This window comes from Delphinapterus leucas, unplaced genomic scaffold, assembly GCF_059928025.1.
Source record: "Delphinapterus leucas isolate spDelLeu-1000000601 "Yukka" unplaced genomic scaffold, BTC_Dleu_Yukka2 spDelLeu_asBTCV2_sq67, whole genome shotgun sequence".
Classification (NCBI taxonomy): Eukaryota; Metazoa; Chordata; class Mammalia; order Artiodactyla; family Monodontidae; genus Delphinapterus; species Delphinapterus leucas.
Genome location: NW_028322276.1, coordinates 1184799 through 1328977, shown reverse-complemented (window position 1 = coordinate 1328977; position 144179 = coordinate 1184799). Strand labels below are relative to the sequence as shown.

General features: G+C 42.8%; 1 protein-coding gene and 1 pseudogene across 10 annotated transcripts; both read left to right on the top strand.

Annotated features, from left to right (window-relative positions):
• The first annotated feature begins 70911 nt into the window (after window positions 1-70911).
• LOC111171160 (uncharacterized) lies at window positions 70912-112163 on the top strand. Of its 10 annotated transcripts, none has more exons than XR_016391716.1 (6): window positions 70912-71507; window positions 71806-71912; window positions 91410-91546; window positions 92201-92452; window positions 100007-102067; window positions 111606-112163. XR_016391716.1 is itself a non-coding variant. In XM_089906106.1 (6 exons), exon 6 carries the CDS (start codon window positions 101213-101215, stop codon window positions 101897-101899), a length of 687 nt encoding a protein of 228 aa, XP_089762232.1. In that variant the 5' UTR covers window positions 70912-71507; window positions 71806-71912; window positions 91410-91546; window positions 92201-92452; window positions 96097-96236; window positions 100007-101212; the 3' UTR covers window positions 101900-103693. The 10 variants fall into 10 exon arrangements, 5 of the variants coding, with proteins under 5 accessions (XP_089762232.1, XP_089762235.1, XP_089762234.1 ...); XR_016391714.1 differs by having other exon boundaries at window positions 100007-102174; XR_016391715.1 differs by lacking the exon at window positions 111606-112163 and adding an exon at window positions 110411-110535 and having other exon boundaries at window positions 100007-102174.
• A 19846-nt stretch (window positions 112164-132009) lies between these two features.
• Window positions 132010-135824, top strand: LOC149743830 (malignant T-cell-amplified sequence 1-like; annotated as a pseudogene).
• The last annotated feature ends 8355 nt before the right edge of the window (window positions 135825-144179 follow it).

Here is a 144179-nt window from a genome sequence, read left to right as displayed (position 1 = left end):
GCAAGAGGAGCTGTGTCCAGGAAAATAATCAATAAACAATCTATCACAGGACTAGAAAAGAATTTTATGTGAGCCAAAGTGAGGCCTACAGCCTGGAAGCCAGTCCTTCGGATAGCTCTGAGGAACTGCTGCTCAGATGCAGGGTTGTCTGGTGTGAGGAGCCCAGATTTCCCATCTCGGGCCAAAGTTGTTCCTGTGTGTGTCTGTGTGTGTTTGTGTGTGTGTGGCTTTTTCATAGATTTAAATTTAGTCAATTTGAAGAACTGCCTCTTCCTATGAGATATGAATTTTCTTCTATTTAATTGTTAAAATGCTCCCTCGTTTTTTTTTTTGGTAGGTAATGATAAAAGAAATTCCACATGTTGAGGTATGGGATGTTATTCTGGCTTATACATGAGTTAACTTAAATTTCATGCAGCTGAAATAGCCTGTCTGTGGCCTATCAAACATACATTATACACCTGCTTTAATTATTACAGAAAAAGACACATTGACCAGGAGTAAATAATGGTCATGTTAAAAATAAAGATTAAATGTCTCTCCTCCTGGGACACCAATGCTCGTCCTCATTTGATGATGAGACTCACTTGCCTGGTGGTGGGCCATGCTGACTCGCTGTGTACATGCTGATCTGTGCTTCCTGTTGTTGTTGTTTTTCTTCATATGCATCCCTAACTTGTCTAATGTTCTTTGTGCTGAGAAGATATAAAACTGTGCTGGAAACAATGTTTCTCGAGAGCCGTTTCTCAGAGTAATCTTGTAATAGGGAAGAACAAATCTGACTCCATATTAGATCTGTTTCTTTAACTTTAAACTTTATATTCGGTTGCTGGTGCTTAGAGTTAAGAACGTTGCCCATAGCCTGAAATAGACAGGATTGCCCATTCTCAAGACTCTGACCTTTAAGAGTATAACACTTTTCCATTCATATAGACATAAAAAAGTTGCAGAAAAGAGAATAACGTTTGTTTTCTTGGAGGTTTACATGAACATCATGACCTGACCTACATGGACAAAGGATTCCTGCACCAAGAAGTTTGTAATACCAACCATGCTCCTCCCTCACCTGGCCTTTCAAAATGCTTTGCTGAAACCCTTTGGGGAGTTTGAGTTTTCACGGGGCATGAGCTTCCTGTCTCCTTGTGTGGCCCTGCCATAAACCTTCGTCTGCTCCACACTTGGATGTTTCAGTGTTTTTGGTCTCACTGTGCGTTGAGCAAAGGAACTTGCCTTTGGTAACAACCTGAGAAGAGGGCTTCTGAGCTAGTCCTCAGTTTGGCTCAAATAAAACACTTTTTAAATCTTATTATAGATTGTTTATTGATTATTTTTGTTTATAGTAATATAGGTATTATATTTTAATTCAACTATAATTATGGCATAGATATAATTTTATATTCTGTTTTCTTCACTCAGTGCTTTATTTTCTGCATTTATAAATATGATGATTGATTTTCAAAAACTACTTTGGAATTCAAACAATTAATTCAAAAATACTTATTTCATAAAACAATAGGCAACAAAGCTGAACCTTAGGAAGGAGAATCAAGCTTTGCTTTCTCCAAGTCATGCAGAATAGATTTTTCTACGGTTCAGAATTGTGTAAAACATTTTTTAATAATGCAGAGACTCTGAAATATATGACCTTCCAAAGTTCCAGAATTGACAGTGTTGTAAATGTCAATTTTCTTTTATAAAGTGCCAACTTTTCTTGGTAGACTAGTGGCAAGGATTTTGTAATTATACAATGTGTAAACCCTGATGCACCTATTTTATTTTGCAGTGTATTTTTATCGTCTGCATTAGAATGTACAGTTATATGAAGAGAAGGGCATTGTATCATTTACAATTAAATCCTCATAATGGTCCAAGTTCTGAACTGTGAGATGTACTCAGTAAATATTTGTTAATAATTGAAAATTGAATCCATGAATATATAAGTGATTTATATGAGTCTTCTCCTGCATGACACATTTATGACCTTGATTCCTGAGTGACATTTTCCCTTCAGGGATCAGACGGATACTCTATTCTCTCTCCCTTCTTTCTGTGCGTGTGTGTGTGTGTGTGTGTGTGTGTGTGCATGTGCACATGCACAGGCACACGCATTCACAGGAGCACATACACCGACAAATGTTGCCCCAACATCCTGTGCTTTATAGATCCTTTGAATATATCATGCCTTAGCTAATTGGTCTTCAATTGACCTCAGTGTTATAATGAATGTTTTGGCCAACAAAGAAAAAGCAATTGATCTAAAGACGGGTACCTAGCCTCTCCCTAACTAGCTTTCTTGTAGGTTTAACTTACAAAATGGGCTTTCTCTGTATGCTCATCTTTCTCCAAAAACTTTCTTTTTTGAGGATTATTCATCTAGAGCAAAGAGTAGATCTTTGGCGGGCAGACTTACAAATGGAGCTCTGAAGGGCAGTGCTTTATGTTTCCATGAATTAGTACATTCAACCCTGCTGTTCTAAAACAATCTGGAAATGGGATTCTTCATGTCTGCAATGATCCGCCAGTTTCTCAGTACCAAGATAGGTATCTGCCCTCCTTGCGAGAAAAAGCCTTTGGCTCCACAATTCTAATATAGGGGATAAACCACTGCCTGACTCTGATTTCTTGGAATTTTTCTGTCCAGGTACACACAGTTCTCCAGGAGTAGCACCCTTGTTAAAGAGTAAACTAATTTATAATTTTCTTTTAATTTATGAGGGAAATAATACATGAAAAATTGAAGTAACACGATTAATTGAATTAATGCTGACTCTGGTTCTCTGTGTGTGCTGAGGCTGGAGCTCCAACTGAAGGCTCTTCCACCATGAGTACAGGTGTAGGGTTTCTCTTCACTTGAGTGCCCTGTGGTTTAAGAAAGAGAAATTCTAGCTGAAGGCTCTACCTCATTGATTGCAGTTATAGGGTGTCTCTTCTTGAGTTCTCTGGTACATATAAATGTGAGAGCAGCATCTAAGAGTTCTTCCACATTTATTATATTTATGGGGCTTCTTCCCAATGTAAATTCTCACATGATGTCTAAGGTCATGGCTTTGTCTTATGTTTTCCCACATGATGACACTCACAAGGTTTCCTCTCCAGTGTGAATGAGTCCACGACTTTGAAGTAACAAAAGTTCAACAGAAAGCTCTTCCATAGTTATTCCAGACATAGAACTTCTCTGCTATTTGAGCTCATATATGTGAATGAAAGTTGGCCTCTGATGAAGGGTCTCCCACATTCACTACGTTTTTAGGGTTTCTCTCCAGTGTGATTTTTCATGTGTATAAAGGCAAAGCTCCAGCTGAGCTATTTCCCACTTTCATAACATTTGTGGGGGTCCCTCCAGAGTGAGTTCTCTCATGCCATCTAAGTTTAGGTCATTGACTAAAACTTTCCCACATTGATGGGATCTATATGGTTTCTCTGCAGTATAGTTCACCTTATGTTATTTATACTTAAAAAAGGAATATTGGCCAAAGACTCTTCCAGATTAGTGACAAGTTTAGGATTTTTCTCCTGTATGAATTTTTGGTGTATATAAAGGTGAAGGCTCTAGTTGAATTCTTTCCCACATTCATAGCATTTATAGGGATTCTCTCCTGTTTGAGTTAATACCTGTGAAATTCACGTTGTTGCATGTGAAATCTCCTTACATGCATTACATTCGATGGATTCTCCTCCAGAGTGAGGTCTCTGCTACGTGCAAGGAAAGGAGAGGCTGTTACAGATGTCCACGCACGTCCATGTACTCATTTCTCTATGTACTGACTCTAGTCTGCAATCTCACTGGTGGTCTTATTTTAAAATAAACTCCCCATGTTCGTCCTATTCACATGCAGTATTACTTGGTGAATTCACACTGATTTTCTATTTTGTAGCCTCTCACCTGCATAACTTTCTGATTAAATTTTAAGTCTTTATTTTTCACACGTTATATACACGAGCTACGTTGAGGCAATTCCCCTTTTATTGAAACTGAAGTTCCAGTTTGTGTTCAGGGAAATGTTATTCCAAAATTTAAAGCATTCCAAATATTCTACTGGGACAGAATTTATCCTTAGGCTTTTTTTCCATCAGAATATTGTCATGAACTCCTAATTTATCCCATTACCAGGTCTCTAATGTGAAGACTGAGTTCATCCCCAAGAAACATACCGTTGACCTGCAGATAAATGGGTCCTTCCTGAACGCATGCTGTGTTGGTATCATTTCATGTTTTTTAAGGTCACCTTCCATGTCTGAGAAAAAGAGAAAAGAAATAGCTCGAGTGACTTAGGGGAAGGAGAATTTTGCAAATGCTCACAAGGCTAATGTAAGTATGTGTCAAGTATTGGCTTTAACACAGAGAAAAGATGTGAAATGGAGGAATATAGCAACAATTAGATACATGATATAGAACATTGATGATGCATACTATTTTTAAGAGTAAAATGACTGAAAAATAAAATGAAGGTGGGATGTCAGGGAGATTAAGACACAGTAAGTCAACAAAAGGGAGAGACTGAAACAAATGTTGCTACATGAATAATAGTAACAGAAAGAGTACTTTCTCAGAAGCCAAGGAATGTACATAAAGTTAGATGAATAGAGATTAAAATGCTCAAAGAATTAGGACACTATCAGAGCGATATTTCTGCATTGGCCTTACAAGATGTGAGAAGACTTCTTCCTCAAGGAAATCTGCAGTTGACATTACAGGTCCTGTTCTCTCACTGACCAGGCCCCTCTCCACATAGAATCCCAAGAGCCTGGAGCCCACCTAGAGCTCGGACTCTGGGAATCCTCTTTCTTCCTCCACACCTCTTCTCCTGCTACAGCTGGGAAATCACATCTACTTGTAGAGGCAAAAACCATCTGTGCAAACACGTATATGGATTTGGAGTTCTGCTTTGGGATCTGTGTGTGGTCTTCAGGTTCATGTCCGAAGGAGGAGAAAGGCGAACAGGAAAGAGCAGCACAGGGAAGGGCATCCTGAGCTCTGGCAGCACCACCAGCCCTTCCCCAGAGCAGAAGAGTGCTGACCTTTTCTTCAGATGTTAAGGAACTGTCTGCTGATGCTTAGGTCCCAGGACTTTGACAGACTGCAGGATCATTTTTTCCCCCTTTCCTCTGACCAGTGTGAATCAATTGTTCTATAGTGGATTAAACCTTATTTTCAAAAAAAAATAAAACTCCTATAGTATAACTCAATGCCAACCCTATGACTTGAATTTTAAAGGGACGATATCTGTTCTGTGTAACTTTGTAGGGTTAAACTTCACCGGGGTTTGCACAGCAGAATGGTTTTTGGAAAATATTTAATGCATTTATTTATCCATTTAAGGCCTCCATGCAGTGAGTGCCCAGCACTGGTCTGAGTGTTAGATATGGAGCCGCAAGAAAGACGTACTACAGTTATCGGAAATTCTACTATCTTTTGACATGGCAAAGATGAAGTAAACAAATGAACAAGGTCATTTCGCCCAGGTTTTAGTAAGTGCTTTATGAGTGTATATGTGTCAGGGTGGGGAGGGGAGTGAACTCTGGGGAAGCTACTCTGGATGATTTTTTATTAAATAAATAAATGCTGACAGTGTCACCCACAGAGAACAGATGGCTGTTGTTCCCCACCATCACATCCCTGTGCAGCTTCCTCTGAGTTGGTTCTGACAGGCCTCCCTTTTATGATGAAGTTTATAGCCACAACTTAAAGGTGGCTAATTCCTAAAAACATGCTGGACTTTCTGGTTCAGGCTTCTCCATCCCCAAGAGTATCCAGAGGTGATGGTTGAGGGTGACTGCACTGGGAAAAGGCAGCTGTGTGTATCAAAAGCTCAAACCCTTCTTGAGGCCAAGTCCAATATTTCTCTGGGCTGACTTGGCATATGTCTTTCAAATGCATCACATAGATGTGCACACTCTGAATACACGATAGTTTTCATAATTAAGGAATATCACATAACTGGTGTGAAATAACCAGCACATTCTATGACAGAATGTAAGTTCTGAGTTCCGGGCTAGCAATTTTAATATTTGTACTTGGGAATTAATAAATAAACCCTGTGCTCCACCAATTTTTATTAAATCTACAGACAACACAAGGCAAGAAATATCCATCTTCTGCCACTAATCAGCTTTGATTGTGGGCAAATTATTTCCCATTTTGAACTTCACAATTTTCAGGTGTGAATAAGTTTCATAACCTCTTGAGAGAGTTGAGTGATTACATGATCTAATAGGTAAGTGCTTCCCACATAACAAAAGCCAATAAATAAAAGCTATATATTATTATATGTTATTTATTATTTGTTCAGGAATATTGTCATTAAAAATTCAGAGAGCCTTGAGGCAATGTCCACCCCTCTGCGTGACTCGACAAGTTTTATACTAAACTTGGTGTCAGGAGGTGCTGCCTGTATCATCTCCACCTCATCAGGTGTTCATCACCAGATGTGAGGACAAAGTGCGTATGATGAGTCCAGGTGCAAAGTTCAGTTGTCCCCTTGGTTCGCATCTGCTGTGTAAGGGGAATTCTTTCCCTTGGGAAAGCAACTCAAGGCTCATGGAGTGAAGGGCTGGAACCATGGAGAATCGAGCCAGCAGCCACTGGTGGGGATGACTGGGGCGCCTGAGTGAATGTCTAGGGGCTCCCAGGATGAGGGAACAGGCTGAGGAGGCCAGGTCTGCAGAGTCAAGTTTAAACAAGGTCCCCACTTGCATCTGGGCCTGGGTGGAGCAGAGACATTTACGGGCTGGGATGCCAGCTCCTGCCTGGAAGCTGTAGTAGTATGGGGCAGAAAAGCAGGAGATGCGGCCCATCTTTGTTTCTGAAGACACTCATCTTTCTGGCTCCAGACGCCAGGCTATATAAGGAAGACTTGATTCTTATTTTTCAGAATTGTTTTAGCTATTCTAATTCCTTTGCCTTTCCAGCTCAGATTCTTTAAAAGATAAATGCATATCCTGTTGTTGGTGCTGGCTTTTCTTTTCTTTATTATTATTGTTTTTAACAACCCTGGAAGTTCTACAAATGGCTATTTTCAGTGAATAGTTCATTATCAACATCTTTCTAAGTCAGTACCTATAGATCTATCTCATTTAAAGAAATATCAGTAACCGAAACACAAATTGATAATAATGCATTGTGGGGATGTACTAACCAGAATTTATTTACCTACATCTCTTAATGTCTATGTTTTTGAAATACTCTGTTTTTATATTAAGTAATGCTGATATCAATATTCTTATTACACATGTAATTTGCACAAATGTTCCCCACACAGCCGTTTGTTATTTGACTTTGCTTGTGAAATATGTAAAGATCAATTTGTCGTCAAGTTTACCATTCATTTCTTTGATGGCTTCTGGACTTTTTAAAGAAATGCTTCACAAGGACTCCACTATGAAATCACAAATAAAAATTATTCATACATGTTTTCACCGAGTACTTTCATGGTTTCAGTTTTTCACTCCACATAGCCCGAGTCCCCGCAATATCCCTAAGTCCGCCCCGGGAGCAGGGACCCGCCCGTGTGCTCGGGGATCCTTCGCTGCAGCCACCCGGCGAAATGTTCCCAGCACCCTCCCCCTTTCTGTCTGCTGCCGGGGTCGGGCCGCGTCGTACGGAGCCGGGGGCTAGCTCCGAGGCGGACGCCCCGGGACGAGCTCGGGCGTTTGGGAGGCCCGCGCTGCACCCTCGCCGGCCGGCGATCGGGATCCGTCCCGGGTCCGTTCTAGTCGTTTGCCGGGCGCTACATAGCGGCCGCTTTGAGATCGTCCCTTCCCTCCGTAGCTTCGGCGACTTTCGCGAGGGCTGTGACTCAGCCGCCAGGCCCGAGGCAGAGTTCCGGGAGGCGCTAATGCTGGCGGCGACTGTCCCGGTGGCGCCGAGGCGTGGGCGCTTCCTGCTGTAGCCGGAGATTGGCTGAGCAGGTTTGTATGGTGTGAGGCCGGCCTTGCGCTTCGGGGGTGTGGTTGGGGTGGTCCTGGTGGGTTTACCAGCACGCCCTGGTACCCCTCCGCCCGCAAGAGTGAGCGTGTTTATAGTACACGGTGTTCGTGCCCGACGTCGTCCTCCACGTGCTGGTGGTCGTACTTTCTCAATTTTTCCGAGTCATCCGAAGGTGCGGAACGACACGGATGTACTCGGACGGCGCTTGGCTTTCCCCGGCCTCTCCGCTGGATCCCGAACTTATTCACCAACTTTTTACGTCTCTCGCCGGAGTGCAGCCGGTCCGGATGGAGAAACGAGGAGGCACTGGGAGGGCCACAGCGGGCCTCCTCTTCCTCCTTCCCACGGGACCATGACGCCCGACCCACAGGCCGTCTGGCGGTGCGTGCTCGCTGACTTGGGGACCCGCTCCGTCCAGGTGCCGTCGCGGCAGTGGAGCTGCTCCCCGGCGACCACCTTCGTTTCTCCAGGTTCCACGCGAAGCGGTCACGGGCCTCCGTAGATGGGATTCCCTTCAGGTCAGGCTGCATATACAATGTTCCCGTCACCTGTTCTCCTCGGCGCACCGCTTGTTTGTTGACAGCACACGCAGGTCCCCTCACCGCGGGGTACGACACGGAGTGTCGCGGGCGAGCGAGGAGGACGCTCCAGGCGGCGTCCGTCCCACTTGTGTCTCGGTGGTCGGAGCCCCTAACAAACGTTTGGGAAACGGGGTGCGGCCTGGGCCGTCCGCTGATTGCCCGGAGGAGCCCCGAGCCCGTGCGCAATCCTGGTTGGAAGCGGTTGTCTGAGGCTGCCCCACGGAATAAGCTCTCTCTCTGGATCCTAGGAACGGTCTCTGGACCCGCGGTGGCCCACACCGGACCGAGCAACGCGACGGAGGGCGGCCTGGGTCGACCCCAGGAGTTAGGGCGGCGGCTGTACGCCTGCGCCCTTGCACGACCCGGGTTCGTCCCGCTGAGATTCGCACCAGTGGAGCTTCACCTGGGGGCTCCTGCAGCAAGGTCGACCAGATGGCTTGGCAGCGATATTGGGGAGGAGAAACATATGCATTGGATTAATGTGTTTTTTTTCTTTCAGTGTAAGACTCACAGTAGACTCACCACAATGTGGGCATTCATGAAATAAGAAATCCTGAGATTTTGGTAATGAAAATTACCATTGTTTTTGTTACTCAACTCTAGTGTAATTATTACCACTGTTTGCAGTTAATTTTGAAAACACTGACTAAAGATTCTTTATCCCAAGTGTATTTGAAGATGTTGAAAGAGGGTTTCCAGAATACAGAATTTTCTATATACGCCTGGGAGTCAGGGAACTCATCCCTCTAATCATGAAGTCCTGCCCCACTCCCTGCAGGAAGCAATCTGGGAAGCCAGACACAAATCTGTGCAGCAACAGACCCCAAGGGTCAGTGCTTGCTCAGTGACTGAAAACTTCCTCATTAGTCATTCTTTGCATTCAGAGCCGAATGTAGGAAAGCCAAATATGTTGCCCTAGGCAGTCATGCGGGCTTCCCCTCTTCTTGTCCGCCGCCTCCAGCTTCCTCACATCACAGCTTTCTTTTTTGCCACCAGAAAGCACTTCTGCGTGTGCTTGGGTCAGTGTAACGTGAGAGGCACAGGTGTCTGTGCCTCTCAGTCTGTAGTGCCGGCTCTGAACAAATAGTGTTTGTCTCGCTTGGGAGGTCTTTCCTCATGTCTACGGAGCTTAGTAGAGTGAGAATGAGAACCAACCAATAAACAAACAGCTCAGGATTATATGTGTTTTTGACGTTCTCTTATAAAAATCACATTTACTCATGATGATTTTTAAAGTGAGATAGATACACATATCATAAAATTCACCCTTTCATAAGTGTACAATTCAGTGATTTCGAGTTGACATAGAAAGTTGTACAACCATCATCAGTACTAATTGAGAACATTCCATCACCTCAGAAAGAAATCCAGACCTCATTATACAGTCACTTCCCCTCCCCACTCTTCCCCATTAGCCTTCAGCAACCGCCTGTGTGCTTTTTGTCTATGGATTTGCCTGTTCTGTATATTTCAAGTAATTGCAATTGCACAATTCTGGACATCTCTGTCTGGTTTCTCACACTTAGTGTCATGTGGTGGCGTCTCATCCATGTATTAGCCTGTGGTTCATTCGTCTGTTTCACTTAAGAATTTGCCATTCTAGGGCTTCCCTGGTGGAGCAGTTGTTAAGAATCCGCCTGCCAATGCAGAGGAACCATGTTCGAGCCCTGGTTCGGGAAGATCCCACATGGTGCTGAGCGCCCGTGCACCACAATTACTGAGCCTGTACTCTAGAACCCACGAACCACAACTACTGAAGCCTGCAAGCCTAGAGTTCATGCTCTGGAACAAGAAAAGCCAACGCAATGAGAAGCCCACGCACCACAATGAAGAGTAGCCCCTGCTCGCCACAACTAGAGAAAGCTCGCCCACAGCCACGAAGAGGCAACGCAGCCAAAAATAAATAAATAAATAAGAAATAAGAATTTGCCATTCTAGATAATTAAGATATACACACGTGCACAGACACTTTCTATCATTTTTTAAATGTGAAACATACAGAATATATAAATTCCATCATAACCATTTTATGCACACAGCTCCATGGTACTACGTCATATTTTCCTGCAGATTCTCAACTTGCTCCACCATCCTACAGCTTCCCCCAAGCCCCACGGACACGAGCGCAGTCCTGTTGTATTTTCTCACAACCCCACAAATCACCCACCCCGACCAGGACTCCACCAATGGGTGCCTCGTGCTGGCAGCCAAAGAAGAGAAAACTTGTGCAGGGAGTGGGGTAGTGGTGGAAAATGGAGAGAGAGACGGAAGGAGACAGAGGTGGCAAAAGCGTGATCCCCCAGAACCCACAGTCTCCCAATCAAGTACAGCCCACTTATCCTCAGAGTGGTGTGACGTACGTTGATGGCATCCAGGGGGGCATACTGCCAGTGAGGCTCCACTCCCCAGTGTGCTCTGAGCCCTGGGCTCCCCAGGCTCCTGTGAGTCGGCTGATTCTGTCACAACCTTCAGCCCTCTGTGGATCACACGCTCAGACGGGGACTTTTGATTTCCCAGGAGACCGTGCACACTCAGGGGGTGTGGCCAGTTGCAAAAGGTCAGGACCAGCCAATAGCAAAGTCCTGTCCCCTGTATTTCAGTGCAGCCCTGGCACCACCCGCCCTTCTCCTACTCACTCTTTCATTCCTCTATGAAAACATTCCACCACCATATTGCAAGCTGGGGTTACGGGGACAGCAGTGACAGGGGACAGCAAGAGCTGAGCATCTTACAGTGAGATGCCAGGAACTCATCCAGGCTCCACCTCAGCCAGCATAACTGTCAGATTTACTTAGAGTTAGGAACAGAGGCTCCAAAGGCACTATTGACTTGAAGTAGGCCATGCAGAAAGCTTAGAACTGAGGTCTGGTGGCCGGCAAATCTACCAAGGAGAAACAATGAACCCCAGGTAATCATAATCAGGTTGGTTACAGGCAAAGAGGGAGGAATGTGTCCTGGTGGGGGAGGGGTGAAAACTTCCTCTGTTTCCGCTTCCCCACTTCCCACTGCCCAGGGGCCCAGACACCGGGCCACGTCCTCCTCAACACCATGTGCTCCCATAATGTCTTCTCCTGGCTCAGGCACCACAGAAGGGCTCCTGACTTTAAGGTTCTCAATACTGAGAGGTACAGCCATGAAATGTCTTCAAAGTGTAAACAAATTGAAATGAAAGATAACAGACCTCCAGACTACTGAAGTGACAGATGAGGTGAGGGTGAGATAAGGCCCCTTAGGCTCCTGGTCCTGGAATGAGGAAGGAGGAGGAGGAGGAAACTGACCTTCAGTGAACTTGACTTACACATGGCCTGTGTTTAATCCTTTCACTGTTCAGTCATTTAGCCATCACCACACATTTACGAGCTCCTCTCTGAGTCTCGTCCAGTGTCCTCAGAGTTCACAGGCTGGAGAGGTAATCAAAGCATGATCACAGCCTTGGGGTGTTGCACATGGGGCCAAAGGCAGCAAGAATGGGTGGCCATCAGCATGTCTTCATGGATGAGGCAACATCTGAGCTGGGTCTCCAAGGATGAGTTCTCCTCTCGCCAAAGTGGCACTGAGCAGGAAACACACAAGATGAAGGAATAAGGGAATGAAGGAATAAATGGGCATGCCCCTAACACCACACAAGAATGGCAGCCCACCAAGATGGTGGCTTGGGAACACAGGTTGCACTGGGGGAAGAGTTGGGAGAGGCTGCAGCGTCATGCCTTCCTCACTCCCTATATGGGCTTTGCTGCCACAGCGACCTGTGCTCTACGTGCTCAGGGTGACATGTCTGTCCTCTGGTCTGGGATCCCGTTGCTCTTTACCAGCAACGACCACATGTGGTGACACATGTGTATTTGTCTGCCACATGAAGCGCCTTTGCGAGGAGGGAAAGTTTGGGGTGCATCCCAGGATTGAAAAGAAAGAGAGGATGGTGGGGAGTCCTGCAGCAGTGGGATCATGGTGCAAGCTGCTGGGGTGGGGTGAGGCAACAGCCATTCCTGGAGCTTGGGGGACGCTTTAGTGGCTTTCTTAGCAAAGGGACTTCCAAGAAAAAGAAATATAACTCAGTTTCGGCTGCACTGACTTTGAGAAGCTTGGCGGACCTTTGGGCAGAGACCTCTGGAAGGAGCTGGACATAGAAGATGAAAGTGTGGGAGAGTGTCATGATCAGAACTCATGACCCAGACGAGATGGGAGGAGGTGGAGTGGAAGGACACTGAGGACACAGAGGAAGTTCATGAACTGGGGTCGTCAAGGTGGAGACGCCTCAAGTTAATTCCACAGCCTGCTAGCTCCTCACAGAGTGCTGGGCCCAGGGAGGTCACTCAATAGACATGCACTGAGTTGACCCAAAGTGACCAAAGTTTTCACGTTGAGTCACTGGAATAGAATATGCTGAATTCAACAGATTGGTGGTGAGGCTTTTATGTTAATGAGCTAAGAAAGTGAAACGAAGAATACAAATAGAAGCAAAATGCAGACTCAAGAGAAATCTAAGAATCCACACTAGTAACTAAGACTCTCAACATGCAGCCCACTGTGGCCTCAGGGCCTTTGCACTTGCTGATCTCTCAGCCTGGAACACTCTGCCCTCTCAATTGTTGCTCACTGAACACACTCAGAAATTTGCTCAACCTTCCTTCCTGACTATTTCTCTCCAAGATACATATCACCATCGGACGTTGTGTCCATTTTATTTTTTTCTATCTCCCCCACAAGTCTGTCGCCTGCATGAGAATGGGGACTCCCTCCTTTTTCATCACCCACTGCTACACCTCAGTGTCTGGAACAGGCCTGGAACTCAGTGGGAGACAGCTCGGTATCAGCGAGCTTATGCCAGATGGAGAATGAAGGGTTTAGAGGACACTCGGCTGCAGGTCTTGGTCTCTTGTTCTGCATGTATCTCACTATTATAATAAAGAGTCAACATCAGGCCCAGGGAAAGCAGCTGCTCGGACTTGGGGAAAATCCTATTTATAACCCGCACCTCCTGCGCTGAGTTCATACGGGTGGACGTCAGGTCCCAGGCTCTCACAGGCATCTCCCTTCCTCCGACCATCTCCTCGCATTTCCCTGAGAAACCCTGGCTCAGGACATCCACCAGTCCCTCCACTTGGTGGGGCCGGTGCTGAGCCATCAATATTTCCAGCTGACAAAGCGTTTTGTCTGTGCTGTGGAACATAGAAAACTCTCTCCTCCACCTTTGTCCCATCTGAGTCTCACCTTCCACTCGGGCACACCCGCACCCGGAGGGATTCTGAGTTTTTGTTCAGCAGGTGAGAACCCGCACATGGCAGGCGCTGAGGCTCCTCCAGCCATCACGGTGCACCCGAACCTCCATGACGAGTCCACAGGCTGTGTGAGCAGATGGGGTCCCCCCTGCGGACTTCCCCCGGGCTGGGCCTGTACCTTCTTCCTCCCCAAACCAGAACCAGAACCAGGAGACTGGTCGTGGCTCTGAGTGTGGAAGGGTAGGAGGGTACAAGAGGGTCCAGTACACTGTGATTCCTGTGAGGGTTACCAGCGGTGTAAGAGGGACAGCGGGGCGGCTTGGCCTGCTTGGTGGCCGGGATCTAAGACTGCTTACAAGCTGCAGCTGCACCTGCCAAAGATGTTGATGGTGACAAAGTGCTCCTGCCTGTGTAGATGCCAGAGCCACTCACACAGATCTCTCGGAACCAGTTCCAATAAACACCCGCGCTGATTGGCAACAGGGGAAGGGCTGACTGTGATCCAGGAAACTCCCCCTAACCTCCGGGGCACATTCTGACAGGGTCTCTGAAGATGCTTAAAAGTTCTGCTTTGGCTAAGAAGACACTGGAGGATTTGAATACTGGCTTCTAAGGTACATTTTTGGTAACGTAGAAAACTGTATTATTTCAAAATTTAAAGCCTACGTTATGATTTTAGAACCAGATTACTTAGATGACTACTAAAATGTATAGTGCAGGCATAGATGAAAATAAAGACTATGTTGTTATAAACGGTTTTAACATCAATTTGTATTTTCCTATATTTTATATTATAGTATAAAACTGGTGTTTCTCTCTCTCTCTCTCTCTTTCTCTCTTTCTCCCTCTCCTTCTCCCCAGGTTTAAGATGTGTTTCACCATGTGGTAGGTGCCATTTCTCCTGCACCATGTACATTTCATTGTGTAGGAGAAGTGACAACATTTGTTCACAAGAGTGTTAATGTGGAGCTGAGGCGCGCGCGGACTGGGGAACTGCAATGTGGTGAAAGAAGGAAGGCACTTGGCCAGGGTGGATTTGCCCTGGCCTCTGGGCTCCTGCTTTGCCCACACACTTGGGGTGCCCTGATTCACTCTTGACCCAGTAACAGGGGTCAAAAGGAGCAGTGCAGGCAGCCCCAGCCAACACCTTCCATATACTTCTCTCCATTTACATCATGGGCATGGCGTTCCCTCAAAGATCTTCAAAGTTCTGCGCTCTTCTGATTTATTTCGTCTTCATGAGTCTTCTTGCCAGTGATGTCACTAATTAATTAGCCTATACATTACCAAGTTTAACATATATTATTGGAATATAAATATTATTATAGTATTGCTATACTTTATATTATTTATATATTATGTTTATATAGTTGTAATAAAGTAAATTAATAAATATAGATCAGTTAATATAATAATATGAATATATATTTCATCCGAGAGTCAAGGCTTTGCCTACTGCGTGCTCAGCTTTACCCACTGAGCCACATTGTTTGCCTGAAAAAATGAAGACTTGAGGGCAAAGTGAAATGTGTGGGGGAGGTGGGCAGAGAAGACCCAACCTGCAATCACAGTGAAGCCTCCACAACCGAATCCCTCAAGTGAAGCACGAAGTGAGTTCTCAACACCAGCATGAACCGCACAGTGTTAGAGAGGGGAGTGCATGCCAAACTGCTCTCCCACCCCGTGCTCCCCGTTTGGAGTGGGGGTGAGGAAGCTTCCTCCAGGCATTTCTTCTCCTTCCCTGCTCTCAGTTTCCTCCCCTCCAGATGGTCGGATGTGCAGGACAGCTAAGGGCACTTCTGACTTTCCCCGAGTGTGGGTGCTGGCACTGACTGGAGGCTGTTAATCGTTTCTCACTTAAGTACAGGCAGTGAGTTGGTTTAAGTCATAGCCTGCAAAAAAATCAATTAGCAGGACTAAATAAGTACATAATTTGGGTGCGCATATTCCCATACACTCAATCTTCTATATGTTTACAATGAGAGGTTTCTAATTTTTACTCAGATTTTCAAACATTGGAGATTGGGAAATTTAGTAGTTGCCATTTGGTTTCAAGACGGCAGACTGAACAGGGACTAAATGTAAACAAACATGCAAAATAACATAATTTGGTCAAAGCTGTCCAAGTGCTTTATAAATGTTAGTGTATAATCTTCCAGACCAATGAGAAGCGCCAGAAGAAATTCAAATAGAGACCTCATTTTGTTAAGCGAAGTGGTGATGGTAAGAGGTGAGGTGAGGAAGCTGGCCCAGCGTGAGTGGTGGGACCAGGCAGTTCAGATGTTATGGAGGCAGCTGTGGCGGCCGCACTGCCGCATCCACCCCGGGCTGGTCTTTCAGCGCCCAGATGGGCAAATGATGTAGGTAAACTCAGGGTAGGGTGATCAGCTGATCACTGGCCACTTCTTTAGCATCACACATGAGCAGAACCCTGAGAGCTGGAAGGTGTACGAATTAGAGCCTGTGTCACTCAGACTGGAGGTCCGGGTGGATCGTGGTGGCTGGAGGAGCCCCAGCGTCTGCCGCCTGTGGGTTCTCACCTGCTGGTCCTCCACTGCACTCAGGCTGACCAAGTGCAGTGAGGGTCCTGGAACAACTGTGAGGGTCAAACATGCTTCAGAGATGCCACACCTCAACCCGGGGGTCTGAGCAAGGCTTCGCCAGGGCTGCATCACAGCTCAACTTTGCCATCTGCCTTATCCTGCTTCCTCCTTGCCTGCCACAAAGGCTGACACTTAATACACAGTCCTGCTTGTCCAGATCCATACCAACCTCTGCCTTCAAAGAAACTAACTTGTGATAGGTGCGAGTGGGAGAGACAATGTGAGAGGGATTTGAGATGCAACAAGGAGGCCCTCATGGACCAGGAGGAGAACCCATAGTGCCCAGCCTGGGTGGCAGTCCAGGTGCTGGAAGGTCACAGTGATAGGACAGCTCCAGCTACTGTTCTCAATGATGCCCCCCAAAACAGGGCCTCCACAAGGCTCAAGGTTTTCACGATGAAAATTAACTCATATATATGAGTGAGTTGCACTAAGACTTTTCAGTGAGGGAGCCAGAGGATTGATAGAAAGACCACACTGGGGTTTACTGATACAGAGTCAGACACCTTCTAAACAGGCTCTTGAAATAAGAGGAGATGACCTCCATGAAGCTACTTCAGTTCTGCCACGTTTCAAGGATCAGGGGTCAGTAAAACATGATGAAAATATAATTTCTATGCTCAGTTACTGAACTCTTGAAAATATAACTTCTGAGTTTTCTCCATGCTATAGAGGAGGTGTTTTCAAAAGATGTCTCCTCAGCATGCCCCCCAAAGTTCAAGGCAGCACTATTGACAATAGCCAGGTCATGGAAACAAACTAAATGCCCATTGACAGATGAATGGATAAAGAAGGTGTGGTCCATATATACAATGGAATATTATTCAGCCATAAAAAGGAAGGAAACTGGGTCATTTGTAGAGATATGGATGGATCTAGAAACTGTCATACGGACTCAAGTAAGTCAGAAAGAGAAAAACAAATATTGTATATTATTGCATATATGTGGAATCTAGAAAAATGGTACAGATGAACTGGTTTGCAAGGCAGAAATAGAGACACAGATGTAAGAACAAATGTATGGACACCAAGGGGGGAAAGCGGGGCTGGGGATATGGTGGTGGGATGAACTGGGAGATTGGGATTGACATATATATACACTAATATGTATAAAATAGATAACTAAGAAGAACCTGCTGTATATAAAAAGAAAAGTGTCTCCTTAGATATGGGCTTCATGTGAACAGGTGCAAAGCATAGATTGTTCCTGTGCCAACAAATTCTTGAGAGCACAGGGAGAGTGGCCAAAATCAGCGACATAATAAATCAGTTCTATAAAGTAAGAGTAAAAGAAATCAACTCCATGTAGCAGTGTTCCACCCTCTCAGCTTATGTGTTTGTATTCAAGAAAAAAAAATCTGCTTCTACAATAGTTATTGAAAATCAAACCTTGGATTTTACCAGGCTGAAAAAGAATTTTTGGAACTGGATTTTGTTTTCTAAAATGTTATTTTGCTTTCATGTTTGCCTGGAACAACTTCACCAGTTGTCTGGGAGGGTATGAATTTACCAGCACGTTCTGGAGTGAGGATCCTCTTCCCTCTCAGAGCACTTGAACTGGCCATTGTGATGTGTGAACCGAGAGGGGCCAAAACAAGCCTCAGAGAAACGTTTTGTTTAAAATAACAGCAAGAGCAAGCCTTCCTAGAAATACTGTTCTGTGTAGTAGAATTTTCCCCAGGCCACAGAGGCTGAGCCACATGGGCCGCATCTCAAAGTATGATGCCTCCAGGGCTGGGGTCTGGGAGCTGCCATCAGGCCTGGGCCCAACCTCTCAGGAACCCGGTGACCAAAGCCAATGTATTGTAAAACCTACAATGAAAACGCACAAGCCCCCAAATGTGCACAACGTAACGTTTTCAATGCCAACCTCAGTTTCCTGTGAATTATTTGTGAACAGATTTAAAAGCTGTGTGAGGGATGGCAGCAAAGGAAAAAGAGGATACTGGCCATAAAATTAGTTCTAAAAGATGTGTAATCAAACTAAATAAAAAATCTCTCCAATCTTTAGGAAAACATTTACTAATTTACAGGCATTGTCCTAAAGTTAGAAAATCCCTTACGGTTTGGGGATTGTTTGGGAAGATGAAGCAACAAGGGTCTGAAGCTTTAAGAGCCAGTTCAGGGCCCATCTCAGCTGAGGTCGCCCTGCCCGTGAGCGTCTGGAACAGGACTGAGCGGGCAAGGGGTCAGTTTCAGAGGCACGTTTACTGGCTGACTTGGTTCTCTCCTCTCATCCCTGCTGAGCCACAGCCCCTGTCACCCCTTCGTGGTGTCAGTTAGAAGATGCCTCTTTCTTGGGGGAGGGGAGGCTCCTTATTCTCAGACACAGAGCAGCAGCCACTGGTCCTACGTCTGCAAAAGCCCCATGTTAGGAACTCACTTGTAATACTGTGTTTTATCATTAATGTGCTGGATATTTTGATTTAATTCATCTGAAAACTTGTTATCACCACAAAAATTTTATTTTTGGCTGCGCTGCATGGCTTTTGGGATCCCAACCAGGGGTAGAACCCAGTCACCACAGTGAAAGCCCGGACTCCTAACCCCTAGGCCACCAGGGAACGCCCATCACCACGAGGTTTAATAACAGAATTAGGTGCACCAGATACAGTCTAAAGTTTAACCTAAATTTTACAGTAAAGTTTTTGCCTGAAAGTTGTAAGGAATTTGAAAGAATACTAGACTGTGTAAAGGCACCACAAAAAATTCTTGGTGACTGGGATTTATTAACTTTAAATAAAATTTATACACAAAACATTAGACACAATTATTTACATACTGATCAGCATAATAAGTGAGGGATAGAAATAAAATATGAACTTGGATATACTTACAACAGAGTTACCTGATTCTGGAAAGCTTTTTGGCACTGTTATTATACAGCAATGGAAAAACCAAAAGAAAAAAAAAAGGAAATGGTTGTTATTCAAAGTCTTACTGTTACATGAGAACAGCAAGTTGCAAAGCTACAGGAATTATTTATTTAACAGAACTGAAAATGAATCTACGTTATTTGTGCGTAAATGTAGATTTGAAAAATAAATATTTAAAGGTTGGGGAAATTATACAAATAAACATCACACACCTTGACAGAGATGAAAGGGAAATGTATTTGATTTTTTTTTTTGGTGGGGGGGGGTTTGGGCCCTGCAACATGGCTATACGCTGGGGTCTTACTCCCCCAGCGCCCTTGGCAGTGAAAGCACGAGTCCTAACCACGGGACCACAAGGGAATTATTTCCCTAAAGTAGGGTAAATTTGAACTAGAATGTGCACTGCTTGTATTAAAACACAACAACAGTAACTGTGCATGTGGTGTTATAAAACTAGCTTGTCGTAAATCCTAGCCAATGCATTTTGGAATCAAGCAACAGGTAGGTTTATTCTGTGGATGAGAATGGATCTTTATGTAAGGATTAAAAACAGAACACACACGAAGCACAATTAATGAAACCCTGGCTGCACACTGTTTTCTACTCTAGTCACTAGAACATTTCTTGAACACTCGCTGGGCTTAAGTCAGTCTGGAAATCAGTTAGTTGCCCAAGGCAAGTCAGAATTTATGTCAGGCTCATAGAAAAGACAGAAGAGTTTAGTAGTTTTGCTACTAGGGTCTCTCAGTGGAAGAAAAGGTACATTTTAGTCCCAAAACTTGTTTGGGGGCTTCCCTGGTGGCGCAGTGGTTGAGAGTCCGCCTGCCGATGCAGGGGACACGGGTTCGTGCCCCGGTCCGGGAAGATGCCACATGCCGCGGAGTGGCTGGGCCCCTGAGCCACGTCCGCTGAGCCTGCGCATCCAGAGCCTGTGCTCCGCAACGGGAGAGGCCACAACAGTGAGAGGCCAGCGTACCGCAAGAACAAACAAACAAACAAACAAACAAACCAAAAAATAAACTTGTTTGGGCCTGTTTTCTCAGGGATTGCTACATGAAAAACAACCCACACCAACATTAAAAAACACCGTTTTTGCATACGTGGTGGCTTCTGCCAATTTAGAGATTTCTCTTTTTTTTCCCATGTGTCCAATGCCATATAAAATAAAGGAGGCCGAGTGGGCAGCAGGCAAAGCCCCCGCGGTGCTGAGCAGTCAGGCATCCGTGCTGGCAGCAGCAGCTCAGGTCGCCCTGGAGTTCGGTCCTGACCAACAGTGAGAGAGCCAAGGAGCATTTCCGCTCCGGGTCCCTAAGGGCATTTTATTCCTGGATAATCTGGATCTACAGAAAGCAAGGGATGGCCTTATATTGTTTTCTACATCACCCACAATTTTAAATAATTTGAAAATTTCTTATATTTTGCAACCAGAGATTTGGCATTCTGGGGACACACTATAAATATTACTACCTAACTCAGTGTAAATACAGTATAATTAGAAAGACGTGTGAGTCTAACTTACCTTGATATCCTAGTTACTCTGGCTCTCAGTAGACAGGGTTCAGACTATATACACTGGGCATTTCTACAGATTGGACAACAAGTGGCAACTTTACTCCATTAAAAAAACCAAAAAACAAACAAACAAATCCTTCAGTTCCATACTGTTTTGTTTGTTTGGTTTTTAAGCAGCTGGCCACACTTGCCATGGAAGCATAAATGTTTATATACATTAGTGCATTAAGTACAAGCACATTAGCTTGGATGGGTAGTTTTAGAAGAGCACAAAGCCATCTAAAATCATGTCTATGAAATATTTACAATTAACCACAGAAACAGGCCCTGCCATCTAAAAATATACTTGGGACCAGCCCTGAATTTTTTCTCCTGTGATCCTGTTCAGACAGACAGACTTGATAAGTTCGATTTTCTTATGTAGAAAAAGAAACTAAAAGAGAAACAAACAAAAGACTTAACCTAGCAGCTCACAAGTGGGAAACAAACTACTATTTATTAAAATATTTGGTAACACTCATAGTGCAGGCTCGAATGCTCTCAATTTGAAGTACTTCACAGAATGTTTTTACACCTTTTCAACGACCAGTCCCCCCAATCCTCGAAAGCTTACTTTTATTCGGTACAGTTAACAATTAATATGTGTTGAAATTACTGTAGCTGTGTGTCCTGGTACAATTCACAAGAATAACTAAAGACTAGAAATGTTGATAAAATATTCTGGAGAGGCTGCACCCAGAGCATTTAATCTTATATGAAGAAAAGCCTGTGAGAAAACACATTTTATACGTGATTTCAGGGAGGACCCAGCCTCCCTGGGCTCCCTAATCACCTCAGATTAAGAGCTCCTTGGCTGGGAGGTAAAATAAGACTGAGGCGTCCCTACTTACCTCCCCATTCAGACCTCTGGTCCTATCACAGCCACACTGGTGGGAAGCAAGGTGGACGCTTGGGCATACTCTGTCCCAGCTGCACGGCGATCAGACACGTTTTAAGGAGTGTCATCATAGGGAAGAACGAATTTCATTCCACAGTGGATGTTTTGTTACTTTAATCTCTGTGTTCTATTGCCTTCGCTTTGAGTTAAGAATGTTGCCTCTAGCCTGATATAGGCAGCATAGCTCATTCTCAAGGCTCTAACCTTTAAGGGGATAACACTTTTCATCCATATAGAGATAAAAGTTGCAGAACAGACAACATTTCTTTTGTTGGAGGTTTACAGGAACACCGTGACCTGAACTTCGTGGACAAAGGATTTTCCTGCACCAAGAAGTTTGCAACAACCAACCTCGACCCCCTCACCTGGCCTTTCAAAATGCTTTGCTGAAAGCCTTTGGGGAGTTTGAGCTTTTGTTGGGCACAAGACACCCATCTCCTTGCGTGGCCCTGCAATACACCTTTCTCTGCTCCAAACACTGACATTCCACTTGCTTGTCCTCACTGGGAATCGAGAACAGGAACTGGTGTTCGGTAACAGGAGCAGACGTGTCACACTGCACCTCTGCTTCATACATTCTGCTGGGCTTTGTGCGATGGCTCAGAAGGAGATTTAGACAAAACACAAAGAACAGCACCAGCTCACTTCACCAATCTACATGGGAATAAACGCCAATATTTACTGATCTTTTGGTATTCCAAACTATGTTGCCATGCATAACCTTGGCCTATGGTTTTCCACTGCTAGGAAATTTATAGGATAAGTTTCCAAGGGATGTGTAACCTGGACTTTCTCTAACTGAAAGAACACTTGATAAAATGTTACTATGCAAAGATAGTGAGTTGCTGAATCCTTCTGAGGAAACTCGCAATGAGACTCTGCTTTCTTTAAACTGTAACCTCTCTATCAGACCTCATCTCCACCTGTGTTAAAAATATTCCCCAATCTTGTCTACCTTCAGAAAACCTCCATAATCTGCTCTTCTTCTGAGCACTGCCCTTTATTCTCACCCAATCACAGCCTGACCTGGTACATACCTCCTGTCTCTACCTTGCCCTCTGCCCATCATGGCTCATCTCACTCCATTAGAGCTGGACCTAACATGGCCAGATAACCTCTGGTGTATAGAGAAATGGATCATGTATGATTCTGAACCATAGAGCCCTGGAGCCCAGGAGAGATGGGGCATCCACAGGGGTTACAGCTGAGGAGAAGAAGAGGGAGAGGAATGAGGTTTCATGCATGGTAATTATTCAGGGGAACATGCTACAGAGCCCAGATTCAGGGACAGGGTAAGTCAGGTTGCAAATTACTGGGAGCTGGTGCCCAGTAATGACGGTTGAACTGGGAGGCAGGGCCTCCAAAGGGAAGAGCGAGGGGAGAGGCTGCTGGGAGTGACGGGCAGAGCACACACCGGACCACGATGCATCAGAGAAGCAGGAAGGCATAAAAAGCATCCCAAAGGAAGGACCGACTATCATGGCAATGAGCATGTGACTGTAGTGACATGTGTCACAGAAGGGTGGAGAAGAATGGAAAAGAGGTAACAGGAAGGGAGATTAGATGTCATTGATAAACTCAGACAGGTGTTTCACCACAGGCCAAGGGCAGAAGACAGAGCATAGGATACACTGAAGGATGCATAAAAATCAATAAATACAAAACATACCTGTTCAAATCGAGAATTTGTTGAAATGCTCTTTCAAAGAATATAGGAGTAAAATTGCAGGTGAGAGGGCATTGATTCTGAGGTGATGGCTGAAAAGAATGATTCCCCCGCCTTAAAAGGGACCCCGTCAGGAAGATACTGTGCAGAGGCAAGCAAGGAGACCACATGACACTAGTGTAATGATGGGACAGGGGACACATGTGTCAGGTGGAGACACTGGGCCTTCTCTGGAGGAGGGGGCTCTTGCAGACACCACATGCCCGTGAGCTGAGAATGTCAAATGGGAGATAGCTGACTCAGTAAGAGTTACTTCAGCTGAATTGTGTTTGTAAGTGTGCAGATAAAGCACAATATGAATGATCCTGGCAACAGGGCAAGGAGTTTGCAGCTCTGAGCGGCTGCCTACCACCAGACACAGCCTGCTGGCTTAGAATGAGCCCCTTCACCCCTGAACTCTTCTTACTTTTCCGTCTTTTCTTTCTTGTTTTAAAGCTATATGTTCCTTAAACTCTCCAAGCAATTTCTTGGTGACTGTCTTACACAGAAGTAGGAATTGTAAGGTCTGGTTCCCTTGTAGCCTTTCTATGTGACCTTCAGAAAGGTGAAGTTTTTCTTTGAGACAATGGTTCTGCAAATTTATAAATTAATTCATTTTCGCTCATGCTGAGCAAGACTGCTGAACTTGGCCTTCAGTCTCCTGTGTTAGAAATTGTCTCAGTGATGTCAGAAAAGCCCCCACTTATTTCAGACCCTGTGATCTTGCTGGTGCCTTGCCTACTGCATCAAGCCCAATATGATTTCTGGGCCCTCTGTCTTCCCCGTGTGGGCCCAGGACATCTAATGTGCACTAGGAACATAGGGGAGCGTTCATATCAGCAGCAAATCTGAGACCACAGACTCCCAGCCTGAGCCAGGCCCTGACTCGGCCCACCCCTCCCCTCCCCCCCATGTCATCATTTATGCCCCTCACTCAGGACAATGGAGCCATAGTGTTTTCTCACCATCTGGCTTTGGACCCATCTCCAACTTACTGACCTTGCTCTTCCCTCTGCCTAGCATGGGCTTGCCCTAGACCTTCAAAGGGCTGGTGGCTTCTGCTCACCTGGATGGAGGCTCAGATGTTAGCTCCTCAGAAAAGCCTCAGGGCCCCCCTCGTGTAACACTGGCCTCTCCCAAGCCCATTGCACATTAGTGTTTTCTCTTTGCCCGTCACATCTCAAATGCCACCTGTAATGAAGGTGGCTGAGTCAGCAGCAGAGAGCGTCCCGCTGTGGTGAGACTGGCCTGCTGTCCCGGCAGCAGCGGCCCGGGCGCTCTGGGCTTCGGTCATCGCCAGTTTTGTTTTCTTGGTAGAGCTCTTCAAAGTTATTTTTCTTAGACTTTCACTTACAGGAGTCTGTGTACTCCACCCAGCAACTTGACAGCAGGGTCCCTAATGTGTCCCCAGTGTGTACAATTCTCAGAAAATGTGCTGAAGAATGAACTCAAGGGACCTTAAGGTCCCATTCGTCCAGGCCTCTCAGTGACGGAGGAGTTAAGTGAGCTGCTATAGTCTCTCAGCTGGTCACCTCTGGCCAATCCAGAGATGCTCACTGCACATTTCAGAACAGAAACAACTGCTAATGACTACACAAAAGCATGAGTGCTGAGATACAGGAAAAAATATTCTCTACCATATCAACTGTGGGAAAGTGTATTACAAATAGACAGCAGAAATGTGTAGATGGTGAAGTATCTTGAGAAATGTTGAATGCAAACTTTGGTAACAAGCAACAAGCAATAAAGCATCCCCAGTTCAGTGGGTCAGTGCTTGGACATATGTAAGAACTACTGAGCGAGCATGTGTTTCTCAAAACAATGAAACCTTGTACTCAGTAAGAATGGGCCAGTTTTCCTTCAATACATTCATTATTGATCAGTTAGTGACTTTCTGTCTTTATGAAGTTGTAAATATACTTAGAAACACTAGGGTTAATCAGGAACTAACTTTGAATGGTAACTAAAAAGTAGAACACAAATGATGTTAACTGTTATATTAGTGTTCAAATATGTATGCATATGTCAAGGATGAATGGCCACGAGAATAAACACATGATTTGTGATTAAACTCTGATTCTTCGATTAATTCTATTGCTGCTAAATGTTATTTAATATTTTCCTCATAACTGAAAAGAGAATTAATTTAATCTTAACAAGAGTGCTAGTCCTGAAGAACTGTGTGTACCTGGACAGGAACATTCCAAGAATTCAGAGGCAGGCATAGGTTCGTTTTTGTTTTTCCACCAAAAACCAATCGATATCTCCATGACTATGTATGAAGGTGGAAGATGATTGCAGACATGGTACGAGTCCCACTTTCAGAATGTGTTCAAACACCAGGGGCCTGTACAATCATTCACAGAGAGACAACGCCCAGCTCCCCAGAGATCCATGTATATGTCTACCCTCCAGAGGTTTCTGTCAAGTGTTGATATATTGTACAATTATAAGATGTTTGCAACTAGTCTACAATGATAATTTGCACTTGATAAAATAAAATCCATGTTTATAACATTGCCAATTATAGGACTTTGAAAGATTATATATTTTCAGAATGATTGCATTATTACAAATGTTTTACAGAATTCTGAACCCTTGGAAAGCTATTCTGCAAGACGCAAGGAGAGGAAAGCTAGATTTCCTTTCCTAAGAGCAAGGTTTGCTGTTAACTACACTGTAAAATAACTACTTTTAAATTTAATTGTTTGAATTCTAAATTGTGTTTTTGAAAATCAGTATCTTTTATAAGAATAGAAAAATTTCTCTACAAGACTCTTAAAATTCCATTTACCAACTATTTTATTTGAGATTTAATGTGTTTCCATTTTAAATATTTGACAAAATGATATCTATTTTGATTATTTTATTGGGGTCCTAATTTTATTCTAATTTAATTTTACACAATTCAAAACAATTCAAAATAACTCGTTATTACCAGATAAATCAGCATTTCCCAGAAAGTATTATAGGCTATATACACTATTGATAAATTTCAATTAAAATGTACTTATAAATACAAAAGAAAAATACAAACTGTCTTTATCTATGTGTTCTCATTATGCAGGAATGCATTTTAAGAAAGAAACGGTGCACCAGATGCAAGAGTATACCAGGAAGTTGCATGAAAATGCTTTTTATTTAATGATAAAAAATAGCATGATTCTAATTATTTTTACTTTTATAAAATTTTCATAAGCATATGTAAATTATATAGTAATTGTGTCATCACTGTGACCATTTTTGTAGCTTTCTTTCCTCTGAGTGTAAATGGATCTTATTAAATCCTGACAGTTTTCTATCAATAAATTATTATTAGTTTTTGATTCTCATGTTCAATAAACTTTGGCAAACGCTGCTACAGTTAAAAGAGATTCTCTAAACCAAAGGTCAAACTAGCTTTATGGTTTACTCTGCCCCAATCGTAGGATTGGAAATGCTTGGCAGTTTCTGCAGTTGATGCTAATTCAGATGGGAGCTATATTCCAGTTATGCTAATTTGTGGTGATTTCTTGGATGAAAGAAGTCAGCACATGAATTCCCTTCTCAGCCTAGTAATAATTGCAATTTGGTGGCTAGGTTTATTATGAGATTCCTTAGAGTAATGTCATCAGTTTTACAGCTACGCAAGGTTTATTTCAAGGGGCAAAATTCACCAAAATTTACCTGCTTATTAAGTATAACCCTCAGCATATAGTGGTAAGAAAATACTACTTTCTAGAGAAGGAGCTGCCAGACTTTTCTAAAGGGCCAGAGAGTGAATATCTTAAAATTTGTCATATGACCTCTGCTTTATCCATCAAGTTTGCCATTGTAGCAGGAAAGCAGCACGGATAAAATGTAAAAAAAGGAGCCGTGCTCCAATAAAACGTTATTTATACACACTAAAATGCGAATGTCATATAATTCTCAAATGTTGCAAAATATTTAAATATTTTTCAACATTTAAAAATACAAAAATCGTTTTTAGCTTGCAAGTCCTACAGCACAGGCTGGAGGCAGAATCTGGGCTCTTTCACACCAGAGATGAAGGATGAAAAAAGGGGCCGGCCTGGGCGTGTGTAGTTGGCTCCTGCCTTGTTGACAAGTGCCAGCCGTAGGCTCAGGACAGACAGCACAGGGGCCCAGCACATCCCGCTCCAGTTCTTTGGCCTCAGCCTGGAAGCCAGCAGAGTGAGAAGTGCAAACACACCTACCCCCCAACCTTAGCCCAGAGCCCAGGGCGGCACCTCTGGCTGCTCCAGCAGGAAAAGAGCTAGCAGGGAACAGAGAAAGGGGGTGGGGCCAGGTGGCAGGAAACCATACATCTCGTAAACAACAGGGGTCTGTAGGTAGACAAAGAAAAGCAGGAACTTCTGGACGTACAGAAAACCATGCATTTTGGGGTGAAGTGTCCTGGAGGCAAAGGAAGGTGGGAAAACTGGAATCTCAGGCCTCTAAATGTAACATTTTGCTCATTATGCCCTCATTACAATAAAATTAGCCTTGGAGATGAGAAGTTCCCATCATGCACCGGGGCCGGGAAACTTCCCACCAAAGCTAAATAAGGAGGAAACTCCCTTCTCCCCTCAGAAAGATGGAGCTGGGGTGAAAATCAGGAAGTGCGACCCCAAGCTCCAACCTCCCCAATCAATACTCCACCCCTTCATTTTGACGTCCCGTGTAAGCATCCTGTCCAAGAGGCTCAGCGCCGCTGCTCACCCCCGTCGGCCCTCTGTGCCCAAGAAGCCCTCGCTGTGCCTTCTCCTTCTCCCTGTTGTCTCTGAATTCTTCCTGCGACAAGATGAGAACCTCCGGTGGTGAGGAGGCGGCTGTGGATCCACCGGCTCTTCCTGCAGCTGGGCCGGCGGGTCTGGGAGGAGCTCCTCTGTGCGGGCGGAGCCCAGGGCCCCCGGCCGTGGCCTCTCTACTCCTTTCCCCGGGCTTCCGGGCGGGGCAAACGCTTCAGATACTAGGAGCTCCGCTGCAGGGGCCCGGCCGGGAGCTGGAGGAGCGGCGGGAAAGGAGGGCCCGGCTCCCTGTCCGGAGCTTCCCGGAGGCCTCTGCCCATAGGCAGGGTGGCAGTGGTGGGGAGCGGGCGGGCGCCACCGCGCTCCTCGTCGAAGGCCTTCCGGCCCCAGGCTCGTCCCTAACGGGACCAAAACCGTACCAGCTTCCTGCACTCGGACCGCTGCTGAGCTGGGCTCCTCTTCCACCCTCTGGCCACTCGCTCCCCCCTGGGCCTCCGCCTCCGCTCCTGAGGGAACTCGGAGCCCTGAGATGGGCCAGAGGAGAGAGGGGCTCAGGGTCCGCTGTCCCAGCAGCTCCTACTTTTCCCTGAGGGGCCTCTTCAGTGGCAGGGGTCCGTCCAGGAGCTGATGGGGCCAGGCACCAGAAGTGAGGTGCTGTCCTCCCACGTCCTACAGGGTGAATCCAAGTCCCCCTAAAACAGAGTTACCTTACTGAGTTTACAGATGATCTCTCTATCCAAAACTTTCTTCCTTTTCTTTGTCACCTCTGACCTCAATGTTGTGCTAATGGAACACTCATCAAGCAGAGCCAGGTGACTACACTTCTGTTGTGAACATCATCAGTGTACCAGTTGCTCTTGTAGATGTCATCGTTCACTCCAAACTCAGGTTGTTTCTCCAGGGCAGGATGAGCTTAAAGACCCTTGAGCGGGGGACTACCTGACCTGAGAATCATAAACCAGAGACAGTCTGACTTCTGAAGCTATGATGAACAAATGTCGCTTATAGTATGGGATTAACAGTTACACAATACTGTTCATAAAAAAAGGTAACTAACCAGGATTTACTGCATAGCACAGGAAACTATATTCAATATATTGTAATAACCTATAATGGAAAATTATATATATATATATATATATATAACTGAATCACTTTGGTATACACCAGAAAGTAACACAATATTGTATCAATAAGTCAATTATACTTCGATTTGTTAAAAAAGGAAAAAAAAGAGTCACAGACATGTCAAATGATGACGATTAATGGCAGCCTCATTTTTCTTCCCTTTAAAAAAGCCGCTAACTCAAAGGCCAAATTGGAGTGTATCTGCGGCTTGTCTCCCGCTCCCTTGCTTTGAGATCTGTAAATAAACCCTTACTTTGATTAAAACACCTGCTGTCACAGTTGGGCTTTCTGCACCTCAGTCACATGATCCCTTACTCCATAAGAAGAGGACCTCAGGTTGGCAGTTCCAGGGCATGAAGTGTCATCGACGGAGATGGTCTCTGAAGGGTGCAGGTCTGGGGACCTCCCAACTCATAGTCATGTCCGCAGGGTCTCCATGATGTTTGAGCTGCTGTCCCCACCCCCAGCAGGGGCGGCGCAATGGGCTTCGGAGCACCTGGGAGGAGCAGAGAGCTGTCGAGGCCCTCCTTGCTGTGCCCAGAGCATGTCCCTGTGCCCTGCCCTTGTAGCAGCCCCCGTGCACTAAATGAAAGTGGGCTTTAGTATCTGTAACTCATATTTTAGCTGTTCATTATATTCTGAAATGTTATAAAGAAACTCTTTAATTCTGTTGTCAATATAAATATTCACTAAATCAATCTATACTAGGAATAGAAAATAATTTTATTTGAACCACACTGAGGTCTATAGCTGAGGAGAGATACATTCTAGAAGGACCTGAAATGTGTTCAGTCAGACAACAAGATTGGGGAGGCTTATAAAAGCAAAAACCTCAAAATGACATAAGTTTATTGTCAAGAATTATATATATATATATGTATTTTGTGGATGGTAAATGGATTTGTTTCTTTCATTTCCCTTTCTGACCTTTCATTGTTAGTGTATAGAAATACAACAAATTTCTGTGTTTCAATTTTGTATCCTGCAACTTTACAGAATTCATTGATGAGCTATAGTAGTTTTCTTGTAAGGTCTTTAGGATTTTCTAGGAATAAACCTACCTAAGGAGCCGAAAGCCCTGTACTCCAAAAACTATAAGACAGTGATGAAAGAAATCGAAGGTGACACAAACAGATGGAAAGACATACCATGGTCTTGGATTGGAAGAATCAACGTTGTTAAAATGACTATACTACCCAAGGCAATCTACAGCTTCAATACAATCCCTATCAAGTTATCAGTGGCATTTTTCACAGAACTAGAGCAAAAAACTTAAAATTTGTATAGAAATAGAAAAGACCCTGAATAGCGAAAGCAATCTTGAGAAAGAAAAACAGAGCTCGAGGAATCAGGCTCCTTGACTTCACTCTATGCTACAGTCATCAAAACAGTATGGTACTGGCACAAAAACAGAAATATAGAACAGTGGAACAGGATAGAAAGCCCAGAAATAAACCCACCTACCTATGGTCAATTAATCTATGACAAAGGAGGCAAGATTATAAGATGAAGGAAAGACAGTCTATTCAATAAATTGGTGCTGGGAGAACTGAATAGCTACATGTAAAAAAATATGAAATTACAACGTTCTCTAACACCATACACAAAAATAAACTAAAAATGGATTAAAGACCTAAATGTAAGATTGGATACTATAAAACTCTTAGAGGAAAATATAGACAGAACACTCTGACATAAATCAAAGCAATATCTTTTACTATCCATTTCCTAGTGTAATAGAAATAAAAACAAAAATAAACAAAAGGGAGCTAATTAAACAGAAAAGCTTGTGCACAGCAAAGGAAACCATAAACAAAATGAAAAGACAACCCACAGAATGGGAGAAAATATTTGCAAATGATGTAACTGACTAGGGATTAGCCTCCAAAATTTATAAACAGCTCATATGGCTCAATATCAAAAAAACAAACCACCTAATGAAAAGATGGGCAGAAAACCGAAATAGACATTTCTCCAAAGAAGACATACAGGTGGCAAAGAGACACCTGAAAAGATGTTCAACATGGCTAATTATTAGCGAAATGTAAATCAAAACTGCAATGAGACATCACCTCACACCAGTCAGAATGGCCAGCATCAAAATATGTTCAAACAATAAATACTGGAGACTGTGTGAAGAAAAGGGAATCCTCCTACACTGTTGGTGGGAATGTAAATTGGTACAGCCAAAAATGATACAAATAAACGTATTTACAAAACAGAAACAGACTCACAAACTTAGAAAATGAACTTATGGTTACCAGAGGGGAAGGGTTGGGGGATACAGATTGGGAAGTCGGGATGGATACATACACACTGCTATATTTAAAAAGATCACCAACCAGGACCTACTGTATAGCACAGGGAACTCTGCTCAATATTCTGTAATAAGCTAAATGGGCAAAGAAATGTGGAAAAAATAGATACATGTATATGCATAACAGAATCACTTTGCTGTCCATCTGAAAGTAATACAATATATTTAATCAACTATAAGCCAATATAAAATAAAAATTTACGAAAACAATTATAATTGGAGCTGGCAAGAGGTAAGGGTGCCTATTAAGAAAGGATTGGTTGGTGTTTGAAATTGTTGCATAGTTACAAGGGGAGACCTGGAGACCTTAAAGTTGCACGTGGCAGCTGCCAGCAGATACTGTTTTGAGAATGGCTCTTGCTGTCCTTGAGTCTGATACTGTAACAGGGAAGAACAATCTGACTTCATATTAGATCTGTTTTGTTTTTTTTTTTACTTTAAACTATATAACCTACTGTTTTTGCTTCAAGTTAAAAAAGTTGCCTATAGCCTGAAATATACAGGATAGCCCATTCTCAATGCTCTGACCTTTAAGAGTATAACACTTTCTCATTCATATAAAGATAAAAAGTTGCAGAACAGAGAATAACATTTCTTTTGTTGGAGGTTTACAGGAACATCGTGACCTGACCTTCGTGGACAAAGGATTCCTGTGCCAACAACCAACCTCACCCCTCCTTAAGCTTGCCCTTACACATGCTTAACTGAAACCCTTCAGGGAGTTTAGAGTGTTTTGAGCATGAGCCCTCCCGTTCTCCTTTGCATGGCTCTGCAATAAACCTTGGTCTCACTCTGCATCAGGCATATGAACTTGTGTTCGCTAACAATACAGGTCAGAAAACTCAAGTTTTCACTAATAAAAGAATGTGTTTGAAACCTTGTCTATAGTGGCCACCCGGTCCATTTCGAAAGCCTAAACCATAGTTGCTCCATTTGATTTTTAAATGCATTTTTATCTTTAATGCTTAATAGCAGATGTGCAGTGCATGTTGAATAGGCTACAAACAGGCTTTTTAGGATCGAATAAAGTTCAAGTCATGTATAAGCCAGAATGACTTCCCCATACCTTAATATATGAAAATTTCTTCCATCAGTGTAAAACAATTTTTTTTTCGAGTTGTGCAGAAAGGGTAGTTTGGTCAACAGAATAATGGCTCCTCAGAAAGCCTATGGTCTAATTCCCCAACATACAAATATATTACCTCACACAGCTAAAGGAACTTGTGTGGGTGTGATTAAATTAAGAATCTTGACTTGGAGAGGCTCTCCTGGATAAGTTTTGTGGGTGTAAAGCAATCACAAAAGTCTTCAGCTATGAAAGAGGAAGGACAGAGAGTCACAGCCAGAGAAGGAGGTGTGAGGACTGCGGCAGAGGTGGGAGTGATGTGATTGCCGGCGGGGCCAGAACGCGAGGAAATCATGTGGCCTCTACAAGCCGGTGAAGGCAGGGAACAGACCCTGCAAAAGATCCTCCAGAAGGAACAGACCTGATGACACTTTAAAGCTAGAACAGTCAGATCTATTTTGGATTGCTAACCTCCAGAACTGTAAGAGAAGGAACTTTTGGTAATTTGTTACGTCAACAACAGAAAACTAATACAGGTATTTAAGTGTATCATTTGTATTTTTATAATTTTATTTATTTATTTATTTAATTTATTTTTGGTTGTGCCGGGTCTTCGTTGCTGCATGCGGGCTTCTCATTGCGGTGGCTTCTCTTGTTATGGAGCACAGGTTATAGGCGCATGGGCTTCAGTAGTTGTGTCATGCGGGCTTTGTTGCTCTGTGGCATGTGGGATCTTCTCGGACAAGGGCTCAAACCCATGTCCCCTTCATTGGCAGGTGGATTCTTAACCACTGCACCACCAGGGAAGCCCTAAGTGCATCTTTTTAAAAACAATGTATAACTCTGTTAGCGGAATGTCCTTGTATCTGGGTGTTAGAATGAGGAAGTGTCCCGCTGATTATGTTGCTCAGGAAATCAATGTAGGAGCCACCCTCCTAAGAGGGAGGGGGAGATGTGGGCAGATGCTGCGGATCCTCCTGACGGCAGGGGGGCTGTGAGAAGAGGAAGTTCAAGGGGCCAAGCAGGGAGGGACTGTGGGCCTTGCTTAGAGCCTCTGTGGGCATCTCTGCTGAAAAAGGAGGCCTTCCTGAGGTCTGTGCATTCGCACCTTAACCAGCAGCTGAGAACAGCCCCCAGAAGTTGAGGGGTGAATAGAAGTGAACCAGGACTTCCGTGGTGGCCCAGTGGTTGGGAGTCCACCTGCCAGTGCAGGGGACGTGGGTTCGATCCCTGGTCCAGGAGGATCTCACATGCTGAAGAGCAGCTGAGCCCGTGAGCAACAGCTGTGGAGACCGGTGCGCCTAGAGCCAGAGCTCCGCAACGGGAGAAGCTGCCGCGGTGAGAGGCACACGTGCTGCAGCGAGGACCCAATGCAGACAAAAAAAAAAATATATATATATATATATATATATATAGAGAGAGAGAGAGAGAGAGAGAGAGAGAGAGAACCATGGGAATTAGTTAATTAACTAATTAATTATTAAAATGTTTCAGTTTTGTTTCTTCCTCTTCCTCATTACACTTGATAGAAAGTGACAGCTGTGTTTTATTTAATGCTATAACAATCTTTTATATATATATACTTTTATTATTATTTATTTTCTTATTTATTTTATTTTTGGCTGCGTTGGGTGTTTGTTGCGGTACACGGGCTTCTCATTGAGGCGGCTTCTCCTGTTGCAGAGCAAGGGCTCTAGGCTCTTGCGCTTCAGCACTTGTGGCTCATGAGCTCAGTAGTTATGGTGCGTGGGCTCAGTAGGTGTGGCCCACGGGCTTAGTTGTTCCACGGCACATGGGATCTTCCCAGACCAGAGCTGGAACCCATGTCCCCTGCATTGGCAGGCGGATTCTTAACCACTGAGCCACCAAGGAAGCCCTATATAGTCTTTTCTTTTTCAAAAGATTAAGCAAAATATGTGGGAGACTTTTCACAGTTCCTACCCCAAACCTGAATTAAAGGTGCTTGTGTGAGGTGTGGCTCATCCATTTACACATGAAGATGTTTCTAGGAAATACACAAGCTGGTCCTGAATTACACAAACATTCCCATCCTAGCTGTACCCCTTCCTATTTGTGTGATGTTGGACAGGTCACCTAACCAACTCTAGCCTCACTTTCCTTACTTCTAAAGCAGAGATGACCATACTACTATGTCATAGAGCTGTGTGGAGAATTACTTGAGATGATTTATTTATTAGCACTTATCTAAGACCATGCAGCAAACACAGTAACCCCAAAGAATGATTGGAGATAATTGTGTCAATTGTCTAAATAGGTCCCAGGGTGGTCACTCTTAGTGCTGGATTCTGGTCCTGCTTTGGACCCTTTTCACCTCTCACGGTCTGTTTCTACCTCTCCATCCCCCTCCACAATGACCTAATAACTTCCAGCTGAAACTCTGTTTTCCCTTGTCTGTGGTTAGAGTGGTGGTTGGGAAGCAGCCTTCTGTGCCCACCTGAGCCCTTACATGCAAGATCTTGTTTAATTCGCTTAACATAATTGGTAATATTTTTATTATTTTCATATTTAATGAGCCTGTTTTGTTGGGCAGAATATCTTGGTAAATTTTCCATGTTTACTAGAAAAAAAATTTTATTCTGCAATTATTAAGTGGAAAACTATAAATGTTCATTACTTCAAAAGATGAATATTGTCACTCAGATCTTCTATATACTTACTGATTTCTCTTTTTCCTCTGGTCTAGATGCTATAACAACAAAGTTGAATTTTCATTATATATTTTCATTTCTTCAACCTCTTTGTGCACCATACACTTTTCTATTCTATCCTAGAAGTTGACTGAAAGTATATAACTTCATTTATAGGATGTCACAGGCAATTATAAATTATGCTCATTAAAGTAGAATGAATATATTAAAAAGATAAACCAGTTTATTAACTGATTTATTAACCATTTTATTAACTAATTTATAATGTGGTTATTATTTGTCATTTTAACGTTAAAAACCCTAATTCTCTTCTGAGTGTCATTATTTATAAATGAGGGTAACCCAAGCCTTTATAAGAAGTTTATGAAATTTCTCTTCCTCATCTTGTCAATCAATGTTCCCAAGGAGAATTTTCAATTACTATAAAGAAAGAACAGAACATCAATTAGTGGCCAACTTCTGTTTTCCATTCAAAATATTGCTTGTACTTCAATCATAAATATTGACAATATTTACTTTGGTTGTTTCCCTTTGATTATTGATATACCTGAAAATTATATTGAGGGGTGACAGAGCTCCTTATGTTTGAGATTATTAGAAGTCTAAGGATAATACAAAAAAATTAAAACTTACACTTTCACTGTGTTCCTCCATTCATAGCCTGTGTGTCTGTAGGCACCAATATCCTCACACAGTGTTCGCATGTCTTTTCTTTAATCCCTTCAACTGACATCAATTTATAATCTAAACATTGTCAGAAAACATTGTCATTAAATATAAATGAATAAATAAATAACAGCTGTCAGGCACTGAGGTGGAGGGAGGATCTGCACAGCTGTCACCTCACAGGCCAGAGAGGATTTGTCTTCAGGTAATTAGCCTCCCTTCCCCATGAGAAGGTGTCAGTAAGGTCCCCTCGAGGGAATGAGATCGGTGTGAGACTTGTAGGATGTGCAGGTGATGAGAAAGATGAAGAGTATTCCAGGCAGAAAGGACAGGAGCAGGAGTTGGAAAGAGCCCGGTGTGTTCTAGGGTCTGAGAGGAGGTTGGCATCATCAGACGCAGGGAGCGATGGGGAGAGGTTCACAAGGGGGGCGGCAGAGATGGGCAGGAGCCCCATGGGGCGGGGTGTTATCAAGGATCTGTGGATAATGGGTCCTCTGATTTTCATGATATTATTCTCATGTGTCTGTTTGAACGCTTATTTTCTATTGCTAAAAAAGAGAGACAGAGAAACAAAATTAAGGAAAAGAATATGGAAGCTATATCTGCCCATATGCAAGAACACACAACACTCTGAGACTGAAACCTGGGGGGTTGGTCAAAGAGTGAATCAGAAAATGAGAACCTTGCCCTCCCAGCATGCAGAAAAAGCAGCTAGTAAGACACCACAAACAGCCTCAATTCAACTAGTATTTAAGATTTTGTCTGGGCAGGTCCCATGTTAGACACGGAGTGGCATTCCGAGTAGAGTGGCCACAGCCCTGGTCTCTGGTAGAAATTGGGAGGGGACACCAGGGGAGGAACCTAGCAGAGGATGAGAGGAGAGAGAAGTAAGAGAAAACCTTCGGAATCTAGCATTGTTGTTGGAATGCAGACGCTCAAATACAGTAAAGTCTGAAGAAAGGATGCTTGGTGGGGACCAGGGAGGTGTGTGCACCTGTGCGTTTATGTTTAGGAGATGGGAACGTGCAGAGCACAGGTGAGAAATGTAGTTTCTAAAATTGAGATCCTCTGCACTTTTCTTACCCTCTGGCCCCCAAGCTTAGTGATAATTATCTTTGTCTTCCCATTAGAATCACCCAGGGAGATGAAAAACATACGTCACAGAGGACTCCACCTCACAGACATAGAATGTAGAGCAGAATCTGTGGCAGTGGGACTGGATGGCCACATATGTAAAAATTTGCCTGAGATTTTTAAATTGCACATCGAGCTGAGAACCACAGCCCTTGCTTGTGCATTGGAAGAAAGTCTAAATTGGTGGAGCTTAAATACTAAGTACTTTTTTAGATATTCTTATTTTTTCCCAAAATTTTAATAAAGAAACTCAAAATACACATTGCTGTCACTAACTGAAAGAACACATTGGAGACTCAGGCTAAAAGTAGAAAGATCAGTTCGCATGTTTTAATGCCAATTGTATGAGAAAAAAAACAACTTTAATAAGTATATTTATTTTTGATGCATTAATTGAATTAGCCAGAGGAAATGTGTAAAACTAGACAAATTTTATTCAAAAATATTTTGAGTTTATGATTGTAATCTGAAGATTGTCTGGGCCTTACCTCTGCAATAATAAAGTAATAAAAAAGTAAGTTTTTATTGATCCTCCCAGCTCTCAAGTGCACTGGCCATGCCCAGCAGAGGCTCTCAGCTCTCATGGTCCGTGGGTCCTTACCCTCACCAGCATCCCTTAGGATTCTCGGAGACGGGCTCTTACACCACACCTTAACCACTTTCATTGTTTACCCACGACCTGCTCTGACTTGACTGTCCCTCCAGCCTTGGCCGATGCTCGTTTCCGCTTTGTCAGCGCCATGCTGCTCCCGTCCGGAGCAATCTTCCAGGGACCCCTTGCCTGGGGGCTGAACTCTGCCCTGACACTTGAGGCCCCCTCTCCCTTCCAGACATTGTTGTCACTGTTCCTGTCACGCTGCTCCAGACCCACCTCCCCAGCAATTCCTCCTGCTGCCTCACGTGCCTCTGGGGCTGGTGAGCCTGTCACACAGGGAGGCTGCTCAGAGCTGCCGGTTCAGCTCCTGCTGCTTCGTTTACCACCGGCATCATCTATATCTGGAACTCCAGTTTCTGCACTGACCACACGGGCCACTGCGGCCTCTAAATCGCTCCCTAGTTTCTTCCCGGCTCTTATTTGAACATCACGCGCACTTCCACATTGTCACTAGGTCCACGATGTTTTTCTGTGTCGTGTCTCACAAAATGACAAGGCTCCAGGACTTTCCTTTTCCTGCTGAACTAAAAATATTTTTCCCTTGCCTTTTTTTGCCTTTATTAGAGGGTCCCCCGGCATTACTGATAGCTTTATTCTCACTTCACATTTAGATTGTTTGGGTCAGCCTCATGTCAATTAACTGCCACCAGGTTTGTCTAGAGCCACTGAACACCTCTGGGCTTTGGCCTTGTTCCCAGGACTGTTCCATGAAATAACACTCATTTCCTATGGGGAACTCTATCAGAGTCTCAGCAACCATGCTTCTTTTGTTCACTTCCTGTCTACAGAGTCATGAACTATGCAAGGACAGTCTGAATCCTCATTGTGGACACAGGGCTAGGATGTGGCGTTTAGGCAAATCTTAATCCAGAGCCGCCATTCACCCCACTTGAGAGCCACTGTCCCCTGGAAAGCGTTCTGCTACATCTATAGTAACTAGCTTTGAATTATTTTACTTTGCCTTTTTTTTTATCACTAAAATCATTTCACAATTTATAATGCTTGGGACATAAATTATTTAGAATATCTTTTAATTTCAAAGTGAAATTAGATCAACATCCTCACTTTATGGTTGGGGGAAAAAAATCTGAATTTCACAGAGGTTAAGTTTCAATTCAACTAATTTTTGCCTGAGCATAAGCAAGAATTTTATGTTAGTCACTGAGAAATTCTAAGGTCAATATAATATAAAATGGTTTTGATTCTGAAGGAATTCACACCCTAGTAGGGGAAAGACAAATACCAGTAACACAATGTAGAATAGGGTATGAAATGAAGCACAGAGGGCAGTGATTAATTTTGTCAAGGGTCAGGGAGGTGATGAAAGTGTTGGAAGAAGTGATAGTTTAAAAAAAAAGAAGTTATAGTTTAATTGAGACTTGATGAGTAAGGGACACTGTAGAGGAATGGAGAGAGTGTGAAAGGCAGAACGAATCTCTTGAGAAGAGAGTCATTGTGGAAAGAATTCTGCACAATGGAATAATTGGTCACAGTGAGTCCCCGGGTAAGCAGGGTGGTCATGAGAAGCCTGAGAGACAGGGAGCCTTAGACAGCCAGCGAGCATCAGACTGTTCTCTGGGCCTCAGTGTCTGCAGCAGGGGGGCAGTATGATCAACCTCATGGTTCAGAAGAACAGCCTCATAGCCATGTGAGGGGTAGATTGAATCAGGACAGAGAGGAAGGAAGCAGAGTGGTTATGAGTGTGTTGGAATATTATTAGGAAAAATAATGCAGTTTTGCAGGAGGGAATTAAATGATATTTTGAAGGAAAAATTCTTAAGGATTATCTGTGGTCCTAAAATCCAGGTCTGAAATTATCTTTCCAAAATTCCATCACTTTGCCTCTTCCTAATTTTTTTTTTCTATAATGATAGTGGTCTGTGTGTGTAGAGAAATTACCCTTCTAGGCCACATGGTAAATATCTCATATCCATGATCCCCTCTTATCTTCTCTATAGTCCTGTGGATTAGGTCATACCACCATTGCTTTAAAATGAGGAAATTCAGACTTTGAGAGGTTAAGTTAATGTGTCCTGTGTCACAGAAGAAGAGAAAGTCAGAGCTGGGGGTGACCAGATAGCCTATCATAGTACAATAACCTGGGTAGCTACTATTATTATGTAACAAACAGTATAAGTGAAGTAAAACTACCTCAAAAATGACATTCTTATATATCTTACAGCTCTGCCTTGGTAAAACCCTGCCACTCAAGCAAAATATACAGCTTTATTTATCGAAAATGTCCAGTGTGGGCAATAAATATTGACTTTCTTGTTTACGCATCTGGTAAGTGACCATTCACCAGCTCTGCGAGTGGTCTTTCATGGTCCCTTTGCACAGACGACTTGCCCCAGGAGCAACAAAAGGGATTTAGCTCACTGACCCTCCTGCCCTCAGGAAGGTTTGGGTCATTCTCCAGATCCTCTTTCTCTACTTCCATGCCATCTCCTTAACCCACTTCCTCTGATTCCAGTGATGCAGGTTGGTGCATGATCCAGTATTTCTTATCTTCATCTCTCAGCTGAACTGGCCTTAGAAATTCCTCTGCCTGTTTGTGCATATGGTGAAGTCCCAACCCAGATAACATGAGGAATGCAAAGATGATACATATCCGTGTGCCCGCAAAGAGCTTGCAGTACAGTGGGGACGTGAGCCACGTGGCTGCTAACATTGCAGAGTCAAGAGTCTTCGTGTCACAGGAGGCTCATAAGTAAAGGTGTAAATATACACAAAACCGACCATTGTTAATTCCCCTTCAGAACAAATTTGGTTATGAATAGATTAAAACATGATTGTTTATTCTATAGCAGAAAAATCCATGTGTGTGAAACTACATCATTTATATTATTATATCACTACGGCTCCTGCTAGGAGAGAGCCTGAAGCAGGAAATCTATGGCAGAACAATGGAAAGGGTGATCACGATTAGTGAGTCTAGTTTTGCTTCAGTCCATTTTTAGGCTCAGCAATAAATTTTGCTTTGGGGATGTGTGTGATATCCAGGGATGTGTAAAATAGTTTTTCATATTCTCTTACTTCCAACAAATAATCAGTATTCAAGAAAGGGAAGAACTCGAAATTTTAAATCTATGAATCAGACACTTGCCATTATCATGAATTCCAGGGAAACGTCCACCCTGGGAGAATCTGCCTAATTGAGCAGAAAAGCTACAAGGCTCCTGTCTCCTCTCTGCCTTCAAGTCTGTGTGAAAGATCAAGTGAACTGTCCCTGGGTACCTTTATATTATGCTCACCTTAGATCGTGTCCCCATATGTCCCAGTGCTCTGAGGCAAGGAGTGCAGACAGATGAATCTAGGGAAGCAATCGAGTCTCCCCTTAGCCAACAGGATGGCCTAGGCTGTCCACATAATCACACCTGTCTTCTGCCCCTCTCACGATCTGGCCAGGAGTTTAAGGTGCAGGGATCCTGTTCATCATGTCAGCGCTGAGTGACACCAAAGATCGGGGAAAACAGAAGACTGAAAGGGAAGCAATCCAAGTGAGGGGAATCACACCATGATGAGCTTATTACAGTTTGTCTTCACTTGCTAGAAAAGGATTGAAACTGAGCCCTGTGTGGTTAACAGAAACTGGCGCCCAGCAGATTTCTTGATCTTGTGTCAAAGCTTGTTAAACATCCCTCTGCTTGTAGCCTGCCTTCACTGAGCAAGCTCACTTTAACTATTTTGTGGCAATTTGCATACCCTCCAAGATGCACACCGAGATGAAAGATGTGGCCCCAGTTACTTTCAGGAACTTGGAGTCAGCTTTGTCTAACTCAAGTTTGAGCTAGAAAAGACTTGTTGGGACCACTGCCCCCAAACCTGGGCGTGTGCAGGTGTCCCATGAATGACAGTTTCAGGTCAGAGGACCAGAAATTCCACCCTCAGACCATGCTAAGTGCCTCCACATTTGAACGTACCTCCCACAAGGAAGCACGTTGCTCAGATATGTCTCTGCAGAACACTAATTACCTCACTTTTCCCTACTTCCTGTCGCCTTTCTCCAGGCCTAAGGCCACCCAGCTCCTTTATCCCGCAAATATCTCAAGTCCCTGGCCTTCAAGGAGGGGGATCTGAGACTTGTTCTCTCGTTGCCTCTCTTGGCTGTCTTGTGAACAAAGCCTTTCATTGCTGCAAACATCAGTGTCTCAGGCTTTGCTTTGCTGTGCATCAGACGCACAGACTCTGTTTGGTAAAGGAACAAGAGTGTTCTTGTCTTGATTTTGATCAAAACATCTTTAATCTGGGAGTGGATTGGAGAGGGGTACCTCTTAACTTCCCTTTTGGATTAGGCTGTACCACTGATGTAGATTTACATTGAAGAAGTCTGAAATTCTGTATATGAAGATGTATAGTGGCTAGTTGAATTAGAATCACTCCATATTACATTTTTTTAAATCCAAAAGTGAAGCATGTACCCTCCCAGTGTCTATGCACAAACAGTCCACTTCCCTGCTCGACATCCGGAGCCCCCAGCAGATCTGAGTGTCTGGTAGAGACCGGAAGGAAAGGAAGCCAGTGTGCTGGGCGCTGGTGGTGGTTATTGACACACTCCATCAGAGGGCTTCCCACTCAGCAGCTTTAGGCTGCCATGAGTGGGAAATAGTGAGAAGAGGTCTCTTATGTGATGGTCAGAGATTTAACCATGAGAGAGTGAGAAAAATTGACATTTGCAGGTCTGAGCATGAGCTGTGAAAGCGCCAAAAGGAAAGCGCTTGGAAAGGGCCATGCGGCAGGGGACAGTCTCAGAGCAGCAGCAATGGTGCAGAAGCAGGAGGTACCTCTGAAGGAGGTGATCTTTGGAGGCTTGTGGTAAAACACCGTATGCTGTGAAATATTAGGCTTGTGGAAACCAGTATAGTAAAAAGGAATCAGAAGACATATTAGGAAGAAAAATGATCTGTACTGCGTAGCTGCACCTAACCATGGCAGCCATAGAGGCCGCTCTCTAAATAACAATTGAAGTCACCACCCACATGCCTCTTACCACCTCCTCACTTATAAATGCCAAGATATGAGGGTGGGTGAAGCTGGGTTTAAAGTCAGCGGAGCAGCCCTAATATATCAGGCATCCAAGTGGCTAATACAGGCTTCTGAAAGAGTCTGAAATACCTGGTTTCTCTCCTGGATCTGCACATAGATGATGCTTCTGTTAGAGTTGCCCTTGAACTGCCTTTCACATGTCCACTCACCCATCCATAAACTACAGTTCACACTATGTCTCAGGCCAGCAATGGCAATCAAAATGGAACCTATTCACAAAGTCCTCGGAGGCTCACGGTGTTGCAGCTAAAAGGCCCACGTGGGCATCCACTCTCATGGTTCCATTCCTGCTCTTCCTGTTGCCGTTACCTGGGTCCCACGCGAGCCAGACCACCAGCCATAACGTGCACATGTGGGACAGAGGTCACTTTCAGTTCGTGGAAGCTAGATATTTAATGGTGGTTATAACAGGTATTCCAAATGTCATCTCAGGCACTGGCCTAGTTTGATTTCTTTTTTCAGAAAGTGGAGCATGGGCCAACTGTACCTACCCCACTTATCCCTGTTTTTCCTTAATCTCCATATTTCTGTTTAACAAAAAATAAAATCTAAAGAAAGAAGTTAAGATAGAGTACAGTACAGAGAAGCGACACCAAAGTACTGTGTGACAGGATGTATGTATTTGCACTTGGATGAGTGTCACCGCTGTCCTCTCTCAGCCAAAGACAGGCACTGGGGGCTCTTCCTTCATTAACCTGATGCCTCCTGAGCGTCAAGTGTCCCCCCGCCTGTTTGCAGGCACATTGCATGTGTTGTGCCGGCTTAATAAGGGATTGTCCACACAGGGCGATCCCCACCGGCTCAGCAGCAACTCAAGCACAAACCTGGACCCCAAGTGACTCATATCTGGGGCTCCTTCTCAGGCCCAACAACCCAGACACTCCCGTTTAGTTTAAAGACTAAACATAAAAATTGTTCTCATGACATCCTTCCCGAGTAAACTTGTGAGCCCATCCAGATACATTCTGTCCCTTAGGTGACTCTCTTCCCGTCCCAAAGGGTGTGGAATAGAATCATTTCTTCACGCCCCGCCTATCCCCAGTTTTCTTAGTTTCCCAGAAGGGTCTGCTTCTTCCCAGCACAGACCAGCCCTCTCCCCAGTCTCCATAAGAGGGCTCAGGCCTCAGCCATCAGTTCAGGCAGAATGTCCCTCCAGCAAAAGCACCACAGGCGACCTGACAGGATTAGGACAAGAGCAGCCGCCACTAATGCTGGGAGAAAGCCGTGGAACCCCTCCCTGGAAACACCTACTGCCAAGCCTCGCTCCCCCGAGAGTCTTTATCCTGAAGCCCGACGTCTGTGCACAGCAGCTGCCTGGAAGGGAAGAGGTGCCCAGAGGGGAGCAGAGCCCTATCCTGTCCCAGCAGCTCTCACTTCTCACTTTCACTTCCCACCGTCAGTCATGGACTCTTTCCAGCCTTCATATGGATCCCATGCCCTCCTTCAGAGAGTCCTTCTGCTGAGTGCCCAGCCGCCATTGGGCCTCACCTGCCACAGTGGACTTCCCGTCCCCTCAGAAAAGAGATTCTGTTCTTTAAAACAATTTGAGTTCAAAAAAATTGTTAATGACATTTTATTCCAGTTTTTTCCTTCTTCTTCCATCTTGTGTCTGACTTTGCAAACCATTGGAATGTTTGTAACACTCCAGGTCACTGAAAAGGGAGGATTTTCAGTTAGGGATCAAAGAGGATCAGGGAAGGGATGGTCAGGGCTTCTGCTGGTTGGTCCAGGAGACACGAGCACAGAAGTTACCCAGCACTACCGGAAACCTCAAAGACAAGGACAGCCAATGCGCCCATGAGCAATGGTGGCCGGTGCTCACTCATTGGCAGCAGAGGGTCTACGGGTCTCAGTGGGTTTTCCTGATGCCCACACCCTGCTGATGAGGGATGATTTCTCTCCACGACGATTCTCATCCCCCATCAGCAAACCAGCCAGGTCCCCTCATCCCTGAAGCCACAAACCCTCCAAGAGCAGCCCTCTGTCCACCCTATTTTCCTCTCTCAGCCAGAATGAATCTTGTCTCCTCTCCTGAGACAGGGTGCTCTGTTTCATTCTCTTCCTCTTTCCTCCTATTGCTGGGCAGGTTATCACTGTGTTGCTCTTCTATCAGAGTGTCCTCATTCTTATTTTCTAGGGCCTTGTCTTCATTCAGTGAATTTCACGTCTTCCAAATGAAAGGGATTACTTTTCAAAACAACTATTTCCAGCCTGGACTTAAATAGCTTACTTTGAAAATATAAAAGCAGAACATCGGACCATTCTTTCTCTTTGCATTCTTGTGATAAAAACCTAATCGTTTTTGAGGCAACACAGGTGCCTCTTACTAACTAAAGAGAGGGTTATATTGAAGAAAATAATAAAAGGAAAAAGAGAGAAAATTACTTCATGATATCTCTCTATGTCTGTTTAAAATCTAACATACAAAAAATCAAAGGAGTCCCCACAAAGGGTAATCTACAAATGCAGCATTTTACTTTGGGAGAATAGGATCAAACGCTCTAGGAAGTTTCCAGTGTGCAGCTCTTTGTAACTCATGCATTAAGCCAACAATGCAGGTAAACATGGTAATTTAGAAATGAGTAATAACTAAAGCTTGCTCAGATACTGTCAGCAAGGCAGACTTTTTGTATCGTGTGATGTTTGACTGAGTTCCTATAATCCTAGGTGTTATGGAGCTAGACACTATCAACCTTCCATTTCTCCTGGATGTAACACTGAAACCATGTCCCTTTCTGGGTTAACAGAAAGTAGTGACTAAGAGAAATCCTTAAGCTTGTGTTACAGAGCAACAGATAAGGGAATAGCGTGTTGAAGAACTGCCTCAGTTTATTGGACTCACTTTAGTTATTTTTTTCCCTGTCTTTCTTTAATTCCATACACTCCAAGCTTCACGTAACCTAGGTAATATACAACAAAACACTTTAACCACCACTGTAGATAACACCTCCAATTATGGGTCATTATAGTAACTGGGAGGTTTAAGTTGTTTTCCAGGAATTTCGAGTTGGTTCCTGTTCAGTGCAATCCAAAATAGATTGGTTGGGACCCACCACCCCTAAAACTGGGTCTGCCCAGGGGTCTGATGAGTGACCATTTGATGTCAGAGGGCCTAAACCTCCAATCTCAGATTATGCTGACTGCCTCCATTTATGAACATGCATCTCATAGAAGCCTGTGATCCAGATATACCTGGGGAGAACACTGATGACCTCACCTTTTCCCCACCGCCAACCACCTTTCCTCATGCTAAAGTCGCCCTGCTTCTTTATCCTGTAAATATCCTGAGCCCTCACCTTCCGGGAGGTGGATCTGAGATTTGTTCTCCTATCTCCTCACTTGGCTGCTTCATGAATAAACACTTCTCTGCTGCAAACTTGGCGTCTCAGTGTTTGGCTTGCTGTGCATCAGGCAAGTGAACCTGGTTCGGCAACAATATCTGTTTTAAAATTTCAGATTTAGGGCTTCCCTTGTGGCGCAATGGTTGAGAGTCCGCCTGCCGATGCAGGGGACACGGGCTCGTGCTCTAGGTCCGGGAAGATCCCACATGCCGCGGAGCGGCTGGGCCCGTGAGCCATGGCCGCTGAGCCTGCGCGTCCGGAACCTGTGCTCCGCAACGGGAGAGGCCACAGCAGTGAGAGGCCCGTGTACCGCAAAAAAATAAATAAATAATATAAAATAAAATAAAATTCAGATTTATTGAGGTAGAATTGACATAAAATTGTAAGATATGCAAACTGTACTTTAGATAAACTGTATTTATCTAAAATATGTATAAATGTGAAAAGATGTCCCCCCCCCCGCCTAGTGAATTAACACATCCGTCTCCTCACATATTTACTTTTGTGTGTGTGTCAGAGAACATTTAGGTTTCAACCTCTTGCAAATTTCACTTCCAAAAACAGTGTTATTGACCATAGTCACCGTGGTTTACATTAGATCCTCAGACCTTAGCCATCTTATGGTTGAATGCTTGTTCCCTTTTACCACTCCCTCCCTCTTTACTCTAACCTGGAAACCACCATTCTTTTCTCTATTTCTATGAATTTGGCTTCTCATGGCTGTAATATCTGAGTGATGTAAGCAAATACAAAGTTGCTTTCACGAGGTCATCCCTTCAATTGTGCGTTATCTTCCATGTTATGTAAAAACACCCTCAACCAACAATGGATCAGGTCATGTCCCGAGAGCCCTTACAGAGTGGAAAGCATTACTTTGGGAGTTGATCAAGGGATTAATCAGTTTCCCAACTTAGAGCAACCTAATTTGACATCACACAAAAATGGATTTATTTATTGTTAGAAGGTTGATGTTAAACCAAACCCATACAACTGGTGTATAAACCTAGTCACCAAGGGAAATCAGATATTTACAGGTACAGATGGGTTACAATTTTGCAGGATAACATGGGTGTCTTTTGAGACTGTGATCAAAAAGACTAGCCTCCAGCCATGACCCTTCTGGTATAAACAGCCAAAGCAGCCCATCACCATGGTAATAAACATTCCAAATACGGCAACTATAGATGAAAGAAAGCTCTGGTGACAAGATTTATTTTTAAGTATAGAACTACAAGAACAGTGATGCCAGAGCTGTGGTTTTATTTCGCTGTGTTTGTTTTCAGTTATGTGGCTGAGACGTAATGAGAAAACTTGTATAGAATCAATCTTTAATAAAGCAGGCAGGCTTGTTTAATCTTCTCACCTCTTGATCATCAGGACAAGACCAAAGTGAAAATCCTGCACGTGTTGAAGTACATGGAACACTTAATAATCAGTTCATCACAGAAGAAAACACTTTAAACCAGGAAGCACAAATGTGCAAGGGCAACAATAGTAAGCAGATTTAGCTAAGGGCGAGACTACCAAGGATTCATCGTCAGTAAGTGGATGAGCTTTTTATTCTGATCTCTCCGGCGAGAATATGGGTTCCTCCTGCAAATGTCTGGCTGTGGTGCAAGAGGTGCGCTCAACCTAGGCACGTCACTCACGCTGCTAAATGGGTAGAGATCACCAATTTCAGCGAGCTTATGGGTGGAAGCAGGGACACTGCACTGCAATGAGAAGAGAGAGAGAGAGAGAGTATGTGTATCAATGATGTGACTTATATGTCAACCAGGAAGAGATTTTTTATCTCCCAGAAATGGAAGCTTGAAGCATCCAGTTAGGAATCTCCTAATCAGCACTAGTTAGGTCATCTGCCCACAAGGCCCCTCCCATCCCCTAAAGGAAAGGATCCTTGCAATTAGCAACCAGCCTGCTGCCTATTGTAACTCTCTTGCCTCTGCTCCCTTCCACCTGTAAAACCTCTTGTTTTCTTTAGCTCTTGGAGCTCCTTTATGTCTGCTAGACCGGATGGTGCCAGATTCAAGAATCACTGAATGGAGTCAATAGGATATTTAACATTTACTCACTTGAATTTTGTTTTTTAACACTTTGAAAATTTGTCAGCTGATTTGCCAAGATATAGAGCATCAAGTTACATAAGTATCAATATGTGTAAGGAAAGATCTGTAAAATAGCCACATGTTAAGGGTAAATTGATCCGCTGAAGCACTTTTTCATCAATGAAGGGTCAACACAGGTCCTGGGAGGAAACGGAGTGTGAAATTTGGCCTCGTGGGGAATGATGACAAGGACACAGGAATCAGAGAGAAAAGCAACCCTATGTTGACTGCAAATACCCAGAACAGAGTCCTGCTTGAAACAAAGAGGCTTTTATTTGGGGTTTGTTCGGACTACAGCCCAGAAGACACACATCCAAGAAGCACTTGAACTGTGTTCCCGCAGACTACAGAATTGGGAAAGTGTATAAATCCAAAAACCTGCAAGGTTACATAAATTCTTTGTCAAGAAGTACGACTGAAGTTGCCAAGAAATAAGAGCCTTGTTAAGCAAGCATTGGTTTGGGTTCAAAACCAATACATAGTTTTGAAGGAGGGTGATTTTGAAATTCCAGGGTTGCAACTGGCAGCTGCTGGCAGACATTGTTTGGAAAATGCTAGTGGTGTCCTTGAGTTTGATACAAGTCCAAAAATTCAAGTTCTCAGTGATGCAGGGATGTATATAAAACAACATCGACAATGGCCACTCGACTCTATATGGATGCCTGAAGCATAGTTACTCTATTTTGATTTTTAAATGGTCTTAGAAATGTCATCAACCACAAATGAGCTCTGAAACCTCCCTGTTTACAAGACAGCTAGCACCCATCTACTTTCATCTTGGTCAGGTGTTCCCCTGGTGCATGACTGCCATTTCACTCTGGCCACAACTGGAGACCAAAGCCAACACTGGAGAGAGACCAACATTGATGACATCTGAAAGAGGGAAGGAGAGGGTAACTAGACAGAATGAAGAGTGCAGGCCAAGATGGAGAAGACTGAAGACCCAGTGAAGATAATTGTTGTAGGTATTCTTCCCTTGAGGTAAATAATATCCATCACTGTACCCAGTCCAGTCATCAGGATGCCCTTTGTAAAGTGTCTCTAATTTCACACAGGAAATATAAAAGACATAATAAGATGACACTGTATGCCTATCATGGCCAGGACACTGTGAAATTTTACAGGCAATTTCTTATTTAATCATCAAGACAATATTATCCTGTCGATTTTACACATAAGGTCACTGAGGCTTGAAGGGGGTGAGGTGTGAGGGACATGTCCTGAGTCACAGCTCCCACGAGGCAGAGCTGAGAGGCACCCCAGGTCTGTCTGTAATTATAAGCTGAGCTATCAGATGGAGCACGAGGTCAGTCAAAGCTCAGGTCTTTATACAAAAAAAATAAAAAATCAAAAACAGAAGTAAAAGTATTTATGTGAGATTTTTGAAGCAATGGCATTAGTTGAGGATTTCATTAACCAGGACTGTAGTATTACTATGTTATACGATGTCCTGCTGCACAAGTGCTTTCCCCTCCGTGACTGGCGGGCGGCAGGCAGGCTGAGGCTGCGGCGTCCCCTGCGGGACCGTGGCCTGACCTCTGCTGTCCGGGGGCCTCTTCCCGTTCTCTCCACTTCTCGCCTCTTCTGCTGTGACTCCTTCCACCATCCCCCCCCAGGTGCTCTGTACTCCGCCCCTTCTGCATGTCTCTTCTCTTTCTTCACTCTCTTTCCTCTTGCGGTGCCGTCGCTGCCTTTGGCTCCCATTCATGACCCAGTTTTCACATTTTCTCTCCATCTGCTTTGAACACTCATCTTCTCCTGGGGTCTGGTCTGCTCTCGGGATCCTGGGCCTCTATGGAACCTCACTCCATACTCATCTTCAAGTCGTGTTGTGTGTGACTTCCCTGGTCACAAGGACTTTTGCTCCCTCTGCCCACCCTGACAATATGGCCATGTTGACCAGGTAACTGCTCATCACCGTGGCCTTGAGGTCCGGGCTGGACCCATAACTCACGTCGTCACGGATGTTCAGTGTCAGGAAGAACTTATCTACTTCCTGATGTGGCCGAGGAACAGCAGTGGCTGTGACATGTAGGACGTCCCCATGAGGCAAGGGAACAGGCAGAGTCAAGGTGGAATGAGAGGAGACTGTCTGTGAGGGGAAGGTGACAGGGTGGCCTGGCCAGCCCTCTGTCCAGGGACAGGATGATACCCTTGTTTTCTGAAGCAAATGCAAATCAACCATCATCCCGAATTCTAACCCCCAGCAGGTAATGGCTTCAGATCTTTGCAGTGCACCACCGCAAATAACCCAAGAGGGTCTCCCCAGCTCAAGATGCTTAACTTAATCACCCTATACAAGTCCATTTTGCTAGGTGACTTTACATCTTCATACTGGAGATTAGGACCTGGACAACTTGAGGAGCCATGTTTCTGCTGGCCACTCTACCCTTCTTTGTCACTTGAAAGGACGCTATTTTACATAATTGAAAATTTTCTTCACAACACTTTAGAATACAGCTAAGTACTAAAATATGAGTTAGAGATAATCAAACAATGGGGGTAATCAGCCTGGGTCATAATAGATGGATACAGAATAATGCTTTGTTAGTTTATCACCTTCAAGAAGCAAGGCGTGCACACTATATGGGTGACAGCCTGTCAGGACAGCTTCATGGAGGACGAGGTGGGGAGGGCTGGTGGGGTCTGCACAGCCAGAGATGATCCAGGAGGGGACCCCGGGAAACACAGGCACAGAATCCAATGGACAGCTATGCCTGCTGGGGAGTTTAGGCAGGAGGAGCCCAAGACATTGGGGTGGCGGCTGGGTGGGCAGGGTGCAGCTGTGGGTGTGGGTGTCCCTGAGATGCTGACGCTGCTCACTTCAGTTATTTGCGCAAGTTCCCCACCTTCTTTAACACCTCGTCTCACCCTGGTGTCCCCATGTAGAGTCCATTCAACACAAAACACAATGCAGCAGAGTATTCGGAACACAGAGTGATGTCCCGACCATTGAGGTCAAGGAGAAGCACAGGGAAAGACAAAGGTCTTGAGTGAAGAATGGTGAACCCCACTTTGATTTGAGGACACACAGGGTGGAACAAGGGCAGAGAGCAAGGAAACGCTCCTGGCAGGTGTCCGTGGCCTGGAGTAGGTGTCCGCAGGTGGCCTCCACTTCTCTGCCCAGAACTCGCCCAGACCCTCCGGAGCTCACGTCGCTGCCCCTGCGGGTGGCGGACAGCGCTGGCCGCCTCCTTTCAGCAGCATCTCAGGGCCCGCGCTCGGGGTTGGGTTGGGTTCCTGGGATAAGAGTAGGGGCGCCCCGAGGCTATGGAAGGAAGGAAGGACAAGAGGAAGGGCTCCGTGCTCTGGGGCCAAGGGGCGGGCAGTTTGACTGTTTCTTCGGGCGGAGCAACAACCGGCCTCGTTCGGAGCCCCTTCAACGTCCAAGCATCTCAAACCCAGAGGAATCTGAGCCGGGCTGCGCTGTCCCCTCATGTCCAGACGCAGGGGCGTCAGGGTACCCTGGAGGCACAGCTGCGAGTCTGGAGGCGCAGGGACCTGCCCTTCGAAGAGCCTGCGGACATTTTACATTGCGCCTCCTGGAGCTGCCGCCCCGGATGCCCTGCACAGAGTGCGCCGTGGCCGGTGAAGAATGTCCGAGGCCCCGAACCCACGGCAGGGCCCCGTCCCGGTAAGACGCTGCCGCATCCGGGGCGGGAGGCTCTGCTTCCCCGGGTCCTCCCACGCTCATTCCCAGGACCTGCCGACCCAGTGGCAGCCCGAGCCTTTGAGCACGGCCTCCCGTCTAAGTCTGGGGTCGCAGGGACACTGCCACTTCCCGCTCCGCCTGCTGCCGGTCTGGTGCCCAGGAAGCGGGGGGACTGGGACGCTCCGGCCCCTCCGCTGTCTGCGTGCTGTGCGCGGCGCCGCTGCTGGGACACCAAGTCCACGCCGCACCCCGCGCGTTCCTTCTCTGATCCTTGTCTCTGGTGTGAACGGGCCCAGGTTTCCCTCCTGGTAATAACGGTTCTATAAAAGTATTTTGTAGAAGGTGTTCGGTCCCCTGCCAAAACAAGACGGTTCATGAATTGAAATGCCAGTCATCCTTAAGCTTTGGCTGTGAGTCTCAAGAGCTGGTCACAGTCTCAACCACATTTGGGTGCACAGAGCACAAAACAGCTGCCATGCTCCGCTGGCCATTAGCCGTCAGAGAAGCAGGACTCAGTGGCCGGACTCCACGTGCAGGGATGGGGCTGGAAAGGCAGCTTAATGTCCCTCTGGGAGACACTGTAGGTACTGGTGACTTGACGGATGACAATCTGTACCCAGCAAGTAGCTGCTGTTCAGAATTAATGGGGGCCCTGCACGCGGCAGGCCATGGGGCAAAGGGACAGGACAGCTTTCACTCACTGCCGATGGCTGGGGATGGCAAGAGGAGGAGGCCGTGCATGGGGAGCTGGGACATCTTGAGGGAGGACTTGATGGGGAACATTTTGTAATTTGGTATTTGTTTTGTTTTAATATTTTCTGGCATGTGTCAAGTGCAATCAGTTTATTTTGGAATGCTGATCTCTAAAAAGTGTCGGTTCCACTGTGGCTCTGTAGATCATTCCATGGCATCCTGCATCCCGTGCGCCAAATCCTACCCCAGGCTGTGCTGGTAGGACCTGCAAGTTAAGAATGGTTTTTATAATTTTAAATGTTAAGATATTAAAAAAAAAAAGTTGTGAGACGTGAGAATTATATGACCGTCAAATTTCAGTGTCTATAAATAAAAAAAGTTTTATTGGAGCACAGCTATGCTCATTCATTTACCTTTTATCTGTGGCTGCTTTCCTGCTGCAATAACAGGGTTGACTAGATGCAACACAGGTCATGTGACAAAGCCTAAAAGATTTACTATCTGCCCTTTAGAACATTTTGCCAGACCTGGGTTAGGAAAGTAGTATTTTTAAACACTACATGTTGGAGTTTTACCTAAAGAGCAGGTAAACTTAGGAAATTTTGCCATGTGAAATAAACCTTTTTTTGGTAAATATAAAACTGGTGACATTACTCTCAGTAATCTTGGTTAGAATAAACACTAAGACACAAAAGGTACAAGTTTTACTGCTCTGGGGAGGGAATCCACCTGCTGCCTTCTCTCATCTAAGAAAAAAACCACAAATCCCTGTTACTGAAATAGAGCTTCCACCTGGATGAGCTTCAACTATTAAAAACTACCAGGTATATTCTGAGTATAAAAACAGGGCATCAAAACCCACAAAACTATTTAGTTTGAACTTTGGTTTGGAGACATCTCTTTTGACTGTGGCAGTGTTTGCCAGAGGTCATTGAGTATGTAAATTTTTTTAAAGAATAGGGGGAGGATTCAAGAATGCAGTGTGGGAAGATGCGGAGTTAGCGTCTCCTCAGCACTAGGGCGCCTTCAGGCCGCTGGTGGGGAACTCTGACACCCAAGGAGAAGGGAGGAACCCCAGAGTGAACTGGTAGGACATACGGGGACTGAAGGGGGAGGAGAAGTGTAAGCCAGACAACATAGGCGCCCCTGAGGCTGGGGAGATCAGGAGAGGCAGGTGGGAAGGACTCTCCGGGAAGAGCCGGAGAGGAGTGGAAGGCGATCGCCTGACCCACTTGGGCCGGAGAGCTTGCTGAGCTCCTAAGCCTGTTCCCCCACTTCCAAAGCCCCATGCAGGCCGGATGGGCCCTGGGGGCATAGGAGGGAGGCCGGCTGGATCAGGAGAGGTAGGTGGGAGGGGCCCTCTCAGACCGGAGGAGAAGAGGCGAGGAGAGGAGGGCGTTTGCTCTACCCACTGGAGCACTGGAAACCTGATGGGCTGCCAGGTGAGGTCCCCTACCTTCTGAGGCCAGGGGTGGCAGGCACGCGTGGGTCCCTTTTGTTCCTTAAGCCTAAGCTCCACCTCCCAGATCCCCCAGAGCCCATTCCAGCTCTGTGGGTCCTGAGCATTGGCGCCACCCACCGCCCAAACCTCACCATTGCTTATGTCCTGCTCTCCACAGCCAAGTCCTCCCCCTCCGACCAGCCCGTTTTTTTCTTTTCCCCACTCCTCTTTTTTACTATTGTGGTACTGTTGTACCTTCCAGTTGTTGATTCATCTATATATTTATTTTTATATTATTTCTAACATATCTGTTATTTTCCTAGTCTAATATTATTTTTTACTTGGTTGTAGTTCTTTTCCCCTTTTTTTTGCTTTTTGGCTGCCCCACGTAGCTTACAGGATCTTGATTCTCGAGCCTAGGGCTGGGCAGAAACTCCTGCAGAGGGAGATCCAAGTCTGAACCACTGGACTATCAGAGAACCTCAGGCCCCAGAGAATATTCCTCAGAGTGAGGTCTCACAGAGGTGCTCATCTCAGCAGAAAGACCCAGCTCTAGCCAAGAGCCTACAAACTGCAGAGTTGGAAGGCTCAGGGTAAAAATGCAGTATTACAATATCACAATCCCAATCATAAAACAAAACAAAACAAAAAAAAGACATAGCAAAAAACTATGTCACAGTTTAAGGAGGAAGGTAAAAACCTACAAGACCAAATAAATGAAGTGAAAATAGCAGCCTACGTGAAAAATAATTCACAGTAATAAGAGTAAAGATGATCCAGAAACTTGGAAATTGAATGGAAGCATGGAATGAGAAAATACAAAAAATGTTTAACAAAGATCTAGAAGAACTAAACAACAAACAAACAGAAATGAGCAACACAATAACTGAAATAAAAAAGACACTAGAAGGAATCAATAACAGAATAACAGAGGCAGTAGAAAGAATAAGTGAGGTGTAAGACAAAACGTTGGAAATAACCGCTGAGGAGCAGAATATACACAAAAGAATGAAAAGAATTGAAGACAATCTCAGAGACCTCTGCGAGATCACTAATGCACCAACATTCGAATAATAGGGGTCCCAGAAGAAGAAGAGAAAAGGAAAGTGTCTGAGAAAATATTTGCAAACATTATAGCAGAAAACTTCCCTAAAATGGCAAAGGAAATAGTCACCAAGTTCAGGAAGCACAGAGAGTTCCATATTGGATAAACCCAAGGAAAAACACACCAAGGCACATATTAATCAAACTATCAAAAATTAAATTCAAAGCAAAAATATTAAAAGCAGCAAGGGAAAAACAAAAGTAGCATACAAAGGAATCCCCATAAGTTTATCAGCTGATTTTTCAGTGGAAACTCGGCAGGTCAGAAGGGAGTGCCAGGTTATACTTAAAGTGATGAAAGAGAAAAACCTATAACCAAGATTACTCTGTCCAACAAAGATCTCATTCAGATTCGATGGAGAAGTGAAAAATTTTTCACACAAATAAAAGCTAACGGAATTCAGCACCACCAAACCAGCTTTACAACAAATGCTAAAGAAACTCCTCTAAGTGAGAAACATAAGAGAAGAAAAGGACCCACAAAAACAAACCCAAAACAATTAAGAAAATGGTAATAGGAACATACATATCAATAATAACCTTGAATGTAAATGAATGAAATGCCCCAAGCAAAAGACACAGACTGGCTGAATGGATACAAAAACAAGACCCATATATATGCTGTCTAAAAGAGATCCACTTCAGACCTAGGGACACATACAGACTGAAAGTGAAGGGATGGAATAAAGTGTTCCATGCAAATAGAAATCAAAAGAAACCTGGAGTAGCAATACTTGTAACAGATAAAATAGTCTTTAAAATAAAGAGTATTACAAGAGATAAGGAGCGGCACCATATAATGATCAAAGGATCAATCCAAGAAGAAGATATAACAATTATAAATGTTTATGCACCCAACACAGGAGCACCTCAATACATAAAGCAAATGCTAACAACCATGAAAGGAGAAATCAACAATAACACAATAATAGTAGGAAACTGTGACACCCCACTTACACAAATGGACAGATCATCCAAACAGGAGATAAATAAGGAAACACAATCTCTAAATGGCACAATAGAGCAGATAGACCTAATTGATATTTGTAGAACATGGCACACAAAAGTGGCAGAATACACTTTCTTCTCAAGTGCACACAGAACATTCTCTAGTATACATCACATCTTGGGTCACAAATCAAGCCTCGGAAAATTTACAAAAATTGAAATCATATCAAGCATCTTTTCTGACCACAACGCTATGAGATTGGAATTCAATTACAAGAAAAAACTGTAAGAAACACACATACATGGAGGTGAAACAGTGCACTAGTAAATAACAAAGATATCACTGAAGATATCAAACAAGAAATTAAAAAACACATAGAAACAAGTGACAATGAAAACACACTGACCAAACACCTATGGGATGCAGCAAAATCAGTTCTAAGAGGGAAATTTATACCCATTCAATCTCACCTCAAGAAACAAGAAAAATCTCCAATAAACAAGCTAACCGTACACATAAAACAACTAGAGAAAAAAGAACAAAAAACCCAAAGTTAGTAGGAGGAAAGAAATCATAAATATCAGAGCTGAAATAAATGAAATACAAATGAAGAAAACAGTAGCAACAATCAATAAAACTAATAGCTGGTTCCTTGAGAAGATAAACAAAATTGATAAACCCTTAGGCAGACTCATCAAGAAAAAAAGGGAGAGGATGCAAATCAATAAAATTAGAAATGAAAAACTAGAAATCACAACTGACACTGCAGAAATACAAAGGATTATAAGAGACTACTACAAACAACTATATGCCAATAACATGGAAAACCATGAAGAAATGGACAAATTCCTGGAAAGGTACAATTTTCCAAGACTGAACCAGGAAGAATTAGAAAATATAAACAGATGTATCACAAGTAATGAAATTGAAATCATAATTAAAAATCTTCCAACAAGCAAAAGTTCAGGACCAGCTGGCTTCACAGGTGAATTCTATCAAATTCTATTCTATCGAATTCTATCAAATACTATTTAGAGGAGAGGTAACACCGATCTTTCTCAAACTCTTCCAAAAATTTGCAGAGGGAAAAACACTCCCAAATTCAGTGTATGAAGCCACCATCACCCTGATATCAAACAAAACTAGAAAAAGATATCACAAAGAAAGAAAACTACAGGGCAATATCACTGATGAACATAGATGCAAAAATCCTCAACAAAGTACTAGCATACAGAACCCAACAGCATGTTAAAAGGATCAGACACCATGATCAAGTGGGATTTGTCCCAGGGGTTCTTCAATATGCGCAAATCAAACAACCTGATACACCACATTAACAAATTAAGGAATAAAACCCATACAAACATCTCAATCGATGCAGAAAAAGTGTTTGAAAAAATTCAACACTGATTTATGATAAAAACTCTCCAGGAAATGAGCATAGAGGGAAGCTACCTCAACATAATAAAGGTCATATATGACAAACCCACCACAAACCTCATACTTAATGGTGAAAAACTGAAAGCATTTCCACCAGGATCAGGAACAAGACAAGGATGTCCACTCTCACCACTCTTATTCGACATAGTTTTGGGAGTCCTAGCCACGGCAATGAGAGAAGAAAAATAAATAAAAGGAATCCAAATTGGAAAAGAAGAAGTAAATTTTTCACTATTTGCCTATGACATGATACTACACATAGAAAATCCTAAAGATGTTGCCAGAAAACTACTAGAACTAATCATTGTATTTGGTAAGGTTTCAGGATACAAAATTAATGCACAGAAATCTCTGGCAATCCTATACACCAACAACGAAATATCAGAAGGAGAAATTCAGGAAACACTCCCATTTACCATTGCAACAAAAAGAATAAAATACCTGGGAATAAACCTGCCTAAGAAGGTGAAAGACTTGTACTTAAAAAAGTATAAAACATTGATGAAAGAAATCAAAGATGACATAAACAGATGGAGAAATATACCATATTCTTGGATTGGAAGAATCAATATTGTGAAAATGACTATACTACTGAAAGCAATGTACAGATACAATACAATCCCTTTCAAACTAACAATGGCATTCTTCACAGAATTCGAACAAAAAATCTTGCAATTCGTATAGAAAGAAAAAAGACCCCGAATACCCAAAGCAATCTTGAGAAAGAAAAACGGAGCTGGAGGGATCATGCTCCCTGACCTCAAACTATATAACAAGCTACAATAATCAAGACAGTACGGTATTTGCACAAAAACAGAAATATAGATCAATGGTACAGGGTGGTACAGGTACCCACACACATATGGGCACCTAATTTATGACAAAGGAGGCAAGAATATACAATGGGGAAAAGACAGCCTCTTCAATAATTGGTGTTGGGGAAACTGGACAGCTACATGTAAAAGAATGAAATTAGAACACTCCCTAACAACATACACAAAAATAAACTCCAAATGGTTTAAAAACTTAAAAATGTAAGACCAGACACTATAAAACACTTAGAAGAAAACATAGGAGAAACACTCTTTGACATAAACCACAGCAAAATCTTTTTTGACCCACCTAACCTACAAGAGTGACAGAAATAAAAACAAAAATAAACAAATACGACCTAATTAAACTTAAAACTATTGCACAGCAAAGGAAACCATAAACAAGACAAAAAGACAATCCTCAGAATGGGAGAAAATATTTGCAAATGAAGCAACAGACAAAGGATTAATCTCCAAAATATACAAACAGCTCATGGAGCTCAATATCAAAAAAACAAACAATGCAATTAAAAAATGGGCAGAAGACCTAAATAGACATTTCACCAAGGACGACATACAGATGGCCAAGAGGCACATGAAATGATGTTCAACATCACGAATTATTAGAGAAATGCAAATCAAAACTACAATGAGGTATCACCTCATGCCAATCAGAATGGCCATTATCAAAAAAGCTAGAAACAATAAATTCTGGAAAGGGTGTGGTGAAAAGGGAACCCTCCCACACTGTTGGTGGGAATGTAAATGGATACAACCACTATGGAAAACAGTATGGAGGTTCCTTAAAAAAAATAAAAAGAAAACTACCATATGACCGAGAAATCCCACAACTGGACATATACCCTGAGAAAACCATAATTCAAAAAGAGACATGCACCACAATGTTCATTGCAACGTTATTTACAATAACCAGGACATGGAAACAGCCTAAATGTCCATTGACAGATGAATGGATAAGGGAGATGTGGTATATATATACAATGGAATATTACTCAGCCATAAAAAGAAATGAAATTGAGTTATTTGTAGTGAGGTGGATGGGCATAGTCTGTCATGCAGACTGAAGTAAGTCAGAGAGAGGGAAAAAAATACCGTATGCTAACGCATATATATAGAATCTAAAAAAACAAAAAAGGTACTGATGAATATAGTTACAGGGCAGGAATAAATAGGTAGATAAAGAGAGTGGACTTGATGATACGGGGTGGGAGGGCGAGGTGAGCTTAGCGTCGACGTATTTACACTACCGAATGTAAAACAGTTGGCTGGTGGGAAGCAGCAGTATAGCACACGGAGATTGGCTCGATGCTTTGTGATGACCTAGCGGGGTGGGATAGGGAGGGTGGGAGGGAGCCTCAAGAGGGAGGGGCAATGGGGATATGTGTATGCATATGGCTGACTAACTTTGTTGTGCAACAGAAACTAACACAGTATTGCAAAGTAAGTATACTCTTATAAAGATGTATTTTAAAAAAAAGATATGACTTTAAGAGTGATCACAGATTTAATTTTCCAGGTATACTGAAAGAAACCAGAGTAGTGAAATTGCACTAAGGATGATGATAGCAACCGACTTCATTTTTATTTTATCTGCACATTGCACAAGAACTCTTAAGCCTGTGCATCACTGCTTTTTAAAAGAGAAGCTTCTTTCATTATAGGATCCTTTTTTTCTAATAAATATATTTATTTATTTAATTTATTTAAAAAAATAATTTATTGATATAAAACTATCAGGAGTTAATGAGTTCTAATCTACACTTGGGAGTAAAGCAAATTCGAAAAATCATCACATTGATGAAATAATGAATACATAATTTAATATGCTACTCAAAACTTAAGAAAAATAACTAAAGTCTAGAACTACATAATTTAGGTTATTAAATACAAAAGCATTTTCATGCAACTTCCAGAGATTCTTGCATGTCGTATAACATTTCTTTCTTAAAAGTGCCTTCCTGCATAATAATAACACAAACAAAATACATTTTTTTCTTTTTCTTATGTATTTATCAATACATTTCATTTCAAATTTATCAATAATGTATATAGCTTATAGCACATTTCAGGAAATGTCTATATGACAATATTGTGTTGTTTGGGGTGTTTTGGATTCTCTAAAATTAAGAGAAGATTAGGAGCCCCAATAATGATTAAAATAGAGATCCTCTTGTACAGTATTCTTGAAAATGGTGCCCCATGGATGGTCAAATAAAATGGCAGATAAATAGAATTTTAAGGGGCATGTGCAGCCGATTTTCTATTCTAATAAAAGCCATTATTGATTTTCAAAACGTTATTTTCGAATCCAAACAATTAATTTTAAAAATAATTATTTCATGATCCAGTAAACAGGAAACCTGGCTCTTAGGAAAAGAAATCTAGCTTTACTCTTCCTAAATCTTGCAGAGTAACTTTACAGAAGTTCAGAATTTTAGGCAGTATTTTTAATAACCCAGCCTTTCTGAAAATATACAGGCTAATCAAGGATCCAGAACTGATAATGTTTTAAATGTCAACTTTATTTTGTAAAGTGCCAACTTTTCTTTGTAAACTAGTAGCAAAATTTTGGAATTATACAATGTGTAAACCCTTATTTACATTTAATTTTTAATATCAGAAGTTTTATTTTGCAGGGTAATTTAATTTACTGTGTTAAGAAGTAGAAGTCTATGAAGGTAAGGACATAGTACTATTTACCTTTCAATCCTCATAACAGTTCACATTCTGAAATATTGGAGGTTCTCAGAAAATAGTTGTTAATAAATGAAAATTTGATTAAGGACTGAATATGGTGATTTAGATGATCTTTCTCCTGAATGACACATTTATGTGGTTGATTCCAGAGTCATATTTTCCCGTAGGATCATATGGATGCTACAGTCTCTCCTGTGTGTTTGTGTGTGTATGCTTTAGTTTTTATTTTTAGCACCAGTGGAAGTCCTACAACTTGCTATTTCCATTGAACAGTCCATCATCAACATCTTTCCAAGTCAACATCTTTCCACCTATAGATTTACTTCATTTAAAAATATCAAAAAGTAAAACACAAATTAATAATATTGCATTGTGTAGACATACTAGAATTTCCTTACCTGATCCCTCTTAATGGCTATATTTATTGAATGTTCGTTTTCATATTAAATAATTCTGATATCAGTAATCTTATTACACATGTATTTGCACAAATGTTGCTCACACACCGGTTTCTTATCATTGGACTTTGCTTGTGGAATATGTAAAGATGAATTTGTGGTCAAGTTTATCATTCATTTCTTTGATGGTTTTTGGACTTTAAAAAAAAATGCTTTACAAGGGCTCCATTTTGAAACCACAGAATAAAAATCATTCATACATGTTTTCTACGTGTCCTTTCATGGTTTCAGTTTTACAGTCCACGCAGCCCAAGTCCCCGCAAAATCCCCAAGTGCTCCCAGGAGGAGGGACCCGCCCGAGCGCTGTGGGCCGCTAGTGCGCCCGCCCCGCCGGGAATCGCGTGGGGAGCGCTTCTCCGCGGCAGCCTCCCGGCGACCTCTTCCCAGTACCCGCCCTCTTTCCGTTGCCGGGGTCGCTTCCCGCGGTGCCGATCCCCGAGCTAGCTCCGAGGCGGAAGCCGCGGGACGAACTCCGGCGTTTGGGCGGCCCGCGCTGTACCCTCGCCGGCAGGCAATCGGGATCAGTCCCTCGGACTTTCCCGCCGCTTGTCGGGCGCCAAGTGGCCGCTGCTTGGAGACCGTCCCTTCCATCCGGAGCTTCAGTGACCTTCGCGAGGGCTGAGACTCAGCCTCCGGGCACGAGGCAGAGTTCCGGGAGGCCGGCGACGCTGGCGGCGACTGTGCCGGTGGTGCCCGCCGTTCATGTTGTCGCCGGCGATAGGCCGCCGAGGAGGCCTAAACCTTCTGAGGCTGTCGCTGAGCCCTGGGAAGGGTTGGGTATACTGGATGGGTGGACCAGCACCCCGTGGTGCCCCTCGGGTCACGGTGACCACAGGGACTGTTGTGTGTGACCAGGAGAGTGTGTCCGTGACTGGCGTCGTCCTCCGTGTGTCCCGTTGGTCGTACTTTCTCATATTTTCCAACTCGCCTGGAGGTTAGGAGCAACACGGATGGACGCAGACATCACCAACCCTAACCCTAACCCTAACCCTGACCCTAACCCTAACCCTAACCCTCCCTTTTTGACCTTCAATGAGCCTTTCTGCGTGTGTGTAGTTGGGAATGAGGAATATGTGCTCTTTTATCTCTTATCTGGGCAGGGCCCAGCCTCCTCTCTCACTCCTGGTATTTTGGAGTATCTGTCCACAGGGGAGAAACTCCAGCTCTTCACCCTGGGACCCATCTATCTCCTGCCTCATAGGGATGGTGCAGGGGCTTAGACCACAGACTTCAATCCTGAAAGCTGTTACAGTGGAAGTGGCAGTTCCAGGACTCTGGAGAGGGACGCTGCTAGACCTCCAATGGCCGACCCTGGCCACTTTCATACAGTGCTTCACCACCCAGGCCCTCTCCTGGGCCATCATGCCCAGGTCTCCGAGGCAGGTGGTGATGACGCACTTGGCCACACTGTTGAACTGGGTGACAGTGGCATGGATGGTTGGTGCCATGTGCTCATTTCCAAATGTGTTTTCTGGGACCAGATGGAGCCCAGGCACTGAGCGGGTACCACCTTCTTCAACACGTCCCGGGGAGCAGGGGGAACGTCACATGGGTCTGCCACACCCCGTCTTTGCATGCCCGGCAGGGGCATCACTGACAGTGGGAGCTCAGAAGTGGAGGATATAGCCAAGCCTGCCCATCTCCACTAACTGCCAGCTCCACAAGGCAGCTCAATTCTGCTCAACCCAAGGGAGCATCTTCCACCCACCCCAGTCACCCTTCTGCTCTAATTCCTTGTTCAAATGCACATTCCTCTGTGCAGCTACAACCAGGGGATTTGCCTGTTTCTGTCCCTTGAGGTTAAGGACACTTCAGATGTGTAATAGGTGCTGAGGCTGCTGAGTCTCTGGGCAGATTGGGGGGTGACCCGGGTACCTGGCTGCACACAGTGAGCTCTCCTCCCCCAAGCGATGGACCAGGCTCTGCCTGATGTTCTGCCTGTTCTACCTCTTTTAATCTGCACAGCCACTGTGTGGGAAGTCCTCTCATTGTCCATCTCTACTGATCTCAGGTGGACAGTGAACTTGCCCAGCTTACGTGGTTGATAAGTGGTGGATCTGGGGATCTGCACCCTGATCATAGGAGTCCACGCCATGAAAATGCAGGTGTGGGGCCCCAGGCCAACCATGAGTACCCACGTGCTCCGCACGCCCATCGGAGCCAACGGTCCTGGTGCAGCTGTCTCTAGCACTGCGTTGACCCTTCTTCTGACCCTTCAGCAAGCAAGAACCTTGGAGCTGGCACTAGAGCAGGATAAAGAGAAAGGTTCACCCACATAACTGACTTTCCCTGTGCCTTCCCCCAAACAGAAACATCTACTGTCTTTAAAAGGAATACCCAGCCCCTAAACCCTAACGCAGACAATCTTCCCTGCCTGCAGTCCCTTTACCCTCTGGCTTTGCCTCAGTGGACTCTAAAATCTCCTTCTGGACCAGGAAAATGGGGCATGGTGTTTCATGTCTGAGGCAGGCAAACTGACCTGCATGTATGCCAACTTTAGCCTAAAAAAGGGACAGAGCAGGGGCTGCCAGGTAAGCTGCAGGTACTAACACAACCAGGTGCCTAAGATGAGAGGCAGAGCGTGGGGGGAGTCACGTGTATAACAGAGCCGGATGCCTGGCCTCTCACTCAATGCTGTGCACCCGAAGCACCCTCCTTTGGCTCTTGGACCCAGATGATGGCCTCAGCCCACTTCCAACCCCACTGTGGTTATCCTTGTACTGGAAGGCCTGAGCCCGACAGAGATTGTGTGAGTCTGGTCTTCTTATTGACACTCTCCTCTCCAAGGTCATGGGCACAGCATACTCCATCCTCCATGCACATGAGCACCAGGACTGAGCTTGAGACAGCTTTGTGAACATGTTGCTCACCTCACCTCCTCTTCTGGTCCCCAGTTATGGGTGTCAGAGGAGGGTAGGTGGATTGAGATGGGGCTACGGAGGGGATGAGTCTCTCGGGGACCAACTCAACCCCTCTGATTCCCAGGGAGGCTGGGACCCTATCCACAGCTTTCTGCCCCATTTGCTTCTTCGGGGGAAACCCCCAGACATAAGCGTTCCCATGGGAACTGAAAGGTGTGCGGGCTCCAGCGTTCTGCCTGTCCTTGCCCAGCACGGCCTCCACACTCCCACTCTGTGCTGAGGCCTAGCACAGTGGTATTTGGGTCGACAGAGGAGCCTGTGAGCCCAAGGCCACTCAGAGTTTTAGTTGGTCCTGCCGTTTATATTTGTGTTCTAATATGGGAGGAGCACCCCTATCCAGAGGCAGCCATGAGGACATCACTTCTCATGCACTGTGGACATGACTACTTAAGATGTCTAGAGAGATGATCTGAAACTCAGTTTATAATTTAGCCCCAGGGATTGTGTCTGTTTTATTCTTTAAATTTAGTGTCTAGGAAAATGCCTGCATGTACTGGGTACTTAATCTATATTACTGAATGAGTGAGTGCCAACCAGAACCATCCCAGGTATCTGGGTGGGCCTGGAGTTCCTCTGCCTGCTCCCAGAAATTCCTAATCTGGCCACACCAAGGACTAGGTCCAGAACCAGATGGATGCAACCACAAAACTTCTTTGCAAATAGGAAATCAGGGTGATTTTCATGTGCTTTTCCAAACTCAGAAAAACCACAGGCCGGTGCAGGATGAGGCAGAGAGCTTCTTCACTGGGAAGAGAGAAATATAAATGTGAAGACACAGAGCATGGCCAGCAGCCCTCTCTGCAGAGCCAGCCACCAGGCAAGCATCTACCGTGACTTGCTACAGTAACCCTACGAGGTTCATACTTTTATCCCCCTACTTGTGTGAAGAGGAAAGTGAAGCTCAGAGAGGTGTGGTGACATTCCAAAGACACACAGACAAAGGTGGGACACTCGCCACCATGCTGTGGCTGGCACAGCCCTCGCCTATGAAACTGCTCATGTAGGACCTGTTGGGCAGTAGTGAAGGCCTGATAGGAGCACAGGGACAGCGTGGTGGAGGTGATGTTTCTACCTGGGAATGCTGGTACCAGGGACTCTCTCTGATTCTTCCTTGTGCCTGCTTTGAGGGGCAACATTATTCAGGCATCGTCCGGGGACAGGGCTGTCTGTTTTCACACCGTGTGGACAAGGAAGGACATATACACAATGGCAGCATCATAAATCACCAGTAGGATCAGGATGTGGAGCTCAGACCAGAAACTAGTAGCATAGCAGGAAGTGGTGCAAGAGGAGGACCTGAGTGCCCATCTCGAAAAAAGTTCTAGGTTTAAAAGTATAAGTTAAGTGGAGGGGGCTGATCGACAGTCGACCCTTCAGGACATTCTGTTATCTGGTGAACACCAGCACCTCCCTGTTTTAAGTACATCAGCCCAGTTAGGCATCAGTAAACATCACTGTTGACATAAGAAAATAGACGGTTAGGAATTACAAACAAGTACTCAAGATCATACAGGTCAAACAGGGAACTGCCCAAAGCACGGGCTGAATGACATTCCCTCTAAGCTGCCTGAGGCTTGGTCTGCTCTTGATGTGGAACAGAAGGCCCTGGAAAACCACATTCCTCAGAGGACCCCAAGCACTTGCCAGATTCATGTTTGGGTTCTAGGCCAACTCTGATCACCTGTAAGTCTTGGGATTTGAGACTCCTCTGCACCTGTTTTCACTGAAGACCAGAATTTGATGTTGTTGGCGGCCTGCCCCTTGCCTCGAAACGTGGAAGAGTTGAACCCATTGACCAGCTCCACAAAGATCTTTGGGTGGAACTCTGCAAAGAACTGTCTGGTAGGTGGGCCAGGATTGATCAGGAGCCTACCTGAACATTGCCACAGGGAGAGTCCCCATGAGAATTTCTGTTCCTCAGTTCAGGAACAGAGAGGCATCTGTCAAGTTCCCCAGCCAGGGGGGAGAGCAGATGAAAGCTCTAGGGATCAGGTTTAACATGTGCACAGATGATCTTGGTCTCGAGCGCTCACCTCACATCCTGCCAGCCACGAACTGGGGTTTGGGCATGACAGACCCCCCGGGCTGCTGACACTTGACAACCTGCTCCTGCCCTGGAAGGACGTACCCCTCATCCCCTGTCCCCACCACCCCCTTCACACACAAACAATGCTGGGCTGCTCTCTGTTACCTTTCGGTGCCTCCTGCCAAATGGCCAGAGGTATCGGTGATGAGGGCTGAGCAATGTCCACAGCAACCAAAAAGTCCCTCAGCCCAGAGCCTCTGAAAAGTGGGGCACAACAGGAGAATAGATTGTTCTCTTGAGAGTCTCCAGTCGAGTGAGCTCTTGGGGGGCTCTCCCTATAATGTGGTGGCGTCATAACCAGTGTTTAAGTTCTGTTGGGGCCTCTCACCAAGGAAGTGAGGTCACTTATTCAAGATTTTATTACCTGGGATCCTCCCTTCAATCAAATCTACCCAAATCCGCTTCTATGCTGTTAACTGCTCCACCCCCCCATGTCATCCTCTTTTTTGTACACGATGAGGTGATACAGCCCTGGACACAGCTGTCTGGAAATGTAACTAGGGTCCTAACTTTCAGGAGATAGAGCTGAAATCACTCCCTTTTCTCACCAGTTCTGTTTCCTGGAAAACACCGTGCTCCTCTCAGCTGTTCCTCAGTCTTCCAACCTGCACAGTGGAGATCGGGCTAGAATGTTCTTTCTAGGAGCATCACCATGTGCATTGAGATAATATCTATAACAGCTGTGGCTAGTGTCACATGTGTCTAAACCGCAAAGTAGAGACTGGAAAATTACAAGAAGGGGGGTGGGTCACAGCATAAAATAACTCAAAAGATGTCCGAGTTTCAGTAAGGTGAAATTGGAACTGTCACTTCCCCTCTTGGCCTCATTTTTAGGTCAGCAGCATGAAGGGGTTGAAATTAATGGAAATTCACTCATTGTCACCCTTCAGAGTAAAACTGTTCAGTTGTTTCCTGTTATAATTTGAATGAGACCCAAGTGACTCAAATTGGCCTGTGCGGTGGGCAGCCTCCACATGGCACCCAGTGACCCCATCTTTGCTATACATACCGCTGTGTAACTACTAAGTGGTTAGCAAATACCCCAATCAGTAGATTTTAGTCAAAGTGATGGAATGTCACGTGTATGCTTTAATTTAAAAAATCGCTCACCTTCCTTTTATTCCCCAATTTTCCACTTCCCTCTCTCCTATCCCTGAATTGAGGAATCAAACACAGATATTTTGAGCTGTCATATAAAGAGCCACACAAAGGAGAGAATCGAGGCATTGCCCAAGTCAACACACAGAAAGGAACTCAAACTCCAAATCCAACCTGCATCCTGAACCCTGTGAGTAAAGTTGGGACCAAATCCTCTGTCACTTGAGTCTCAGTTGAGGCTGCAGCCCCAGCCTGTGAGGCACCTTGAGGCAGAGGAGTCCATTAAGCTGTGCCCGTATTTCTTACCCACAAAAATTGCGAGCTATTAGATGTATGTAATTTTAAGATGTAAGGTTTGGGGTAAATGTTGTTAGAAAGAAACAGATACCTACCTAACAGTCTAGCACACCCCAGGATATGGCCCTGACTTCCTGACTCCCCCTAACCCCCGCAGGTTTTTCTCCAGTTCTACTCATCACTTTCCAGCTTCTCTGACCCACTCACTTCTGCCCACATGTGTCTGCAGAAGTGGTGACTTCTCCCTGACATGCTGCTCCCAGATGTGTGAGGTCTGGCTCGCTCTTGTCATTCTGGTCCCTGTAACTGTCACTCCAGTGAGGCCTCTGAGACCCTCCTACCCAGGGATTCCCCAAACCTCCCTCAGAGCACAGTCTTTATTTCCAGTCTCACACTTGCTCTTTTCTTTCATATGTCTTGTTCCTGTACTTCTGGCCATCTCTGCTCCAGGCTGTGAGCTCCTGGAAACTAGGGAACTCTTGGTCATTTTGTGCCCCACACAAGGGCACCTGGCAGAGAAAGAGTGCTTGGTGCATAGTTGCTGAAGGAATATATGTGATTATCTTGGCGTCCTCCTCCCTTTTAACCAGCTGGACTGTGGAGGTGAATGCTACTAACAAGAGTTTAAAGGTGTATGTGTAGCAGGGGGGACAACATAGCCCTCTATGTGGCCCTCAGTGGGTATCAGTGATGCAAAAGCCTGTCTGCTCCTAGGTGACCAGCACTACAACTGTGGTCCCGGGCCTGCACACCCCTCAAAACCTGGTCCCTTTATTTGGGTGTCCTCAACACAGAGGCTCCTCAGAGTCACAGGGGCATAGAGGAGACCATACAGGTTCCAGGGCAGTGCAGTGAAAGTGGCCCCAGAAGCTTCCTTTTCCCCACCGTTTTGTCCATCACTGTGGTGTCTCTTTGCTCGTGAGGGATGACCTCAGCCAAAACAATGATATTCCCACATCCAAATGAGGACCACGAGGCCCCAACAAAGACTGGTCTTCTTCCTAGAACCCTGGCTCTGGGTCTGAGGCTCTGCCCGCTTGTGCTCACAAGGCCTCATTTCCCCAGCTAATCCCTCCTCTAAGGGACCTCCGTGAAGTGGAAAGCATTTTGCCAAACTCTCAGAACACAGTAGTCAGTGGTGGAGAACCAAGGTTCTCAACAGTCTTTCCAAGCATGCAGAACACTTGCAATCCACCACGGCAAGCACACAATTTGAAGAGAAAGAAAGCCCTTCTCCCCTGCAGCACTGTCTACACTGGGGAATGGGGTGTGTGCTCAGCCTTGGTCTAGAAGATCAGAATGGTGGACTGTAAGACCCCAGGCCCTGTCCCCTGGAGAACACTAGTGAGATGGCCCACGCCCAGGCAGGTCTGTGGGAACCTGGAGAATCCCCCTCATTCTTTCGACCTCTGGACACACTGCCAGAGGGGTGGACGCCCCTGCTCCATGGCAGAGCTGTCTCCAACATTTTCCTGCTCTCCTCGGCACTTACATATTGTTTTCTCTTCCTTAACCACCCTCGCATCACCCCCAGCTGTGAACCCGATTTCTATTTGTACATACATGCGTCTGCATGGAGATGCGGAGAGAGTAATGGCCCAACTTGCGCCGGCTTGGCAGGGGCTCACCAGGATCTTAAGGGCTCTTATTTCAAAACTAAACGTGATGGGAGGGACTGAGTACTGGCTTAGGGAGCTGGATTCCTCACTCTTATTCTGGCCTCTGGTCACATATGATGTCCTAGACAAGTCCCTGCCTCTTTCTGGGCTTCAGTTTTCAAATTATATAAAGAGGGCTTCGATGCAGAGATGCATAGGCACGTGCACAGCCAGACAGGTCCTCAGGCTCCAGCAAGAGTAGATGGGTTGTTGGCGTGAGTGAGCTCAGGCAGGCACAGGTACACAGGCCTCCTAACATGGGCAGATGCAGGCGGACATGTAGCAGGAGTGACCAGGATACCTATGTCCTAGCACAAGCAAGAGACAGGGCACCTGTACCCCACCTTCCTGCACCAGCATGAACACTGCAAGAAGGGCTCTCCTCAAAGGTGAGCTCTGTCTGATGCCCCCACCTGCTGTGTCTAAAAGGTCCACATTCTCTGGAGCCCTAAGGACGAAGATCATTCACAGTGAAGTGGTTCCCAGCAAGTAAATTGGGGATGGAAGTGATATTTTCTTTGTAGAGGCTCAGGCCCTGGAAACATGCTCCCTGATTTGCCATACATTTTCCCTTTACAATTGAGTGGAATAAACCCAAGGAACATACCCGTAGTTGAAAGCACATGTTGTTGTTGGACAATCCACAAATTGAACGTTGCTGGGTCCCTGAATCTCTTATTGGAAGAAAATCAACAAGCAGAATCATTTGCTATTTCGAAGCCTTTGTTGAGCTGTTATATGATGTGAGTGTAAGTTTATGAAAGGTTCAAACAACTGATATTTTCATGTATATCTGTTAAGCAGCTAATTTTAAAGTCTGTAACAAAAGTATGTTCTGAAGAAATTTTTTCAAGAAAAATTACTTTCCAAAGTCTGAAAACAGAAAATCCCACGTGAAGTTCTGAAAGGATAAGTTTTAAAATGTAATTCATGAGTTTGTTTATTTAAGGAACTGATTATGAATTTTGTAAATAATTTTGGATATTAGAAATGTGTATCTTAAATACATTATCATTTTGTTTTCTGATATTTTATATTTAACGTATTTTACATTACTTTCTTGTGCATAAAAATATAATTGAATAAAGGTGGTCATAAGCAGAACGTTTTTTCTTGTTTCCTTATTTTTTGAGAGGATTTGCTAAATGAGGGAAAACACAGTTTGATTCCCTCCCTGACAAGCTCCAAGGTATGTCAGCTGTATTCCACTGCTTCAGATAGCTAACGATTTCTTGGAATTAACTGTGGACTCCTATTCTCAAATGAGGAAAAGTCCATAGATTTTCTACTCTCATCTTCTGTTTCAGTTATTTGTGATTGTGATCAACTCTGTATATTACTATAGAGAATTTTATTCGAAGCAGAGCAGCTGTCCTCTGTGTCTAACAGGTTGAAGATCCAGTGGAGAATCTGATGGTGGAAATTGGTGGCTCTTTTTTTAGGGACCTGAAATGGATACTGTCATTGTGGCATAGAATAGAGGTTATTATCATTTTGGGGGGAATGACCTAAAAACCAGATGACATGGCTCCAAAGAGTGGGGCACATCTCAGGCAAGAGAGCGGGCATGGCTGGATCAGAGCATCACCAGTGCCATCAGCAGAGAGGCTGGGGCACTGAGATTTTGAGTAACTTAGCATCCTGGCTGGGAGGGGCCACATGTTCTCCAGTGAGTTCGAGCATCCTACACTTCCCCCAAGGGCCTGCAGGGGGGGCACGAAGCCACTATGTCACAGGCGATGGGGCGCATGCGCAACTGCACCCGGACTTGATGGGCGGTCTTCCCTGAGGACGGAGTGGAGGCGCCATGGCGGTTGCGGGCCCGCGTGTGGGGCTGGCTGGTCTGCGGGAGGAAGACGTTCCCCGCCCGCGCCCCGGCCGGTGCAAAGGGGCTGTGCCCGCTCCTCGAGGCTCCGCGTCTTCCTTTCCGGCCACCCCGCGCGGTGTATCCCCACCTTCTCAGGTAACGTTCGATGTCGCTTGTTGTCCCTCGGATCCGGTCTACGAGGGGCCGGCGGCGTGGAGGCTGTTCCCGGCGGGGCGTCTGTTCCGGACGCGGGGCGGTTGGCGGGAGGAGCTCCGCCCGAGGCGGAGCGCGGGGAGCGCGTGTCCTCGTGGGCGGCGCGGCTGGGCCCCGGACCCTCGGGCCGCGGGGAAGGAGCTGGGGCGCGGGCGACCGGGAGAGTTCACCGTCGCGGACAGACTCTGCTGCGTTTCCTCAGACGCCCCCGGAAGGTTGTAAAAATGTCTCTTTTTTTTAGTGGCCAAGAGAAATGTTTCCGCCCCTTGTCCTCAACAGCACGGAATTATCCACTTATTCCTTTGTTCAAAGACCTTAACTAACAGACTATACACGGATGATGTGCAGGTAACGTGGATCTAGTTGAAAACGTATTGAAAGAGTAAAAAAACAGGGCTTCCCTGGTGGCGCAGTGGTTGAGAGTCCGCCTGCCGATGCAGGGGACACGGGGTCGTGCCCCAAAGAGTAAAAAAAACAGTGTAGTAAAACACACTATGTGAAGTTTTATAGTTTAAACATGTCAGAATCAGAATTTATTGTACTTTACTTTTCCGTCTTAAAGGAATAAAATTATTTGGAGCGTATTGTCAGCTATGGATCGGCACTTGCCATCTACCTCGACAAGGATTAAATCAGGTGCTGGTGCAGCTGCTGCAGCCGCTGACCTTCAACACCCCCTGAAAGGAGTTCAGGGTGGAGAGCGGAAATGACCCGCTCTGTGCTTGGGGGAAGCTGGCAGGACAGCTCTTCAGAGAGTTAGATACTTTCAGGAAGAGCTTTTATGAGCCCAGTTCTTGTATCTCCTCGTGTCTAGAGAAGCACTGAAATCCTTTATGGTGACGTCACTAGCCGGAGCCTGCATGAGCCGAGCAGAAACCTTCTGCAAAAATTAGATGTGCTCGATTGCGTGTACTCCCCCTTCACCAAAATTACATATACACTGACCTTCCCCCTGCCTCTTTGGAACAGTTTCTTGGAGCTATCTGAGATTCTGTCTCCCTGGATATAGTCTTTATTTTTCCCCCAATAAAACTTAACTCACAACTTTCATGTTGTGCTATTTTCTTTACGTCACCAATATTTATTATTATTATTTTTTTACAAATCATTCTTTTTAAAATTTATTTAATTTATTTTACTTTTGACTGCATTGGGTCTTCGTTGTTGCATGGGCTTTCTCTAGTGGCGAGCGGGGGCTACTCTTTGTCGCGGCGTGCGGCTTCTCATTGCGGTGGCTTGTCTTGTTGCAGAGCACGGACTCTAGGTGTGTGGGCTTCAGTAGTTGTGGCTCGCAGGCTCTAGGGCGCAGGCTCAGTAGTTGTGGATCACGGGCATAGTTGTTCCGCTGTATGTGGGATCTACCCGAACCCGGGCTCAAACCCGTGTCCTCTGCATTGGGGGGTGGGTTCTTAACCACTGCACCACCAGGGAAGCCCCACAATGAGCAATATTTAAGATGTAGTTCTTAGCTTTTTTCTCATTTTCAAGTCAAAATATTGCTGTGTTTGAAATTTTCTCATAATACAGTGACAGTCTTAAATATTTATACACATAAGCTGATTGAAAATTTTTCTGCAATATTCCAATGTGACTAGTATTATTAAAAATCATAATATTCATGTCAATACCAAATTTTTATAAGAATGTAATTTAAAAAATCGTGAATCACTTTTAGAAGTTCCAGGCACAGTGACGATTTTTAAAATACCAACCATTGCATACTTCATAAGACCATTTAAGATGAAATATATTAAAACTTAAAACTTCAACAGAATACTTAAAAGGTAAGACGGGGCTGCTTTTTGTAAATTAAATACATTCATAGCAAATAAATTTTCTGCTAATAGAGAATATGAAAGTTTTTAGCTTAATGTTGTATAGTGCCATTCAAAGATGAAATTAGGATATCGATAATCTCCTTATTATGTATTTTAAGCCTCTTTCCCATAAGAATTGATATTTCTATCTGTAGAATCTTCGTAGCTTATTCATTTACTTTTTATTTTGGTTTATTTTCTACAACAGAAAGAGTATTCCTATGTTGTGTTAAAGTTTTTATTCTCCTAACCTAGTTCAAGGTTACTTTCTGACATTGGTTGTAAACAAGGGGAGAGGCCTTATAATAAGCATGCGATTTTTCCTATAGTCAAGATGTTTTTCTTGGATGACTTTCTTTACAATTTCCACTTTGGTCACAATATTATCCCATTGTGACAACTGCATAAAAATTTGTAATCTATTTATACCTATATGCTTCTTATTTCACCACAGTGTATTTGTTAATATGATTTTACATTAAATATTAATATAACATAGTTGATTTTATTCATATATGCTAACATGTTTTATATAGGCGCACACATATATGAATATTTGTTACATGCCATTCATTTGCATAGAATGATAGTTGATTGTATCTGATCTTTCTGACTGACAATTAGATAGATTTATGTGTGTTTAAAGTACTACTTAGAACAGACATTAAAATATCACATCGTCTCATTATACAGTATTTTAAAGGTCATATTTTAAATTGTGGGAGCAGAAATTTTGTCCATTAAGGTTAAGAAATGATCAGGTCACAATTTTGGCATCGTCATGCTCAGTGGAGGAAAGTGGCTTCTACGTCTTCGTACATATGCCACAGTTACACCTGTATGATATCTGTGAGCATGAGCATTTTTATGTCAACATTATCTTTTCCCAATATACTCGTAATTACCTGAGGTATATCATATCTAGTTTTTCCTTTTACTTCAGTACAATCAATAAAGCTTTCTTTTGCAGTGATGGCATTTTTTTCTTTTTTAACATGAAGGTACCTTGTCATCTGACATATTTGTACATGATGGGCTACTGCTCTTGTACAAAGCAAAAGTACTTTCATTTCATATTTTCATCTGTATTCCAGATCTAACCTGATTTCTTAGGAGCATTATATACTTTTTTAAACTGTATTAAACACATAAGAACAGATCACTTTTTATCTTTACCTACCTCATGAGCTAAATGGATATAGACATTATAATAACATGTAAGGTTGACAAAATTGGGAAGCATTCCAGGGTTTGAGCTTCAAGTAATTTTATGTAATCTTCTAAGAGGTAATTTATTTCTGGGTTATTATATGACAACATCTACAATCACTTGCAAGTTTGTGTGCCATTTGGGCTTTCTGATATTGTCACTTTCAGCTATCCCCTAGGAACTGAGTTTGAATTTTTTTTTTTTCTTTTTGCGGTACGCGGGCCTCTCACTGCTGTGGCCTCTCCCATTGCGGAGCACAGGCCCCGGACGCGCATGCTCAGCGGCCATGACTCACGGGTCCAGCCGCTCTGTGGCATGTGGGATCCTCCCGGACCGGGGCACGAACCCGTGTCCCTGCATCGGCAGGCAGACTCCCAACCACTGCGGGACAAGGGAAGCCCTGAATATTTTAAAAAACACTTCTGATTAGAAAATATCAGGATGAAACATTGAATTTTTGTGGTCAGAACTCTGTTCTCATTATTCTAATGTAATATTTGAGTTGGCACATAATTTGACTTTGTTCCATTAGTATGAAATGTAAGCATGGAAACAAAATTTTAAAAAGCATTCTTGGAATAAATGAACCAGTCACAATGAATTATTAGTTATTTTATTTTTATTTTATAAATGGGCTGTTTGAATATGTTCAGCCATGAAGTGACATGTAGACTCACTTCTGAGTCCTGACAGACATCTCTGGTGAGTGACTTCTTAGAAAGTGACTCAGGATACAGCCATACCAGTAAAATGACAGCAGCCAAAAGAAAAAAAAGAAAAACTCCCAAATAACAAAATATATAATAAATGATTATACACATGTGCATTCTTAATTTAACATAAAATATGTAAAATTGGTGTTATTGGAAATTTTCTACTATAATGGGTAATTTACTTCTCTCTGTTATAAATTCTATTTAACAAAATGAAACAGTACAGCTAGGTGACAGGGAAAATTAATAGTAATTACTGGTAGGACAATTTAAAAATAATATGTGTTAGAAAAAAATAAAAATTTGTTTAATACATTTTCATTTTAAAATTGTTTCAGATTTATAGAAAATTTGCAAGAATAGTGCAGGATTTCACAATTAGCCCAGACTCGGTTTCCTCTCTTATTACCGTTTCATGTCATTAGGGTACATTTTTACAGTTAATGAACTAGTGTTGACACCTGATGATTAACTATAACCCACACTTTTTTCAAATTTTCTTAGACTTACCTTTTCTTCTTCTAGGATTGCATTCAGGATATCTCACCCTCATTCCATTTAGCTGCCATTTCTCTTTAGGACACTGTTAGTTATAGTTTCTGAGACATTTCTTGTTTTTGATGACCTTGACAGTCTCGAATTGGGATTTACCTGTTGTCTCCCTCGTGATTAACCTGGGGTTATGTGTTTCACTTCATATCAAGGGCACATGCTCTGCAGATGACTTACTACTGTTGATGTTGCCCTTGATCACCTGGCTGAGGTGGAGTTTGTCAAGTTCCTCACTGTGACATCAATCTTTACTCCCTTCCATTCAGTGTGTACCGTTTGGAAGGCTGTCACTGCGTGCAGGACACATTTAGGGAGTTGGGAAGTTATGCTCCACCTTTCTGATAATTAAACATCTGTATCTATTATTTGGGATTTTGCCTGAGCGATTCCTACACTCCCATATTTATGTATCTGTTTTTTCCAGAAAAAATAACCAGTAAGTTTATGAAATGATGCTCCATCTCAGAAGGATCAGAGAGATGCTGGGTCCAAACATCTGTGCCTTGAATACTGTCCAGCACATAGTCTTGCTCAGTAAATACCTGTGAATAAGACTTAAAAGATATGAGAGAGGGCATACACAGTGTGCATAGGTGGCAAAAGCAGATTCCAGGCAGAGGGGAGAGCAAGGTAAAATGCTGTAAAGAAGGAACATGGCTGGCTTGTTTGAGGAAAGTTGGGAATGCTGGGTGGTTGAAGTTAAGTGAGCAAGGGATAGAGCCCTTGGTGTTGTCAACAGATTGTCGGCCATTTAAAGGACATTGGCTTTTACTCTGTGTGAAGCAAAGGACCAGTGAATGGTTGTAAGCAGAGGAGGGCTATCATCTGACTTCCTCTGGCTGCTGTCCTACCAACTGACTGAAGGGGCAAAAGGAGGATTGGGGCGCCAATTAGGAGACTGCTGTAGTAACCAAGGTGGGAGCTCAGGCACGTTGTTAGCCCTGGTGATGGGGACCAGTGGTCAGATATTCGTTGTGGTTTTGCAGGTAGAACTGGGGCCAGCTACATGGATATGACACAAGGTTCTTCACTCAGAAAGGCCCATGCTTGGTTTCATGCTCTTGTGTCCATCTTGAAATTCTTCTTTTTTTTCTTTTCTCCTCCAGATTTATTGAGACATAATTGATATACAGCACTGTGTAAGTTTAAGGTGTACAGTGTGGTGATTTGATACAGATATATAGTGTGAAATGATTACCGCAATAAGGATTCCTCTATAAACTCACATCATTAACTATTTTGTGTGGTAAAATTTTTGAGATCTACTCCCTTAGCAACTTTCAAATATATAATACAGCGTTGTTAGCTATGGCCACCATAATGCATGTTAAAATTCTCAGAACTTACTCATCTTAAAACTGAAAGCTTATACTCTTTGATGCAACGTATGATTTGCAGATATTCTCTCCTAATCTGTATGTAGACTATATATATATATATATATATATATATATATATAAAGCTTTTTAGTTTCATATAATCCCATCTGTTGGTTTTTACTTTTCTGGCTTATGCTTTTGGGATCATATCCCAAAATTATTGCCCAAACCAGTGTTAAGTAGATTCTTCTTTATGTTTTCTTTTGGAGTTTTATAGTATCTGGTCTTATGTTTCAGTCTTCAAATTAATATTTGTGAGTGGTATAAGATAGGTGTCCAGTTTCATATTTCTGTATGTGGTTTTCCAGTTTTCCCAACAGAATTTGGTGAAGACACTATCATTTCCCCTTTCAAAATTGCATTAAAACGAATAAATATTTAGAAATAAACTTAACGAAGGAAATGAAAAATTTGTCCTTTGAAAACTACAAGACTTTGATCAAAAAAAATTGAAGAAGACAAAACAAGTGAAAAGATATACAGTACTGTGTTCTGTGATCAGAAGAATTATTGTTGTTAAAATGTCCATACTACCCAAAGACATCTATAGGTTCAATGCAATCTCTATCAGAATTCCAGCAGCATCTTTTACAGATATAGAGAAATCAATTTTAAAATTTTGTACGTGACCACAGGAGGCCGCAAATAACCAGAGCAATCCTGAGAAAGAAAAAATTGGGAGTCATCACACTTCCTGATTTAAAATTATATTACAGGGGCTTCCCTCATGGTGCAGTGGCTAGGAATCCGCCTGCCAATACAGGGGACACAATTTCAAGCCCTGGTCTGGGAGGATCCCACATACCACAGAGCAACTAAGCCAGTGCACCACAATTACTGAGGCTGTGCTCTAGACACCACGAACCACAACTACTTAACCCACGTGCCACAACTACTGAATCCCGCGTGCCTAGACCCCATGCTCTGCAACAAGAGAAACCACCACAATGAGAAGCCCGTACAGCACACGGAAGGGTAGTCCCCACTCGCTGAAACTAGAGAAAGCCCGCGCGCAACAACAAAGACCCAGCACAGCCAAAAATAAGTGAATAAGTAAATAAATTTATTTTAAACAAAAAGAAACAATATTACAATGCTGTAGTTACACGACACTATGATATTGGCACTAAAATACACACATAGACTAAAGGAACAGAATAGAGAGCCCAGAAGTAAACCCCAGTGTATAAGTAAGTAATATTTGAGATGGGAATAAAGCACACTCACTGGGCAGGATAGTCTCTTCAACAAATGGTACTGGAACAACTGGATACTACTTATAATTTTGGGGGGAACCTCCATACTGTTTTTCACAGTGGCTGTATTAATTTACATCTCTACCAACAAGGCACAAGGATTTTCTTTTCTCCATGTTCTTTCAAACACTTGTAATCTCTTGTGTTTTGGCTGTAGCCATTCTAACAGGAGTGAGATGATCTCGTGATTTTGATTTTCATTTCCCTGATGATTAAAGACATTGAACACTTTTTCATATATCTGTTGGACATTTGTATGTCTTCTTTGGAAAATATATCTATTCAGATCCTTTCTCCATTTTTAACCAGTTGTTTTTTGTTTTGTTTTGCTTTTCTGTGTGGTTTTATTTTTTTCTGTGCAGAAGGTTTTTTAGATTTTCTTAGTCCCAGTTTATTTTTGCTTTTGCTTTGTTGCCTGTCCTTTGGGGTCATAACCAAAAAATCACTATTCCCAAGACCAAGGACAAGGAGATTTTCCCCCAGGATTATTTTAGGTGTTTTATGGTTTCAAGTCATACATGTTTGTCTTTAATCTCTTTTGAGTTAATTTTTGTGAGTAGTGTGAGATAGGGGTCCAGTTGAATTCTTTTACATTCATTAGACTGTACCAGTTTACATTTCCACCAAATATGCACACAAGTTGCCTTTTCTTCACATTCACACAAACATTTGTTTTTTCTTCTCATTTTTATAATAGCCATTCTAACAGGTGTGAGCTGATGTATCATTGTGGTTTTGATGATTATTGGTGTTGAGCATCTGTTCATGTACCTGTTGGCCATCTGTATGTCTTTTTTGGGGAAAAATGTCTTTTCAAGTCCTTTAGCCCATTTTTTATTTAATTTTTGACTGCTATTATTTTATGTTACTTTTCATATATTTTGAATATTAGCCCCTTATCAAAAAAATGGTTTGCACATATGTTCTCCAGTTCTATAGCTGCTTTTTAGTTTGCTGATTGTTCATTTTGCTATGCAAAGTTTTTCGTTTGTTTGTTTGCTGTTCCACTTTTCTTTTTTTTTTTTGCTTTTGTGGCTCCCACATTTGGTATTATATCCGAAAAATATTTGCCAAAACTATATTGAGAAATTTGTTCTTTATGCTTTCTTCAAGTAGTTTTACAGCTTTAGGTCTTATATTTAAGCCTTCAGTCCACTTTGAGTTAATTTTTGTGAGTGGTACAAGAAAGGGGTCCAATTGTATTCTTCTGTAGGTTGTTATCCAGTTTTTTTCCAGCACCATTTATCCAAGAGACTGTATTTCCCCTACTACATGTCCTTGGCTCCCTTGTCAAATATTTGTTAACAGTAAATGACTGGTTTTATTTCCGTGCTCTTGATTCTGTTTCATTGGATTAAGTCTCTATTTTTTGCCAGAATCTATTGTTCTGATTACTATAGCTTTGTAATAAAGTTTGAAGTTAGGAATTGTGATGCCATTAGATTTGTTCTTCTTTGACCAGGTTGATTTGGCTATTAGTGGTGTTTTGTGGTTCCATACAAATTTTAGGGTTGTTTTCTCTTTCTCTGAAAAAATCATTGGAATGTTGACAGAGATTGCACTGAATTTATAGACAGCTTTGGGTAGTATAGATATTTTTACAATATTGTTCTGTTTCATAACCATGGAAACGTTCTTCATTTATTTGTATCTTCAGTTTTTTCATCAGTGTTTTTTCATTTTCAGTGTATGGATATTTTACCTACTTGGTTTAATTTATTCCTAAATGTTTTATTTATTTCTGATGCCATTTTAAATATGATTGCTTTTTACATTTCTTTTTCAAATTGTTGTTAGTATATAGAAGTACAATTGCTCTTCACATGTTGATTTTGTATCTTGCAACTTGACTGAATTTGTCTATAATTAGTAATACATTTTTTTGGAATCTTTGGGATTGTCCCTATATAAGATTATATTAAATGCAAACAGAAATAGCTTTACTTCATCCTTTTCAATTTGTATTTCTTTTATTTATTTTTCTTGCCTAATTGCTCTGGCTGTGGCTTCCAGTATTATGCTGAAAAGGAGTGGTGAGAGTGCACAAAACTTATTTTGTTTATATTTTTAGCAGAAAAACCTTTCAAACTTTCACCATTGATTTTAATGTCTGCTGTGAATTTGTTCAATATGACTTTTATTGTGTTGAGGTACATTCTACGTATAGCAATTTGTTGAGTATTTTTTATCATGGAAGGTTCTTTAATTATTTCACATTCTCTTTCTGTATCTATTGAGATAACCATATGATTTTCATATTTCATTCTCTTAATGTGGTGCATCACATGTTTGAATTACATAGGTTGAATTACCCTTGCATTCTAGGGATAAATTCCACTTGATCATGGTGTATGATCCTTTCAATATACTGTTGAATTTTGTTTGCTAGTATTTCACTGAGAATTTTTGCATCTATGTTAGTAATACTTGACGGTTGTTTTTTTTTTTTTCTTGTAATGTTCTTATGTAGCTTTGGTATCAGGATAATGCTGGACTCATCAAATGAGTTTGGGAATGTACCTCAAAGTTTTTTTAGAAAACTTTGACATGGAGTTGTTTTAATTCGATTTAAATGTTTGGTTGAATTTCCCAATGGAAATTGGAAAATTTCCATCTGGTCCTAGCCTGTTTTTTTTTTTTTTGGTAAATCTTTTATTACTGATACAATCTTTTCACTCATCATTGGTCTGTTTGGTTTGTCTATTTCCTCATGATTCAGTTTTGGTAGTTTTTATGTTGCTAGGAATTCATTTCTTCTAGGGTATCAAACTTGATGGTATATATGTGTTGACGGTCACCTCTCATGAGCTGTTGTATTTTTGTTGCATCAGTTGTAATGTTTCCTTTTTCATTTCTGATTTTATTTGAGTATTCTCTTTTATTCTTCATTAGTATAGCTAAAAGGTTAATTTTGTTTTCATTTCAAAAACCACCTCTTGCATTGATGTTTTCTATTGTTTGCATGTTCTCTGTTTTATTTCTGTTCTCATATTTCTTATTTCATTGCTCTGCTACTTGTGAGCTTAGTGGTTTTTCCTTTGTTTGCTAGTCCCGTGAGAAGTAAGGTTGTTTACTTGTGATCTTTCTTTTTTCTTATTGTAGGCATTTTTTTCAATAAACTCTCTTATTACTGTTTTTCTTGCAGCCCATAAGTTTTAGCAAGTTGTGTTTCAATTTCCTTTTAAGATTTTTTTTTAATTTCAAAGATATTATTGTAAAGCTGTTGTAATTTTCCCTCCAGTTTTATTGAGATATAATTGAACACAGTACTATTTAAGTTGAAAATGCACATTATAATGATTTGACTTCCATATATTGTGAAATTGTTACTGCAGTAAGATTAGTTAACATACATCGTCTTATATAGATGCAAGAAAAGAAAAATAAGGAAAATATATTTTCCTGTGATGAGAACTCTTAAGATCTACTTGCTTAACAGCGTTCAAATATACCATATGGCAGTGTTAACTCTATTCATCATGTTGTATATAATATTCTCAATACTTATTTATCCTGCAAGTTGGTACTTTTGGACTTCATCAAATTCTGCCTCTTCTCACCTCCCTCCTCTGGTAACCAAAAATCTGACCTTTTTCTATGAGTTTCTTGTGGTTTTTTTTTTTTTTTCCCACATATAAGCTTGGTCTGACTTCTCTCACTTAGTCTAACTCCCTCAAGGTCCATCCATATTGTCACCAATGGCAAGATTTCCTTCTTTCTTATGGCTGAATGTTACTCCATTTTCTAAATATACCACAAGGTTTATATCCACTGATCTGTTGATAGACACACGTTTTTTCCATGTCTTGGCTATTGTAAACACTGCTGCTATGAACATGGAGGTGCAGATATCTCTTCAACATAGTGTTTTTAATTCTTTCAATATATTTCCATAGATGAAAATGCTGGACCATATGGTAGTCGTATTAACTTTTGAGGGCCTTCTCTAGTGTTTTCCATAGAAGCTGAACCAATTTATAAGACAAGCAAAAGCACACAAATCATCCTTTTTCTCCACATCTTTGCTAGCATTTACTAGCAGATCTCTTGTCTCTTTGATGAATTCCATTCTAACAGTCCTGAGGTGATATCTCATTGTGGTTTAGATTTAATTTCCCTGGTGTGTAATGACGTTGAACATATTTTCATGTATTTGTTGTACATTCACATATCTTCTTTGAAAAAATGTCCGTTGGGGTCTTTGCAACAGGTTTTAATTAGCTTAATTTATTTTGTGCTACTGAGTTCTATGATGTATTTTGGATAACAACCCCTTATTTGTTGTAAGGTTTGCAAATATTAGTTTTGATTACATAGGCTCTTTTCGTTATTTATTTTATTTTGTTGTGTAGCAGATTTTTAGTTTGGTATTGTTCTACTTGTTAACTTTTTAAATTGTTGCTTGTGCTTAAGGTATCATCAAACATAATATTAAAGACCTGTGTTAAAAAGATTTTTACTGTTTTCTTCCAGGAAGAAAAGCGTCCCGTCTTACAGTTGTCTTTACCTTATCTTATTTCTATTTAATTGTCATGAGTGGTGTTAGACAGGAGTCTAGTTTAATTCTTTTGCATATAACTATGCAGTTTTCCAAGCACTGTTTAGTGAAGAGATTGTCTCTCCACCGAGTGTTCCTGACTCTCTTATCAAATATTAGTTGACCTTATATGCATGGGTTTATATCTGGATTCTCAGTTCTATTCCATTGTTGTGTATGCCTTTCTACATGACAGTACCATACTACTTACATTACTATAGCTTTATAATACAGTTTGATATCATAGAATGTGATACCTCCAGGTTTGCTGTTCTTTCTCATGGTCGCATTACATATACAAGTTCTTTTGTGATTCCTCATACATTTCTCTGTTTTTTTTTCTACTTTAAAAAATGCCATTGGATTTTGATAGGAATTGCATTATATCCATAGATGGCTTTAGGTGGTATGGACATTTTGAAAATATTAATTCTTCCGATCATGAACAAGGGATAACTTTACGTTTATTTCTGTCTTTTCCAATTTTTTTCATCAGTGTATTGTAGCTTGTAGATACCTTTCATCTCCTTAGATAAATTTATTCCTTATTATTTTATTAGTTTTGATGCTCTTATAAATAGAATGGTTTTCTTTTTTCAGATCATTGTTAGTATATAGAAATATGACTGATTTTTGCATTTTAAGTTTTTATTCTGCAACTTTACTGATTATGTTGATTAGTTTTAACAGGTTTTTGGTGAAGTTTTTCAGAGTTTCTATATATAAAATCATGTTATCTTAATATAGACACATTTTTACCTCTTAATTTCCAATTTTGATGCCTTTTATTTCTCTTCCTTGACTGATTGCCCTGGCTAGGACTTCCATTTCTATGCTGAATGAGTGGTGAGAGTGGACTCCCTTGTCTTGTTTCTGGTATTAGAGAAAAAGTTTCACACTTTCACTCTTGAGTGTGCTTTGAACTGTGACCTTGTCATATTTGGCCTTTTAAAAAAATTATTTACTTTTGGCTGCATTGGGTTTTTGTTGCTGCATGCGGGCTTTATCTAGTTGCAGTAGGTGGGGGCTACCCTTCGTTGTGGTGCGTGGGCTTCTCATTGCAGTGGCTTCTCTTGTTGCAGAGCATGCACTCTAGGCATATGGGCTTCAGTAGTTGTGGCACACAGGCTGAGTAGTTGTGGCTCACGGGCTCTAGAGCGCAGGCTTAGCAGTTGCAGTGCACGGGCTTTGTTGCTCCTTGGCATGTGGGATCTTCCCGGACCAGGGCTTGAACCCATGTCCCTTGCATATCCTGGCAGATTCTTAACCACTGCGCCACCAGGGAAGCCCCGATATTTAGCCTTTATTATGTTGAGTTACATTCATTTTATACCTAACTTAACAAATGCTTTTTCTGTGCCTATTGATATTATATTTTCCTTATGTTCTCTTAATATGATGCATCCCATTTATTTGATTTGCTAGTATTTATTCAGAATTTTTAAACCTATATTCATCAGTGTTATTGGCCTGTAATTGGCAGTGTCCATTTCAGATTATTATATCAAAGTAATGCCGGCCTCGTAAAATGAGTTTGGGAGATATTCCTCCTCATCCATTTTTTCTCTTTGTTTTTTGAAGACTTTTAGGTTTGACATTAATGCGTTAAATATTTGGTAAAATTTACCAGTGAAGCCATTTGATCTTGAGTTTTCTTCATTTGAAGATTTTTGATTACTGATTTAATTTCCATACTACTAATTGCTTCATTTAGATTTTCTCTTTCTTCCTAATTCACTTTTGGTAGGTTGTATGTTTCTAAGAATTTTTTCCATTTATCTAGGTTGCCCAGCTTGTTAGCATGTAGTTGTTCAAAGTAACATGTTATCCTTCTTATCGCTGTAGTAGAGTTGTAATGTTTTCTCTTTTATTTATAATTTTGTTGATTTGGGTCTTCTCTCCTTTTCCTTGGTTAGTCTAGCAAAAGGTTCGAAATTTTATCTTTTAATGAACCAACTCTTAATATCACTAATCTTTTCTGTTGTTTTCCTCTTCTCTATGACATTGATTTCTGCTGTAATCTTTATAATTTTCTTGCTTCTGCTAATTTTGGGCTCAGTTTGTTCTTTTTCCAGGTCCTTGAACAGAAGAGTTAGGTTTTTTATTCGAGATATTTCTTAATTCGTAAGGTAGGCATTTGTTGCAATAAACCTCTCTCTTAACGCTCCTTTTGCTGCATCCCATAGCTTTTTGTATACTGTGTTTCCATTTCAGTTTGTCTCAAAATACTGTCTTATTTCTTCTTAAATTTATTCTTTGATAAATTAGTTGGTCAGGAGAGTGTTGATCAAATTTTTTGTATTCGTTTGAGTTCCAGTTTTCATCCTGTTATTGATTTCTAGTTTAATAATATGCTCAGACAATATACTTGGTATAATTAAAGTCTTCCTGAGTTTACTAAAATTTGATATATGGTCTATCATGTGGTCTTTTCTAGAAAATATTTTTTCTGCACTTGAGAAGACTGTGTATTCAGCGTATGTTGGATAGAATGCTCTGTATATGACTCTTAGGATCATTTGGCCTTTAGCGTTGTTCACATCAACTGATTTTTTTTTAATTGGAATATAGTTGAGTTACAATGTTGTATTAATTTTTGCTGTATAGCAAAGTGTCTCACGTATACACATATATACATCTGTTTTATATTCTTTTCCATTATGGTTTAGCTCAGGATATTGAATATCCTGTTCCCTGTGCTATACAGTAGGACATTGTATTTATCCATTCTATATGCAATAGTTTGCAGCTTCTATCCCCAAACTCTCAGTCCATCCTTCCCCAACCCCCTCCCACTTGGTAACCACAAGGCTGTTCTCTATGTCTGTGAGTCTGTTTTGTTTCGTAGATAGGTTCATTTGTGTCATATTTTAGATTTCACATATAAGTAATACCATATAGTATTTGTCTTTCTCTTTATGGCTTACTTCACTTAGTATGCTAATCTCCAGTTGCATCCATGTTGCTGCAAATGGCATTATTTCATTCTTTTTATGGCTGAGTAATATTCCATTGTATATATGCACCATATCTTCTGTATCCATTCATCTGTTGATGGACATTTAAGTTGCTTCCATGTCTTAGCTATTATAAATAGTGCTACTATGAGCATTGGGGTGCATGTATCTTTTCGAATTATGGTTCTCTCTGGATATATGCCCAGGAGTGGGATTGCAGGATCATATGGCAACTCTATTTTTAGTAACCTCTATACTGTTCTCCATAGTGGCTGTGTCAATTTATATTCCCACCAACAGTGGAGGAGGGTTCCCTTTTCTCCACACCCCCTCCTGCGTTTGTTATTTGCAGACTTTTGATGATGGCCATTCTGACTGGTGTGAGGTGGTACCTCATTGTAGTTTTAATTTGCATTTCTCTAATAATTAGTGATGATGGGCAACCTTTCATGTGCCTATTGGCCATCTGTATATCTTCTTGGGAGAAATGTGTGTTTCAGTCTTCTGCCCATTTTTTGATTGGTTTGTTCGGTTTTTTGTTATTGAGTTGTATGAGCTGTTTGTATATTTTGGAAATTAAACCCTTGTTGGTCGCATCATTTGGAAATATTTTCTCTTAGTCGGTATGTTGTCTTTTCATTTTGTCTATGGTTTCTTTTGCTGTGAGAAAACTTATAAGTTTGAGTGGGTCCCGTTTGTTTATTTTTGTTTTTATTTCTATTGTCTTGGGAGACTGACCTAAGAAAACACTGGTACAGTTTATATCAGAGAATGCTTTGCCTATGTTCCCTTTTAGGAGTTTTATGGTGTTATGTGTTATATTTAAGCCTTTAAGCCATTTTGAGTTTATTTTTGTGTATGGTGGGAGAGTGTTCTAACTTTATTGATTTGCATGAACCAACTTTTCCAACACCTCTTGCTGAAGAAACTATCTTTTCCCCCATTGTCTATTCTTCATCAGAGATGAATTGACCATGGGTCTGTGGGTTTATTTCTGGGCTCTCTATTCTTTTCCATTGATCCATATGTCTGTTTTTGTTCCAATACCAGGCTGTTTTGATTAGCATTGTAGCATTGTCTGAAGTCTGGGAGGGTTATGCCTCCTGCTTTGTTCTTTTTCCTCAGGATTGCTTTGGCAATTCTGGGTCTTTTATGGTTCCATATACATTTTAGGGTTATTTCTTCTACTTCTGTGGAAAAATGTCATGTGTAATTTGATAGTGATCCCATTAAACCTGTAGACTGCTTTGCGTAGTATGGACACTGTCACTTTAAACAGCTGCAGCCTGTTCTCAAGTGACCAGCTCCCCTCTGGAAGCAGGTGTCCATGCAGAGCTCTTAGAAATAAGACAGACAACACCACCCACGTGGATTCTTCGCACACACCTCTGACCACTGCGCCTTTGCTTTCTAGAAGTAACCTCCTTAATCAAGTGGGTGGCATCTGGGGATGGGGCAGCCATCATCCTCCAGGAAGAGTCGGTGCCCCTCCTACCACTGAGGAATGAGTGGTCCTGTGCCTCATTCACACCAAGGGTTCCAGTTTCAGGAGTTTGGGGAGCTTTTGTTTTGCTGCTTTAGTGGATGAAAAATGACACATAACCCACTGTCTCCTTTTCACTTCTCTTCTGATGATTGAGGCTGGACTTTCGTCACTTTCAGTTATTTCCAGAATACATCCACTTTTCCCAGTTCTGGGGGAGACCACTGAACATGCCTTCCTGGGTGTTCCCAGCCACAGACTGTGATCCACATGCAGCGAGGAAACTCCACTCTTTGTGCAAGTACTAAGTAGCTAGTGACTGGCTTCTGACCAACAGAATATAGCAAATCAGGGGAGGTCAGTATTAAGATTCATTGACAGAACCTCTGTCACTTACATCTCACTTGCTGCATCCTGTGTTCTCTCTCTGTTTCTGTCTGTCTGTCTCTCCTATCCCTGGACCTGGGGAAGCCTGCATGGGTGTTACTAGGTGCCATATGGAGAGGCCCACATAGGAGATAACACAGGGAAGTCCCAGGCCTCCAGGCAGAGGCACTAGGCTCTCAGCTCAGACTGCATCCTGTCAGTACCCATCTCAGTGAGTCTGGGAAAAAATCCTCCCCTGTGGAGCGACAGCTGAGACCTCAGCCCCAGCTTCATAGAGACCTTGAGTCGAGGGCACCCAGCTAAGTGCTGTGGGAGCTCAGGAGTAACTAGGTGTATGTATTTTGTATGTTGGGAAACCCTCCATAATGATCTGCAGTAAATCAGACAATCTTTAGCATAGAGCAGGTCTACTCAATGTTATGTAGAAACAACCACAAAGATAATGCATATTAATAAAGGTAATAAAATGGACTAAAAACAATAATAGTGAGAATTATGATGATATTACCATTACTACTGTTAAAGAGAAAAGTAAACATAGAAAGATTGCAGATTTGCGTACAGACTTCTCTAAGTAAATTTCAGGGTACCTATATCAGATGTCCTCTGGGATAGTTTAGAGTCAGAACGCTAGGTTTGCACAAAGAAATTTGTCCTGAGAGGAGAAAACAAGCAGGTGATCCTGGGTCAGCAGGGAGGATGATATGTTGGCACAAACAGTGCAGGGGCTCCCTGGGGGACTTCGAAAAAGAAATGGTTACTTGAGCAGCCACGTCACCATCTCTATGTCTGCCAGTGCCGCACCAGCTTTTCCTGGATCCCTGAGTGAATTTAGAACATGTTCCCAGATTCAGGCATGTCAAGGATACACTCCTTCCTCCTCACTTGTCACAATGTCAGCTCCTGGTCTGACTTTTCTAATTCGGAGGACTGGACTCCAGGAGCGACACCCTCTCCAGCCTTCCCAGGAGACATGATAGTGGTTCCTGGCACAGAGTTGAGGTGGAAAATCCTGTGCTGAGTCTGGCAGGACAAGGGTGTCTTCCAGGGCTCTTGCACTAGCACCACTTTCTGGTCACTTAAGAGGACTTAAACATTTTTCTAGAGGCTCAAGAAAGTCAAGAGTGTACTCCCTGGGGTTCACGTACCAGTAACAACTGTCCCTTCCTCCACTGGGTATGTCTGAATATGTCAGGAGGCTCTCTGACCCACAAGTACCCATAAGCACAGCAGGAACCAGGAAGCACCGTGTTTATGTAAGTCTGTTGAAAACCCTCCACAATACTCTTCAGTAAGTTGGATACATTCATGAGCAGAGAAACTTAATAAGAAATGCAATAACAACAATAGTGATAAATAATAATATCAATAGTGATTACAATCATGAAGATATTAACTGTACTACTACCCATCATAATACTAATAAACTTAAGGACTGAGGGATTGTAGACTTCCCTTATTGAGTGACAAGTTTCCTGGGGTATTTTGGAGTCAGAGTCCTAGGTTAGCACAGGCTTTGGAGCCACAGTTGTAGGTTTGCATAGTGAAGGTATAAATAGAGCAAAACTAAACAGCAGCAGGTAAAAGAGATCCATGGGAGGGCGTGGGCTGACTTAAGTCTCATATTCCAAGCCCAGAGGAGAGCACTATGTAGAAGAGAAAAGTTGATCCTGGGCTTTCCTGACACATGGAGCCAGCAAATCTCATGAGTTCTGACGACTGGTGTCTGCGGCTCTAACCCGGGAAAGAAAAGCAGGACTCCAGATACACATTCAATACGTGAAAAAAACACGTAAAATGTACATGGAGCTTCAGCTCTATCTCTACCCCCACTGCCTGTCGATTGACAAAGTGGCAGATCAGGGCTATTGATTGCCTTTTGATGCACCTACAGACTTACTTGGAATTGGGAGGAGAATATTACTTATGAATTTGCATGTAAAATTTTTATAATAACCTATCTGGAAATTGGATTACCACTTTCTTGGGAAATTGATAGGTTATTTTACACAACACCTCATATGTTTCCTTTAGTAACATTCCTTCACAGTATATCTATTTCTGAATATGTATGAAAGGCACATGCCACATCAGCCCAGAGAATCCATTGACGGGGCTTTAGAGATCAGTGACCTTTGAGGACGTGTTTGTAGAACTCACTCATAAAGAGTAGGACGTGCTGGACACATTGCAGACAAAGATGTACACAGACGTGATGCTGGAGGACGCCCGTTGTTTCATCTTCTGGGTGCGTCTCTCAATATTTACTTCCTTATGCATGTCTTATTGAGATAGGCTCTGCAGCTTCCACATATGCTGCTGCACTCTTGGCCCTGACTCATGCTTCTGTAACACTTAGAGCAACCTGGAACGAATGTGTTCCTTTACTTATCACAGCACATGTGTCCCTGCATTGAGATACAGTCTCCATTACCACAATCGCACGTACTCCTTACTAGTCTGCCACCAACACGCAGAATAATGCTGGACACAGATAAGGGCTATTTTATCTAACAGACAAGTGACTTTATGTTGCTAAGTAATTCTTCTGCTCGGGGGACTACTATGAGGTTTGAACACAGCAAAATACACATAACAGCTTTTATCCCCCTTTCTACATGAACTCCAAGTAATAATCTCATGGGTCTTAAGTTCATTGGATTCTGTTAGAAAACAGTGTTAACCACATTATGAAAACGTTGCTTCCTTCCTGGCTGAGACGTCTAGGCAGCATGCAGCCTGTCTTTCCTCTTGGGCAAGAAGAGCAGCAACCAGAGACTTTTACTGTCTTTGAGTGAAGTGTCGGGTGACAACCTTCAGTGTTTCCCCCCTTCAGGGTGCTCGAACTTGGGCTGCCATTGATGCCCTCACACTTGAGCCTTGGCATGTTGTCCTGCACTTGCATTGCATGCACTGTTCTCAGCACAGAACTTCAGATCCATCTAGCATTTCCCACACGTACCAGGGCATCCGCTCTGCCAAACAGATATAATTTCCCAGTTGGAGCAAGAAGAGTAGGTGTGGAGGGAAGAGGAGGGTTTCCCCAGGCTGGGGTCCAAGTCAGCTCCAGACACATGTGTTCTGTGTGGGGAGGGAGCAGGGCACTTGGAATGTCAACTGGAAGTTGGCTCGACTAAAGGATATTTTTAGAAATGTATGTGAAGCCATTGAGTCAAATTATCCAGATTCTGTCATTATGCATCACACATAAATTTCTCTTCACGCTTCCCCCTGTACTTTTCACCTCAGAGAAGCAAAATTCCTGTCCGCGTGAGAGTTAAAATTTCATGTTTTTGTCTTTGCCACGGTCTCCTTAATAATTTTTCCTCTCATATTCCCTGTAGCGTCTGAATTTATTTTAGTTTTCTTTTACCTAAACACTGAACATCTTATTAACATTTTTCTAAACCATGTTTCTATTCCACTGGTGTATTCCTCAAATTCATGTTCTTTCCCCATGTAATGTACTTTTCAACAATTTAATCCCCAAATGTCACATGTGTCGTTTCTTATTTATTTATTTAATTTAATTATTATTTTTGTCTTATTTCAAGCAAAAATTTTGACCATTAAAAGCAAGAAATGATATCCAGGCAAGTTATTTTCCTGGTGGAACAATGTAGCTGTAAGAAAATAGTAAATTTCTTCAGGTGTGAACACTGGTCATCCACATGTGAAACCTGGGAATGAGGTAAGTGAGGAATTCAGCAGATTCATAGAACTCAGTTATGGTGCAGTGTAAACACTAGCCCAGCATAAAGTGTTCACTTTATGGACTAAATTAGACTGAATTTTGATGATATCTAGTAGAAATGTTACAAAGAGGGGATGTCCATGCAGAGGATTTACATACTATGTGTATGTAACTGACATGGAGATCATTTTAACTGGAGAATATCATTGAATAGACTTACATACACATGAGTTTTCAAAACATAGAAAACACTTTTACTGTAATGAATGAAGGAGAGCCCTGAGAGATTTTTAATTCCGTAGTCAACATTGAATTATCTCACTGGATCTATCAAAGCTAAAATCAAACTGAAATGCCGGAGTTCATATCAAAATTCTGACATGGAAAAACTCTTATCAAGAATGTTTTACCACACATTTCAGCTATGAATTCATAATTTTGGCTAATAACCTCTTATTTTATAAATAAGTAGAATAAAAATATAGATTTGTTAAGTAATCTTAGAATGATAAATACAAAATTTTGTAACAATAAGTACTTTTGTAAATAGGTTAGCATTAAGAAATATATATAAACAAAGTTATATGTGACAATTATTATGATCCACTTAATTGTGATTGTCAGTAAGGTTGTCAGTTGCTTTCTCATCAGAAATTTTGCAGGCCAGAAGAGAGTGAAATGATATGCTTAAAGTATGGCGGAAACTACCTACCAACAATTCTATATCTTACAATATTATTCTTCAAAAATGAGGAAAATGAGAGACAGTCTCAGACAAAAGCTGAAGGAGTTCAGTACCATAATACCTATCCTTCAAGAAATGCTAAAGGGAGTACTTCAAGTTCAAATGAAAGGACACCAGTAACTTGAGGCCATATGAAAATACATATTTCTCTGATAAAGGTAAATAAATTGACAAATAGAAAAAAAAACTAAAATTTTGACTTGTAACTACACTTTTTATTATTCTAGGATATTTTTTAAAACCAAAATATTAAAATAATTATAAATTTATTGCTATTGCGTGATTGTTTCCCCAAAAATTCATATGTTAAAAATACAACCTCCAAATGTGTTGGTATTAGGATGTAGGGCCTTTGGGGGGTGCTTAGGTTATGAAGGGAGAGCCACCATGAATAGGATGTGTGTGCTTTTATTTATTTTAAAATATGTATTTATTTACTTATTTGGCTGCATTCGCTCTTAGTTGCAGCACGTGGGATCTTTGTTGTGACGCACAGGCTTCATATCTAGCTGTGATATGGGGGCTCTGTAGTTGCAGCACACAGGCTCTCTAGTTGTGGCAGACAGGTTCTAGAGCCAGCATACAGGCTCAATAGTTGTGGTGCATGGGCTTAGTTACCCTGTGGCATGTGTGATCTTAGTTCTCTGACCAGAGATCGAACCCATGTCCCCTGCATTGGAAGGTGGATTCTTAACCACTGGCCTACCAGGGAAGTCTCTTGTGTGCTTTTAAAAGAGACCCCAGAGAGCTCTCTAGCCCCTTCCTCCAGGTGATGATATAATGAAAAGTCTATGACTCAGAAAAAGACCTTTACCTAACCACCTTGATCTCACACTTCAGCCTCCAGAACCATGAGAAATAAACTTCTGTTTATAAGCTACCCAAGCTGTGGCATTTTGTTATAGCATCCCCTAATAACGAATTCGTACATCTACATTAACAGAAAACAATGTATAAATATGTGACTTGTGACATTAATAACATGTAATTAATGCGTAAATATGTGATTTGTGACATTAATAACATGTAAGTAATGTGTAATGTAATTGGAGATGTAATAGAGATTTTGCGTGTGATTAAGTTTATGTTGATATCAGTTTAAGCTAGTTTGATAGGATTTTATATGTAATCTCCATGGTATCCACAAATTTATTATCTATAGAATATACACAGAAGGAAATTAAAAGTAAGTCAAGTCAGTGGACTTCCCTGGTGGTCCAGTGGCGAAGACCCCACGCTCCCAATGCAGAGGGCCTGGGCTCAATCCCTGGTCAGGGAACTAGATCCCCCATGGCACAACTAAGAGTTTGCATGCCACAAAGAAGATCAAAGGTCCCCCATGACACAAGTAAGACCTGGCACAGCCAAAGAAATTAATTTTAAAAATGGGTCAGTACAAAAAGTAAGAACAAAGGACGTCAGTATGTGAGAAAATATGGGACAGAAAAGCTATATGACATTACAGAAAACAAATTGGCAATTAAATGTCATTCCATATCAGTAATTTATATATATATACATATATATATATATATATGGCTTAAACTCATCAGTTAAAAAATAAAGATGGCCCCAGCCTTTTTCCGGCATCCAGGCCTGGAGGGGCTGCTCTGAAGACGGGCGAGCAGCAGGGAGGCCCACGGTGAATCCCTGCCAGACACGAGCTGTTCGTCGTTTTCCCGGGACAGCTCCAGGGTCTTGGTGTCCAGAGAGCTGCTGATGGAGGACAGCGGCGGCCGTGGAGGTATATGGGACAGGTTGCTCATCAACTCCAAGCGTAATTTCAGAAAGAATTCCACTCTTCAAACAGTTCGGATAGAGAGGAGTCCCCTATTGGACCAAGTACAGAGCTTTCTCCCACAGATGGCTCAGGCAAACGAAAAGCTAAGGAAAGAGATGGCAGCTGCACCACCTGGTCATTTCAATATTGAAAATATTGACACTCTCGGAAAAGTTATGCAAATGGATATGGCCTTGTTTGAGATGAATCAGTCTGATTCAAAAGAAGATGACAGTTCACAAGAGAATTCACAAGACAGTTCAGAGGACAGTTCAGAATTTGAGGATGAAGATGATAGCACCTCTTCTGAAGGTGAAGTCACCACCGATACCATTAAGCTTCCTAACTCAGAAGATGGAAAAGGCAAAATAGAGGTTCTGGACCGCCCTGCCAGTGAAAAAAAAGAAAACAGTGACATTAACAATCTGAGAAACAGGTGATAGTTCCCGCTAATGCTGTGAAAAAGAATGTGGCTTGCTGGTTATTTTGCATTTCAGATACCTATGGTGCTTGTTTGCAAAAATGAATGTATTTTGCTTCTTGGAGAAAGAAGCTAGCTTTTTTTTTTTTTTTTTTTTTTTTTTTTGCGGTACGCGGGCCTCTCACTGTTGTGGCCTCTCCCGTTGCGGAGCAAAGGCTCCGGACGTGCAGGCTCAGCGGCCATGGCTCACGGGCCCAGCAGCTCCGCGGCATGTGGGATCTTCCCGGACCGGGGCACGAACCCGTGTCCCCTGCATCGGCAGGCGGACTCTCAACCACTGCGCCACCAGGGAAGCCCGAAGCTAGCTTTTAAAGAGTTGGAAGAGATAGCATTTGGGGATCTTCTAAGAGCAGACTGTTTTTGATCTCATGCTAAAGAGATTTAGTTTAGAAAGCTTAACTTTATGTATGGTGATGAGTGAATTTGTTGACATCCTCTTTCATCAACATAGACTTCAGAAATCTCAAACTTATTTTAAAGTAAAAATACAAGTTACCCATTTGTTTTTGTTTTAAATTGGCCTCTTGGGGCTTCCCTGGTGGTGCAGTGGTTGAGAGTCCGCCTGCCAATGCAGGGGACACGGGTTCATGCCCCGGTCCAGGAGGATCTCATATGCATGGAGCGGCTGGGCCTGTGAGCCATGGCCGCTGAGCCTGCGCATCTGGAGCCTGTGCTCCGCAACGGGAGAGGCCACAGCAGTGAGGCCCGCGTACTGAAAAAACAAAACAAAACAAACACTTATGTTGGTTTTTTTTTTTAGGTTATTATAAAGTCACATTTATTTGTTACCATCAAAATAGGTTCAGTGAGGGAGAATTTTTTTTTTAAACATCTTTATTGGAGTATAGTTTCTTCATAATGTTGTGTTGGTTTCTGCTCTGTAACAAAGTGAATCAGCTATATGTATACATGTGTGCCCATGTTCCCTCCCTCTTGCGTCTCCCTTCCACCCTCCCTATCCCACCCCGAGGGAGAAATTTTTTACAAAGAAAATACTTATATATTTAGATGCCCTCAGACATATCTACTTTAATTTAAAAACAAATCCTTTCCAGTTTGAGCTGGAAAACTGGTGCTCTGGTTTAATCACTGTCAGTGACTCTGTAGCCTCTCGATGCATGTAGAATTTGCTGGTTGGAAAATTTTGTGGTTTTTTTGGTTTTCTTTTTTCTTTTTCTCATAAAGGAATTTTTTGTTTGTTTCAGCTATTAAAATTATTCCTTCCAGTTGCCCACAGTTTTGAAACCTATTAATTGTAGAGAATAGGGACACCCTAGGAAAATAGGTCACAGTACATAAAAAGGTAGTAACAGGTTTTCCCTTTCAAAAGGCAAAATGATCCTGCATTGGAGTTGCCTTTCTGCCACATTCTTGATCTTATTTAACTTGTTTGGGACCTCATCTGCCATGGGACTGGCTTTGCTCAGGATATAGACCTGAGAGTTTAAAGGACTGTCCCCAAGTGCATTGAGTTGATGAGACTTTGTTGCCTAATATTTTAGGGGTTTGTTTTAACTATTTTTTCCTACTCCTCTCATTAGCTTATGACATCTTGTAAATACTCTGAAGATAATTCTCCAAGTTCCTTCTGGTATTTTTCATTGGGAATTGGAAATCGGCTGTGCACTCAAAGTATGCAGAAGTGAACAGATCTGGAAACGAGACTTCTCAGCTGCAAAGGGTATTATGCTGTACTTTGTAGCACCAAACACAGCTGTGATGAATTATTGGTGTGTTTAAGGATTGTCTTCTACCAGATAATATTCATGCCACATTGTGGGAAGAGTTGTATTTGTCTGGTTCACCCCTTAGCTTGTTGCATGGTAGACAGTAGGCACCGAATGATGTCGATAAATGAATTTACAGGTATATTGAGGATGTACAGGGCATTTTAAGCCATAGTATCCATGCAGATATGAAAGTGTAACTTCGATGGTCAGTGAAAGAGAGTAGTCAGTCTAGAATACATACTAGTGTGTAGAATTATATTTCTCTCCTGCCATGGCCTTCTCATATAATACGACTAGGTGTTCTATACAGTTAAAGAAGTCAACTAAATTCAGTTCCTCTGGACATTCTTATGACATAGGAGGAAAAGGAAAAACAAAAATTTAATATGTGATAGGGATGTCGTTTTAAGTTAAGTGTAAGATAGTTGAATTATTTAATATACAGAGTCAGGGGTGGCTGTTTTTAAACAAATTTGGATACTACGATAAATTATGTAGGTCTTAAAGATTTAAATATAAAGAAATAAAATTATGTTTCATACTAAAATATAGGTGAATATTTAATAACATTAAAAAAAACAAAGATGGACAAGATAGACATAAAAAGGGTCCAACTATATGTTGCCTACAAGAGACTCACTTAGAAGTAAGGACATTCATATGCTGAAAGTGAAAATATTGGAAGAGATATTGCATGAGAACACTAAGCAAAGAGAAGAGGAGTGGCTCTTCTGCTTCTGCAGCTGAGGCTGTGGCCCCTATTTTTCAGGGAGTAACCAAAGGCAGGGGGCAGGGGCAGGGGCTGGGGCTGGGGCTGGGGCACCCCTCCCACCCTCTGCACCTTGAGCCAGGGAAGTCAGAGGGACTTGGTACCCCTCCCGAATTCCATTCTTCCTCCAATGAGAATGGTGCTAATCAATAAGGACCAGGCTATAGAGCTGATTCACTTTGTTATAAAGCAGAAATTAACACACCAGTGTAAAGCAATTATACTCCAAAAAAGATGTTTAAAAATAAAGAAAAATAAAGATCTGGGGAAAAGAGATGGTCCCCATGGAGAATGCCTATATCCTAAGTTTATCTGCTGTTGGGTTGGCTTGAGAGAGGGCAGGAGCTACATGATGTGTTCTCTCCCTTCAAATCCATTAACTTTTTCTTTCTTGATGCACGCACACACCCACACACACAAAACCAGTATAAAGCCCATATATATAGAAGGCTAAAGGGTTGGTCTATAAGCTTGAAAAGAGGGAAATAGAACACTTGAGACCGACTGCAGCAATGTGTTTGTGTCTGTGCATGTGCATTACTAGGTGGAGTGTCCACAGTATCCATCAGATACTTAAGGGAGAACATATCTCCCAAGTGTTCTGGATTTTGTAAATTATCACAGGACAACAGTCTTCAAGAAAAATCAGCTCTCTCACACACCACTCATTAAAGTAACAAATATTTATTGAGAGTCTCCAGGATTCCAGCATGTGGAATTTTCTCGAGACTAAGAGGTGAAATGTATAACATAACCACCTTCACCAAGTATATAGCTCAGTGGAGGCAATAAGAATATCTCCCATTTTTTCTATTTAAGTATGACTCAGGGTTTAAGGTAATTTTTTGCACCGTGTCCACAGTGTCCCAGGACTGACACCTTCCTCAAGCTCAGCACCTAGAACATAGATCTGATTGAACTAAACTGGTGATGCACCTGCTTCCAGTGAGGCTGTGGCCTCTAATGGCTGTCTCCTGCTCCTGTGTCCGTGGCCTCCTCAGGATATGGGAGACACTTAGGTTGATTCCTCAGTGCGTTGTGTACTTCCAAGGCCGAGAACTTGCTGAGCAAAACATAACTTCTTTACTTTTGTGAACACCTGGCCTCTAAAAGGCAGAAATATTTAGTGACAATGTACTAAGGACGTAATTCCTTAGTCATTCCCTGACCTAAACTCTCTGTCACAGAGACAGGTTAAACCACGGAATCAGGCTTATGGGTCATGACTTGGCTGTGTCAAGAAGTTCTAGGCCATGTGGGAAGACTCGTCTCTCCTCCGAGATTTCTGCTTCAACCAACGGGGAGCAGCTTCCTTAAGGTCTGAACTGAAAAACCCTATAAATTCACATATTGAAGTCCAGACGCTTGTACCTCAGAATGTGACTGTATTTGGGAATAGGGCCTTACGAGAGATGATGAAGTTAAAGTGGGTCACGTGGGTGAGCCCTAATCCAGAGCTGTGCCCCTGTGAGAAGATTAGGACACAGCCATGCACACTCAGCTCATAGAGTTAAGTCCATCTGCAGATGCAGCAAGAATGCGGCCATCTGCAAGCAAGGGAGAGAGGCCTCAGAAGAAACTGAAGCTGTAGACACCTTGATCTTGGACTCAAAGCCTCCAGAGCTGTGAGAAAATTAAGCCTCCCAGTCTGCACTATCTTGTTCTGGCAACCCTAGCAAAACCCTAATACAGCTTTATTTCTCCTCTATCCTCCTCCTTGCAAATAAAACTTATGAAAATACCACCCAAAAACACAGTGTATCAAGTATTTGAAAGAAAAACGCAGGGGAACCACTGCAGGGGCTGATGAACTACACAGCCATGATTCCACTGGTTTTCTTTGTCTCCTACCAAAGTAAGGGAAAATAGTCAAAATCACCATGGAAGGCTCGAGTAGACATTTTAGAGAAAGCATAGCTCCGTGGTAAAACACACTTGACATGTACTCATTCGGTAGAAATAGTAAATGCATTTTAACCCTTGGAGGTTTAAAAAATTCGATTTCTAGAGAGGTTGTAATACATGTAACATGGTTGAAGATCCTGAAAATTGCATTACATTGTGCCCCGCACCGCCTCCCCCTCTTTGCCCAGGAGCCCCTGCCCTCCACAGGTAGCCATGTATCTGGTTTTCCACGGCAAATTTCCAGAGTGTCTTTATGTGCATACAAGCAAATATGAATATACATTTCTCCTTGGCACCCTAATTAAAAACACAAATAGAACACTAGGCACGGTGTTGTTATAGCTTGCTTTTATTCATTTGACAGTATCTTGCCAATTATCCTCTATCAAGACATCGTTTCCTGCACGACAGTGCACTGAATGGATGATGTACTATAATGCACTTTGCCAATCCACGTTGGGATGAACGCTGCTATTCAATAATCTGTATATTACAAACAATGCAGCCATGCATAATTCTGCTGCTAGCGAATGTGTAGGGTATGTTTCTAAAGGATTTATAACCTGGAGTGTTTCTCAGAGCATTTGATAAGATACTCTGTTGCTGAATCCTTCTGTGGAGACTAGCAATGAGCCTTTCTCTTTCTGTAAACTGCAACTTATCAGATCTATCCCCCCCCCATTTTAAGAATGCTTCCCAGCCTCTTGTACCATTCAGAAACCCTCCATAATCTTCTCAGCACCTCTCTTTATTCTCACACCCGTCACAGCCTTACCTGGCACATACCTGCTGTCTCCACCTTGCCCTCTGCCCATTTATAGCAGGCTTTAGAAATACTGAAATCCCCCCTTTGATCATCTTCAATTAATCAGCTACTGTGTGACTCAACTTTACTCAGTTTTATCACTAATTACAAACAATGGTAATCACAATACTGTTGAGTAACGACAATAGTAATTTTCAGTTCTGTAGAATTTCTCACTCCACCAGTGTCTACACTAGTGGATCTCCAAACAAATTCTCAAGTCACAAATTGTTTCTTGCCAGGACAACGCTGTATGGTCATCTAGTCGTCCTTGCAGCAGCAGACGCCAGGTAACAAGCAAATGGAGGCAAAACCACCGGGGTAGATCTGGATGGCACGGAAGAGAAGGTGCACCTCCACCCCTCCGCACTCATCCCCTCTGGACCACCACAGGTCACATTTCTCTCCCCGAGTTGTCTCCTCGTCCACACGCGCGTTCAGAGACCATACCGGTATGAGATTCTCACGAGGAGCCTCTGACAACCGCGCCCACACAGGACCGCGCATCGCCTCGTGCCTCCTCACGACCATCACCAGACGCCCCAGGCAACTCCCCATTTCCCCATTTGTTAGGCTTCTCCGACCACCAAGCCACAGGCGGGACCGTGGCTGCGCCTGGAGCGCCCTCCCCGCTCGCCCGAGGCTGTCCTTGCTGTCACCTGTGGTGAGAGGACCTGGTCCACACAAGCGCTTCGCCGACGAGGCCAACAGAAGTGGGACGCCGGGCGCTACCCCGTAGACGCACCTCGTCCTGCAGGGGAATACCGTCTGCGGAGCCCCATGACCGCTTCTCGCGGATTTCGGAGAAAGTGGCCGCAGGGGAGGAGCTCCACCACGGCGACGGGACCGGGACGCACCGTTTCCCCAAGGCGGCCAAGAAGCAGCACCGGGCGTCCTATTGGACAGGACGTCGCGGTCCCTTGTGAAGGAGGACGTGAAGGCAGGGGTCGCACTTCCAGTGCCTCCGCGTTACGCCATTCGGTCCCTACCCACTGCGGAGAAAAACATATTTGGAAATAAGGGCGAACAGGATCAAGAGAGAAGGCCGGCGGAAACTTGGCGGCGTCCACGTCCGTAGGAGACTTTGAACCACTCTCAGGCGACACTAGGAAAGCGAAAGTACTACCACATGGCCACACGGACGACTCCGGGGATGGATACCCTCTCTTGGCCACGTGCTTCAATGTGGGCGTTTCACGCGCAAGGGAGTGCCGGTCGAACCGCCCAGACCCACCACTCAACGATTTCTAGGGAGCGCAGCGCCGGCCTCACACTACACATGTCTACACGTCCAAATCCCGCGAGAGCAGCAAGCGCCCATGCCCCGGAGACCGGGACCCAAGCGCGCCAGCCAACAAGCATATCGGGCCCTCCAACGGCCTCAAAGCCCGTGCCCGGTGCGTTCCCCACGTCCGGAGTGGGACGCTGGTGGACCGAAGTGGTAGAAAATGAACGCTCCTAAAGTGGCTCAGAAGGACGGACCATTAAGCTTCAGGCGCCCCGGAGGGCTCGCAAGACCCTCTCCGTACACAACGCGGCAGGCTGCCCAGGTAGGTTCGAGTCCGCTCAGTTCCCGTGGCTGGAGGGGCACGGGCGGTTGCTGGTCGACCAAGCCAGGCAACCCTCACTTTCACCTAGGAAGCGCGGCAACGATCACTGCCTCACACACCTACACACCCAATCTCCAGCGACCGCAGGAGGAGCCCATGTCCCGGGACCACCGGGACAGTCGCCACACGCATAGCCGGCCTCCCGGAACGCTGCCTCGCGCCCGCCGTCCGAATGTCAGCCCTCGCAAAGATCGCCGAAGCTCCGGAGACAAGGGACGATATAAAAGCGGCCGCCAGGTGGCGCCCGACAACCAGCTCGAACGTCCCCGGGCCGGATCCCGATCGCCGATCGGCGAGGGCGCAGTGCCGGCCGCGCAAACGCCCGAGCTCGTCTCGGGGCGCCCGGCTCGGCACGACACGGCGCGACCCCGGCAGCAGACGGGGGACGAGGAGCTGCGAAGATGGTGCCGGGAGGCTGCCGCGAAGGAGACGCGCTCTTCACGCTATTCCTGGGCCGCCGGCCGCTGTAAACAAGGAAAATTCTGCAGGGGGATGGACTGCGTGAACTGTAAACTGAAACCATGAACGTACCAATAGAAAACATGGACGACATTTTATTCTGTAATTGCAGAGTGGAGATGTTACTAAAACATAAAAACCAGGGCCCAGAAGCCATAAAGGAAACGATTGATAACCTGACCACCTAACTGATCTTTACATATTCCACAAGCAAAGTCAAATGACAAGAAGTGGGTAGGTGGGAACATTTGTATTTGTGCAAATACATGTGTACTAAGAATATTGATATCAGTATTACTTAAGAACAGAACATTTAGGAAACAGCCATTGAGAGGGACCAGGTAAGTAAATTTCAAGTACATTCAGACAATACAGTACTATCACTTTGTGCTTTGATTTATTGATATATTTTTTAAATGAGCTAGATGTATAGGTATTGACTTGGATAAAATGTTGATGACAAGCTGTCTAATGAAAATAGCGAGTTTATATATATCTTTTGAAAAGAGTAAATGGAAAAGTAGAGGATTGGAATAGGTAAAGCAACTTTGCAAAACAAGAGTAAATTCCTCCTTATAGCCTGGTGTCAAGAACCAGAACGATGAGTGTGTCAGAAACAAACATGAGCCACACTTCCTGCTTTTCTGCCCCCTCCTTCTGCAGTCCTGGGACAGGCAGCTGGCATCTCAGCCCCTCAATCTCTCCTCCACCCACACCCAGAGCCACCTACAGGCAAGAAGAACTTTCACTCTGCAGGCCTGGCCTCCCTATGTCCTCAGCCTGTTTCCTCGTATCAGGAACCCTTAGCAATTCACTTGGTTTGCCCAGTCGTCCATGCCGAGGGTTGCTCGCCCCAACCTACACCTGTGCAGCCTTTCTCTCCAAAAGCTTTGAGCTGATTTCCCAAGGGAAGAACATTCCCCTGACATAGCAGGTATGAGCCAAGAGGACAGCTGGAAGTTTGCGCCTGGATCCATCATACAAATTTTGTGTGCACTCAACACCCAAAGACACAAGAGCGATGGAGGGTCCACTGTATTGTTAGCGCAGCATGGCCATTGCTTTCTAAAAACACGCAGGCTCAATCAGCAAGTCCAGCTGTGGCACGAAGAAAAAAGAAACGCACACACACATATCGGCAGGTAATCCATACTGCTGCCAGGTCTGAGAGTGCTGGGAGCAGAAAACAGATCATTGTTGCCACTTCTTGGGTCCCCTGTGCTGAAAAATCCTGGTGGCTGTATTGATGTTACTGGCGGGGAGTGAGGGCTTCGAGCTCCCTAATGCGTCATTTCCTGTCCAGTGCCCTATATTTCATTCTGTCTGTCATACACTTTCTCCTCAATACACAGTTACAATTAGGAAAATAATAATCTGCATATGTTACATTCAATTTTCAAGTTTGAACAAAGGTGAAGAACACATAGGGAGGGACTTCCCTGGTGGCGCAGTGGTTGAGAGTCCACATGCCAATGCAGGAAACATGGGTTTGATCCCTGGTCTGGGAGGATCCCACGTGCCGTGGAACGGCCAAGCCCAGGAGCCACAACTACTGAGCATGCGCCCCTGGAGCCCGTGCTCAGCAGTAAGAGAAGACACCGCAATGACTAACCCGTGTCCCTCAACGAAGAGTAGCCCCTGCTCGCAGCAAGTAGAGAAAGCCCGTGCTCAGCAACAAAAACCCAACACAGCCAAAAATAAATAAAATAGGAAACTATTTAAAAAGAAAAGTACACATAGGATAATTGAGTTATTGTGAAGGAAGGAAATTTTATTTATCTTCTTTTATAGACTTAAAAATGTTCAAATATAGTCTATAAAAAGTTTAATATTTTAAAAATTAGAAATAGTCAATAATTCCTCATTACTCTTTGTTGTCCAGCACCCACCTCCACCCCAGCACCTTTCACATCTGCTCCACCCTCCACCCCCACCCCGGGTCTGCAAACTTGTTTCTCTCATTACTATCACCTGTGTTCACCACACACCTAAGGCTGTTGTAGTCATTCACATGGTAATTAGGGAGTTTTTCTTTACTGAGCCTAAGGGCTGTATTTATTGTTTTTAGTGAAAATCTCTCCCGTGTGTTCTGTGAAGTCACAGCATTAATGGAGTCTGGAACAAGTGGGTGTGAATGACGGAAGGAGATTATTTCCACATCAGTCTCCCTAACAGGGTGGTGAACATAACTGGCATTAGTATTTCATGGGTGCACTTAGAAGATCCAGGCCAAAAGGAGAAACCTGACCATTTGGCAAAAGACGGACCAATTCAAGAATAAAAATAAGTCTCTTCTCGCCTGTTGTTTCATTGTAAGGAACTCAGCCAACACTTGTCCGCCTCTGCATACTTATGCAGGGTCAGTTGAAAACCTGAGCAGTTAAAGATGAGGAAAGGGAAATCAACCAAGAGAATCCAGGCATTTAAAGCATTGTTAGGCATGCCAGGCATGTATCCCCAGCCACCCACCTGGGAATGAGCTCTATTACCTAACCCCCAGGCGTGTGTAGATATGGTGAACCCCCCTCTCTCCAGGGTCAAAAATAAGGCAGTGTAGGCTACTGCACATAATCAAGACAGTAATATTTTCATTTACACATAAAACATGAAAATCCTTGGGTGTTGTACTTTTTCAGAGTTATTTCATTAATGTTCAGTTCCTAGGAGTTACACCAAACTGCAGGAAACCCGCACAATGATCAGTTGGGGAATGTTGACTCCACAGAAAGAACAACACTCTCAAATGTTTCATGAAATAATCCTTGATCAAACGCACCAGGATTTTTTCTCCAACACCCGCCCCAGTGCTTCAGAGGCCCCACCCTCCCTGCTGTGCCCTCTCCCCACAACCCGGATGCCCTTGCCCTCAGTCACCTTGGTTCCTCCCCATGTGGGAATCAGGCAACATGAGAACCTCAGCCCTATTGCTGCCCTCCAAGGCCTTGGACCATGTGGCCAGGCCACTTTGGATCTACTTCATGGTGGGGAAAACAATCCAGGGACTCATGTCTTGTTGGAAGGTCTTGTCACACAAATCAGGGCTAAAAACCTCTTGCACAGGAAAGCAGCAGGAGTACGTACATCATAAGCCCACTGTTGGGTACCACAATCCACACAGGGCAGACACGCTCATCAAATATAGAGTGAAGTTTAATTTGGGGTGAAATTTAGTCGACACCTTCCGATACATTAGTGAAAGAGTAGGTGGAGTTCTGTCCTACTAAATGTCATGGGGAGAAACATTCTTCATTTCATAATTTTTCTATAGCCAAGTATGTGTCAAGTGTCAAGTGCTACCTAAGTCAATGTTCATCATTAACTACTGCATAGACAAATACTGATAATGTGTCAGGAAGAGGCGTGGATCACAACCCTTTGATCCTGAGATCCTGAAGAGAAAACATTCCTTTTGAGACCCTGTGATTGAGATTTACCTACGTTTGCTCATTTATCTTTAGTACAACCCTGTTACTTATAGATTAGTTACCTTTTAACAAGTAACATAAGCTAGGTTCTGAAATTTTGCTTCTGTGAGAAGATCATGCAGCTAGGAAATGACAGAGCTAGAATTCAAACGTAGCTCAGGCTGTTTCTGAATCTCAAATTCCTAAATATGCTGGTGTTGAGGTGTGGATCCCAGATTCAAATTTCACCTGGATATGTCACCTATCAAATCAGTGGTTGGAATCCTCCCTGTTATCATAACACCTCCCCTCCAGTCTGTTCACACAATGACTACCGTGCTTAGGTTCTCCCAACACAGGAATCCTCCAGTGCATTGACCCAGCCTCCCGATCATTCCCATGTCTCCTAAGTTTTATGGAACAATTCTCAGGTCCCTCTGACTTCTCAGCACAGCTGATGATCAAGGCCCCAATGAGAGATGACAAAAAAATCCGCTTCCTATGGCTGCATCTCTCATACGTATCTCCCAATGAGTTTTATAAATATCTGGCATCCTACCAGGACGTGATCATAAACCATTCTCCCATGCTTTGCACACACTTCGAATGTTTCCCTTGTTTTTTTGAATCCCTGAAATTCTCACCTTCCCTCACTTTCAACACTGTGCTCACCTCCTACCATGCAGATGAAGTAGAATATTCGAAGAAATGTGTCAGCTCACTATCATGAAGTTAACACCTATTCCTGAATCTTCACCCATTGGCTATGCCACTCCTGTTGAAACTGAAAGTCATTTCTACGCCTCGATAAGCCCATTTTTCTCAAATGTATCCCCTTCTCTCCTGCTCTCTGGAGGATGTTTTATTATTAATTGTAAACTGAAGCTCTTCTACCAGCGAACACCCATCTCTTCCCAGTCCATTCCCTTTCATCTTTTTCAGTTTCTTCATTCTTGAAACAAAATCTCTGAACCAATATATCTCTAGTTCCTGCCCAATGAATTTCCTCCTTCCAAAGTAAACTGAAAGTGCAGTGCTGGATTAGTGACAATCTCTGGGCGCCCCTCCCACAGTCTGATTTACTAGGGATGATCTCCCTGTTACTGCTGACTTGCATATACATAAACCTTTATAACATTATAGTTATCTCTCCGTGATTAAATCCAATGAATGTTTCTCAGTATTTTACTTGGACCCAAGCAGAATTGGACTATGACCTCCGTCAGGAAATTTATATTTCCAAGGTCCTCTGACATCACAAACTCCCCACTGCCTTTAAACTAGTCAGTTCCTGCCAGTACTGTGCGCAGTTCTCCTCAAACAATACTATTTCAACATCTCAAGACTCCATTGTAGCCCTCTTCTCTCTTTTTACTATATACACCATCTTCGAAAACTGTTATAATTATTCAGTCTTCTCCTGTTACCACTATGATAACAATGCATAAAAACGAATGCTAGATTTCATTTCTGAGGTCTCATCCATAATTGCATGGGAAGCAGACACCTACAATGAAATGTATATCAGACAGAAGCCAGGAACTTCCTCCCCAAATAAAAACTACTACTCCTCTCGTCTGCAGTCTCAGATAGCGGCTCCACTAATTATTTGGGGCTCAGTCACTGACATAACGTCCCAGAACCACACAAACAGAACCAAGCATCGATTTTATCTCTACAATGAGCGCTCTCATCTCTGTTCATCACCTCCCTGATATACACATACATAGTTCCAGCTACACTTACACTGCTTCACTTTCAGGTTAAATGTCAGTGCCTCAGAGATTCCTTCTTTAAATTACTAGCTAAGTAACTCTCCTCTCTCTGTTGTCTTGAATAGAACCTACAGGCAACACACGTAATATTTCACGATATCTCTACTCATCATTTTTTTCTTTTCTTTTTCTCCTGTTTTCCTCTCTGCACAAATTGCAGAAAAGTAAACTGTAGAGTCATAAAGCAAGTTTCTCTTGACTATTACATAAGAATTGTAAATGCACAGAAATTCCATGTACACAGTAACCTAATCTACTCTCAGATGGCCTGTGACCAATGTTCTTTAATCAAATTAAAAAACTATCTTTAAATTAATAATTCTTTGAATAATAAATGACTTTGATTCCTCCTGGGGAAAATTTTATTTAGTAATCACCAGAAACAGAATGTGTGGGAAAACTGAGTTTGTGTCTTTACTTGAGTATACAACTACCACACTCCTGAGTTCAAAGTTTTAGTCTCTTTCTATAGAATCAGGCATAGAATTGTCTGCGGGCTCCTGTTAATAGATCTGATAACCTCATATATTTTATAATCATAAAGAAATAACTCCTTTAATCTGGATGCCAATCAGGATAAATCTAATCAAGGAACAACTTCCCTGACACAAACTTTTCCTTCTCAACACGTTAACCACTTACATATATGTAAGGAAAGTATAAGAGATTCCTTTAATTTGCTAATATTCTAAAAACCTCCAAAAGCAGTCTTGATGCCTTGGCCGGAGGTCTCACTGTTTTGTGAATTGTGACCAGTTCTGGGAAGAGAATTGCAGCTGGAGGATTAGTCTTTATATAAATATGTTTAACCTACCAACAACCCATCAGGCTGTGGTTTTGTGTGGCTTTATATAAGGACTGGTGTTGTTTGATGATATCAAACATTCAAGGAAGATATTTTTAGGGTTTTATAGCATTTGTATTTTAATACCAAGGTAAATAATAATTAAATTATAATCAATTACATGAAGTTTCCAGGGAAGCAGGAGAGAAAAGAATACAATTGGAGAAAATGGGCTTGGCCAAGGAAGAGATGATTCTTCAATTCTTACTATGGGCTTGGGAATAAACCGTGAGGAATATTTGTAGATTTTGTGACAGTGAGCTGAAGGATTTCCTCAAATTATTTGATTAATCTGTCTAGTAGAAAGTGGTCCCTTTTGTGGAAAGTGGCGAAAGTACTGAGAACGATTAAAAATCAAAAGATATGGAGAAGGTCTGAAATATTTGTGAGGCATAGAATAAGACTGAATCATCTAGATATAGTACAATGGCCAGCGATATTTGAAAGATGTTGGGAGGTTTGCGAACCCCACCAGATTTAATATCCTAGTTAGATTCAGTCATGGAAGAAGCAGGTACTTGGAGCCCTAAAAGATTGGAGTCTTGACCAGCAAATGTGATGAATTTAGAAGGAATATGGAAAGGGGAATATGGAAATTGTTGGTCTTCATAACTATATGTTGAAATCACTTGATTTGATTAATTTGGAATAAAAATGAAGACGGTTGGCACACATGTTAGGAGAGTGGGGTCAGTGCACTGGAGGTTCTCCTAGCATTTGGGGCGAGAGAGGAAACTGAATAATAACTTGGAATATCATGGGTTAATTACCTTTAAAAACTCTTTGATTTTTATTTCCTAATAAATAAATTTGGGATACTAATATTTCCCTTATGAGAAGCAGTAGCCAAAGCCTGCTTAGTTTGACCGTGGGAAACAAGATTACTCCTCTTTTCTCATAGACCAGTTCACATTTGCAGGTGGGGTGGTTGTTCACTCCCAGGTAAAGATTTATGGGTTCATTACTCTTAGGTCTGAAAACTCTAGATAGGATTCAAGTCTCATGGCTTTCTTCTCTTTCCTTGGACTTTCCTGCTTAGAGTAAACAGTGTCTCTGAGAGAGACTACTAGCAGCTGAGTTCTTGGCAATGTGTCCCCAGGTGAGTGGGGACTTTTTTTTCTCCTGAAATGGTAACTCTCTTTCCGGTGGATAGAAAGGTGTCACCACTTGGACTGAGTGCTCTAAGTGTATCCTGGTGGGAGTCAAGTCTCTGAGCACTAGTCCTGTCGTCTGGCATCTCTGTGAGGATGGTGGAGTAGGGCAAGGGCTAATACAGCAACCGTCTCCTTTCCAACATTTATACCGACGTGCTCCAGACTCCATGAAAGCTGTGTTGGTAAAGAGGGCACGTGAGAGGTTGTATTTCTCTCCGCTCAGTCATGGGTTTGACGGGGGTGTGACTCACTCCATAAGCGAGTCGGCAATGCAGTGAGCTCTGTCATGTGATGGACACAAGTGGAGGGATGAGCAAGAGCAGAAGTTCAAGGTCTGGCAGGGGAGGAGGTGTGTGGACAGGTGAGATCAATACGTCCAGGGTCAGAGATGCTGGCTAGACGGCTGTGCAGGGCTGAGGGGGCAGGAGAAAGAGAAGAAGCCCTTCAGCAGGACTGGCCCAGAGAGGACAGTGGAGCCAATTTTGCTTTTTCTTTCTTTGTTTTTCCAATTTTTAATCTATTTTCTGAGAATACAATTGACTATTTTGAAAACTCTAAAAAGTCACAACAAAATATTCCCTTTCATTCTTGTTCCAAACCAGCCATTTCCCCCCTGTTTAGGTACCTTTGTTCAGAAACTGGAAGCACTTTCCAGAAAGCATTTTTCCCTTAATTGGTGCATTGAGTAGGATATAGTAGAAGAGGAACACTTAGAAAACTGTGGCGATATGTGAAGCCCTGGAGAGGCCTGAACCATCGAGAGTCTCCGATTAGTCTCTGAGCAGGCATGACAGGAGGAAGCTACAGGAGAGACAATGATAGTCAAAGCGGTGAGGTCCCAGGAAACCAGGAGGGAAAGAGGGACCTCAACCCACAGGAAAGGTCAGTTGGGGATCATCTTACAGTTTGGCAACCCCGGGACCGCTGGCTTGTAAAGTTGAGCCCGTCTGTCCTCATATCTGGTGATGAATGCATGCTCTGTGTTGAGGTTAGGTAGGCAGCGACTGCGGACCCCAAGTTGTATACACAGTCTGTTCACTCACACAAAATGGTGGACATTGCATCAAGGCTCTCTGACTTTTTAATGACTAATTCACCTGTAGCTTTTATTTATTGGGTTTTGTTATGTTCAAACATGTCATGTCAGCTCACTTAATCACTCAACTCTCGTGAGAGGTTATTAACGTATTTCCCACATGAGAACAGTGAGGTATGTATTGGGGAATACTTTGCCTGTAGTCACTGCTGATAAGTGGCAGAACACGTATATTGCCTGTCTTGTGCTAAGTCCGTAGATTTAACTGAAAGTAGTGGGGAGCAGGGATATTTATGAAATCCCAAGTACACGTTTTTTAATTGCCAGTCAGCTCAGAATTAACATTCTTTTGTGGACTGTGCAGGTTATTTCACACCACCCCTCATGTGATACTCCTTTACCATGAATGTCACTCTGTATTCAGAGTGTGCCCATCTCTGTGATGCAACTGAAAGGCATACGCCAAGTCAGCCCAGAGTAACATTGGACTTGACGTCAAACAGGTTTGAGCTTTTGATACACACAGCTACCTATTCTCAGTACTGTCACCCTCGACCATCACCTCTGGACATTTGGGTAAACGGGGCAGCCTGAACCAGAATGTTCTGCATGTTTTTAGGAATCACTGATTTTCAAGACATGTGACTGTGAACTTCATCCAGAACTGGATTAATGTCAATTGCAGGTTTCTTTGAGTGAAATGTCTCTGGAATCTTGTTGAAGTCAGTGTAGAAAAATCCCTCCGACAGTGTCACAATTCTGTGAACGTATCAATCTTATTGATCTAACCTGCATATTCCTTGGCCTTAGAGGAAAGGATGGCTCTGTGGCTACTGGTGCTAAACGTCAACGCAGCACCCATTGTTTCAGTCCCTCCCTTTCGGTGCTTTTCCTCATCTTTATCTCGCCAACAACCCACCCATTTTATTTTTCGTTTGTTTTACCCTTAAAGATATATTCTAATTGTCAATATCCTATAATATGTTTCCAATTTCTTATATATTGCTCCATTTCATACCTTTTCTCTGTGTTAAAGATCAACATTTTAAACATGTTCACAGACAGTAGCTTCAGGAAGAAGCCATTTATCTGAAGGTCAATAGTAAGTTTATGAGGATAAACCCCACTGTCCACATTAGAGACATGATCTTAGGGTAAGAGGAATTCAGCCCAACCATCTGACTGAAAGTGGACTTAAACGCTGGCCCGGCAGAGGTTTTTGAATAGTTTGCATTTGGAACCATTTTTCCCCCCCAAAAAACTGTACCTTGAGTTTCAAAAGGGCAGTTGCTTAAATGTAGCTCGTATATATAGTGTTTGAAAAATAAAGAAGACCTAAAACTTAATCAGAAAACGATGGCTGTGAGAGGCTACAAATTAGAAAAATCTATATGAATTCAGCAAAGTGAGACTCTACGTGAATATAAGTAACATGGTGGGGGAGGGTAGTTAGTGGAGACCATCACTGAGGGAGCAGCCTAGAATTCATGTGTAGAGAACTAAAGAAATGAATTTTATGTGAGCAAACTTTTAACAGTCTTTCCTTTCTTTATCAATAGCAGAGACTTCACACTGGAGAAGAGCCCACTGAATGTAACAAATATGAGGAGATTTCACATAGAACTCAACTATCACGCCACATGAGTGACCTCTCACAGGACAGAAACCCTATGCTTGCAATCAATTTGGAAGAGCCTTCAGCCTTTATTCATCATTGAATTAACATAAGATAATTTAGACTGGAGTGAAACCATGCAGGTCTCATCAATGTGGGAAGGCTTGTAGACAATGCTGTAACCTTAGATGACATGAGAAAACTCACCCTGTAGTGAACCCCTATATATGCTATAAACATGGAGGATAGTTTAGCTGGAGCCTCATATTTAAATACACCAGAAACTCACACTGGAGAGAACGCTTAATGTGATAAATGTGGGACACACTTCAGCAGAGCCTTAACTTTTATTCACACTGATGAACTCACAAGGTGAGAAGGCCTCTGTCTCAAAACACTGTAAAATCTGGTGCTTCAATTATTCTATTCCATTTATATTTTCTATTAATGTGCCTCTCATGACTTAAAATTGAATTACAAATAAATTTAATTTTTCACAAGAGTCCTAGTCCTAGAGAATTTGTGGACCCGGCCATGAAAATTCCAAGAATTCAGTCAGGCAGGGGTTTATTCCTGCAACAGAATTTTTTATCCAAAATGTTTTTTCCCCCACCTAGAACAGATAGATATGTCAGAATCAAGAAGGTGGGAGACCATTCCAGAAACACAATATTGTAAAGCAACTATACCCCCAATAAATAAAATAAGGTAAGATAAAATAAAATAAATCATTGCAGACATGGAGAGTTCCATTTTCAGATTTGGAGAGGGTAGGGGCTTCCTGATAAGGTCGGGCTCCTCTTCAGATACATTGCTTTTACTTTGTTGGTCTAAAAACATTCATTATAACCCTAAAGTCCACGGATGTCTAATGGGTGAAAGCATGGTATTGTAGGGGTCTATAAAGCATGGGATGTTGCCTGCAACATTTGTGTGTCTGTGCTCCTGTCTGTGTACATGCACACGCACACAAACAAACATGCAAGCAAGGGAGAGAGCATAGAGCATCCATCTGATCCTAAAGAGAAAATGTGAGTCTGGAATCAATGGTATAAATGTGTCATCAGGAGAGAGAGCATCCAAGATACCTTAGTCATTAATTTATCAAATTTTCAATTATTAACAAATATTTACTGAAAGCTTCCAGGATTTCAGAACTTGGCTTGTTATGAGGACTAAATTGTAAATAATACAATGTTCCTATCTTCGTAGAACTCTACATTCTAACGCAGTCAGTTCAAATACACTGCAATATAAAATTTCTGATATTGAAAATCAAACATACATAAGGGTTTACAAATTGTGTAACTACAAAATGCTTGCTACTATTTACAAAGAAAAGTTGCCACTTTAAAAAATAAAATTGAGATTTATAACAGTGTCATGATAGAACTTTGGAAGGCCAAAAATTGTCAAAAAGACTGGGCTTTAAAAAAATATTTTACAAAATTCTGAACCTTTGAAAAGCTATTCTGCAAGATTTGGGAAGAATAAAGATAGATTTCCATTTCTAACAGCCAAGATAATTGTTCAAAATATTATGAAATAACTATTTTAAATTAACTGTTCAATTACAAAATACACTTTTGAAAATCAATAATGGTTTTTATGAGAATACAAAAACTGCTGCACATGCCCACTAAAATTCCATTTAGCATCCATTTTAATCGAGATTCAATGGGGCATCGTTTTATTTATTCATTTACCTTCTTCCACTTTTACTGAGATATTACTGACATAGAGCACAGAGGAACTTTACAGTGTATAATGATTTGACTTACATATGTTATGAAATGATTATCACACTAAATTTAGTGAACATTCATCATCTCATATAGATACAAAATTAGCGAAATAGAAAAATGTGTTTTTCTTGTGATGGGAACCCTTATAATTTATTCTCTTAACCAGTTTTATGTGTAGGAGACAGAAGTATTTATTTTCTTTATCATGTGCTATATTGCATCCCTGGTACTTCATCTCTCTTTCGGCTGGACGCTTGCAGTTTGGGCCACCTTCATCCAGTCCCACCCCTTCCCACGCTCTGCCTCTGTGGACCACAAATTGGACTGTTATTGGATGAGTTTTTTTGCTTGTTGGTTGGCTGTTGAAATATAACTGATCTAAAACGCTATGTTACTTCTTGTTACACAACAGAGTAATTTGGAATTACTATACTTTTCAAAATGAGCACCGGGTCCTCTGCTTGGGGAAGGGCCAGGGCACCGGCGCGTCTGAGGCCCTGGGCCCCGCCGCCAAGCTCAGGGACAGGCCCCTGTGTGCGGAGGACGAGGCAGCCTCCGCGTGCCAGAGGATATGTTGGGATCGCACCCCTTCTCTCTGTCCTCCGACCCCAAGTTCCCTCGGCGACGGCAGAGACAGCGGGCTGGGATGTGCGCCTAGGGAGGGAAGCAGGTGCGGTTCCGGCCACGGGGGGCTGATCCCGGCCGGTGGGAAGCCCTGTGCCAGGCCGAGGACCCGCTCTACCGCCCGTGGTGCTCCCATGACTGCCGCTTCTCCTGAGCGCAGAGGAGCGGGACAGTCTCCTGGGCCTGCAGGCCGCCACGCTCCTCTCCTCGCCGCCTCCAGGGCTCCCGCCACGCATCCAGCACCTGCGACGTCAGCGAGGGGGGCGGGAGCTCGTGCGGGGATGGACCCAGCTGCAATCGCCGCCCCAGCCCGGAGCCCTGTCCTGTGCTCCGCCCGACACACGGTCGCGCTTTCCCGGACCTGCCGGCCGAGCTGCAGGCGGAGCCGTGGAGACACTGACGCCAGAGGCGCAGTCGGGTTTTCCTGGCGGGTCCTGGGACACCGGGCCGCTTCCACTTCTGGCTCCACGTGCTTCCCGGTCTGTAGCTTAAGAGCCGAAGGACGCAGCGCCGGGACGCTTCGCTGGCTGCACGTTGCGCGCAGGGTCGGCACTGGAACAACAGCGCGGGGGTCAACTACACAGTGCACCCCGCGTGCTACTTCTTTGATCTTTGTCTCTGGTGTGAAAGGGCCCAGATTTCCCATCCTGGGCAACAGAAGTGTTCTTTATAAATGTTTTGTAGAAGATGTTCTGTCCCCTACCAAAATAAGATATTTGGTGACTTGAACTGTCAGAGTCATCCGCTGGTGTTGGCCGTGAGGTTGAAAAGCAGGTCACTGCCGCAACCACATTTGGGTGCACAGAACCCACAACAGCTGTCAGACTCTGGCCATTAGCCCTCAGAGAAGGTGGACCCTTAGCGGCTGGACTCCAAGCCAGGGGTGGGGCTGGAAAGGCGGCTTTCTGTCCCTCTGGGAGCCACAGAAGTTAGTGGTGAATTGATGGAGGAGGATCTGTGCCCAGCAAATACTATTGCTCGGAACTCTTTGGCCCCATGCATGCGGCCGGACAGGGAGCACAGGGTCAGGACAGTCTCACTCACTGCTGGTGGCTGGGGACGCCAAGAGGAGGGGACCATACATGAGCAGGGGGGGCACCCTGGGGGAGGAATAAGTCCCCTCCCATCTTGGGCAGATTTTGGTAACTTGTTTTTTGTTTTGATTGTAGTTTTCATATTTTCTGGCGGAGGGCTAGTACAATCAATTCGTTTTGAAATGCTGGTCTCCAAGGAGGGATGTTTGCACCGTAATTCGAGAGAACAGGCCATTGCATCCTACATCCCATCGGCCAAATTCCACACCCAGCTTGTGCTGGTAGGAACTGCAAGCTAAGAGTGGTTTTTATATATTTAAATGGCTGAAAATAATTCATAAAAAGATTATTTGCAACGCACGAAAATTATATAGCATTCAAATTTCCTTGTCAATAAATAATGTTTTATTGAAACACAGTTATACTCCTTTATTTACATTTTACTGTAGCTGCTTTTTGGCTACAATGACTGAGCTGAGTAGAAGTAACAGACATCCTATGACGAATCTAAAATATTTACTCTCTTGGCCTTTACACAAGTTTGCCAACCCCTGCTCTAGAAAAGCGGGAAAAAAATTTTTTTTGAAACTCATATGCTGGGATTTATACTTTTAAAATAGTTAAACTTTTAACGAATTTTCTCCCTGGAAACAAACTTTAGGTAGATGTAAATATGTTAAATTACTCTCAGTAATCTCAGTTAGAATAAACACTAATTCACAGTTATTCCTGCACTGAGGAAGGGAATCCACCGGCAGATATTTTTATTTTCATCTCAGAAATAATCACAAATTAGTGTAACTAAAACCTAGCACCCATACAAATTAACATCAACTGCATAAACTGCTACATATTTCTGAGCCTCAAAATAGGACATTGTAAGCCATAAAAGTATTTACTTTAAATTCTGGTTTGGCGACATCTCTTGACTGTGGCAGTGTTTACCAAAGTTAATTGATCACGAAGAATTTCATCAAGAATCATTTTCTAATAGAAAAGTATCAAGAGTTAATGCACCATAATTCACACTAGAGTAAAATAAACCAGAAAACAATCACATTGATGAAACAATGAATATGTAATTTACATAAGAATATAAAAATGTATAACAACAAAAAAAATCACTTATTACCTTATTTTCTGTTATTAAATATAAAAACATATTATGCAACTTCCAGGTATTCTTGCATCTGGTAAGCCATTTCTTTCTTAAAAGGGCATTATTGCATAATGAAACATATAGGTGAATGCATTTTTAGACTTTTATTTTGTATTTAGGAATACATTTAAGTTCAAATTCACCAATACTGTATATAATCGCATTGGGACTATATACACTACAGAACACACTGGGAAATTCTAGATTTTATGATAATAATGTGTTATTTTGGATTGCTTTGGGTTATCAAAAAAATCAGAAAGAAATCAAGAGCCCAATATAAAGAGCAAGATAGCAATCCTCTTGTCTGTTATCCTTTAAAATGGTATCCGGTTGAATTTTGAATAAAATGGATAATGAAAGGAATTTTAACAGGCACGTACAGGGAATTTTTATCCTTACAAAAATCGGTACTGATTTTCAAACATGTAGTTTTGAATTCTAACAATATAAAAAATACTTATTTTGGAATATAGAGAAGAGCAAACCTGGTTCTTAAGACAGGAAACCTAGCTTTGCTCTCCCCAATTCATGTAGACAAGCTTTTCCAAAATTGACAATTTTGTAAAATATTTTTACTGAGCAGTCTTTCTAAAAATATATAACTTTTCAAAGTTCCAGAATTGAGACTGTTTTAAATGTCAATTTTATTTTATGAGTGCCAACTTTTTAATGTAGACCAGTAGTGATAGTTTGTAACTATACAATGTATGAATATGTCTTTTTTTTAACCTCTGGAATTTCATTTGGCAAATTATTCTTATTACCTGCGTTAGAATATAGAGTTCTATGAAGAGAAAGGCGTTCTGCTATTTACAGTTTAATCATCATAACAATCCAGGTTCTGAAATGTCAGAAGTTCTCTTTAAATATTTAATAATTGAAAAGTTTATAAATGAACGAACAGGGTGATTTAGCTTATTTTTCTCCTGCATGAATCCTTTATGCTAATAATTCCTAAATGGCATTTTCCCTTTTGATCAGATAGTTGCTACAGTGTCCCTCCCTTGCATGGGTGTGTGTGTGCACTCAGATGCACATACATACAGTAATGTTGCAGGTAACATCATGGGTTTTCTAAAGGAATTTTTTAATGATTTTTTTTCATGTGGACCATTTTAAAGTATTTTTATACAATTTGTTACAATATTGTTACTGTTTTATGCTTTGGTTTTCTGGCTGCGAGCCATGTGAGATCTTAGCTCCCTGACCAGGGATCGAACCCGCACTCCCTGCATTGGAAGGTGAAGTCCTAACCTCTGGAATGCTAGGAAAGTCCCCATGATGGGCTTTATAGGCCCTAGAATACCATTTCTCAACCCATTAGACTTCAATGGACCTCAGGGCTATAACGAATGTTTTGGCCAACAAAGAAAAAGAAATTAAACTGAAAAAGGTCCAGAAGTCATCATGCAGCCTTTATGCTCTCCCTAGCTAGCCTTCTTGAAGGTTTAATTGACAAAATAGACATTGTCTCTATGATGATCTTTCTCCCGGAACATTTTTTAGTACCATTTTTCTACATCAAAGAGTAAAGCTTTAAAGGTAGACTTACCAATGGCTCTGTGAGGGATCTCCCTTGTGTTTACATGATTTAGTATATGCACCCCTCAATGTTCTAATACATTCTTAAAGTAGAACTCTTCTTATGTCTGCAAAGATCTTTCACCTTCTCAGTCCAGGAGATATCAATCTGTTCTTCTTGGACAAAACAAACAAAGAAACCCTTGGCTACAAAATGCTATGTAGGGATTAAACCACCATCTGACTCTGAATTTTTGAGTTCTTCCTGTCCACGTACCCACAATTATTCACCTTTCTTTAAATATAATTAATGTATACTTTTTTTAAGTCATACGAGAAATAGTAAATGAACGTTAAATAATAGAATTAATTGAAGCAGCAGAGGTTAATCACAAAGTATGTGTGTATTTATTCTTGAAGCCATTCATCCGGAATGCGTATACAGATATTTGGACCCTAATGTACGAGTTAACACACATCATACTATGTTTTACATTTTCAGTTAACATTCATTGTTGTTTCCTGATTGATCCCAGCCTTTGTAATTATGATTATAATTTTATAAAGTCAGAAAGTGTCTAACTGATCCACAGTGACAGAGTATTAACAGAAAATGGATTCATTCTTACTTACCACAATATTTCATGATTTTGAATGACACGTACCCACTCAGTAGCGCTTATGTATTTGCAAATCCTGATCTCCTGAAGCAGGTTTGCTTCGTTTCTTCTTACTTGATACTGAATATTGCTTGCAGCACTTCTCAAAACCCTTCACCATCTACATCTTTATACTGTATATTTAATAATAAGACAATTGCTGAAGGACTTAATTATTGTCTCAATTGCATGCTAACACATTCTTTTTTTTTTTTTTTCTAACACATTCTTTATAGATTATTTTCCCAGTATGAGTTTTCTGATGAATAGCAAGTGAAAGATTTTCCACATTGTCTTTAGAATTGGCATCTTCTCAGTGTGAGTACTTTCTTTTTCAGTCAGGAATAAGGAATCACTGAAGAATGTCCTTCCTTCATTACACTGAGACTATTTTTTCAGTGTGAACCCTCTCATGTCTAATGACTCCATGACTAATGGAACTGTAGCATTCATTTCATCGGATTTCTTCTACAGCAGTGATTAGATGGTTTACCTCTAGAGGGCTCTCCTCGTAGTAAACCTTGGGATGTCTTCTCTACTGTGTCAGAGATGCAGCCTACTCTGAGTTCTCTGTGTATTCTGAGGCTGGAGCTCCAACTGAAGGCTCTTCCACCATGATTACAGGGCCAGGGTTTCTCTCCACATGACTTTCCTGGTGGTTTAAAAGGGATAATTTCTGGCAGAAGGCTCAATATCATTGATTACAGACACCGGGTTTCTACTCGGTATGAATTCTCTGGTGTTTATAAAAGTGGGAGCTCTGGTTTACCACCAGAGCTGCACCACATGGATTCCAGACATAGGGTGGCTCTCCTGTGAGTTTTCTAGTGCGTATAAGCGTGAGAGCTGCGTTTAAAGGCTTTTCCACATTCATTGCATTTGTAGGCTTTCTCATTAGTGTGAATTATCCCCCATGACTAAGGTTATGGCTTTGACTAAGTGTTTTCTCACATAAATGATATTCCTTGTGGTTTCCCTCCTGTGTGAATGTGCTCATGTTATTGAAGCGTTGGATGGTCACTGAAAGCTCTTCCACAGTCATTCCAAACATAGGGCTTCTCTCCCGTGTGAGTTTATTGGTGTGAATAAAAGTCAGCTCTCTGGCTGCATTACCTTTATAAGGTTCGTATTCTCCAGTGTGAGCTGTTGGTGTATAAATGCGAGGCTTCAGCTGAAGTATTTCCCACGTTCAGGACATTTGCAAGAGTCACTCCAGAGTGCACTCTCTCATGTTGTCTAAGGTTGGAGGGTGACTAAAAACCTTCCACATTCTGATATCTGCATGGTTTCCTAGTATAATTAGCTTATGTTAATTCAGTGATGAATAACGGCTGAAGTCTCTCCCATTCGGGCTCAAAGTGTAACACACGTGGAGTTAAGGTTGTTGTATGTGACATGTCCTCATATTCATTGCATTCAGTGGGCTCTTCTCCAGCATGAAATCCCTGCTATTGACAAGGAAAGAGAGGCTGTTAAAAATTACTCACATAATAATCATTCAGTCATTTCTCTACATGTGACTTCTAGGCGGCTTCCTCGGTGATGGTCTTCATTGAAAATCTCCCCATGTTAGTTACATTCACAGGTCATGTTACTTTTCTGAATTCACACAGATTTTCTATGTGGTAACCCCTCATTGGTCATAGCTTTCTGATTAAATTTTAGGTCTTCTTTATGTTTCAAACACTATATCCATGAGCTATGTTTAATCAATTACCTTTTCATTGAAGCCCAGGTTAGTGTTTGACATGTAATGTCAAAAGACATGGGTCCTCAGATTGTTCCATCCTCCATTAAATTGAGAGAAAATCTCCTGGCCACATGGCCAAGGACATGGAGGGCAGAGCTAGGGTTGAGGCTCTGATGTTACTGATTCCCACATGGGGAGGAACCAAGGTGACTAAGGGCAAGGGCATCCGGGGTGGCGGTGGGTGCAACAGGGGTGCTAAAGGCCCGTAATGGGTGTTGGAGAACAAATGATGGTGTCTTTCACCAAGAATTATTAAATAAGAATTTTGCGAGAGGTGTCCTTGCTGTGGAGACAGGACTCTCCAGGAGACCGTGATAAGGGTTACATGGGAATTAGTGTTAATCCTAGGAACTGAATATTAATAAAATAATAACTGAACTGTAATTCGAATCAAAGTATAACACCCCATAACTTGCATTGTTTTCTGCAAAATGGGGATATTTTATTCTCCCTACATGCCGAGTAGCCAATGCAGCCTTGTTCTTAACCATGGGAGGAAAAAGCTTTCTTTCTGTCTGCGCATGCCTGTGGGTAAGGTGGCAGGGGTCACTCCCAGCTGAGTGGTTGGGGATTCATGCCTGGTGGATCTAGCAATACTCTGAAAGACTGGATTCTCATGGCTGCTTTCTCTTTCTTCAGATTTATCTGCTTGATTTCCGGATTGTCCCTGCATAAGGATGCAGAGGAGGGCAGGTAGTGGCAGAGTTCCTGATAATGAAACAACAGGTGAGAAAAAAACTTACTTTGATTCCTGTATTGATCCATCTTTTGCCAAATGGCCAGGTTTCTACTTTGGATCCGGATCTTCTAAGTGCACCCAGGAAATATTAACGCCAGTTATGTTCACCACTCTGTTAGGGATATGGCAGGTCAGGGACCAATGTAAAAACACTCTCTTTCCGAACACTTACTTTCACTTGTTCCAGCCTCCATTGAGGCTGTGACCTCACAGAAGACGGGAGAGGTTTTTTCCTTCTCTTTTTTGAAAGGTCATCCCTTGGGCTCAGTGGCCTCCTTCATCATGTTACTGGCTGCAGTGGACTTAGGAATGCGGTGAACACAGGGAACAGAGAATGACTCAGAACAGTAATCTCTAGGCCAGTGGGGAGCAGACGTTTCATCAGGTGAGTCCTATGTTATAGGTGCCGAGGTGAGTGGGGTTTGGTGAGAGACAGTAATAAAGAATCATTTATTTTTTCTAATTTAAAAAAGATTAACCTTTTACAGACTACTCATAAACATTTTGATAGCTTCAAAAAGATAAACGTAAGTTCCTTAGCAAAATTATTCACATAACTCTGTTCCTTTTTGTTCTTAACCTTCATTCAAATTAGAAAGTTGAATTCAATGCCTGCAGATTCTTCTTTTCTTAATTATGACTGTGTATGGACGAGAAGGGGCATAGCACACAAAACAAAGTGTAGAGCACTGGACAGCAAATGACAGTCTGGGGAGCTCCAAGACCTCACTCCCACACAGATCCATCAGTAAAACAACCAGGATCTGCCTGAATGATCTGGGATTCTAGCCCAGGGAGGCCCAGAAGTGGGAAAAATGGGCTTTCTGATCCCACCATTGCCAGCCCTGGTAAGTTTTCCTATTAGACCCGTGGATGTGTGTGTGTGTGTGTGTGTGTGTGTGCTTGTGTGTGTGCGTGTGTGTGTGTGTTTCTTCTTCCGGACACCCCTGTACTTGCCGAGTGTTCGTCACTGTTGCATGAAAGCTATGCTCATGTGGTGCTAAAGTTATAAGGCCCTCTCAGTCTTGTATCTTCCTGCGTTGGATACATAAAATTTCTCTCATAGGTCCAGGTGCAAATGTTCAGTTGTCTCCTTGGCTCCTACCTGCAATGGCATGGGGCTGTCTTCCTTGGGAAAGCAGCTCTAGGCTCATGGAGAGAAAAGCTGCACAGGTGTAGGGTGGGCAGAGATAATTGGAGCAACCAAGTGAATTGCTAAGGTCTCCTGATAAGGAGGTAAGAGGCTGGGCACTAAGGGAACGCAAGTCTTCAGAGTCAGGGTCCTGACTGCAGAATTCTCCACATTAGCGTGAGGAGCGCATCTCCTTCGCGGCAGCCTCCTGCCCAAATCTTCCCAGCCCCGTCCGCTGCTGGGGGCCGGTAGCTCCTAGGTGGACGGCCCGAGACGAACTCGAGCGTTTGGGCGGTCGGAGCTGATCCCTCGCCGTCCAGCGATCAGAATCCATCGCGCTGACGTTCAAGCCCGTTGTCGGGAGCCACCTGGCGGCCGCTTTTATATTGTCCCTTTCCTCCTGAGCTTTGGCGACCTTCGCGAGGGATGTGACTCGCCCTCCAGGCGCGGGCCAGAGCTCCGGGAGGCCGGCGACGCTGGCGGCGACCATGCCGGTGCTGCGGAGTGGTGGGCGCCTCCTGCTCTCACTAGAGATTGAATGTGGAGAGAAGTGTGTTGGTGGGCCCGGGCTGAGCTCCCTCGCGAGTTTTGGGGGAGGTCTGTGCCGGTCGACCAGCATTCCCTGGTGCCCCTTGGCTCTCGGAGACCTCACGTCCTGTTACGCGTCACCAGGAGAGGATGTCCGTGAACAGCCTCGTACATCGTGTGTCACGATCCGTCGGTGCCTCCTGGCCGGCTTGTAGCGGACTGTCGAGGGCAAGCGTGTAGGGCGCTCCTGGAGGGACGGCAGTTCTTCCTAGGCTTCCGTGGTCGTAGGTCGTAGCCGTTTCTCTTTGTGAAACAGGGCCGGCCCGGGACATCCGTGATGGTCGGGAGGAAATACGAGCCTGGCCGCGGTCCTGGGAGGGCGCGGTTGTCGGTAGTTTCTCTGGAGAAGCTCTGCAGACAGCAAACGGCCTATAGACGAGCGGGCGCAGGGGAGGAACCCCAGGGCGAGAAATGAGACCGATGGTGGCCTGGGTCGAGGACGGGTGTCAGGGGAGTGGCGGTGCGCCTTCGTCCCTGTGCGATCTGGATACTTTCTGTTGAGGTTCACACCAGTTGCACGTCACTTGGCGTCTGCAGCGGCAAGGTCGACCAGATGGCCAGATTTCGGTATTGGGGCAAGAAAAATATTTAATGAATTTTAACTCTTTTTGTTGTGAGAGTCACTACAATGTGAACATTAGTGAAATAAGAAATCCGAAGATTTACAGTAAATCCACATTACTGTAATAATTACTACGGTTTGCAGTTCTTTTCACAAAATGTTTATCTATGAAATTTAAAATATATTTAGTACATTTTTTTGTGATACAAGTCTGCTAATGAGAAAAATGGAATTCTTTGGCAAGGGGGATGCCGTTTAGCTTATTACAGATTCCTATTATCAAAATTTCAATTGTTCGTGCTGACTTATAAGGAGATTTTGCATGGTTTATATATTTCATATTTGAAAATTCTTTTCACACAGATATGTACTACCAAATACTGCAGTTCATGAGTGTGTGATTTTAATTGAGTATAATCATTGCTTGGAAGGAATTTATAAAATTCTGTTTGAATCTTCTATTAATGTTTGCCTTTTACTATGTCATTATATTGTACGTTAGTCATTGACAGGTCTGTTTGCAGTTAATTTTAAAAACATTGATTCAAATTTCTCTCTCCACAGGGCATCTGATTGATTGAAGATGATGAAGAAGGGTTTTGGGATGCAGAATTTTCTAAAACCACCTGGAAGCCTGGGAAACTCTCCCTCCAGCCACAAGGCCCTGCCCCACACCCTGCAGCGGCCAATCTGGAAAATCAGACTCCAACCTCTGCAACAATATGGCCCAAGGGTCAGGACTTGGTCAGTGACTCACAGCTTCGTCATTTTCAGTCCTTTCCATGTAGAACCAAATGCGGGGAAAGCCAAATATGTTCCCTTAAGTAATCACTTAGGATGCCCCTCTTCCTATCAACTTGTCTCCAGCCTCCTCACATCACAAGCTCTGGGGAGCACATGCCTTCCTTTTTTGGCCACCAGAAAGTGTCCTCACGCTTATGTGCCCTGAGTCTCAGCCTGATGTGAGTGGTGGTGGCTGACTCCCGTGCTCTATAGACAAGTTCTCAGTAAATAGTGCTTGTTCTCATTTTGTGTGTGTGGCGGGGTGTCTTTTTCCATTTCTACAGAGCTTAGGATGGCAGGAAGCAAATAAAACTCATGATAATATTCCCCATGTTATTTTAAAAATCACATTTATTAATCACCATTTTTTAAGTTGAGACATAGTTCACATACCATAAAATTCACCCTTTGAAAAGTGTAGAATTTAGTGATTGATAATCTATTCACAAAGTTGTGCAACCATCGGCACTAATACCAGAACATTTAATCACCTCAAAAAGAAACCTCATCCCCATTAGTCTCTTCTATTCCACCTATGCTCAGGCCGTGGTCACCACAAATCTGCTTTCTGTCTCTACAGATATGCCTATTCTCAATATTTCATGTGACTGGAATCATACAATATGTGCCCTTTATGTCTGGCTTCTTATACTGAATATCATGCTTTCCAGGCTCATGTTTTAGAATGTATCAGTAATGTACTCCTTCATTTGGCCTAAGAATTTTTATTTTTAAGCCATAAGATTTTATGTACATTCACATGCCACCAGGGTTTTTGGAGTTTTTTTATTGTAAAAAATATATTTTCCACTTTAACCATTTAAAGTCTACAGTTGACTAATAATAAGTACTGCTTCCCTGCCTGGCCCCAACTTACCCCACTCACCTGGAGCTGCCAGTAGGCTCAGAGGACACAAGCCCAGCCATGCTGCCCTTCCTTGGAAACACCAACGTCATCCATCATGACCATGACCCCACTATTAGTGTCCTTCATTGTAGCAAAACGAACTCCGGACATGGAGAGACTCTAGCGAGGACGGAAGCTGCAACCAGGCAAGTTGTTGTGCTTGGGACAAGGAAGCAGTGCCCTGCGACCTGCAGTCACCCTGGAGCCCCATGAGGTACAGTGTTGGTCTCCTGAGGGCATATTGTGCTGAGGTCCCTGCCAGGCCCCTATGGAGGAGAACCAGTGAACACTTAGGGACATCTCTTGTCATTCTTTCCTTCCTTCCTTCCTTTCTTTCTCTTTTTCTCTTTCCACCTGGAAGAGGTAAATCTTGACAAGAAAAAAATAAATGACTTCCTAGGCCATCCATATTTCAGGGCTGCCTCTGTACCTGTCCTTATTTTCTCAATAAAAGCCTTCCAAGGAATAAGATGTGCTATGTGTTCCATGCACGCTCACCTGTGTGCCTGCCACGCACAGTCCTCCATCTTCCCTTCCCTCTTCCAACACTTCACTCCTCCTGTGGGGGCCTATTCAAGGGCAAAGATTGCTGTGAGTTCCAGCATGGTGTCTGCCTCACCTGCTTCGTGACTGTCTTGCTGACTCAATAGCCTGTGTTCTGGTTGCTCGGGAACCCTCGTGTGTCGTCTCCTCAGGGACACTGCTCATCCTTAGCAACATGCACCTGTATTCCTCACTGTTCAGGCCCTGGGAAATTGGCCGTCCTGACCTGGGACAGCTTTAAATATAAGAAAATGCTACCTGCCACCGCTGGGGTCAGAAGGCTGGGTGTGTGGTCCAAGGCTCTCGGAGATGTTTTGCATCCTCCTAGAATCTCCTCTCACCTCCCTAAGAAACTCTACTACCAGGACCCCTCCAACCAACACCCTCCATTAGGTGCTGAGCTGTCAATATTTCCAGCCCAGAAAGACCACAGCCTGTGCTTTGCAACAGAGAAAACCCTCCCTTCTACTTCCAGTCCATCCAAGTGCCCCCACCATTCCTCAGCTCGCACAGCCCACAGACGGTTTCTGAGTCTGTACAGCAGGTGAAGTCCCATAGGTGACATGTCCTGAGTCTTTTCCGGCTACCATGTTCCACCCAAACATACATGACGAGTCCACGGTCCTCTGGGAGTGCAAGGGCCCCTCCCATGTGCCTCTTCTGGCACTGCTGCTGTATCTCCTTCCTCCTTAAATCAGGGCAAGAAGCTTGGTTTCTCTGGGCCTGTGAGTGGGGAAGGGTAGGAGGAGATGTGAGGCCTAGAGAGTCCAGTCTATTCTGCATCCTTTGGACCCATGACTCTGGTGGGTGGAAGCAGAGGGGGTAATGGGAGAGCGAGGCTCTTGGCCTGCTTAGTGGCTCAGGATTTAGGGCACATTCAAGTGGAGGCTGAACCTAGTGGAGAATGTTGGTCAACAAGCAATTTCTGCATGTGTAGGAACTGAACCAGTTCACCAAGCTCTCTCAAAACGAATAAACACTCTTACTTCTGGCAACAGGGGAAGGGCAGACGATGTTCCAGGAAACTCCTCCCTACCCTACTGGGAACATTCTGACAGGGTCTTTGAATATGCAACAAATGTCTGCTTTGGTTAAGAAGCCATTGGATGATTTGAAGGTACATTCTGGTAATGTAGAAAACTACAGTACTTCAAAATTAAAATCCTATTTTATGATTTAGAATCTACTGTACTTAGATGACTGATAAATTATTTAATGAAGGCATTGGTAAAAATAAAAGCTGAGAGCTGAAGAGTTCTTTTTTTTTTTTTTTCAGTATGCGGGCCTCTCACTGTTGTGGCCTCTCCCGTTGTGGAGCACAGGCTCCGGACGCGCAGGCTCAGCGGCCATGGCTCATGGGCCCAGCTGCTCCGCGGCATGTGGGATCCTCCCGGAACGGGGCACGATCCCATGTCCACCGCATCGGCAGGCAGACTCTCAACCACTGCGCCACCAGGGAAGCCCCATAAATTTTAAATTATAGTCTACAACTGTGGCATGCTTACCTATTTGTCCATCTACCTTTCCTTCTCCCTCTCTCCATAGTTTTAAGATTTTTGTCACTATTTTGTAGGTGCCAATTCTTCTGCAACACGCACACTTCATTGTGTAGGGGAAGTGGTAATGTTTGTTCACAGGAGTGTAAGTGAGGAGACGATGCACGGTCGGGCAGGGCCACTGCAATGTGGTGAAAGAAGGACAGGCATTGTCCAGGGGGGCTGGCCCCTGGACCCTAGGCTCCTGCTTTTATCCAGACATCTGGGGCGCCTTATTCACTCTTGACCCAGTAAACAGGGTGCCTAGAAAAGCTCTGTGAGCAGCCCTGGCCAGGAGACCTTCACATACTTCTCTCCATTTACATCGTGAGCATGGAGTTCTCTCAAAGATCTTCAAAGTCCTCAGTTCTTCTGATTTCTATAGGCTTCGCTTTTCTTCTTGCCAAGGATGTCACTAACTAAATCAGCCTATGTATGATTAATATGAACATATATTATTGATATATTAATAAATATTATTATATTAAAATAATATTAGTATATTTAACATTTTATTTACATTATATGTACATATACTTATATAGTATTATTTTATTAAAATAAATTAAATAAATAAATATAAACAAGCTATTAATATGAATATATATTACCTCTGTGAGTCAGGATTTGCCTCCTAGGTGCTCAGCTCTGCCACTGAGCCAGACTGTTTGCCTGAAAAAATGAAGACTTCAGGGCCAAGTGAAATGTGAGGGGGAGGTGGGCAGAGAAGACCCAACCTGCAGTCACAGTGAAGAATGAGGTGTGTTCTCAAGACCAGCTTGAAGCGCACATTCTCAGTGAGGGGAGTGGATGCAAACACTGTCGCCCGCCCCGTGCGCCCCATCTGGAGTGGAGAGGGGAGGAAGCATCCTCCAGGTATTTCTTCTCCGTCTCCTCCCACCTGACACCCTCTCCTCCCCAGTCTCTGCTGTGACACTTGTGTTTTGCCACTTGGAGGTGAATTGACCCATCCCCCACTGTTCTCTTCCATCCTCTCTCTCTTTTCTTTCCCTTCCTTGAGGCTCTCAGGCCTTCTATCAGCCTGGCTGGGGGCCACAGCCAGCCATAAGTACCTTCCCTGCAGCCAGCGAGCTGTCCTTGCCCCATCTTCCTCCTTTCAGAGCTGTGATAACTGGGTTCCTGCTGTCACTGAAGACTTTCCCTGCTGTTAGTCTCCCTGGCCAGGTGGTCGGATGTGCAGGACAACAAAAGGTGCCTCTGACTTTCCCCGGCTGTGCATGGTAGCACCGATTGGAGGTTGCTAAGGCTTGCCACCTAAGCACAGGCTGTGCGTTGTTTTAAGATATACCCCAAAAATACAATAAGAAAGAAACTCCCCTGATAAGGTTGGCGTGACTAAATATATTCAGAACTTCATTGAGCCTATTCTCATACACTCAATTTACTACAGCTTTTGAGGTTTCTAATTTCTACTCAGATTTGCAAAGATTGGTCACTGGGAAATCTATTAGCTGTCATTGTATTCCAGATGGCAGGGTAAACAGGGACTGAAGGTAGAAACACCTGCAAAATACCTAATATGTTCAAAATTGTCCGACTGCTTTTAAAATGTTATTGTTTAACCATCCAGTCAAATGAGAAATGCCAGAGAAAAGTCAAATAGAGACATGTTTTCGTTCAGCCCAAAAGGTGAACGAAGTGAAAGGTGAGATGAGGAGGCTGGCCCAGTGTGGGTGGTGGGACCAGGCAGTTGAGATCTTATGCAGGCAGCTGTGGCGGCAGCTCTACCACGTCCTCCAAGGGGCTGCTCCCTCAGCCTCCCGAGACGGGCAGCTTTTCTTGGTAAGCTCAGTGTAAGGATATCAGCCATTCATCAGGAACTTCTTTGGCTTCACACGTGAGCGGGACCCTTGTAGCTGCAAGGTTTACAAATTAGAGCCTCTGCAGTGGCTAGTCTGTGTTCTGTGCTCTCCTCAACTGAGGCTGCTTCTGGTGTCTATCAGAGAACCTATACCACGTCCTGAGTGTCCAGACTTACAGCAGTGCTACTTGAGACAGGGCTGTGACATTTCCATGTCTAGCATGTAGCAGGCATTGCGTGAACATTTATTGGGGACAAGGAGGCTAAACTGCATAAGCATCTACTCCTAAGCTGATTCACACAGCTTGTGTCTGCAGCTGAGCTCCAGGGACCTCACTGCCTGTGGTGGGGGCTAAAGCTCTCACAGCTTCTTTCATCTGCATGTTCTTTTCCCCCTGATAATATGACCCTTTTAGCTTCTCCTCCTAGAGTTTTGCAGAGACCAAGTGAGAAAGACCAAAGTTGTTCCAGACTTGTGTCAGGCTGTTAAAGCTCAACTACAGTGAAAGCTCATGAGAGGTACAGTATCACGTGGGGGTGACTTTCAACAAGTGTTGTCACAGTGGCACTAACCTCAACAAGTGTATTCACTTTTTGTATAAAGGTTTTAGTCCAATACTCTGCTCAAAAATTTCAGAATGCACATTGTGTGATGTTTAAGCCCTTTGCTCTTGCTCTAGGGCAAGATTTCTCAACCTGGGGATTAACGACATTCTGAGCTGGATAAGTTTTCGCTGTGGGAGCTGTCCTGTGAGTTCTGCGATGTTGAGCAACACCCCTGGCCTCTACCCACTAGCATCTCCTCAGGCGTGACAACCCAGAATGTCTCCGGTTACATCCACTAGTCCTCTGGGGATGGGGGATTGAGGAAAAATTCCTCCAGCTGAAAATTTTTTCTCAAGTGGCACCAGTAGATTGCAAGGAGAACCAAAACGACAACAACAAAAACAACAACCACAAATGACTCACCAAGACTTGCCCAGTGATGGAATTATGACAAAGTAAAGAATAGGCTTTCCTTGTGTAGTATCTTCAGGCTATTTTTGGATACTTCTGTGCAGAGCTGACCCGAAGTCTTCCATCCCTTAGTGGTATTTGGCCCAAGGCCCCAATATGCCTTTACCGAAAGTGTGTTTAATGTCACGTTTGTTTTATATATTCCCCCAGATCTGCCCCTCTGTGTGCCTGCATCAACAGCGTGTATCTACTTAGATTATACAATGTGAGAAAATAGAATCCTCATTATTTCAATAGCCTCCAGGGTAACAACGCACAATGATCCTAAATTAATTTTACTGATAATAATGAGAATTTGCTACCAGAATATGTAGTAAATATTAGGAAACAATCTATTTTACAGTAATAATTCAAAATGAAGTAAAAGAAATTTAATCATCATGACTGTTTACCACCAGAATCAGGTAGTGTAGCATGCTAGGTGGTGCAGCAGGATGAAGGTGACAAGACAAATATCTCTAACATGTTCCCCACTTACTCATCTCTAAAATATGGGGCACCACTCAGGGTGCACACGGATGTGCCACCCACACCTCTGGCCCAGAAAACACTCACTGCCCAGCTGCTGGAGTGCCATCAACAGGCAGCTTCCAGCCAAGATCCCCTCAGGCAGCCTCACCCATACATGGGTCCATTTAAGGGCTGCCACACCCAATGGTCAAGTGCACTTACAACACTTACAACACCTGTGATGGCCTGTGATGGCCACATATGCTCCAGAGCCCCCATGGGCTGAGCCAAGGCTTCCTCGGGGCCGGACACCTGCTCAACTATGCCATCTGGCCAATCCTGCTCCCTCTCTGCCCTGTCACAGAGGTTGACACCTAATTTGCACCCTGCTTGCCAAAATCCATCTTAACATTCCCTTCCAGAAAAACTGACTTGTGATGGAGGGAAAGCAGTGATGAGAGGGATTTGGGAGCTAGACTGCTCCACAGTTGGAAGTAGCAAGGACCCTTCCACGGGCTAGGTGGAGCACCCATAGTGTCTGGAATAGGCGATGGTCCAGGTGTGCAAACTCTCACAGGTGACAGGGTAGTAATTGCTAGTCACCATCGACACAAGAAGAGGAGCTTCCAGGTAGAAAGAAAGCAGAAAAAGCTGAATCCCCCACACAGACCCAGGATTTTGATAAAGATATTTTCACGTATTGATGTATGGGGACGTCGTCTGGCTTATACAGGAGTTAACTTGAGTGTTATGCATACTAGAACAGCCTGCGTGTGGCCTATCAAACATACATTGTTCTTCTGCTTTAATTATTAAAGAAAAGAGTGCATTGACCAGAAGTAAAGAATGTCCATGTTAAAAATAAAGATGAAATGCCTCCCTTCCTGGGATGCCAATGCTGAAGCTCCTTCAATAATAAGCCTCACTTCCCAGGTGCCAAGGCCATGCCTACTCTCTGTGTATGAGCTGATCTGTTTTTTGTTTGTTTGTTTTGTTTTTGCTTTTTCCCTGAAACCTTAAAGGAATGTATCCCTGACTTGTTTAATGTTCTTTCTTCTGACAATATATAAAACTTTGCTGAAAACCATGCTTACCTGGGACAGTTCATCAGAGCTATCTTAGGGGTTGTCTTCCAGGCTATAGTCCACAGTTTGGCTCAAATCAAATGCTTTTCTATTCCTATTATAGATTGTTTATTGATTATTTTCATCAACAATTTATTAGTGAAAGTAGCCAGACTCCAAATCCCAGACGAGGTTAGTCAGCCACTCACCAGAGGTCTGCTAGCCCGTGGGACGTTAGCGCCGTTAGAGGGACCCTAACTTGGTAGTGGAATTCAGGAGGATGCCTCTGAGCGTTGAAGCCCACACTCTTCTGACCCCTGTGAGCCTGCAGAAATGGCCAGCCGTCCCTGTGTAGACCAGGTGCCGTCCCTCCATCCTGTTCTTGCAACGAGAATGAGTGCTTGGTCCCTTCTTACTGCTGAACTTCCACCCTTTCAGCTACCAGCCCTAGGGAGAAATTGGTAACCCCAAAGAACACCCCAAATTGCCTCAGTGCTCATATGAATAGCCGGAGGAAGTAGTTGAAGGAGCAGAAGGAGTGAGATTTGCCCAGAGCTGGAAAAGTGCAGCCAGATGCATCACCTGTGGGTAACGACCCCAGCTGCCACCGTCCCTTTTGCCTTCCAGGTGTAGGGGGTCTGCGGGATCCTTGCTAAGTCTATTTTTCACCATTCCCGGCCCTTCCCTATCATCACCCCTTCACCTTGCAACATGTTCAAGAAATTTGATTAAAAAGAAAATGTGTTCAGCTACATCCAGTGGAAAACCTGCTATTATGGGTATTAAGAACAAGTAGAACCATTCCCAGGCATTGAACCATGGCTTCATCCAATCGTGCCTAAGAAGGAACCAGTTAAAAGAGTGGTATGCTATGAACAGAAGGAAATCTTTACAGTGACTGGAGAGTTATTTTATTTAGAAAAAGAGAGGGTCTTTTTATCCAACCACAAGGTTATTCCACACAGAAAGAGATAAAAAAGACCCTTTTTCCACACCAACAGGTGGATAAAGGAGCCATCAAATTTGTACTCAAAGGAGTTGCTATCACGTGTCTACACTTAGCTTCTCGAGGAGCTAAGCTTTGCTCCGCTGCAGCGATAGGATTGTCGCAATTGAGGCAGAAGTAAAACAGCTTGCTCTGGGTGTTGCAGTCGTGAAGATGTCTGCAGAAGGTGCTGAGAAAGTCCACACAGCAGCTGGCATTGAAACATGTACTATATAAAAGGTGGGCTGTGGCACGTAAACGCATATGAGCAAGTCCCAGATGGAGTGCACTTGGGCTACACATGGATGTGGAGCAATATCTGTGTGTGTGTGTGTGTGACAGCATGACTACAACGCCCCTGTGATTATGCTGAATAAATCCTACACATGCAGAAAAGAGAACCCAACAAACAAACAGCTGTTGCCACCTTGCTCGGAAACAGTGCAGACCAGCTGCCCCTGTGTCCTCTCCTGGCCATCAAGCTATAACTCTCCCAAAAGAGCTTCATGACCCAGCCAGTGTGCTGGTGAGGCAGCGAGAAGACAAATGGGACTGAATTCTCAGTGTGTCACCTGAGGTGCCCTCATGTGAGCGTCTGGACAGGACCGAGCATGGAAGAGTCAAGTGTAGGGGCACTGAACTGGCTGGAGGGATTTCCTCTCGGCATCCCTGCGGAGTCAGAGCCCCTCTCAGCTCTTCATGGTGGAGAAGGGAGACGATGAGATGCCTCAGCCCCTACACACGGACAGGCAACTCCCGGCTCTTGCGGACTTCCAAAGCCTCATGTTATGAACTGACTTGTAATAACTTTGTTTTTGTCATTAATGTGCTAGATATTTTTAGTAGCATTAATCTGAAAACGGGTTATTACCACCGATGTCAGTAATGGAATTAGCTACACTAGAGACAACCTACAGTTTAACCTAAAGTTTACAACGAAGTTTTCGCCTCAAAGTTTTAAGGAATTCAAGACGAAACTAGAATAAGACAAGACACCACAGAAACTGCTTGGTGACTGGGCTTTATATTCACTTTAAAGAAAATCATCTCTGAAAACTTAGAAACGTTTAATTATGCATATTGTTATTAGCATGAAGGTGAGAGATAGAAATGAAATATGAACCTGGATATGCTTATAGCAGTATTATGTGGTTCTGTGGAAATCTTTCTGCAGTGTTCTCAAATAGTAGTGGAAAACCCCAAAGCAGGAAATGGTGACGCCTCAAAGTCATGCTGTTACCTGACAAAAGCAAGCTGCAAGGCAACACGCAGTATTTAAGACAGGTAAAAATGAAACTTTATTATCTGTGAGTAAATAAAAGTATATTTGAAAATGATTTTTTTTTAAGTTGTCAGAATATATACAAATGAACCATGGATACCTTGATACGTGTGAACGAGAAATTGGACTTTTACTCTGAAGTATTCAGGGGTTTTTTTGTGTGTACTTGGAACTCAGGATGAACTTGAACAAGAGTGTACACTCTTTGTATTTAAAAACACGCACACACACGCACAATTTTACATGTGATAACAGAAATGTCTTGTCATACAGCCCAGAGTCAAGTCAAATATTAAGTTACGTGGAAGAGAATGGGTTTTTATTTAAGGATTAAAGACAGAACACGCTCGAAGCACAAATAATGGAACCCCCACTGTACAGTAGTCACTAGAACATTCCTTGAGCACTCGTTGGGTTTAAGCCAGCTTGGAAATCAGTTATTTGTCTAAACTAAGTGAGAATTTATGCCAGGTTCCTGGAAAGCACATGTTTTAATTAACTTGGCTGCCAGTATCTCTCCGGGGAAGAAAATATATATTTTATTCTCAAAACTCGTCCGGGCCTGTTCTATCATGGATTGGTCCATTAAAAACAAAACACCCAAATCAATATTTAAAAATACTATTTTTGCTTACCTGAAATCTTCCTCCTTTTTAGAGCTTTTTCTTTTTCTGTCATCTGCTCAACACAGTGTAAAGTAAATACAGTCGAGTCCACAGCAGGGGCCGCTACTCAGGGGGCTCTGGGCTTCGGACATCACTAGGAGTTGAAATGGCCAAGAGCATGTTTGATGCAGAGCCCTAAAGGCATTTTGGTACTGGATAATCTGGATCTACAGAAAGCACATGATAGCCTGATACTGTTTCCTACATCTGCCACAATTTAAAATAATTTTCTGATGTTTTATTTTCTGTAACCTGAGATTGGGAATGTTGGGGAGAGAGTATAAATATAACTATTTATGTAACTCATTATAAATAGAGTATAATTAGAAAGTATAATTAGACTTGAGTCTAATTCCCCTTCATATCCTAGTTTCTGTGGCTCTCAGTAGGTAAGGCTCAGGTTCCAGTCCCAGCTCATTTCTACAGACTGGACAGTAGGTGGCACCATCAGCCAGTTTAAAAAACAGTTCACTGGTTTGGTTTGTTGTTAACCAGTTTACCACACTTGAGCAGGAACCTAAATAGTTTTGTGCATAAGTGCATTAAGTGCTGGCCATTGTCACGGGAGAATAATCCTAGAAGAGCACAAAGCCATTTAAATAGATCTGCATGAAGTATTTACAAATAACCACAGGAAGAGACTTTGCCTCTCTGTAGATTGAGATTATCCAATAATGAAATGCGTTTAGGGTTTGTGTCATAAATACTCTTTGCCACTTTAATTTCTGGTAATGAGAAAAGTCTGCCTGTGACCATCCCTAAACTAGTTTGTCCTTTGACCCTGGCCAGACACATAGACTTTATATATTTAGGTTTTCTTGTCTGGGGGAACAAAAAGACTTGACCTAGCTGCTCAGAAGTGGAAAACAAAGTATTAGACCTTAAAATCTTCCAGTAGAGTGCAGATCAAACACTCCCGATTCTAGACATTTCATAGAATGTTTTTAAACCTTTTCAGCCACCACTCGCTCTTGACTCAGAAAACTTACTTTACTAGGTACTGTTCACAGTGGAAATGTGTTGAAATCACTGCGGCTATGTTCTACTCCAGTGCACAAGGATCTCTACACACTAGGAACAGTGCTAAAATATTCTGAAAGCATAAATCCAGGGCATTTAATTTTATTTGAATAAAAACCTGTGCACAAACACATTTTATACATGACTTCAGGGAGGCCACAGGCTCCCTGGGCTCCCTAAGCCCCTCAGATTAAGATCTCCTGACCTGGGAGTGAAAGAAAACAAACGCACCCTTACCACCCTCCCCTCCCCATTGAGACCTCTGGTCCCACCCCAGCCACACCCATGGGAAGGCAGGTCGACACTCAGCACACGTGCTGTCCCAGCTGCAAGGCTGTCAGACGTGTTCAACGAAGCAGATCCGTCACACTGCACCTCTGCTTCCTACATCCTGCTGGCCCAGAAGGAGATTTAGAAAAAGCACAGAGAAGAACATCAACTCAGCAGAGCAGTCTCGAAGCACAGGGGAGTGCAGAAACAGGAAGCACAAATAAGCCCAGGGAATGACTGACTTCTGACGGTTTTGTTGATAATTATGTGGGTGAAGACTTCCTGCTCCCTGCTGAGGGCAACTCTGTATCTGCAGGCACTTTCTGTTTGCCTCGCAATGAAATGCAACTGCTTGTCAGAAGGCCGATCTCTTCTGTCATCCATAGGTCGCCTTCTCGCGGCTGTCACCCCTGTAACCCTGGACTGTATGCTGATTGTTCCATTGGTTGTCAACACTTCTATAAACGGAGACCTAACTGCCAAGAGTTCAAAATTCCAGTGGTCTGTCAGGTCCCACCACCAATTCACTCCCCAGAGTCACCTCTGAAGTGGGTAAAAATGCCACAAACTCAGGATTGAAGATACTACTGTGGGAACATGAAATACATTTAGAACCTTAGAAAGTCTAAATGTAAAGGTATTTGTTTTCCTTTAAAGTCTGATAAGAAAATGACCCTCTTGCTTATCTTGTCTAAAGAATAAAGATGGACAGGTACTTACTGAAAATAAGCTACAAAATTTGAGACTGAACAATGGAATTAAAAGAGAATTGTCTCATGCAGAATAACTACTCATGTTTGAGAATTTGAGAGGAAAAAGAAATTGATTCAAGACAAGATCTTATTATTAGAGCTGAGACCATATGCGATTTAGTCAAATTTCTTTTTCTGAAGGCCAGATCGCCTTGTACAGACTTGTACAGACACAAGGCTGCAACTTTCTTCTCCACTGATCTACAGAGGGGTCCACAGCCACCACTCCGGACCACCGCATTGTGCAGCACTCAAGATGCTCAGGACTCTCTCCTATGTATACCTGGGGAGTGACTCCCAAAGGGTCCATCCACTGGGCCTAGCTCTACATGCTTGTAAACACCCTTTAAACCTCTGAAGAGAGCTCTCCTCTCTTCCACATGAAATATCCCCTCACATCTCCTCACTGTTAACATGGCTGCTGGTTTTACAATCAGTCTTAAGATATGGTCTCCTGACTAATATTTCTTATTATAATAAAGTCAACGGTTTTATACAATATCTTACTGGCATTGTTAATATGTCAGATGCAGAGAAAGAATTCAAGTATTAAGGCAAATAATTGTCCTCCTAGCCTTATGAATTATCTAAGTATTGTCTCAACTGATAATGAATGTACAGAGCCTTTTCATAGGGAAAAATGGGGAAAAAGGTAAGAAAATTAGATCAAGCTTAACTCATAAAATTAGCAGCGGTAGATGTTCTTTGAAAGGAAGAACACACAGGATTATGAATCAGAAAACTGCTTCCAAAGTGAAAGAAAAGAAGCAAAAGCCACCAGAAAATTCTCATGAGTAGACATTTTCGGGAAGCCGGATAATCTTTCTGGAAAAACAAATTGGACTTTCATTCAGTTGGTAGAAATCGTGCTATAACTTTTAATCTTTAGAGGTTTAAAAAGAATTTACTGTCCACATTTATGACAAGTTGATAATATGTGTAGAAGGTTCAAGAACCTATAAATATTAAATACTTTATGTTGTATTCTGCCACCCGCCCTTGCCCAGGACCCCTGTCTTCAAAGTCAGCCACTGTGGTTGATTTTCCAGGTATCATTCCAGAGTGTCTTTTTATGGGTATACAAGAAAATGTGAATATATATTTTCCTTCACTCCACATTTTAGTACATAAATAGTTGTATAATGTTTCATTACATCTTCCTTATATTCAGTTGAAAAATATCTGGGGAAAAAAACTTCTATCAGGACGTTGTTTCCTACAAAGCAGTCCACTGAGTGGATGATGTACTATAATGCATGTTGCCAGTCCATATTGGGATAAACACTAATATTCAACCATCTTTTGACATTACAAACAATGCTGCAATGCATAACTTTGGCCTGTTATTCTACTGCTAAAATCTGTATAGGATAGTTTCTAAAGGAGTTGTAGCCTAAAGTATTTCTAACTGAAATAACATTTGATAAGATGTTACCAGTAAGATAGCAGGTACTGAGTTTTTCTGAGGAACATAGAAATGGTCATTTCTCTTTATTTTATTATAAATTCAACCTCTCCTCTACCAGATTTCTCCCCGATCTGTGTTTGAAAACATTTTCCAACCTCTTCTACCCTTGTGACTTCTCTATAATCTGTTCCTCTTCTTAGCAGTGTCATTCATTCTCATGCCCACCACAGCCTGACATGGTCTCTAACTGCTGCCTGCTCGTCTCTCTTTGTCCATCATTGCTCAACCCACTCCACTGGAGAAACACTCAACATGGCCAGACATCTTGTTGAGTATGAAAAAATGGATCATGGATGATTCTGACTCACTGAGCCTGGGTGAGAGGAGACATCCAGAGGGGAGTTTAAAGTAGCTGGGGAAGGAGAAGAGGATTTAGGTTTCATCCATGGTCATCATTCAGGGGAAGGTGCTACTGAGACTTTACATAGGAGCAGGAGAAGACAGAATTAGATGCAAGTACTTTCAGTGGCCCAGAAATTACAGGTGAACTGAGAGGCAGGGACTCCAAGGGAAGAGCAAGGGAGAGAACACAGTGAGTTGGGAGGTCCGGGGGGTGATAATTTGTGGGGCAGGGCATCCAAAAGGAAGGAGCTACCCAGAGAGAAAACTCCACCACTGCCTGATTATCCCTCTGAGTCTCTGTCGAGTACTAATCTCAGCACACACAGGTGAAATTTCACAAGGCTGGGAAGGAACAATTTCTGCAGAAAGAACAATTACTGGAGAACTCTACATTAAATAATTTCCAAAGTTCACGTATGGCTGAGAATCCTCACCAGCCAGAGTGAAGAAACCTCCTTGAATACATGGGGTATTCAATTAAGAAACCAGAAATTGTGCATATTAGAAGTGGAACTAATCACAAGCCCTAGAATAAAGGATACTCTAGAACTGCACTAACAAACCTTAAAAATGAGACTTGAAAGGGTCTAAGTGATATGCAAGTAATCGTTTCCTACCAGAAAAAAATATTTGAATTAACACTTTAAAAAACATAGAAAAATGCCCCACTTCTATCACCCAGGAAACTCCAAGGGATTTAGGGACATTGTGTGAGACCCCAGGTCAGATATATATATATATATATATATATATATACTGCAAATACATTAGAATATTCAAGAGATTGACTACTTTCTGGAAAAATATGAATTCTCAAGAGCAATATTCAAAACAACTAAAACAAAAGAAAAATAAGCTAGAAAGCACATAAAATAAAGTTTTTCAACAATTACTTCTGAAAATCATGTATGGGCTATACAAGTAAAAAACAAAAAACAAAAAACAGCTGACTACAAAAGTAACAAATAGTTTCAGAGAATCAAGAATAGAAGAATAGAGGAAATCTGTATTTTGTGAAAATAATTTAACCCTGATATCAGACATAAATGGTGCAAAACAAAACCACACACCAATTTTACGTGTTGGTGGGAATGTACATTGATACAGGCACTATGAATAACAATATGGCCTTTCCTTAAAAGTCTAAAAATATAACTATCATATGACCCAGAAATCCCACTACTGGGCGTATACCCTGAGAAAACCATAATTCAAAAAGACACATGCACCCCAATGTTCATTGCAGCACTATTTACTATAGAAAGGGCATGGAAGCAACCTAAGTCTCCATCAACAGATGAATGGATAAAGAAGATGTAGTACATATATAAATGGAATATTATTCAGCCAGTAAAAGGAATGAAATTGGGTCATTTGTAGAGACGTGGATGTACCTAGAGACTGTCATACAGAGTGAAGTAAGTTAGAAAGAGAAAAACAAATATCGTATATCAACGGATATATGTGGAATCTATAAAAATGGTACAGATGAACCTATTTCCAAAGCAGAAGTAGAGACACAGGCATAGAGAACAGATGTATGGACACCAAGGGGGGAAAAGGGAGGTGGGATGAATTGGGAGATTGGGATTGACATATATACACTACTATGTATAAAATAGATAACTAATGAGAACCTGCTGTATAGCACAGGGAACTCTACTCAATGCACTGTGGAGACCTAAATGAAAAGGAAATCCAAAAAAGAGGGGATATATGCATACATATAGCTGATTCACTTTGCAGTACAGCAGAAACTAACACAACATTGTAAAGCAACTATACCCCAATTTTAAAAATCCTATCTTATTAAAATACTAATTAATAATATATGAATTGTTGAATGCTAAAGGACATTTTCAGAAATTATGAGATTTCCCAATAGTTAATGAAACGGCACTGAAAATCCTTAAAAATGTAACAGTTCAATGGACAAGAATCATAAAGAGTGCACAAAACAGCTGACTTTCTACTTTTAAGATATAGAAAACATATGTATAAATCTCTTTCATAAAAAAGCAACTAAAATTTAAAATAAACATATTTTAAAGGAATATAGAGAATGAATAAGTAGAAAAAAAATCAAATTTACAAAATACCATTTTAAAAGACCAAAAAAAAGAGAGAAAATACCATGATTCTGTAGAACACCAAATATTATAGAGAGATCTACCTTTCTCGATTTTAATTCTAATAAACTTCCAATCAAAATCCTCGTATGTTGTTAAGAAAGTGATTAAGGTTTAGTTGAAAGTCAAGCTAGAATTTTTTTTTTGAAGAAAATGAGTGAAATGTGCCTTACTAATTATATATATAAAGCTAAAATAAGAGTGTGGTTCTAATACAGAAAATGGTAAACTACTGTCGACTTTAAAAAAAATGCACAACGTGAGAGTTGCAAGTTAAGATTTATTGGGGGCAAAATGAGGAGTATAGCCCAGGAGACTGCATTTCAGAGAGCTCTGAGAAACTACTCCAAAGAGGCAGGGGGGAAGATCAGTATATATGTGATTTTGGTGAATGGGGAGTATATGCAATCGAGAACATATATTTTTTGCAGAATGTTTCTGTTAGTCTCGCGAAGGTTGCTGCTAGTCTTGAGAGCAGACCTCACCATGAAAGATCTTAGTGTTTTTCTAGATATGAGGGGATACAAGAATTGGGCTCATAAAATCTTCTCCTGAAAGTATCTAACTCTCTGAAGAGTTGTCCTGCCAGTTTCCCCCGAGCACAGAGTGCCTCATTTCTGCTCTCCACCCGGAACTCCTTTCAGGGGGTGTTGAAGGTCAGCGGCTGCAGCAGCTGCACCAGCACCTGATTTAATCCTTGTCGAGGTAGATGGCAAGTGCCAATTCGTAGCTGAGACTAGCGTTACCCAAAATGTAGATTCTAGGATGAGAGCCTATATGATAAAAGTATTACAGTCAATAGAAGCCATTATGGACCATACAATAAGTGGTGATGAAAAACTGGGTAGTTAGTTTTCTTTAAAAAGTATTTACATCTTCACTCAAAACATAAAAAATAAATTTGATATAAATTCAAACAGGGTTTTATTTTTAAAAAATATATAGATGTATATGGTTTCTAGATGGGAAAATCTCAAACATAGAAAGGATAGAAGAAAAATTACATAAAAATGGGAAACTTCAAGAGGTTAATATTTGTATAAGTTAATATTTTTAAACTACTTTTTTAAAAGTAAACTATTTTTTAAAAAATAAACTATTATTTTTAAAATATTAAAACGTTAATACAAATTGATTTAAACAGAAAGAATAAAGCAGATGTAAAGCACACACACGAATGATGTGCACAGAAAATTCCTTTGATTAAATAAAAATACCAACATAAAACGTTGATCTCACAAGTGAAAAATAATACAATCTTTTCTACCTTTAGGAAAACTATCAAAACATGGCACAATTAAATCAAAAGTGGTGAACAGCCACATACATAAATTGGTACATTTCTAGAAAGCAGTTTTTAAAGAGGTGATCATAAAACTCTTGTAATTCCATCCTTAGAATTCTACTACTAACGGGGGGAAAATGATATGGCAACGTGTTTGTACATAGAAAAGGTATTCAAATAGTTTACTTTTAAGATGGAAAAATTGTGAAGAGCCCTAAATCTAGACTCTAACTAGCAAGGAAATGGTTAAACTATATTGCCCAAGTTCCTGACATAACATTATTCAGGCATTATCATAATGTCTATGAAGATGCTTAAATACAGGTCAATAAATGTATCATGGCAGCTACTACTTACATTATGTGTTACATATGTTGAACCCTTAACTTTGGGAATCTAATTTAAATCCTTAGAGCAGGCCTGGAAGATGGGTTGTGTCATCTGCAAATCAGATGCCCAATCTTGCATTCTTTCAATGCATTGCTCCAAAAATTATATATTACATTACATTATATATATATGGAGAGAGGGGGAAATCAACAATATTTACATGTGAGTTTATTAGGAGTGTAAATATATAAAACTCTTACTAGCTCTTTCTTTGCGATAGAGATGTGCATAATTCTTATTTTCTTGGTACTTTATAAATTTTGACCACACGTTACTCACATAATCAGGGTAAAAACAAATTTAAAAACGCTGAAGCATCCAAAATATAGATGAAAATTTCTGGGATATTATTTTTAATTAGGTAAAGATTTATTGATACTTCTTGGAGTGCATTTAGTTTAGAGTTGTTTAATCAATGTGAGTTGAAGATGTTGTTAAGACAGTGTGGGGCCCCACCACAAGAAAAGTTGAAAAACTGGCTTTAACCATCTCAGATAGTCAGGGTCATTATTTTTCTAAATCTAAAGTTAGACAGCACGGACTATGGTGCCTATGGAAATACTAACCCTGCTTTATGGATTTTCATATTTCAAAATGTTGTTCTCCTCACCTATTGAAGCTCATACTACATTAGCATTATATTATAATATTCTATATTTAACTATACAAGAGCCTAAAGATTTTTGGTTGCATAATCTGAGAACTGAATTCATTAAGAGAAAATGACTCAACGGAACATGGAAGCCAAAGTAAGCTTTAAACCTTAGTACTCCTTTTTTCCATAATGTATTACATTAATTATTTAAAAATAATTGTTTAAATCCCGTTTCTTCAATTCCTTCAACTGCAGTTCGTGATCCTTAGGGAGCCCCAGATTAAAGGTCATATATGCTGTTTCATAGCCATCTTGGAGAAAGATATTAATACATTGTCAGAGTTGCAATAAGTATTGCTCTAACATGCCTGACATACAGGGAACAATTTGAACATATTCTGAATCTCACTTGTGTTCACATGTAATTTTGTCCAGAGAAACAGTTGGCGACTGAATGCACCCAGAGGAACATAGCCAGGTGGAAAAACACAAAACACACACTTTCACACACCTCAAACAGCTACTCCACTCACATCAGACGTTACAGCTTTTTATGGAATTTCAAATCACCCTTCTCTCACTGCTTCACAATCACCTACAAGCTGCAACCCTTCTGCCACCCAGATTAACCAGCAAACTGCAGGCCCTTTTCAAGATAAAGTGCCATATTTGTTGTGGGTAAATATTTAACCATTTAGCACATATAATTACACTACCATTTTTAATAGGGTTTGTCTTAGTTTGGGTTGCTGTAACAAATATACCACAGACTGTGTGCTTTTGACACAAAGATTTATTTCTCACAGTTCTGGAGGCTGGAGAGTCCAAGATCAAGGTGGCAGCACTTGTCTGGTGAGAGCTGTTTCTTGGAGAGGTATTCTCTTGGTGAAAAGCAGAGAAAGCAAGCTCTCGGGTGTCTTTTTATAAGGGCACTAATCCCATTGATGACAGCTCCACTCTCCTGACTCAATTACTTCCTGAACTAACATCACATAACTTCCAAATAACATCACATTGGGAATTGGTCTTCAAAATAGTACTTTTCAGGGGACAGAAATATTCAGTCCCTAGCAGGCCCTTATTTTTTAATGTGCCAATGACAGTTTTTGAGTATTGGGCCCTAAACCCATTTCCCCACAAGCCCTGTGGTTTTGGGTTTTTTTGTTGTTGTTTTTCATTTTACAATAGATTTTCTTCAGCTTTATTGTGGTATAATCAAGAAACCTTCATACTCTTTTCCAGAGTGGCTGCACCAATTTACATCCCACCTACAAGTGCACAAGGATTTCTTTTCTCCACATCTTAGCTAACACTCATTCTTTTGTGCTTTTTTTTTTTTTTTTTGCGGTACGCAGGCCTCTCACTGTTGTGGCCTCTCCTGTTGCGGAGCACAGGCTCCGGAGGCGCAGGCTCAGCGGCCATGGCTCAGGTGCCCAGCTGCTCCGCGGCATGTGGGATCTTCCCGGACCGGGACACGAACCCGTCTCCCCTGCATCGGCAGGCGGACTCTCAACCACTGCACCACCAGGGAAGCCCTCTTTTGTGCTTTTGAGGGCAGCCGTCCTAACGGGTGTGAGGTGATATCTCACTGTGGCTTTCATTTTTATTTCCCTGATGATTACTGATGTTGAACACCTTTTCATGTATTGTTGCCCATTTTCATGTCTTCTTTGGGAAAATATCTATCCAGTTCTTCTG

What these genes read in the sequence shown, in the direction of transcription:
- LOC111171160 (XM_089906111.1), top strand. Translation starts at nt 101,213, where the DNA reads ATGAACGCTCCTAAAGTGGCTCAGAAGGACGGACCATTAAGCTTCAGG.